The sequence below is a fragment of the Cornus florida genome, unplaced genomic scaffold (assembly GCF_030987335.1).
Source record: "Cornus florida cultivar Cherokee Brave unplaced genomic scaffold, ASM3098733v1 CherokeeBrave_3.0.0_Hap2_Chr01, whole genome shotgun sequence".
NCBI lineage: Eukaryota > Viridiplantae > Streptophyta > Magnoliopsida > Cornales > Cornaceae > Cornus > Cornus florida.
Window position 1 is genome coordinate 110258241 of NW_026775571.1, and position 114546 is coordinate 110372786.

Below are 114546 nucleotides of genomic sequence, written 5' to 3' on the forward strand. Positions count from 1 at the left end.
TTGCACCATGACATTCTAACTAGAACTAGTGTTATTAGGTTTACAATACAGCAGGTCTGAGATCTTGTTGACAAGATTCAAAAGTATTGGGCAATTAGTTTGCTGCAGTACTTTCAGAAAACATGGAACTAAGGGACATGCAAGACTGGAACCAGCTAGACTAGAACACTCAGACTAAACAATGGAAACATAAAAGCATGTGTTTTAAACATTCCTATTTACTTAATCATTTTAATATGATATACACAAATTTTCCAACAAATGTTGTAGGATTAACGAAATGAAACTCAAAAAATAAAAAAATAAAAAAAATAAAAATACAGGACATTAATCACCAGAAGGATAAAAGAAATACCTCATTTCCCGCAATTCTAGTGAGACCGAACAGCCGGCGGACCGAGAACTTGCTCTTTGCCTGAACCAGAATAATATAGTGACAGTTTTTGTTAATTTTCATCATTAAGATAACAAACTTATATACCTTATCGGCATTGCGGTTGAACAATTTGGCAGGAGATCTCTCCTTAGCCTCTCCAGAAACTTCAGTGGCCTTAAAAATTCCAAGCGCCTTCGTAATCTATTTCCATATTAAAAATAATCACAATAGTTATCAAGAACTATCTAGATAATTTAGATTATCATTATCATAATCAATATATACGTAAATTCAAGCTAGATTACGAACCTTGTTTCCGATGCTCCGAACCTTGTTTCCGATGCTCCGAGTCATATCGGCATTGTTAACCTAATTCCAGATTAAAGATAATCACAGATTATTATAATTCTTGTCAAGATTGAAATCATTATCAAGATTATCATTATCATAATCAATATATACGTAAATTCAAGCTAGATAACGAACCTTGTTTCCGATGCTCCGAGTCATATCTACAGAAACGGCGTCTTCTCCTGGTTCGCTCTTCTCTCTCTCTTCTCTAAATTTCGCTTTCGCTCTACGCTCTCTGAAATCCGCCGATTAGAATTTATTTAAAATTTGGGGAAAATTTGGGGAGAAGCGGGAAAAGAAGTTACTACGTTGGCTGGGCCCTAGGGGCGTCAGGGCTAGTGAGATCTTGAATTTCTCATATAAAAAATTAAATGTCACTTAAAATTTTTTTCTCATTTTTTGAAGTTCACCTTAAATCTTAATAATGCCCAAGTGTTTAATAAAACAACATAGATGTATGACTTACCAATATTATATGTATAATATATATATATGTATAACGACATTGTGGCTTTTGTAAAATAATTGGAATTATCTCCTAATTTACCCAAAATCTTTTATAGGTGCTTTTGATATATGAAATGAAAGTCTAATTAAAGCCAAGATTAATTGCAAAAAAATAAAAGGATAACAATTTAGATATATCTCTCATGTCTTAATGGCACATAGAATAAGATATATATATATATATTTTTGGAAGGGGAAATTCCAAGTACCAAAATAATAATAATAATAAAAGACATTGTACTGCTTCTGGCCTTTGCAGAATAAATTTGAATTATCACCTAATAATCAAATTAGGGATTGGACTGCTCAAAAAAATAAAAAATTGAAAGAGTCCGTAATTTACCCAAAATCTTTTATAGTGCTTTTGATATATGAAATGAAAGTTAAATTTAAAGCCAAAATTAATTACAAAAAAAAAATAAAATGAATTTTTTTAGATAATACTCTCATATCTTAGTGGCACACATGATAAGATATATACAATATTTTTTTCGAAAGTTCAAATAAAGACACACATCCACAATATTGTCTTAACAAAATTCGTTTAGCCTCTCCTATGGTGTGAGGAGAGCTCGCATTGGAGTAATTACAGAATATAAGTACTAAATTAAAAAGTGAAGGGGATATAATATAACATGGAGACATATTGCACATACAAAAGAACATGAGCCCTTGAGAAAAATCCCAACAACAAATGAAACCAAAAATCAAATGGATACAAAACTTATATGCATATAATAATTGAGACATCACATCATTTCTACATGCTGCTCCCCTCTCTAATTGGCAAACATTGATAATATGCGTGTAAGCCTCAAATTTAAATGGATTTGAGTAGCAAAAAAAGAATTAAACAATTTAGATCAGTAACAACATGATTGCTGATCACATCTCTAGTTTTCACCTTCCCTGTGGATTAACTAGCCGCGAAAATTCATCAACTCCAACCACAACATCTGATCCATCAGTTCCCATTAATGCACCTTCTTTCTCTTCCGTTATTTTCAAGTCCAAATTGCTATCTTCATCTAAAGTAGAGCACTGTGCTGGCCACATTCAGCTTCTCTCTCTTCAACATTCCCCGCAACCAGACTACTGGAAAACGAATTTTCGCTGGCATTGGCATGCATCCAAGCTTCATGAACTTGCAATACTCCAAATGCCACAGAACTTCTCCCATCGTAGGCCGGTTCTTCCCCTCATCAGCAAGACACTTCTCTGCAATCTCTCCAAATATCATTAAAGATTCTGGACAATATTTCCCGTCAATGATGGTTTGGAGTGATCTCTGCCGTTGCCACCGAATTGCCCATTCTGCAAGATTGATCTGATCTTTTGGCAAACTAGGATTTAAAACAGCTCGAGCACACACAGCTTCAAACAAAACTACTCCAAAAGAGTAAACATTGGATTTCTCAGTCAATTACTGTCGCCTGAAATATTCTGGATCAAGATATCCGAAGCTGCCTTCACTGCAGTACTAACATGGGTATGCTCCAAGGCAGGACCAGTTTTGACAACCCAAAATCAGCCATTTTCGCCACGAAATTCTCATCTAACAATATGTTTGTTGTCTTAACGTCTCTGTGGATAATTCCTCGCTCTGCTCCTGTGTTTTAACCTGATCACAATTAAAGTCGAAATCCAACCCACACCACAATCACAATTAACCTGCACACGAAGAATCTAGATAATTAAAGAACCCACACCACAATCACAATTTTTTTTTAATAAATATGATGTTTAATTTGAAAGGCAAAGGCAGAAGGAAATCTGACCCAAAAAGCCACTAAAACATTAGCAACATCCAAAAAGGGAAGAGAAAAATAATGAAATGTGTTTGGTAAACATTGGTGCTTCTTTTTTAAAACAACAAGATGAAGGAAATCTTTCGCTATATCTTTTAATTTTTCAAGTAATATACTCATCAGGGCTGACAAGTTAATTAGTATTGGAAATACCTTCTCCGTTCTTATTTTACTTCATCGATATTTTTCCCTCTGCAAAGCATATAATTCCCCTAAGCTTGTCAATTAATCAAAAACAATGAAGAGCCAACCCCTTGCACTCAAATACTAAAGAAGGCATTGAAATAACATCACATTCTACAATAAAATGCCCCTCTAAATTCTATCGCATCCGTGTCATGTGGATATCACATAAGGAGAAGTTACAAAAATATATGGTGGCCAGCTGCAAACATGCACCATAATAGGCATGCAGATTGCAGACTACTATCCTTCTGCAAAAGATTTATATATATAAAAAATTCAAATAATTCCACCCTTATTTTTATGCACCAATAAATCACTGCAAATATTACATATCTGCATCACCTCTAGATGTCCACATAAATAAGGCCAAACATTAGCTCTCTTGATTGGGATATTTCATGCCTATCTGAAATTTTAATAAAATATATAAATGATGATGTTGAGCTTAAAACAAAAGAAAAGAGAGAGATATCGATCACCTTCCAAAACCATCCAATTCATAGTTTTTGCAGCAAGTGATTCCCAAAATTTTATAGTGAATTTTGAGAACTAAAAATTAAGCATATCCACACAACACCTCTCCTCAAACCTTAGCATCTATATATCGTGCATCTTTAGCAAGGAACTATCACTTCATTCATAGTTCTATTTCTACGCCAGATTGGCCAGAGGATCATCACCCACTTCTAATCCTTTTCTGAGGAAGGACTCGAGACAGACCTAACATTTACTATTTCAAAAAGTGGTTGCTCCGAGGATTGAACTTGAGCCAGAGACTGATGCTAAGCATTTTATCCCTGCACCAAGCAGTGACACTCATTCGTATGCAATATTGATATCAATTAAACTGAATTTGCTAGTTTATCTGCATTCAAGTGGAGAATTGTTCACACTCAGATATAAACATAATATAATTTCTTTCTAACAGTAATTTAATTTCTATCATTCTTGTTAGAACAGTCTATCCATATTTATAAACGCGAGGACTGAGATCAAGCATATGCAAAACCCTGAGGCCTCCTGGCCAAGGTACTGAATCACATTTTCTTGATCTACTTACACAAAATTATATTGATGTCTTACCCAAATTTATTAACAAAACGAGAGGAAACAAGATACCCTTGCATGATAAACTCATTAAAACAGAATTTGCCATTTCATATTTACTATGAAGTCCAAGAGGAGGACTGTGGATCAAAGAATCTAAATCATATTATATATCAATCAGATTTAGGGCTCATATTTACTGAGAATGTAAATAAAACAGAGGCACTGGCTTCATTGGCTTTGGAGGACGGAATTTGATAATAATTAATTAACCTGGGGTTCTGTTGTCTTTTAATTTTATTAAAAGTTTCCGGGATAAATTATTCTGACCTCCCTTGAGGTTTTGCCCTATATTCACACATATACACGTGTATAAAGGATGACAAAGCCACACAAATCTGTTCTTGTAACTCTTGAATGAAACACCAAAATCAATAACAAAACTGTACACAAACAAACTCACAAACATCTAAGATACATAGTATAATACAGACACATATAAAGCTTCAGAAATCTGTTCTTGTGAGTCTTGAATCAAACAACAAAATCAGCATCCAAACAGTATACAAACAAACCCATAAACATTTAATATACATATTGTGTGTGTGAATATATAGTCACACACAAATACACATTTATAATGGATCACAAAGGCTGGGTGTGGCCGATCCAACAACACACAAAAAAAAAAAAAACCTGAAAATCCCTCTTATATTTTTTCCTAGTTGGCAGTCACACACACGCATCTTCTGAGACTTGAACCCATAACCTCCCTTTGGGAGATAAGAGGCTAATACCGCTAGGCCGCTGGGGTACATTGATACCCCCCTCTTTTTCCAAGTACATGAGTTCTTGAGAGAGAGGAAACCCATTTCTTCACCACCGAAATTCTTTTTTCTTGCAAGTATCTGAGTTGTACAGAGAGAGGGGAAACCAATTTCCTCACCACTATCCTCTGCTACAGAGAGCAGAGGGTAATTTTGGTATTAATTCAATGTAACGAATTTGACGGTTAATTAATGGCAGGGGTTTTCAGAGTTAGGTCAACCAAACCGGGCAATTTGTTTTCATGTATTTTTGTTGAAATATAAGTTGACCACCGTATTTTAAAAACTTTAATCTGGAGGTAATTTGAGGGAGGTCAAAATAATTTACCCCAGTTTAAAAGAGTCATCACCAGATTTTTGGTAGGTGAAAATGTTTCTACTTACAAGCACTCTTGGGACACGCTGAAGCCACAAAAAGAGGGTGCAAATATTTCTACTTACTAGCCACACTTTGGACACACTGAAGCACAAAAAGACGATACATTATTTTCAGTAAGCATAACGATGGGTACACAAGGTGTGCAGGAATCCCGACCAAGAAACCCTCAGAGAAAGTCGAATCACCAATAAATCTACAAAAGGATACAAAGTGCAAATGCCCCCAAAGACAAAATGAGAAGTATCCAACTTGGTGTTCTTAATCCCCGTATAGGCATCTCTAAACACGTCCCAAAACATCTCCTATTCCGCACCCGCCACACACTCCATGATACAACCAAAACTATGCAGGAATAGTAACCTAGACTCCCTCACAGAGAAAGATAAATCACCAAAAAATCGACAAAAGAATACAGATTATGGGACCGCAGCCAAACAAACCCCCCCCCCCCCCCCCCCCCACAAAAAAAAAAAAAAAGAGAGACCAAAAATGAGAAGTATCTAACATGGTTTTCTTAAACCTATGTATAGGCATCTCAATATCCCAAAAGATCTCATATTTCGCTCCCACCACACTCCATGAGACACTACTTGCCAAGCTTCACATGATCTTTCACTAACTCACCACTAGCCCAGCATAATCCACAAATAGCCAATATATACTTTGAGCATATGCATAGAGCAAACACAAATGTGACTAAATATAATATATTTAAAACAAGAATGGCCTACCAACAACACAGCCGGGTTATCATAAGCTGAACATAAAAGGGTGACCGATGACGACTTCCTTACAAGCCCATATCAGGCTGGCAACGGTGGTTTATAAAGTAGCATTTCTTCTTCGGCTCAATTTAGATTCCTATAGGGGAAATTTAACTAAAGACCTGTCCCATGGCCCAACTCACCATGATGAAGATGGTGTTATAAACTCAATTCCTAGCATATTATCTGATATGAGCCTTAAATAACCAAATAAAGTAGAAGTAAAAGAAATAATAATAAGAAGACCCACATCCACAATATTGTCCTTAACAAGTGAAGGGGATATAATATAACATGGAGACCTATTGGAAATTTCTCTTCTTTAAAGCACTGGCTGCAGACATCAAAGCACATTATGCACGTACAAGAAGAAAAGAACACGAGCCCTTGAGAAAAATCTCAACAACAAATGAAACCAAAAATCAAATGGATACAAAACTTATATGCATGTAATATTTGAGACATCACATCATTTCTACATGCTGCTCCCCTCTATAATTGGCAAACATTGATAACATGCGTGTAAGCCTCAAATTTAAATGGATTTGAGTAGCAAAAAAAGAATTAAACAATTTAGACTAGTAACAACATGATTGTTGATCACATCTCTAGTTTTCACCTTCCTTGTGCATTAACTAGCTGTGAAAATTCATCAACTCCAACCACGACATCTGATCCATCAGTTCCCATTAATGCACCTTCTTTCTCTTCCTTTATTTTCAAGTCCAAATTGCTATCTTCATCTAAAGTAGAGCACTGTGCTGGCCACATTCAGCTTCTCTCTCTTCAACATTCCCCACAACCTGACTACTGGAAAACGAATTTTCGCTGGCATTGGCATGCATCCAAGCTTCATGAACTCGCAATACATACTCCAAATGCCACAGAACTTCTCCCATCGTAGGCCGGTTCTTCCCCTCATTAACAAGACACTTCTCTGCAATCTCTCCAAATATCATTAAAGATTCTGGACAATATTTCCCTTCAAGATGTGGGTCAATGATGGTTTGGAGTGATCTCTGCCGTTGCCACTTAATTGCCCATTCTGCAAGATTGATCAGATCTTTTGGCAAACTAGGATTTATAACAGCTCGAGCACACACAGCTTCAAACAAATCTACTCCAAAAGAGTAAACATTGGATTTCTCAGTCAATTGCTGTCGTCTGAAATATTCTGGATCAAGATATCCGAAGCTGCCTTTCACTGCAGTACTAACATGGGTATGCTCCAAGGCAGGACCAGTTTTGACAACCCAAAATCAGCCATTTTCACCACAAAATTCTCATCTAACAATATGTTTGTTGTCTTAACGTCTCTGTGGATAATTCCTCACTCTGCTCCTGTGTGTTAACCTGATCACAATTAAAATCAAAGTCCAACCCACACCACAATCACAATTTTTTTAATAATAAATAAGATGTTTAATTTGAAAGGCAAAGGCAGAAGGAAATCTGACCCAAAAAGCCACTAAAACATACTAGCAACATCCAAAAAGTGAAGAGAAAAATAATGAAATGTGCACAGTAAACATTGTTGCTTCTTTTTTAAAACAAGAAGATGAAGGAAATCTTTCGCTATATCTTTTAATTTTTCAAGTAATATACTCATCAGCGCTGACAAGTTACTTAGTATTGGAAATTGCTTCTCCGTTCTTGTTTTACTTCATCGACATTTTTCCCTCTGCAAAGCATATAATTCCCCTAAGCTTGTCAATTCATCAAAAACAATGAAGAGCCAACCCCTACACTCAAATACTAAAGAAGGCATTGAAATAACATCACATTCTACAATAAAATGCCCCTCTAAATTCTATTGCATCGGTGTAATGTTGATATCACATAAGGAGAAGTTACAAAAATATATGGTGCTGCAGACATGCACTGTAATGTTTTTAACTTTATATATATATATATATATATGTTAAAGTTAAATAAAATGTTATTTACCTGTGGAGCCCACATGATTTATAAGCCAATATAATGACTTATTTCTTCTTCTCTGCGTATCAGCTTCTCTCTCATTCCAGAAGCTCTCTGAGCTTTTTTTTTCTTTTTATGGTTTCAAGCTTCAAGGCTTAATTTCTCTCTCATCTCTTATCGGATTAAGGTGCCATTTGAGGCAAAACGGAGCCCACGACGAGCTCTACGTGCTAGTACCAGAAATTCCAGCTTTTGGTCCTCTTTGGGAGCTCGAATTTAAGAACCCATTTTTAGGGTTTTTGCTCATTTTGAGGTAGGGACACCTTAATCTACTACCTTCTTGTTCCATTGTGAGTTATAATCATTTGTTGTGCCAAGCATGCTTAATTAGAAGTTAATTGTATCAATGATTATTTTAAATGTTGTCTAGAGAAATTTATGTATTTAAATGTGAGTTGTTTTATGTGTAAAGTATGCTTAAATGTATTTTGTTATATCTTAATGTGTTAATAATTACTTGGAAGATGTTGAACATGTTGAATGTTTAATTTTATGGTATAGAATTTTAAATGCTATGACATTGAATGTATGGAACATATATACATGCACATACCATTGGGTTTGCATGAAATGGGAGAAATTGTTCTTGAAATAAATATGGGGAATTTCAGGGAAGTGTTTTTGATGAAATGGTTTTATACGAAACCCGGTCGCTGCGGGGTTACCAACGGGCCGGAGGTTAATATAGCCTAGAGGGGACTAGGGAGTCGCCCTAGCGTGGTTGAGTTAGCTGGGCCCCATAATGACGTCGCGAGGTTACCAAGGGTCAGGGACACTAGCTAATCCTCCTCTCGTGTCGCAGCGGGGCTACCAAAGGGCGGGCTGTATTAACAGTTTGGAAATGATGTTTTGGATTATGAAAATGGGGAGCGACACTAGCATGCATTGCATCTCATACCATTGCATTGGATATACTTGACATTGAATCGTTATGCTGTATTATTCCCCGACATTGTATGATCCCCATTTCCCATTGGCCTATGCTTTGTTTGGATTCACAAGGACACAAGATGTGTGTCTTAAGTGTCACCTGTTGAGCTTTATGCTCACCCTACTATTTATATTATTTTTTTCAGGTCTTGGAAATGAACTAGTGGACGACAATCCACCTCAAGCTTGAAAATTGTTAGAAGGTTGTTTGCTATTTTGTATTTTGACCGTTCTATGTATATTCGTAGTTGTGGAAATGTAACTAAGTTAGTATTCATGGCCTTATAACTTAAGAATGAACTTATCTTTTGTTTGATGTAAATGAAACTAGTGGAATTATGGTATATGTTTCCATGCAATTGTATCATGTAACGTTGTAAGACAGGGACTTTAAATATTAATCTTGTATTTTGGGACTGTAATTATGATAATTTAGATTACTTGGTGTGTGGATGTTCCACCATGAAAGGAACTATGTTAAGGTATAATGAACGGATGAATTGGATGCTAGATGATTTTATGTGTTTTGTGTATTGGGACAAGTTGTTGAAGGCCCATTTTTAGGGGAGGTTATGTCGAATTTTTTTTAAATTTTAGCATCAGTTAGGGTTGTTACATGCACTATAAAGTCGCATGCAGATTGCATACTACTATCATTCTGTAAAAGATTTATATACAAAAAAAAATCAAATAATTTCACCCTTATTTTTATGCACCGATAAATCACTGCAAATATTACCCTTATTTTTATGCACCGATAAATCACTGCAAATATTACATATCTGCAACACCTCTAGAAGTCCACATAAATAAGGCCAAACATTAGCTCTCTTGATTGGGATATTTCATGCCTATCTGAAATTTTAATAAAATATATAAATGATGATGTTGAGCTTAAAACAAAACAAAAGAGAGAGAGATATCGATCACCTTCCAAAACCATCCAATTCATAAAGTTTTTGCAGCAAGTGATTCCCAAAATTTTATAGTAAATTTTGTGAACTAAAAATTAAGCATATCCACACAACACCTCTCCTCAAACCTCAGCATCTATATATTGTGCATCTTTAGCAAGGAACTATCACTTCATTCGTAGTTCTATTTCTACGCCAGATTGGCCAAAGGATCATCACCCACTTCTAATCCTTTTATGAGGAAGGACTCGAGACAGACCTAACATTTACTATTTCAAAAAGTGGTTGCTCCGAGGATTGAACTTGAGCCAGAGACTCTGATGCTAAGCATTTTATCCCTGCACCAAGCAGTGACCCTCGTTTGTATGCAATATTGATATCAGTTAAACTGAATTTGCTAGTTTCTCTGCATTCAAATGGAGAATTGTCCACACTCAGATATAAACGAAATATAATTTCTATCTAAAGGTAATTTAATTTCTATCATTCTTGTTAGAACAGTCTATCCATATTTATAAACGCGAGGACTGAGCTCAAGCATATGCAAAATCCTGAGGCCTCCTGGCCAAGGTACTGAATCACATTTTCTTGATCTACTTACACAAAATTATATTGACGTCTTACCCAAATTTATTAACAAAACGAGAGGAAACAAGATACCCTTGCATGATAAACTCACTAAAACAGAATTAGCCATTTCATATTTAATATGAAGTCCAAGAGGAGGACTGTGGATCAAAGAATCTCAATCATATTATATATCTATCAGATTTAGGGCTCATATTTACTGAGAATGTAAATAAAACAGAGGCACTGGCTTCATTGGCTTTGGAAGAGGGAATTTGATAATAATTAATTAACCTGGGATTCTTTTGTCTTTTAAATTTATTAAAAGTTTCAAGGATAAATTATTCTGACCCCCTTTAGGTTTTGCCCTATATTCACACACATACACGTGTATAAAGGATCACAAAGCCACACAAATCTGTTCTTGTAACTCTTGAATGAAACACCAAAATCAGTAACAAAACTGTACAAAACAAACTCACAAACATCTAAGATACATAGTATAATACAGACACATATAAAGCTTCAGAAATCTGTTCTTGTGAGTCTTGAATCAAACAACAAAATCAGCATCCAAACTGTATACAAACAAACCCATAAACATTTAATATACATAGTGTGTGTGTGAATGTCACACACAAATACACATTTATAAAGGATCACAAAGGGTGGGTGTGGCCGATCCAACAACACACAAAAAAAACCTGAAAATCCCTCTTCATTTTAAAAGAGGGTTGGCTTTTATAGTGTTGTGGGTACATTGATTCACAAACCTTTCTTTTGGGGCATGTAGATCTGGAATCTTTTATAGTGTTGTGGGTACATTGATTCACAAACCTTTCTTTGGGGGCATGTAGATCTGGAATCTTCAACACCCCCCCTCCCCCCCCCCCCCCCCCCTTCTTCTATTTTTCCAAGTACATGAGTTCTTGAGAGAGAGGAAACCCATTTCTTCACCACCGAAATTCTTTTTTCTTGCAAGTATCTGAGTTGTACACGGAGGGAGAGGGTAAACCAATTTCCTCACCACTATCCTCTGCTACAGATAGCAGCCGGTAATTTTGGTATTAATTGAATTTAACGGATTTGACAGTTAATTAATGGCAGGGGTGTTCAGAGTTAGGTCAACCAAACCTCAATGAGGTTGATCACCATATTTTAAAAACTTTAATCCGGTAGTAATTAGGCTAAACCTCAAGGGAGGTCAAAGTAATTTACCCCAGTTTAAAAGAATCATCGCCAGATTTTTGGTAGGTGAAAATGTTTCTATTTACAAGCACACATTGGACACGCTAAAGCCACAAAAAGACAATACATTATTTTCAGTAAGCATAACCATAGGCACGCAAGGTGTGCAGGAATCCCGACCAAGATACTCTAAGAGAAAGTCGAATCACCAAAAAATCTGCAAAAGGATACAAAGTGCAAATGCCCCCAAAGACAAAATGAGAAGTATCCAACTTGGTGTTCTTAATCCCTGTATAGGCATCTCTAAACACATCCCAAAACATCTCCTATTCCACACCCGCCACACACTCCATGATACAACCAAAACTATGCAGGAATAGTAACCTAGACTCCTTCACAGAGAGATAAATCACCAAAAAATCGACAAAAGAATACAGAGTACGGGACCCCCCCAAAGACCAAAAACGAGAAGTATCTAACATGGTTTTCTTAAACCTATGTATAGGCATCTCAATATCCCAAAAGATCTCATATTTCGCTCCCATCACACTCCATGAGACACTACTTGCCAAGCTTCACATGATCTTTCACTAACTCACAACCAGCCCAGCATCCAATGAGCTCCCACAGGAAGCATAATCCACAAATAGCCAATAAATACATTGAGCATATGTAGAGCAAACACAAATGTGACTAAATATAATATATTTAAAACAAGAATGGCCTACCAACAACACAGTGTAGAAGTCTTTTATGCAAGAACGAAGAGATGACTCACTAAGTAAACAACAGGTTTCGCAGTGAGCAATTGAAAAGTATTCAGAATCTTGACATCAGCAGCTTTCCAGTCCCCGAGACGGACATCCTTTCCTCCTCAATCCACTTTTTGACCTGCAGAAACTAACCACCACCACCATTTGAAATTTCAGACCATTTTATTAACTTGATATTATTTTAACCAGATCTGCATAAAATGAACTTTATCCTAGGTTAATACCATCATAATCCGATATGACAGAATTGTCAAACACATCAGCATTTGTAGACTTTTTTTTTTTGATAAGTAACATTTGTATACTTCTAAGAGCATAATAAGCAGGAAATGTGAATGCATAAATATAATTCACTACCCAATGTATGTATGTTCCACCTCACAGGACACTAGGAAGGGCAAGAAGGGAGGGAGTCGGACCTACTCTTCAGCTATATTTTGCTAAAAGTGACTGCTCTTAAACTTGAAAGCTCATTCTCAAGCTTGTCCGAGCTTTCACCATTGAGTCAAGCACTAGTCCCACACGAATATAATTCATGATTTAATTAGATAATAGAAAATCATTCCCCTTCAAACATGTGAAGGGAGGCTGTGACCAGCCTTTTTATTCTATGAACAATCGCAAGAAAGAAATAAACATGATTAATTGAAAATTCCCCCACAGATTATTTATAAATTATTCATTCTTGGTTTTCCATTAAAAGAAAACAACAAGAAAAATGTGAATTAAGACCATCATAGAAAATTATAAAAGTACCCCAGAGAATCTAAGTGCCAAAGTGCAGAGTAGTGAATTGAAAAATGACACGTGGAGTGATAAAAAAATAGTAGGTGACGTCAGAGGAAAATTTATATAATATTTGGCAGTAGAAGAATCTTTAAAATTAACAACAAATAATCCAGTCAAGTGGCAGTTAGAAAAATCTTCTCTTATTTCTTGGCCTTATTAAGAGCTTAGGAGAGGTCACCCATAGACCATAAAACTTCAGACGTGAACAGATCCGGTTCTCATTTTAGCTGATCCTAGGTTTTCTTCAGTATGCATCTTGCACAATCTAATTTCAGTAATATTACAGTTAACTTTTCACTGACCAGGGAAAAACTGAGAATAGAGATCAAATGCTCCCCAGGAAATGCTTGGACGGAATTTATGTGCTAGCAGAATAAACAGAAACTTCAGTACGCACACACACACAAACCCCCACCCCCAAAAAAAAAAAACACCAAAGTCTGCAGTCATTGCCAAGGCAGCACTTGTTGCTGCCAGAACAAGGGCAGCTGTGGACAGTTGCATTGCTGCTTTCCAGAGTAGTACATTATTGTGGCAGCAGCCACTGCTGCTTCGGCAAAAGAACATGAAAAAGTTCTTTAATATTACAAAGGGATAACCTGACGAATTATGCAAATATCTGACACTACACTAAAAATGCAACAGAATAATATAGAACTGTAGAAGACATGCATGGATCCATTATCTTTTTAGTCAAACAACTAGATGGCAACCAAATTGTAGTAAATTATTCGAATCAACTACTGATGCTATATACAGATTTTCTAATTATGTCCTGAAATTGATAAGCTGTGACGTAATTAAACCACCGAGAATAGAGGCCAACAGCAAAAATCATACAGTTGAGGACAAGAGCAGTTAATAAAAAATTTAAATGTTTGGATAAAGATTAGACACACAATTACACCGTCATTTCACAGTACAATGAACATTTCAAATGCTTCAGTGCAGAAAATATATCCATTTGCACATAATGCATGACTAGATTAGATATGCCTCCATAACTAAATAACGAATTTTTTTTAATGAATTATAAAGAATTATAATCCCCTACTATATAATAAACAAATCTTCAGACAGCACTCATGCTCAATTTTTAACTGCTTGTCATTGCTCCTCTTCATGCTCTTTTTGAGATCGTCTATCTTCTTTTCCATAAATTCAATGTCCTAAAAAATACAACGTAGTCAATTTAGGACATGCTTTGTTAAAATAAATCATAACTCCAAAATAATATTGATAGATTATATGAATGTCGAAAAATGATATTAAGGATAAAGTTTGGTCTTTTTCTTTCTTTTGTTCTTTCTTTTCTTTTTTCTTTTTCAATGGATGTGGCCGCTTATAGGTTTATCCAAAATTCTTTAAAATTGTATAGAGTTTTCTATACTTGTATATGTATTTTTCGATCATTTTTCAATTATTTTAAAACCATATTCTATAATTCTTATAATAGTTAGATCATTGACACGGGTAAGTTTAATCCTATAAATACCGAACCATTGCGTTTTAGGTTAAACATATAGTAAGAGTATTTCTATGGGTGATTTGAGAGTATCTATTAAACTCACATTAGGGTTGAATTAATGTTAATTGATATTGATTTAAGGTGATGAAAATTCTAAAAAAATATCGAAGAGATGTTGCTATTTAGTAACAAACTTATATAATTTAGATTGTTGTTGAAGAATTTGCCAACAGATCTCTATTTAGCCATTATAGATTTTGCAAATGTCAATAAATGATAATAATTGACAGACCTCAATTTCAGTTTCCATATTTAAGTCTTTACAATAAATAAAATAAAATTATATACCAGAAACATCAGCGATATTAAAAGTCTTCGCACTGCATTCTTAACCTAATTAGAGATTAAAGATAATCACAAATTAATTTAAATATATTCAACAAAATACATATATATTTTTTATTTATTTAAATTAATATGCAAATATATTTTTTATTATTTATTCCATAAATGATATATGTAATAAATAAGTTATCTTTTCTCACTAATATATTTTCAAATATTTATAATTAATATATATGTGTGTGTTATTATAGTAATGCCATTGGGACACACATGGAGTTTAATTAATTAATGTATATATTGAGTAATAGTGTAAGTAATAAATGCATATATGGTAACTATGAAAAATAAATAAATGCATGTATGATAATATAGGTGTACTAAGACTCTACCAAATTTTATCAGATGGACCATGGTTCCTGTCAAATAAACCTATTGTCCTCAGCCATTGGGAACCTTGTTTCAAGAACCTGAAATAAGTTATAAAAATTGTACAGTGGCTTTGAACTTCGCTGGAGGCGAAGAAGACGAACAGGTTAGGGGATACAGCTCTCAAAGGAGGAAAACCGGCTAACATATATGTAGGCACTGTCCAAACCTGTGGCCCAAAACGAGACATTAACGACTAAGCAGTCCTTCCACCAATGGCAACTCGACAATGCAACACCCAAAAACCAGAGCCGGCTCTACCCCTTGTAGAGCTGGCTCTACAAGCCCTAGAGCCGGCTCCATCTTTTGGTGAGCCGGCTCTCCTCATTTGAGAGCCGTATCCCCTAACCTGTTCATCTTCTTGGAACGCAATACACCTTAAAAGGTATTTCCATTTGATAAGTTTGTCAATTTTGCTACAAATTCTTCACAAATAAGGCTGAGTATGATGATTATTTGAGAGAAAAAACGTGGAGGAGTTTGGATGATATTTTGAGGGTAAAGTAGTATTTTTAAAATGGACCAATGTTCTAAGCCATTCTTGGAACCTTCGGCTAGTAAATTAGTATGAAAATCGCGTAGAAAAATAAATGCGTGTGGAAATTAAAAGCGGGCCCTCTTTAAACGAATTGTGTGACTAAGCACGACAAAAACATTATATATTTCTCTACACAATTGTGGCCACTTATGGGCTCATCCAAAATTCTTTAAAATTGTGTAGAGTTTTCTATACTTGCATATGTATTTTTCGATCATTTTTGAATTATTTTAGAACCATATTCTATAATTCTCATAACGGTTAGATCATTGACACGGGTAAGTTTAATCCTATAAGTACCAAACTATTGCATTTTAGGTTAAACTTATAATAAGAGTATTTCTATGGGTGATTTGAAAGTATCTATTAAACTCACATTATGGTTGAATTAATGTTAATTGATATTGATTTAAAATGATGAAGATTCTAAAAAAATATCGAAGAGATGTTGCTATTTAGTAACAAACTTATATAATTTAGATTACCGTTGAAGAATTTGCCAACAAATCTCTATTTAGCCATTATAGATTTCGCAAATGTCAATAAATGATAATAATTGACAGACCTCAATTTCAGTTTCCATATTTAGTCTTTACAATAACTAAAATAAAATTATATACCTCTCCAGAAACATCAACGATATTAAACAGTCTTCGCACAGCAGTCGCACGGCATTCTTAACCTAATCTAGTACATATATATTTTTTATTTATTTAAATTAATATGCAAATATATTTATTATTTTTTATTCTATTAATGATATATGTAATAAATAAGTTAATTTTTCTCACTAATATATTTTCAAACATTTATAATTAATATATATGTGTGTGTGTTAGTATAGCAATGCCATTGGGATACATTGAGTAATAGTGTAAATAATAAATGCATATATGGTAACTATGAAAAATAAATAAATGCATGTATGATAATATAGGTGTACTAAGACTCTAAAAAATTTAACATAAAGTGAATTAGTAAGAAAATCGCTTAGGAAAATAAATGCGTGCGGGCGGAACTTAAAAGAGGGCCCTCTTTAGACAAATTGTGTGATTAACCACGACAAAAATATTCTATATTTTTTTACACAATTGTAGCCGCTTATGGGCTTATCCAAAATTCTTTAAAATTGTGTAGAGTTTTCTATACTTGTATATGTATTTTTTGATCATTTTTAAATTATTTTAGAACCATATTCTATAATTATCATAACCGTTAGATCATTGACACGGGTAAGTTTAATCCTATAAGTACCGAATCATTGTGTTCTAGGTTAAACTTATAATAAGAGTATTTCTATGGGTGATTTGAGAGCATTTATTAAACTCACATTAGGATTGAATTGATATTGATTTAAGCTGATGAAGATTCTAAAAAAAATCGAAGAGATGTTGGTATTTAGTAACAAACTTATATAATTTAGATTGCCGTTGAAGAATTTTCCAATAGATCTCTTTTTAGCCTATTATAAATTTTGCAAATGTTAATAAATGATAATAATTGACTGACCTTAATTTCAGTTTCCATATTTAGTCTTTACAATAAATAAAATAAAATTATATACCTCTCCAGAAACATCAACGACATTAAAAAGTCATCGCACGACATTCTTAACCTAATTAGAGATTAAAGATAATCACAAATTAATTTAAATATATTCAACAAAATACATATATGTTATTTATTTATTTAAATTAACATGCAAATATATTTATTATTATTTATTCTATTAATAATATATGTAAAAAATAAGTTAACTTTTCTCACTAATATATTTTCAAACATTTATAATTAATATATATATATGTATGTGTGGTAGTATAGTAATGCAATGAGAAATAGTGTAAGTAATAAATGCACATATGGTAACTATGAAAAATAAATAAATTGGTGTATGGTAATATAGGTGTACTAAGATTCTAAAAAATTAACATAAAGTGAATAGTATGAAAATCGCTTAGGAAAAAAAATGCATGCGGAACTTAAGAGCGGGCCCTCTTTAAACGAATTGTGTGACTAAGCACGACAAAAACATTCCATATTTCTTTACATAATGGTGGCCGCTTATGGGCTTATCCAAAATTCTTTAAAATTGTGTAGAGTTTTCTATACTTGTCTATGTATTTTCCGATCATTTTTAAATTATTTTAGTACCATATTGTATAATTCTCATAACCGTTAGATCATTGACACGGGTAAGTTTAATCATATAAGTACCGAACCATTGTGTTTTATGTTAAACTTATAATAAGAGTATTTTTATGGGTGATTTAAGAGTATCTATTAACTCACATTAGGGTTGAATTGATGTTAATTGATATTGATTTAAGCTGATGAAGATTTAAAAAAAAAAAGGTAGAGATGTTGGCATTTAGTAACAAACTTATATAATTTAGATTGCCGTTGAAGAATTTGCCAACCGATCTCTTTTTAGCCTATTATAGATTTCACAAATGTCAATAAATGATAATAATTGATAGACCTCAATTTCAGTTTTCATATTTAATCTTTATAATAAATAAAATAAAATTATATACCTCTCTAGAAATATCAGCGACATTAAAGAGTCGATAATAATTGACAGACCTTAATTTCATTTTCCATATTTAGTCTTTACAGTAAATAAAATAAAATTATATACCTCTCCAGAAACATTAGGGACATTAAAAAGTCTTCGCACGGCACTCGCACGGCATTCTTAACCTAATTAGAGATTAAAGATAATCATAAATTAATTTAAATATATTCAACAAAATACAAATATATTTTTTATTTATTTAAATTAATATGCAGATATATTTATTATTATTTATTCCATTAATGATATATGTGATAAATAAGTTAACTTTTCTCACTAATATATTTTCAAACATTTATAATTAATATATATATATATGTGTGTGGTAGTATAGTAATGCCATAGGGACAAATGTGAAGTTTGAGTAATTAATGTATATATTGAGTAATAGTGTAAGTAATAAATGCATATATGGTAATTATGAAAAATAAATAAATGCATGTACAGTTATATAAGTGTACTAAGATTCTAAATTTTTTTTAACATAAAGTGAATTAGTATGAAAATGAAAAATAAATGCGTGCGGAACTTAAGAACGTGCCCTCTTTAAACGAACGACCAAAATATTATATATTTATTTACACAATTCTGGCCACTTATGGGCTCATTCAAAATTCTTTAAAATTGTATAGAGTTTTCTATACTTGTATATGTATTTTTCGATCATTTTTGAATTATTTTAGAACCATATTCTATAATTCTCATAACCGTTAGATCATTGACACGGGTAAGTTTAATCCTATAAGTATTTAACTATTGCGTTCTAGGTTAAACTTATAGTAAGAGTATTTCTATGGGTGATTTGAGAGTATCTATTAAACTCACATTAGAGTTGAATTGATGTTAATTGATACTGATTTAAGTTGATAAAAATTCTAAAAAAAATCGAAGAGATGTTGGTATTTAGTAACAAACTTATATAATTTAGATTGTTGTTGAAGAATTTGTGAACAGATTTCTTCTTCGCCTATTATAAATTTCGCAAATGTCAATAAATGATAATAATTGAGAGAACTCAATTTCAGTTTCCATATTTAGTCTTTACAATAAATAAAATAAAACTATATACCTTTCCAAAAATATCACCGACATTAAAAAGTCGATAATAATTGACAGACCTCAATTTCAGTTTCCATATTTAGTCTTTACAATAAATAAAATAAAATTATATATCTCTCCAGAAACATCAACGACTTTAAAAATTCTTCGCACGTCATTCTTAACCTAATTAGAGATTAAAGATAATCACAAATTAATTTAAATATATTCAACAAAATACATATATATTTTTTATTTATTTAAATTAATATGCAGACATATTTATTATTATTTATTCCATTAATGATATATGTAATAAATAAGTTAACTTTTCTCACTAATATATTTTCAAACATTTATAATTAACATATATATGTGTGTGTGGTAGTATAGTAATGCCATAAGGACACACGTGAAGTTTGAGTAATTAATGTATATATTGAGTAATAGTGTAAGTAATAAATGCATATATGGTAACTACGAAAAATAAATAAATGCATGTACGGTAATATAGGTGTACTAAGATTCTAAAAAATTTAACATAAAGTGAATTAGTATGAAAATCGTTTAGGAAAATAAATGCGTGCGGAACTTAAGAACGTGCCCTCTTTAAACGAACGACCACTTATGGGCTTATCCAAAATTCTTTAAAATTGTGTAGAGTTTTCTATACTTGTATATGTATTTTCTGATCATTTTTGAATTATTTTAGAACCATATTCTATAATTCTCATAACCGTTGTATCATTGACACGGGTATTGAACCATTGCATTCTAGGTTAAACTTATAGTAAGAGTATTTCTATGGGTGATTTGAGAGTATCTATTAAACTCACATTAGGGTTGAATTGATATTAATTGATAATGATTTAAGCTGTTAAAAATTTAAAAAAAATTGAAGAAATGTTGGTATTTAGTAACAAACTTATATAATTTAGATTGTTGTTGAAGAATTTGCCAATAGATCTCTTTTTAGCCTATTATATATTTTACAAATGTCAATAAATGATAATAATTGATAGACCTTAATTTCAATTTCCATATTTAGTTTTTACAATAAATAAAATAAAATTATGAGTAATGATATTGCGAGCGCGCGCTCGCAATAGCACCAACGAGCTCTCGCTATTGAACCATTAGATTGATCGGTCTTGTGATCAGAATTTTTTTTTTTTTCTCCCTTCTCTCTTCTTTCTCCTCTCTCCTCAAGCCTTCCCTTTCTCTCTCCTCCAACTCTCAAGCTTTCCATTTCTCTCTCCTCAAACTTTCAGACTCTCTTTGTTTTCTCTTTCTCTATAGCTTTTTTTTTTTTCATCTTTATTACTTTCGGCGAAGAAGAGATAGAGTGAGAAAGCTGCCAGCGACCCGCCGATGATTCTTTCACCGGCAAACCAGATCGGCGATGACAGAGGACGGATATGGCAGCAAGTCGGCCACCGTGAAGAACGACTTTGATGGGCTATTTTACAATATAGGGGAGAGATGAGAACTGGGAAGCTGAGGTGGAGATTGTGGCGGTATTTGGAGAGGATGGTGGTAGTTGTTTATATAGAGGAGAGAGAAAGGCCAAAAATAAAGAAAAAAAAAATTGATTTGGGGGAGAGACGGAGAGGAAACAGAGGAGAAAAGGCAGGGGAAAAAGAAGAAGAAGAAACGATGGTGGCCGGCGGTGGCTGTTCATATATAGAGGAGAGAGAAAGGCCAAAAATGAAAAAACAAAAACAAAAGACTAATTTGGGAGAGAGACAGAGAGGAAACAGAGGAGAAAAGGGGGCAAAAAAAAAAAAAAAAATGCTATTTGTTCATGAAGGTTTAATTTTCAGGCGAAGGTTGAGGTGATGAATTTGGGTTAGGAGAGATGGGGTTTTTTTGGGTTTGTTTGATCTGGGTTTTGCAAAAGTGAGGGTGAGATAGATAGAGGGCAAAGACAGTGCAGAGGGGATGAGAGAGGGAGATGATCAGGTGCGAGTGGTATTGTCCTCACTTTTCTTCCGAATCCTAAATAAACAGATCGTGTGGCTCACAGTGAGAGCTCGTTGGTGCTATTGCGAGTGCGAGCTCACAATAGCTTTACTCTAAAATTATATACCTCTCCAGAAACATCAGCGACATTAAAGAGTTGATAATAATTGACAGACCTCAATTTCAGTTTCCATATTTAGTCTTTACAGTAAATAAAATAAAATTATATACCTTTCCAGAAACATCAGGGACATTAAAAAGTCTTCGTACGGCACTCGCACGGCATTCTTAACCTAATTAGAGATTAAAGATAATCACAAATTAATTTAAATATATTCAACAAAATACATATATATATATATTTTATTTAAATTAATATGCAGATATATTTATTATTATTTATTCCATTAACGATATATGTAATAAATAAGTTAACTTTTCTCACTAATATATTTTTATAATTAATATATGTGTGTGTGGTAATATAGTAATCCAATAGGGACACACGTGAAGTTTGAGTAATTAATGTATATATTGAGTAATAGTGCAATTAATAAATGCATATATGGTAACTACGAAAAATAAATAAATGCATGCACGATAATATATGTGTACTAAGATTCTAAAAAATTTAACATAAAGTGGATTAGTATGAAAATCGCTTAGGAAAATAAATGCGGAACTTAATAATGTGCCTTTTTTAAACGAACTACCAAAACATTCTATATTTCTTTACATAATTGTGGCCGCTTATGGGCTTATCCAAAATTCTTTAAAATTGTGTAGAGTTTTCTATACTTGTATATGTATTTTTTGATCATTTTTGAATTATTTTAGAACCATATTCTATAATTCTCATAACCGTTAGATCATTGATATGGGTAAGTTTAATCCTATAAGTATTGAATTATTGCGTTCTAGGTTAAACTTATAGTAAGAGTATTTCTATGGGTGATTTGAGAGTATCTATTAAACTCACATTAGGGTTGAATTGATGTTAATTGATACTGATTTAAGCTGATGAAAATTCTAAAAAAAATCGAAGAGATGTTGGTATTTAGTAACAAACTTATATAATTTAGATTGCTATTGAAGAATTTGCCAACAAATTTATTCTTAGCCTATTATAGATTTCGCAAATGTCAATAAATGATAATAATTGAGAGACCTTAATTTCAGTTCCCATATTTAGTCTTTACAATAAATAAAATAAAATTATATACCTCTCCAGAAATATCAGCGACATTAAAAAGTCTTCGCACGGCACTCGCACGACATTCTTAACCTAATTAGAGATTAAAAATAACCACAAATTAATTTAAATATATTCAACAAAATACATATATATTTTTTATTTATTTAAATTAATATGCAAATATATTTATTATTATTTATTTTATTAATGATATATGTAATAAATAAGTTAACTTTCTCACTAATATATTTTCAAATATTTATAATTAAGGCAAAGTACACTAACAGCCCCTCAGGTTTGGCATAAGGACAAGTAAATACAAATTGCTCTGTTTTAGGACACTCACACCCCCTAGTCAAAATTTTAATCCAAACAGCCCCTTAAATTTTTTAAAAAGTCAAGAATGCCCTTTAATATTTTATTAATTTAAATTATAAAATATCAAAACTTTTAAAAGACTCTTATACCCTTATACACAAATTACATCTGTATATATATATATATATATATATATATATATATATATATATGCGTGTGTGTATATGTAGTACACTCAGCGGCCAAAGCCACCACCGATCAACACCGTCGCGTCCCACTTCTATCAGTGCTCCGTCTGGTGACCCTTGCTGCCACCGCTTTCTGTGAATCCAATGCAGACGGTGACCCCTTTGTTTCTCTAACCTCTCATCAGCGGTGCACTAGTTTTTGTATTTGCCGACATCATTTGTGGTCCATTATGCCGGAGAAGATGGTGGAAGTGGCTCGCCGGAGGAAACAGAGAAGATAGAGATGCACCTCAATCCGACCCAATCAATCTAAGACTTACAACATTAAAATTACTGAATCCATTCATCAATCAGACCACCCAAACAACCCCCACCATCTCCCGCCGCCCATTGCACCACCACCGACACCTCGCCATAACCCACCATCGTGACACCTCGATGAGACCCACCCACCCAACCCCCACCACTACTGTCTCTATCTTTCTACCAGCAAATCCACAACATAAAATACAACACGAATCTATGTAATCAAAATCAATCTCTTCTCCAATCGGATTGAATCTCCATCTTCGTCTCCAACACAGTAGAACGCAGTGAAATTGTTGACCCATTTTCATCTCCAATTGAAACCCTAAACGATACGCTCTACATCTCAAATCAAAACCCCAATTTTCTCGCCGGAATTCTCTCTCGCCTTCGTCATCGCCGCCTCAATCTTCTCCTCGGACTTAACTTCATCACCGACGGCATTGGAGGGGTCGGAAGGCCGACGAGGGTTTAAATAGAGGGTTTTGGAGGGGGTTTGCGGAGATAGTGGGATTATCTTTCTTATGCTCCTCTGGCGGCAGCACGAATTTCTCACAATCAACCCCTCCAACGCCGGTCCATTTCCGACAGTTCTATCTACCTTGTTCATCACCGTGATGAATTGATGATGCCGATGATGATGTGGTGGTTGAGGGATGATGATGATGCGGCGGCGGTATATGTAGTGGGGTTGATTTGTGGTGGTTATATATATATATATATATATATATATATATATATATAACACCACACAGAGAGAGATGGAGGAGAAGCTTTAGGGTCTGAGAAGGGAAAGAGAAAAAGAGGGTAAGGATAGAGAAAATTTGGGTTTATCCGATGGGTTGTACCCGATAACCCATTTGAACTTATTCTATTTAAGTCAATTGTATTTGTTAATTTTATATCAAAGGGTAATAAAGTTAATTCATCATTGCTGGGGTGTCTTTGTCCATTTTATCAAATTTGAGGGGTGTGATTGTCCAAAAACAGAGCAACTTGCATCTACCTGTCCTTATGTCAAACCTCAGGGGGTGTCAGTGTACTTTACCCTTATAATTAATATATATGTGTGTGTGGATTTCATAAATCTGAAACAAAAAAATGCATTTTATCAATGAACAAAAAATAGGATCTATTTTGAATCACTTAAAAATTAACACATTTTTGTACATAATATCGCCTTTTACCGATTGGGTTGAAAGCGAGAGGCATATGAGGGTATAGATAGTAATTAAAAGAAATAATGATTCGGATTGAGTTGAGTGGATTTCCATACGCATAAAAGACTGTTTTTGTGGACAAAAAAGTTTGTTTTATGGTTGTTCCGTATACGTTTGATTTGGCTCGAATGAGCGTTCTGAAGAAACTTCAGTTAAGTTATGTTATAGAGCGAATTCTTGAGTTTTTCCCTCCTGCCGAGAAAGCATTCATTCTTATTCTTCCGTTTTCATTTCTCAAAAGACTTCAATCGGTACACGCAAGAAATAAGCCAATTCAGCAGCTTTTTGTTCAATTTCTCGTGGAGTCAAATTCTCATCAGTACGAGTCAAGGGAATAGCCCCCTGACCTCTGATTTCCATATAAAGGACACGACGAGCATAAATACCCTCTTTAACTTCTATTCTGACGGACTGAATATCTTTTATAAGGAATCGGAGGAAGATGCGGCGATTTTTTCCAGGAAATCCCCAACGAAAAATACATACTATTCCTTCTTTTATATCAAATCGATCATAACCACTACCTACATTCCACGAAATTGTGGACCACAAATAGGAGCTAATAAAGAGACCCGCAATCCCATAAAAAGACATCACGAGCCCTTGTGGAAAAAAAATGATTTGCTGAGACGGAAATAAAGATATCAAATTTCTACCAAGATGTGGAGGAACGGAATAACAATTTATTCCTATGGAACATCTAGGAAGATGAAGATTTAATCAGAAATATCGACAAATTCTTGCGGAGTCCAAAGAAATGAAATAAAAAAGGCCAACTGTTCTTATTTCATCTCTATCGAATTTTAATATCAGAATAGCAGATATAGTCATGATTCAATGGGTCAGGTCCACTTACTTTTTCTTTTGTTGATTTTGAATCTTTACAATGGATTTTATTCGATTTATATTCGACACTAATAAAGACTAATATTGGTATTGATTGTTCGTCAATTCCAGCCCAAATATCTCTAAAATAAATTAGATTGTTGCTAGGATTTTAACACGTGTAGATATAGAATTAAACTGAATTTATTGATCATTACATATAATTCAATTAAGATATTGTATGAAAGTATGATTTCTTCTATTCTCCTTTGAGAAATGGAGGATTTTTGATTGGGTGAGTTCAAAGAAAAAGAAAGATTTTTTGGTCTACCTTATTTTACTTTATTTTTCTTTATATCAATAACTCAAGCAAAATGCAATTATCTCCAAGAACAAAATGTCTGTTATGCTTAATTTCTTTAGTTTGATCTGTATCTGTCTTAATTCTGCCCTTTATTCGAGTAGTTTTTTCATCGCCAAATTGCCCGAGTCCTATGCTTTTTTGAATCCAATCGTGAATGTTATGCCAGTCATACCTGTGCTCTTCTTTCTCTTAGCCTTTGTTTGGCAAGCTGCTGTAAGATCCCGAAAGCAATCCACCCAACCAAAACAAAATCTTTTTAGATTGGATGGGAATGAATGAAGAAATACTAAATCGTCCCATATTGAATCTGGAATTTTGGTTCTTCCCAAAATTTTTGTTACTTTATAATATATATAAAATAAAACCATGGGTTATACCAAGCAAATTGCTTCTTTTAAACTTAACTATAACTGACAATTTGAGTAAAAATAAAAACATCAACGGAAAGCAACAAAGGAATCTTTTTATACCACCGAATAAAAAACAATCTTTTGAATTAAAGATATGAGTAATTAATGTATATATTGAGTAATAGTGTAAGTAATAAATACATATATAGTAACTATGAAAAATAAATAAATGCATGTACAGTAATATAGGTGTACTAAGATTCTAAAAAATTTAACATAAAGTGAATTAGTATGAAAATCGCTTAGGAAAATAAATGCTTGTGGAACTTAGGAACGTGCCCTCTTTAAACGAACGACCAAAACATTCTATATTTCTTTACACAATTGTGGCCGCTTATGGGCTTATCCAAAATTCTTTAAAATTGTGTAGAGTTTTCTATACTTGTATATGTATTTTCCGATCATTTTTGAATTATTTTAGAACCATATTCTATAATTCTCATAACCGTTAGATCATTGACACGGGTAAGTTTAATCTTATAAGTATTGAACCATTGCGTTCTAAGTTAAACTTATAATAAGAGTATTTCTATGGGTGATTTAAGAGTATCTATTAAACTCATATTAGGGTTGAATTGATTTTAATTGATATTGTTTTAAGCTGATGAAAATTCTAAAAAAAATATTTGGTAACAAACTTATATAATTTAGATTGCCGTTGAAGAATTTGCCAACAGATTTCTTCTTAGCCTATTATAGATTTCGCAAATGTCAATAAATGATAATAATTGACAGAACTCAGTTTCAGTTTCCATATTTAGTTTTTACAATAAATAAAATAAAATTATATACCTCTCCAGAAACATCAACGACATTAAAAAGTCGTCGCTCGGCATTCTTAACCTAATTAGAGATTAAAGATAATTACAAATTAATTTAAATATATTCAACAAAATACATATATATTTATTATTTATTATTTATTTAAATTAATATGCAAATATATTTATTATTATTTATTCCATTAATGATATATGTAATAAATAAGTTAACTTTTCTCACTAATATATTTTCAAACATTTATAATTAATATATATATGTGTACATGGTAGTATAGTAATGCCATAGGGACACACGTGGAGTATAAGTAATTAATGTATATATTAAGTAATAGTGTAAATAATAAATACATATATGGTAACTATGAAAAATAAATAAATGGATGTATGGTAATATAGGTGTACTAAGACTCAAAAAATTTAACATAAAGTGAATTAGTATGAAAATCGCTTAGGAAATAAATGCGTGCGAAACTTAAGAACGGACCCTCTTTAAACGAATTGTGTGACTAAGCAAGACAAAAACATTCTATATTTCTTTACACAATTGTGGCTGCTTACGGGCTTATCCAAAATTCTTTAAAATTGTGTAGAGTTTTCTATACTTGTATATGTATTTTTCGATCATTTTTGAATTATTTTAGAACCATATTCTATAATTCTCATAACCGTTAGATCATTGACACGGGTAAGTTTAATTCTATAAGTACCGAACCATTGCGTTCTAGGTTAAACTTATAGTAAGAGTATTTCTATGGGTGATATTAGAGTATTTATTAAACTCACATTAAGGTTAAATTGATGTTAACGAGATTGTCGTGGAAGAATTTGCCAACAGATCTCTTCTTAGCCTATTATAGATTTCGCAAATATCAATAAATGATAATAATTGACAGACCTCAATTTTAGTTTCCATATTTAATTTTTACAATAAATAAAATAAAATTATATATCTCTCCAGAAATATTAGCGACATTAAAAAGTCCTCGCACGACATTATTAACCTAATTAAAGATTAAAGATAATCACAAATTAATTTAAATATATTCAACAAAATACAAAAAATCTAATAAAAATAAATTGACACGTAATTACATCATCAAGAGAAACATTTAATCCTTATTGACAACATAATGAAACGTTAATTTAGATTATCATAATGAATTGTTATTGATAGGGAAAAATAAACCTAAACTACCTTGACCTAACGAGATAGAGGCAACTAAGTGTTTACCAGCCGCCAACTTTCGAACAACGATATTTTCATTGGAGAAGAATGATAATATTTTATTATCAAGGAAAAAATAAGATGATGTGGTTTAACAGGATAAGATAACCTTGGTATGATTTGAGAAAGTCAAAAGGGTTAAATCATATCTCGACAAATATGGCAACAGATGGATCTCTTCTGATCTCGTACAAGCGGATCGAGATCCCGCAAATGAACTGAGGAAGAGTGACTATAAAAAGGCGATTCTACCAGTGAATAAAGGTATGACTAAAAATGATTATTAAATCCCTGCCTTTCTTTTAGACCTCGACTGACTTGATCGTCAGAGAGCTCTTGGTAGGCACCACACCGGTGTCGTCAAGATTCACCGATCTTCTATTCTTTTCTTTGCAGCAAAACGGTGTCGTATCGAACCGCGTGGATTTCACTCTCAACAGGTATCAAAATTTAACTATCGATCTAATAAAGATAATGATAAAATGAACTAGAGATTATCAAGATATACATGTAATCGATAAGATAATTATTTATTAAGATTATCAGGACGTGAGTGATTATCATTATCAATATATACCGATGCGAACTTTCGATGTTAGGTTTTCGATACTCCCGAAACGAGTTATATCTACAAAATCTGTCTAGAAAAACTCTCTCCCCCTAAATAGATTATCAAGATATATATAATTTAGATATCAAGATTATTAGGACTTGATTGATTATCATTATCAACATATATCTTTAATCAGTAAATTCAACATTAAAGCTAGGTTACGATGTAAACCTTTAAAGTGAGGTTTCCTATACTCCCGAATCCTATACTCCCGAAACGAGTCATATCTACAGAAACTATCTCTCCCTAAATAGATTATCAAGGTACACATGTAATCGATACTTTTGACATTAAAACTATCTAGGTTGGAATTCTATAATTTAGATAATCATTTATCAAGATTATCAAGACGAGTGATTATCATTATATCAGTAAATTCGACATTAAAGCTATGTTACGACGTGAATCTTCAACGCTAGGTTTTCGATATTCCCAAAACGAGTCATAATTACAGAAACTGTCTCTCCCTAAATAGATTATCAAGACATACATGTAATCGGTACTTTTGACTTTAAAACTATATAGCTTATGAAATTCTATAATTTAGATAATCATTTATCAAAATTATAAGGACGTGAGTGATTATCATTATCAATATATACCATTAATCTTTAAATTCAACATTAAAGCTAAGTTACGATGCGAACCTTCGATGTTAGGTTTTCGATACTCCCGAAACGAGTCATATCAACAGATTTTGTCACTCTCTAAATAGATTATTATCAAGATACACAAGTAATCGGTACTTTTAACATTAAAGCTATCTAGGTTATCGAATTCTATAACTTAAATAATCATTTATCAAGATTATCAGGACGTGAGTGATTATCATTATCAATATACACCTTTAATAAGTACATTCGACATTAAAGCTAGTTTACGATACGAACCTTCGAGGTTAGATTTTCGATGCTTCCAAAACGAGTCATATCTATAGAAACTATCTTTCTCTAAATAGATTATCAAGATACACATGTAATCGGTACTTTTGACATTAAAGCTATGTTTTGAAAATCTATAATTTAGATAATCATTTATCAAGATTATCAGGACGCGAGTGATTATGATTATCAATTTATACCTTTAATCAGTAAATTTGACATTAAAGCTAGGTTACAATACGAACCTTCGACGTTAGGTTTCCGATACTCCCGAAACGAGTTATATCTACAGAAATTGTCTTTCTCTTACTAGACTATCAAGATACATATGTAATTGGTACTTTTGACATTAAAGCTACCTAGGTTATGGAATTCTATAATTTAGATAATCATTTATCAAGATTATTAGGACGTGAGTGATTATCATTATCAATATATACCTTTAATCAGTAAATTCGACATTAAAACTAGGTTATGATGCTAACCTTCGACTTTAAGTTTCGATGCTCCCGAAACGAGTCATATCTATAGAAACCGTGTCTCTCTAAATAGATTATCAAGATACACATGTAATCGGTACTTTTGACATTAAAACTATCTAGGTTATGGAATTCTATAATTCTATCATTTATCAAGATTATCAAGACGTGAGTGATTATCATTATCAATATATACCTTTAATTAGTAAATTCGACATTAAAGCTAAGTTACGATACGAACCTTCGACATTAGGTTTCCGATACTTACGAAACAAGTCATATCTACAGATATTGTTTCTTTATAAATAGATTATCAAAATACACATGTAATTGGTACTTTTGACATTAAAGCTATCTAGGTTATCAAATTTTATAATTTAGATAATCATTTATCAAGATTATCAGGACGTGAGTGATTATCATTATCAATATATACCATTAATCATTAAATTCGACATTAAAACTAGGTTTCGATGCAATCCTTCAATGATAGGTTTTCGATGCTGCCGAAACGAGTCATATCTGTCTTTCTCTAAATTTCTGGTTCGCTCTTTTCTCTCTCTCTAAATTTCACTTTACTCTCTCTCTCTAAATTTCTGGCTTTCTCTAAAATCCGCAACTTCAATGTTATTTAAAATTTGGGTGGTGAATATAGCGGGAAAATAAGTTAACGACTCGTGGGCTGGCCCTAGATTTAATAGGGCTAGTGAGAAAGTGTCACTGGGCTTTAGTTGTTAGTAAAATAATAAAAGAAATAAGTGTTTATTTACTTGTTAATTGCATCTGATAATATGACTTGAATTTCTCATATAAAAAATTAAATGTCACTTAAAATGGATAAATTTCAAGTAACAATAAGTTCACTTATTATTTCATGAATTGAATTTCACATTTTTTTTTTAGTTGGTACTTATACACTCATATCTCTACTAAGGCTTGAATTTCTAACTTCCTTTTGAGAAGTAGGGACTTGATACCGCTAATCACTGACTCATTGGTGAATTTCACTTGTTTCAACACTTAAAAAATTCTCAATTCGAGGAGGGATGGGTTCAAATCGCGTAAAGAAAAGTACCCACTGGGGTTGGGAAGGATCCTCTCCCGCCTTGTGTATGTATATATACAAAAAAATTATTTTAATTTTATTACACACACATCAAATATATATATATATATATATATATACAGAATTGTTCCCTTGCTTCTTGGTGTGCAGGAAATTGTATGCACACCTCAAATATTAACCGTTAGATTCCATTGGGCAGTTAAAAAAATAGTTTATTCTTTTATATTCAACGGTTAAGATTTAATTCGTGCATAAATTCCTTAAATACCAGTGAGCAAGTGAACAATCATATATATATATATATATATATAAAATTTAAAATTAATGATTGTGCTGCATGATATTTATGAAACATATTTTTTTACGTATTATCCCAATATACAAAATAAAAATAGTATGCTAAGCCGGAGCAGGTGGCCCCCATCACATATGATTTCATTGTCATCCCTAGATTGTACCTCAAAATTCTTTTTTTGATATACTAAAATAAAATAGTATACCAAGTCAAGAGGAAGTGAAAGGTGGCCCCACCACATACTCGTTCCATTGTAATTTTTAGATTAGTAATGATGCTTACACCGATTTGTTGCCGTGAATTACCTAAGCGAATGTTTCTCATTAGTTATTTATGCACAATATATGTAAGTGGAGGGCCCTACTTCTTTATTTATGATAAATGGACTAATTAAAAGAAATAAATTTGACAATTCACTATAATAAATGAGATAAATAAATGAGTGGGCCCTCCACTCACATGTATTGTGCATAAATAATCAATCAAAAACATTCGTTTAGGTAATTCATTGCAGCAAATCGGTATAAGTATCATTACAAACATTCGGTTAGACTTGTGCCTCAAAATTTTCTCATTTTTTGAAGTTCACCTCAAATCTTAATAATGCCCAAGTGTTTAATAAAACAACATAGATGTATGACTTACCAATATTATATATATATATATATAACGACATTGTGGCTTTTGTAAAATAATTGGAATTATCTCCTAATTTACCCAAAATCTTTTATAGGTGCTTTTGATATATGAAATGATTTGATATTACTCTCATATATCTCATATCTTAAAGGCACATAGAATAAGATAAAAAAAATTTCGGAAATTCCAAGTACCAAAATAATAATAATAATAATTTTTAATAAAAAGACATTGTACTGCTTCTGGCCTTTGCAGAATAAATTGGAATTATGATATACTAATCAAATTAGGGCGTGCATTAGACCGCTCAAAAAAAAAAAAAAAAAATTGAAAGAGTCCGTAATTTACCCAAAATCTTTTATAAGTGCTTTTGATATATGAAATGAAAGTTAAATTTAAAGCCAAAATTAATTACAAAAACTCTCATATCTTAATGGCACACAGAATAAGATATATACAATATTTTTTTTTAAAGTTCAAATAAAGACACACATCCACATTATTGTCCTTAACAAAATTCGCTTAACCTCTCCCATGGAGTGGAGAGCTCGCAGTGGAGTAATTACAGAATGTAAGTACTAAATTAAAAAGTTAACCTGTCCCATGGAGTGGAGAGCTCGCACGGAGTAATTACAGAATATAAGTACTAAATTAAAAAGTGAAGGGGATATAATATAACATGGAGACCTATTGGAAATTTCTCTTCTTTAAAGCACTGGCTGCAGACATCAAAGCACATTATGCATACAAGAACAAAAGAACATGAGCCCTAGAGAAAAATCCCAACAACAAATGAAACCAAAAACCAAATGGATACAAAACTTATATGCATGTAATATTTGAGACATCACATCATTTCTACATGCTGCCCCCTCTAATTGGGAAACCATTAATAATATGCATGTAAATCTCAAGTTTAAATGGACTTGAGTAGAAAAAAAGAATTAAACAATTTAGGCTAGTAACAACATGACTGCTGATCACATCACTAGTTTTCACCTTCCCTGTGGATTAACCAGCTGTGAAAATTCATCAACTCCAACCACACCATCTGATCCATCAGTTCCCATTAATGCACCTTCTTTCCCTTCCTTCATTTTCAAGTCCACATTGCTTTCTTCATCTAAAGTTGCACTGTGCTGGCCACATTCAGCTTCTCTCTCTTCAACATTCTCCACAACCTGACTACTGGAAAAAGAATTCCTGGTGGCGGCGTTGGCATGCATCCAAGCTTCATGAACTTGCAATACAGACTCCAAATGCCACAGAACTTCTCCCATCGTAGGCCGGTTCTTCCCCTCATCAGCAAGACACTTCTCTGCAATCTCCCCAAATATCATTAATGATTCTGGACAATATTTCCCGTCAAGATGTGGGTCAATGATGGTTTGGAGTGATCTCTGCTGTTGCCACCGCATTGCCCATTCTGCAAGATTGATCTGATCTTTTGGCAAACTAGGATTTATAACAGCTCGAGCACACACAACTTCAAACAAAACTACTCCAAAAGAGTAAACATCGGATTTCTCAGTCAATTGCTGTCGTCTGAAATATTCTGGATCAAGATATCCGAAGCTGCCTTTCACTGCAGTACTAACATGTGTATGCTCCAAAGCAGGACCAGTTTTTGACAACCCAAAATCAGCCATTTTCGCCACGAAATTCTCATCTAACAATATGTTTGTTGTCTTAACGTCTCTATGGATAATTCCTCGCTCTGCTCCTGTGTGAAGGTAATGCAGTCCCCGGGCAGAACCAATGCACACTTCCAGCCGTTGCTTCCAGCTTAATGGTGGAACATCACTCCCAAATAAATGACTCCTGAGGGTCCCATTTGCCATGTACTCATAGACCAAAATCATCTCATTCTGTTCATCACAGAACCCAATCATGGAGACTAGATGCCTATGCCTCAGCTTTGAAAGCATCTCAATCTCCGTTTCAAACTCTGCAAGGCCTTGCTCAGATTGTGGATTTGCGCGCTTAATAGCTGCAAGGGTGTCGTTGTCAATTTCCCCTTTGTACACCTTACCAAATCCTCCTACACCAATCACTAGACTATCATTGAAATTGTTTGTTGCTGCTTTAATCTCTGCAAACGTAAACCGCCTGCCCACTCTAGTAGAAGCCACAGACCCGTATGAAATTTGATTCCCCCCTGATCTCTTGGCATTGGCAGTGCTATTGACAACAGCCCCATGAAGGAAAAGTGGCCACCATCCAGGAGTATTGTTTTTGGAGTCTCTCTGTTTGTTTCTCCTCTTCTTGCAGAAGCGAAAGATAAGAGTCAATAAAGCTGCAATAATGACAACAGAAGCTACACCTGCTCCAATTCCCACCCAAAGGATTAAGCGTTGTGAAGTCCCGTTGCCTCCTGAATTTTCACCATATTTCTCTACATAGGCGAGATTCCCATTTCGACTCAGCTTGAAAACCTCCAGCCCATTTAAGAGAGCATCAGTTCCTGAACCACTGCCTCCTGCTTCAGGACCTAGTTGTATCCAAAGGGTGCTGATTTTTGTGGACACCACATCGAAGTAGTCCTGATGATACGCTTTGTTCATCCCACCTGCTCGTGCAAAAACATCAAAATTATCTGCCGCACTCCGATTGTTAATGAAGATTCTAAAGACTCTTTGGTTCGCCTTGTCATAAACCAGCTCACAGAAATGTAATCGGATCAGATAATCAAAATCAGGATCCACTTCAAATTTCCATGACATGTTGAATCTCTTATCCAGGACTTCAGTATTGGACATAATTCGTGCTGTTTCGTACACTAGAAGAGGAGCCACTGAGGTATCATTGCTGGAAGCGTAGGTAATATTAGAGCTGTTAATGATTTTTTCCCCGGCATCTGCTGTGAACATGTAGCTTGAATCCCCTTCCCACGTTCTCCAAAGATCTAAATCCTTGTCAGGTTCAATCTCAGGACCCCCAACATTCAATCTATACACAGTTTCAATCCCTCTTTTGTTCAAATTCAGATAAGTATTTGCACCATTTCCACCTACTTTGTTAACTTGATCGACAAAAAGCTTATCTGTAACTGGGACAATTTCTATGGCATTCACAAATCCAAATGATCCTTTACTTGGGATGAACTCAATCACTAGACTACCAGACTCAACATTGAGGAAGTACTCTTTAATGAAAGTCAATGAACTTGAGTTGCTTCCTGACCTCGCCAAATATGAATTCTTGTGCAAAATCTCTCCCGGGACATTGAACTTCGAGACTAATTTGAGTCCATTTGCCTCAACATCAAAAGAGGATTTATTCACATCATAATTCTCAAAGGAGAAAGGAAAGAAATGGAACCTAAGAAAATAATTTCCTTGGGTAGCTCCAAATGTGTAATTCAAGCTATCAGTAAACATCCGGGCACTTTTATACAGCGGTGCAGAGGCTGAATCCCCGCCAAATGTGGCAGTGGAGGCCGCAATGCCTGGAGTACTGAGTGTTAAATTGTTATTAGGGGCCAAGTCACCTACCCATCTCCTACCATCAACATTAACACTAGAATTTGAACCACAATTGACCAAAACAGACTTTGCCTGGGAAGGCTGGGCTTCTCCAATGGTAACAAATACCGAAACCATCACCAGAACAAGTAGTCCCACAACCTCCCTTCCTAGGACTTTCATCATACACCAATCCTACAAAACCCTAGGGTTCTATCTGTTATTTTCTAGCATTTGGAAAAGAAAGACCCCAAACTTGAAATGCAACCACCAAGAGATATTCAACAAAAAAGAATCAAAGAAAGCATGAAAACTCTTGAATCACATTAGCAACAATGTATCCAAGAAATCAACAAGGGTTCATATATAAAAAATCAATAACAGAAATTTGCTAGTGTCTCAAACAGCATTCAAACAACTTGTAGCATAAACATTAAGTTACCTTCAACAAACTCATCAAAGAATTTGATACCTCCTGAAACATTTGTTGACAGCCAAAACCCACCAACTTCTTTTCTTCAATAACCCATTTCTTTAAGAACAAAACCCATAAAGTTCAGATCTGAGCCAAGAAGAATGAAGTGGTAATGGATGTATTACTGATACAGAATTTTTTTAAAAAAACTTCACCAATGAGGCTCTGGAAATGGGTGTTTTATGAACACAAAACAGAAATCAGAATGTGGGTGGGAGTGAAGTTTTCTCTTTTTAGCAAGTGGGTTTTAAAATTGAAACAGACTGGAAACAATCATGTCATCTTTTTATTTGTTTGTTTCTTGAGAAAAGTCGAGAATATGAGGACATCTGTATCATGTACCTTATTACATAATAGTTGGTGTAACTGCTGTAACAGCTAGTATTTCTTTAGAATTTTTTTTTATAAAAAAATCAGACTTTAAAATGGCCACTGTTAAATTTGTTACATGCCATCATTATCGGCTCTTCTCTACAGTTTTTACTTATGTAAATAGGAAAAAGTAGTGAACATAGATAGTGATGAGAACATGGATATGAGAGTATGTGTTGGTGCCAGAGATGAATCACAATTATTTAAGAGAGGGTCACATGCATTTGTCTGGAAGATGATCAGCAGAACATTATTTATATGCCACTAAAAAGATTACTCTTGATTTTTGTTTATTAAAAAAATAATACTGCCTTCTCCCTTTTCCGTATCAATTGTACAGTACGTTTGTTTGTAGTTTGTATTCTTTAATGTAGTACCTTGGTTCATATTAATATTTCTAACCTTGTAATAAATGAAATGAAATATTGGTTCAACAAAGTGCCACCTGATCCACCCCCCTCATTCATTTTAATATGTTTTTTTTCCTCCTCTTTTCTAAACTCGAAATCTTGATTTAGTATCCTAAATTTAAAAATTTAAAATTATTAGGACAAAAGTAAGTCAATCATTAATTAAAATAACTGACACTGGACTATCACTAGGTTTATTATGGTTGCAAAATATAAACATTTTTTTAAATAAGTTAAATTTTTTTTTGACAAATGAGTTGTCCTTGTTAAAACTCGAATTTTAAAAGAAATTATCAATAGACACAATTTTTGGTCATTTTCTGACATTGATTGTTTGAAATGTGAGACATTGTGTGATGTAGAACTGGTTCTGAGAATCAAGAGGACCCGTTTTTCCACTGTGGAGTAAATGCTATTGAAGCATAAATCAACTTCTTGAATAAATGTCAAAAATTGATTGGATGACCATATTTTATTTTTATTTTTAAAATTTTCCATCTGAAAAGAATTTGATCAAAATGTGGGACAGTGCAAGTTAGTTTCCTTGACACAAATTATGGGAGTGACCCCACCCATGCTGTTGGCCTTTGACGATTGTGAAAGTGTATTATCAAACATCACTTGACAATGCTTGATTGGAATTTTGGAAGGAGTAAAATTAAAGAAACCATGGGAGCCATTTGCGATTCTCAGAAAATTTAAAAATAAAGTTACGCTGCTGCATTTGGTACGGAAAAATGAAATGAATAGGATAGAATGAAGCGATAATGAAAATGAAGATTCAAAATAAATTTTTTTATTTAAATGTCGAAACTTAACATAGATATAATAGTACATCAATTATCGTTCAAGTTCAAGGTAGAACTTAACAACAAAGCTCTAATAGCAGGACATCGAAAATTTAAAAAATGGCAAAAAAAAATAAAAAATAAAAAATAAAAAATTACACTTCAAAGTACCTTCACGGGAATGGTGTCGAGTTTTCGAACTAATTATTATTATTTTCAAATCTAACACGCAGATTCAGTAATTGGTAATTTATGTATAATGCTGCAGTACATGTACAACCATCACTATGACCTAAAAAATAAAAAAAAATTACAAATTATAATCAACTTATGATGTGATCCTGTAAGATGATAAACTGTAAGTTACTCAGACAACAAGAGGATGTTGAGTTTTTTTTGTCACCATTTGTATACTTTATATCTTCAGTTTGTCTACATGTTCCTGTAATTGAAGGCAGACCATCTGAGCAGTGCTTTGAATCCAGTCAAAATAAGGAGACACGGTTAGGTGGCCAATCTCAATATTTAAATTAAGTTAGATAACAAAAAGAGACATGATCCGTTCAACAACATAATAATACATAATTTGAAATTGATTGGGCAATAACTTTGTTTATATTATTATTGAGATCATAGTTCATCAATCAGATCATACCATCAAATATAGCTGGGTAGCATATTCCAATCAAGGTAGGGTGACTCATATAGTAATATGATAAGACTAATGTAACTCCATTATTAACTTGGACAGTGTCCCTATTGTCATAGCAAATTTGGCTATTGATGTAGTAGTATTGCAGAAGTGTGGGAAAATGCTGCCATAACCACCATTCAGGGCAGCATTCTGATTTGACAATAGAAGCTACCTTTGGACAAGGTGGAACCACCTTTAGTTAATTTTAGAAAAATACTGACCAACTATTTGTCTAGCTGAACTGCAACACCACATACACATCTATAGCAACAGTTGTCTAACTCATACTGAGATGTCCAGTGCTCGGGAGAGGGAGGGGATCGTCACATCAGCAGTGTGGGATCCTCTGGTCGGATGATCCTCACCCTCCATAGTTCACTGGACGACACAGTACATTGGAGATGATTTTAGTTCCTTTGTGGAGGTGCATCCTGATGTCGCCTTTGTAGGCAAATGCCAATATTCGGTTTAAAGGAAGTATAACAGATGACCTAGGAAGTGATTGGAAGTGATGAACTGTGAAATTCAATACACAAGGACCAAACTTACCAGAAATCCTTAGTACACATAAGGTGGTAGTTCACTCAACACATAATCACATATCCAATTTGCATTAATGAGCAACTACTACTCACTGTCAAATGGCAGGCAAATAAAAACTATATTTAGATTATCACCTTGAACCAATTGGATTATAGTAAACTCCAAAACACAGGATTAATTAGGGCATGTCCCCCATCTCAGTCTAACCAATGTACTGCAGGTATGACAGGCAACTAAATGGTCCAGTCCTTCTACAATACATTCCACCCAGATTGAGCTCTAGTTTTAAACAATTCTAGTTTTTCCCAGAGTATGTATACTTCTAGCTGCAGCTCTAACACAAATGAAAGGGCACAATACTTCTGAAGATTTAAAGAATCTATAATTATCCAATGCAAATACAACTTTCTTTCATTTATTGCACTAGAAGCAAACTTATATCTAAAATTCTTAATACTTTACATAAGAGAACTAAAGGAAAAAGTGTGAGAAATAATTGTGAAAACAACTAGCAAAATGTGTTTGCTCACTGGATACACCTGGCATCTCCGGCTTAAGACAAAAATAATAATGAAATTGTACATTATATACTGCAAAAAGCAGCTCTTACGAGCCACTTGCCAAGGGTGTCACACATGTCTGGACTTCCCCCCTCAATTTTCTACTGTTGGGACCAATGAACAAAATCTCAAAATGAATCGCTTTTCTGGCTTAACTGCTGAAGAAATTTCTTGCTCTTTTTAGTCGTTCTAACAAAAACAGTTGGTCAATTGACAACAATATCATCCCCAAAGGCAATAACTTTAGCACTGGGCATGAAATGAAATGAACCTTGTATTAGTCCTACATAAAATAAGAAGTAGAAGTATGAGATATAGCTATGTGTTTATGTGAATGAAGTAAAGCAGTGTACATTCAAACACACTAATGTATCTTTGCGCTATAAGCTTATAATTTCCCTAACTCTGAATGTATTTTAGACTGCAGCTTGTAATAGTAGGGTTGATACCAATAGAACCATTGCTGTCCCATGATGGACATCAACTCCTAAGCTAGGTTGGAATACAATTGATAGGTCAAATACTGTTTGCAGAGCTCATGTATGTTTGCAGCTTTTTGATCCCCATCCTCCGCCCAGAGAATAATAATAAATATATAATTAAATTAGTTAACTAAAATGCTCAATAAATTATGCAAGATGTGAACATAAGACCTAGGGTTTGACCAATTTAGAGGGGGTTCTCCTTTTTATATCTTGATAGATGGTATATGAATCCACAATCTAAAAAATCCATTCAGTCAAAGATGTAAGCTGGTGGGAGTAATGCAAGGAAAAAAACAAAAAACCTAATGCATCCTCCGAAAACTCATCAAATGATTCAAATCAGAAACATTACCTGGTCAAATAGATAATCAAACTGTCTTATGAGATTCTCCACTTAGTTCTCTTCTAACCAGCTCCAGGATCTCAATAATCTACAGCAAAAAAGAGGAAAGATTAGATACATAGATAGACTTATAAATAAATAAAGTCTTGGAAGGATCCCTTAAATTGCAATAGGTCCTACATTCAGATTGATGCATAATCAGGGTTTTCATTTATATAACATAGTGTTTGGAAGGAACAAACTTCTTCCAACTATCAAATTTGATAGTAAATTGTGGAGAGGCACGAGGAGAATAATCAAGAGAATTACTGCTTTTAAAAAAGAAATACATAACATTGAGGAAACAGTACGAGAACATTATAAAACAAAAAGAGATCAAAGACGGCACTCAAAGGGAAAAACTTTATAAGCACCATAGAGAGAGAGAGAGAGAGAGAGAGAGAGAATAAAGGGCTCCTAGACCAGAAACTCCCCAAGTGCCAAGTTATATGAAACGAGGAAACCCATCGTACAGTGATTTCATTATATCATGATAAACTGCCTACTCTATTTGAAGATTTCTTCCCTCTCTCTTTCTCTAGTGGAAAAGAAATTGAAGGAAAAAAACTCCAAGAGAAATCTAAAAAAAAAAAAAGAATTCCAGCTATAAAAATCTGACACAAAGTGACTGCTCTCTGACTTGAACCCACCACCTCACACTTGTCACGACTTCCCAGGAAAATAGAAGAATCAAAACCCTGATCCTACCCTCCTTTTTTGATGTCATGCCAACACTCTACCACCATGCAACGTCTTTTACAAACATCTGTTTTCCTTTATTATATTTCTTTATACTGTTTTGGCAACGAAATAGAGGATGAAGTTCTCCTAAAGATTGCTATTAGTAGAATTCGCTAATGTAAACAAAGGCCAAATTCATGAATTGAAAATGATATGGCAGGTGCAAGCATATGCAGAAACATATTGTGCTTTCAGCCTCACACAGCTGATCCCAAGCCTGGAAGGAGGGTTATTTTCTTTCAAAATGCTGGTCCCAAGTGTGTGTATAGCAAGTGTGAACTCATGTATACGCACCGAGAAATCACAACCTTTAGTGCCGTGCCTCAGCACTAGATATAAGAGCAGGAAAGAGAGGGATTGGCTGGAGAATGGTAATTACTGATTTTGGCACTCAGGTTACAATTCCATGCCCATGTGCTCCCATCTATACCAAGAGACCACAGTCCACATCAAAGTGTTTGATGTTGCCAACTATTGTGTACTGTTTAGTAATGCAGTATGTACTGAATAAGTGCAGGATCATGAAAAGGACTTTCAGGATATAGAAGAACTGGAACACTGAAAATTGCCAAACAAAAGATAAAACAAAAAGATGACGGGACAACATTTAGATGGATCCAAACAACCAAATACCATAGGCCATAAATTGCTATAATTGGAGAAATTATCAACCAATCTATGAAAATCTAGCCATAATCATTACCATTCGCATATTTCATGAAATTTATGATGACAGATTGAAAAGTGTGAGAATGGGTAAGCCTATATGAACACTAAAATAATGCAGAATCAGAATGACTTCATGGAACAGTAAACTGGCATCTAGCATATTGCCAAACAAAAGATGCAACAAAAAAGATTGGGACCTAGATGAGTCTGGTTAGCTAAATACCATATGCTGCAAATTGTTATAATTGGAGAAATAATCAATTAACCCAGGAAACTCCAGCTGTAACTTTTCCATTTCTGTACGTCAAGGAGTATGTGAACAACAACAACAAATATATATATATATATATATATATATATATATATATATATATATATATATTCAATTGTCAACCTAAGAGACCCATTAGGTGAAACCCAAAAACAGTTGTCCTATTTTTTCCATGTTGTGAGTCAATAGCTTGTTGAAAGAACAGAAGCGAACATACAATCAAACCGTCCAGAATTTTATGTAAGATCAGAGGAAACATATAAGCACACGGACCAATATAAAAAAACATTACCCATATGCAACATATGAACTCTAGAATCAAGAGAAGAGGTTATTTAACAAGTAATAAGAGGGACCAATCTGACTTACTCCAGGATAGTGTTGCAAAATTGGCAAGTAATGATCGAGAGCTATGTAAACTTTTTCAAGAAGGATTAAAAGTGAATCCACTTCATCCCCCAATAGATCAACCTGAATTCCAGAGAAAAAAATCAGTAAGAAAATGATAAACAGAGTTTCTAAAATGTTTAAACTACAAAAGATTCAGATAAAAACGACAAAGCTAAGTTGTGAACCCATGCATTAATTGTTCTTGGATGCACAAGCCATTTTTTTTTTCTCTAATTATTGTGAGAGATGATAAGAATCAAAACACTGACCCGCCCTGCCATTCAGTTTCCATGAAAACACTAATACTACTTGCCATAACGACACATTGAATAATTTCTTATCTATTCTAATTCTTTTTCCTTTTTTAACTAATATATAAAAAAGGCTAGCCCAGTGCACGAGGCCCCCACCATTGCGGAGTGTGGGGAGGGTTTGATGCACGCAACCTTACCTCCATATACAAACTATAAATTTGTCGTGGTTCAGCAAGCTTCAGTGAATTATATTGGACTGTTCTAATTAAACTAATCTTTGGGATTTGTGCCATTTGTTCTGCTCTTAAACTTTAGAATACCAAGTCACATGCTATCCCACATACTGGATGATTTGACAAACAAATTACTATGTAATAGGTAGCTCAATTATAGTGGCACAGCCTAATAATCGGGTGCTTTTAGTGGACACTTATTACGAAAATTTTTATTAGACGGCTAAAAGGCTGACTAAGGTTTTGCAATACAAAATGATGAGCAATTAAAACACATGCTGTTCAAATATAGGAAAAATAAAGACTTTGAGATCAATAAGTGGCAATACTAGATAGCGTAAAATGAATGCATTTGTAAGAAAAGCTAAAGATGCATCAATTGGATGAACCTAAAGTTTCTCTTTCCAATCTTGAAGAGGATGGGACCATAAAGGGAATGTTGTCGTTATATGTGTGACCACTCATAATTACCATTTAAGAACAATCATTATAGATGCACTTTTTGAATAGTTTGATAATGGAGATATACTTTATGAGGCCCTTCTCAAGTACACGGTTCAGTTAACTAACAAAACCAATAAATTGTACTTTTGAATATAACAAATATGCATCTCCAGTATAACTTATCATTTCCAGCAGATACATGCCACTCAGCATATTTAGAGGCTAACATAACTTTTCATAGCACGATAAGTTCCATCTCATTACCTCAGCTTCAGCCATTTGAAGGTTAGAACATCTCCTTTCAAGCCTCTGTTTGCACAGCAATCCTGTTCTTCTAAGCATATTAGCTTTCTGGTTAAGAGAACTCAATTGAGAGCTTGAATATTCTAACCTACAAATAACAGTGTAATGTGTATTAGTTTCAGACCAATAAACTCTAAATACAAGAAAATAAAGAAAGAACACCAAGCCACAGTAATGATATCAGAAGCTGGGAGGATAACTAAATCCCAGGCATCATCAACTTGTGGATCAGGATATAACAAATTGAGGAAAAAAGAGAAGGTAATTAATCACCCACTTTTCTCCTTTTCTTTGTTTTATTGCTAATCCTAGTCCTAATATTTTAGCACACAGGCTAGGCTCCAACCCTGCCCTTAAGCCTCTCTAAGGTGTCAAAGACTTGACGACTTGAATCTTGAAACTTCCACTGCTCCCCCATCAGAGAGGCAGGTAAATACTAATCAAGTCTTGCATACCTAGAAACAATAGATGACAGGAAATAGCAAAATTGTATGGCAACGACACATTTATTACCTTGCAACACAAAATATATAAAACAAAACTAGACATGCTTAGCTGAGAAAAGCAGGTGCAAAAACATAAGCTAACGGCATAAGGACCAAGAAAAAATTGACGCCCTTAGCTCACCAATGAAAATTTGAAAGTTAGCTAATCAACAGAGTCCCCCTAAATGTGTGGATGTTAGAAGGTACTAAGTCATGAAATTCAATCAGAAGTTCAAGCCACAGTGAAATTAAATATATGAATTACACATAAGAATCGTCAATGCAATTCTTCCGGAAATTGAAAAAGAAGAAGCAGTGAGTACCTCGAATTATTCTTTTTGATACCCTCTCCTACTTTACTTTCAATATCATCAAGAGCTTTTGATAACCCATAGACAAGAACAATAACTGCTTCCATTTTCTTCATCTGTTCCTTCTCTTTGGCTTGAACTAATAATAAATCATTTTTCTTCTCTTGGATAACAACCAAAAGCATATTTCTTTCTTCTTCAACTTCCCTTAACTCCTTCAAAGTTAGTTCAAGCTTTTCATTCAACTTTTCTCTTTCCACTTTATCTACTTCAATTTGCTTCAACGCCTCTTTCAATTTATGCTTTAGTAAATCTGATTCCATGTTTCTCTCAGAAATTAATATTTGCTGCTGACTTACATGGTCTCTTAAATTATGAAGCTCTTGAGAAGCGAGCTCAAACTTTCCCCTTTCTTTCATCAGTGCAGCTGATACTTCTTGTGCTACCTTTTCTTTTTCTTCCAAGGATGCCGCCAGTAAGAGGACTTCATGCTTTAATCTTTCCTTCTCTTCAACCTCCAAGCTTAATTTCTTTTCTCTTTCTAGTGCTTTCATTTCAAGAGAAACTCGATTTTCATTTTCATATAAGTACTTTGTGTTCAAATTGTTGAATTGTGATTCAGCATCCTTGATGGTTTCTCTGAATATAACCCCACACAATCCTTCCATGATTAAGTAGTCCATATCTGAATCTTCAATTTCACACTTGCCTGTAGCTTCAGCACCTTGAGCAGCTTCTCTGAAAATAATTTTGTATATCTCTTGCATAACAGTAGACTCCACCTCTGACTCTTCATTGTCACATTTGGTCTGAGCAGTTATCGCCCTGAGAACACATTTATATATCTCTTCACTAACAAATGCTTCTATGTGAGCATCTTCCAAAGTAGATTTAAGATTTCCTGCAAATTTTACCAAGTCCATTTCAGTAGAAGAATGCTGCAACAGCTTCTCAGCAGCATCAGAAACCTGTGATGAAATACACTCGAGTTTCTTTTCCTTCACTGTAAGCGAGTCTCTGAGTTGGCGATTTACCAAAAGAAGGTTCTCAAGTCTATCCTTCATGCTGACAAAACTCTTGGCATTGTTGCTACATGCTGGTAGTTTTCCATTTTCTACAAGGATGTTGTCCAATTTCATAACAACCTCTGATATATTTTTCCTCAATAAGTCAAACTCCTTGTTCCTGAATTGCAAAGCAGAATCCCTCTCCTTTAGGTATTCCCGCCTAAAAGTAAAATATTCTTCAGTAATCTGTTGCACAGTAGACTCATGGTTCCTCTTCATCTTCGTTATCACGGTGTTGAAATAACTCACCAATTCATCAGTTTTCATATGTTTTAACTGGGCAGCATCCCAATTCTCAGGCATACCAGTTTTAGACTCATCAGATTTACCATTTTCCTCCCGGAGTGAAGTAGAAGACAAAATATGATTGTTCAAAGCTTTGCGGTGGAAATGATCCATATCATAAGACCCATGAGAGGTTAGCAGCCCAGTTTCAGGACCAGAAAGCGACTTTGAAATCACATCTAATCCCTTGCATAAGCTCGAAATCTCATTGATCTTTCTGTTCCAATTTAAACTTTGGCTGCCACCAAAGCAAGCATTTTGCTCCCACAGTTTCTCTTCAAAGTCTTCCTGAAGATTCTTAATACAACTCCGAATCACCATAGCTTCAAGTTCTCCTTGAAACTCCCAATCCTGCTGCCACTCACAAAGTGATGCCTTAGCCAAGTGAAGCATATTGTCTACCTTCACCCAGATGTTGTCCAATGTAGCCTTCAGAGCATCCAGTGTTGCATCAACCCCAACCCAGCTTTCACACACCTTCTCTTGAAGAATTCCACCCAACCCCAACAGACCGGAGCCAGAACCAATCCGACTGATTGAATTACACCCTCTTATACCATAAATCTCTCCCATGACCTTCTCAATCTGTTCTCTGGCTACACCTTTTAGGCTGCCCAAAGATTTTCTCAACTCATCATGCTCCACCATAGCTTCCGAAAATCTATAAGAAAACCCTTGTTCTTCTCTTCTTGGTCCATGGTGTACCACTACTGGGGACCCTAAAAACTCAATTTCATCCACACCCAACTTGTCAAAATGTAATCTTTCCTTCAATCTAGACACTTGTAATTCTTTTTCAGCAATTTTCTCCACCGCCTCTTGTTCTACAGCATTCACTATCCCCTTGACGACAGAATCACTGACCATTCTCGAAACTGTCAACCGGTTGTTGATATCTTCCAAATACGAATCCAAATCCTCGAGAAGGTCATGACCCAAGTTCTCATTTTCCTTAAAAGCACTGCTATGGTTTTGTGAACCATCACCACTTGCAGTCACAAAACCATCCGAAACTCTCACACTCATCAGATCCTCTAGATTCTCCATATGTGCGTGTGTGAAATTTTTTGCAGATAAACTGAAAATTAAGCTGAGTTTAACATATCTACTGAAAGTAACACTTCAAAATTAAGATGAAACAGTTTAAAGTGATAACTTACAAACTTACAGTGAATATGTGGGAACTCTTCGAGCAAATACTCCGAAAATTAACGGTCAAAAGGTTTTGAAAACCCCGAGATGACCGTTAAAGTTTTGGGTTTTCTCTCCCCAATCTTATTAATAAGAGCTTTTAGGGCACAATGCTCGTTGCTCTCTCTCTCTCCTCTGTGTCTCCAGCTTGTTAGAGAAGAGAAGCAAGTCCAAGTTTAAGGCGAGCGGGAGAAAGATAATCAAAATGAACCATACCAGAGGCTTAATTTACAAAAGTTACCATCATTGACTTTGATTGTTGTCTTCTACAGTTCAACTAACTTTCTGAAGTTGGAATAATTTCGTAACCTAATTTTAAGTTGTACTCCGTCTATATAATCTTTTTATTTTAACATAACACTGGACCTCCAAAGTGTTTGGGGTGAAATTATTATATGGTCTGTGCAAAAAATAAATAAAAATAAAAATAATAATTATATGATCCGATTAATTATAATTCAATTGTCTTATTAGCATTTTAATGGGATTAAAAAAAAATCAAGTGGATAACCCAATGGCAAAGTTTTTAAACCTCATTCAATTTCTCAAGGCCACTCTTTAGAAATTTTATTGGTCATTGTTAGTGTATGTGAGACATATTTAGTGATGAATTATTGGGTACTCTCTAAAAGATTCAGCATCATCAAAATAAAATAAAAAACAGAGTTCTATCAGTCATACAATGCATGATCACATTTCAAAATTTAATAATGGGTTTGTTCAATAACAAAATGAACTTGAATTACAATAAACTCGGTAAAATATAAAATTAAAAGAGGTTCAATTTAAAGAGAGCCGAACAAAGTACTTTTTAGATTTATACATTTAAGAAAGATTCTTATTGAGTACCCTTTTGTATCCGAGGAGAGAATAATTTTCTAATAAAGAATATGGACACTCTAGAACTTATTGGTGAAACATCAAGTTTGGACTTCATTGAGACTTTAATTTGGTTACCTCCTTGTCATGGATTGAAGTGATGAGTTAGTTTGTAACTATAGTTTGGTATTAAATAGGGCAGAGTCAGAAATTAAATTTAGGGGATACAATGTTAAAAAAGAAAAAAGAAAAAATTAATAATCATGACAACAAATATATATTCTATAAATTAAGAGACAAAGAAAAAAAATTACTTCAAAATAATTTGTCAATCAATAAAATAATTTAAGAAAGATAAATAGTTAATAAAAAATTTAAAAAGGAAAGAAAATGAGAGAATTTTGAAAGGAAAAAAAAAATAGAGTTTGATTCAAAAAGGAAAATTTGACTTTTTTTTAAAGGAAATTAAACTAATTTAAAGAGTAAAAAAGAGAAGAAATATAAAATTTAAGAGATAATTCAAAAAAAAATAAAAATTTTAGGGGGATATTATATGAATTTTTTTATATATACATGTAAAAATATACGTAATATAAATTTAATATATTTATTATAGTAAACGGGCCAGGCTAAGAGGGGCACATGCCTGGCTCCTTGAGTGTATTAAATGTTTTTTTTTAAAATAAGGCGTTTGGTATTAAATGTCAAGATCACTATATTATTAGTTAAACCACAATTAAAGAATATTTATCAAAGCAACGTCCTCGGGTAGTCAAGACAAATTAATTGCTTTTTAAAACTTTAATTAGCAATATAATGAGAACCGTGATTATGAATGTTACTTTTCTTTTGTTGTTTAATCAAATTCGATTGATAATGAATAATTCTTTATCTTTTCTTTTTGGGTAGGTTTCAATTATTGATCTTTATTAAAGACGTAGTATCAATTGACAGATTAGAGCTAGTGTTTTGACAGGTTAGACCTTTATTATATATCAAATGACAGATTAAAGCTAACAAAACTTAAACCAACTTGTACTTGCAATATGTAAAAAAACCTTCATCTTCCCAAAAGGACGTTGTTTTGATGTATAGCATGAATTTTAACACTAATGATGTGGAGTCCTAACTGGGCCAACATGAGCCCACATTAGATTCCCGTGCACCAAAACCTTGTCATTTGGTCCCAGGAGTACCTTTGGCATATTCTTTGGATCTTCCTCATTTTTTTGCCCTAAAAAAAAGAAATTCATTTTAATATTATGTGACATTTAAAAAATTCATTTTTGAAAGATATATTATTCAAGGAAATAAAAGATTACAATATATAAGAGAGTTAGAATCACAAAATCTTTTTCTATTTTCAAAATCGTGTATAAAACTCTTACTAAAAGGACAATACTTAGTGTGGATCTACAATATCCTCACCTCTTACGTAGTCCAACAAAAATGAAACACCTCATTTTTTATTAAATAGGTCAAAAAAATAAGAAAGGAATAATAAACCTGATCCTACTCGAGTGAGATCGGCTAAAAAAGGGGTTTTTTTTTAATTTTTTTTAAGGGTTCAACCAATCCAAGTTGCAAAATGCAAACTATAGAGAAAAATGCTTAACTTCAATCTGGATAAAAAAAAGATAAGCTTTTCAATTCATGTTGAATAACAAACGTGGTGTGTGTGTTCAACCACACATCATGTAGACATCAAATATGATGAAAATCTAAAACCACGTACGAGTATGAGTATGATAAATATGAGAGTGTTGATAATCGCGCCACGCTAGTTGTCCAAGTGGAGCCATCTTTGAAAATAGGCATATTTGGCCAATACTTATTTGGCATGCCTCTGCCCTTGAAGGGACTAAGCATTAAGCGCTCGTCCGGCAATCATCAGTGTCGAGCACTCGTCCTGCAATCATCAGTGCCGAGCGCTGGTCCGAAGCATCGAGTGCTCATTCGAAGCATCGAGCGTTCATTCGGCAATCATCAGCACCGAAGGCTCATCCGGCAATCATCAGTGCCGAACACTCGTCCAAAGCACCAAGTGCTCGTCCGACAATCATTAGCACCGAGCGCTCGTCCGGCAATCATCAGTGCCGAGCGCTCGTCCGAAGCACCGAGAGCTCGTTCGGCAATCATCAGCACCGAGCGCTAGTCCTGCAATCATTAGTGCTGAGCGCTCATCCGAAGCACCGAGCGCTCGTCCAGCAATCATCAGCACCGAGCGTTCATCCGGCAATCATCAGCACCGAGCGTTCATCCGGCAATCATTAGCATCGAGCGCTCGTTCGGCAATCATCAGTGCCGAGCGCTAGTCCGAAGTCGCTTCCTGCTGGAGCGACCTTGAGCTTTCTGCTTTGTGAGCTCCCCTCTTTTTTGGATAGAGGGACCTCGAAATATAGACTCGGGATGTAGCCTCGCGAGGTCGAGAAGGCAGAACCTCGGAGTAGGCTCATTCCTATGTTGAGTTCAAGAATCTGAGGACATGTGGACAGGTGTCTGAGATCCAAGGTACCGCCTAAGTCCAAGACCGATGCAAAGGGGAAAGGACATTCGGTACCCGAGCTCGAGCTATGAATGATAAAAAATGCATTAATTACGAAAGATATTTGACAAGATCTGTATTAATTAAGGAGCGTCGTTACCTCTTTGGACTAGGGCACAAAATGCCGTGGTCCATCCGTCAATGTCCCATCTGTCAGGAGGGGAGACCCTTAAATCATTAGGTAAGAGCAGGCTCACCCAAAGGACTGAGAGACATTGACCGAGGGAATGAGCACTATAAATAGGCGCATTAATCAGCCTCTTTTAAAGACATAATAACCACCTGACATTGCCGAGCTCGAGTTCATTGGGTACCGAGGTCGGCCTTCCCTTTCTTAATCTTTACTATGCAAAGAGTCCCTTGTATCGCTTGGATCTCCACTTGGATACTGATCTCAGATTTCTTGGCTTACATGGAACGATCTCCTCATCCTACTCACGAACCACCATCAACAGAGAGTTATAGAGGTTGTCGGATATCATTTTCAGGTTTCAACCAAGATGATAAAGAACAACTTTACAAAAACTAAGACCTTAAACCTCATATCTGACATATAGCTCATATCATGTGATACAAAACAGAACCACAATTACTTTAGCCAAATAATGCAATCAGCAGTCTAAAAAAACATAGCATCGCTTCTTCTAAACTCAATAAAAACAGGAAATAATCAATATCTTATTACACCTAAACGCCCAAACTAATCCGAGGTCGAAATCTCTTCTCACTTTCAAGACTAGATACTTGAGAGGAAGAAGATGATGGAGAGAGAGAGGGAATATGGCGGAGAGCGAGGGCTGTTTTTGGTGCCGGAAAGAGAACCAGATGTTGAACCCTAAAAAAAAAACTGAACCTTCTTTACCCGATCTCATTCGGGTAGGATCCAGTTTATTTTTCCTTTCTTTATTATTTTTGATCTGTTTAACAAAAGATGAGGTGTTTTATTTTTATTGGACCAGATAAGAGGTGATGATCTAAGTATTGTCACTGAGCTAACAAAACTTATCAAGTTACCCCCAAACTCATAACCAACCGGTTAAATGAGTTTTGAAATGTCAAATTTGACCTTGTTATTTAATATTAAATTAAAACTATAATTATTATTTTAAAATTACAAAAATACCCCAAAGTGCTTACAAAAATATTAATGAAAGCTATTAAATCAATTTTGCTTTCAAAGTGCTTGGAAAAAGACATGGATATTTTTATAATTTTTAAAATAAAAATTATATCCTTTAATTTAATATTAAATAATAAGGTCAAATTTGATATTTCCCAAATTATTTAATGGGTTGGTCACAGGTTTGGGGTAACTTGATAAGTTTTGTTAATTCAGGAGTTTTTTTTTTTTTTTTTTTTTTTTTTTTTTTTTTTTTTTTGTGTGGAGGTTTTATGCACGATTTTAGAAAGTGGGGGGGGGGGGGGGGGGGGTTATGATTTTAAACTATACATACATACATACATATATTTATTTATTTGCATAGCGCATCAATTGGTGTGACCTGTAGAATGGAGAACACAATTGTCTTTCTTGGTGTTGCTTTGATATATAATTGTATACTGAGATGAATGGATGGGGAGATCTACATGGATGAAAATAAATGATAGCTACCATCTTGACAAAAATCGATTACGAATATTCAATGCCTTTATAGTGAAAAGCAATAATTTCCAATGACCAATGTTTATAAAGCTTTTTTTCATGCTTTTGCTATTGGTGGACCTTTAATGGCCAATTGGCTATAGCTGCCAATATAATAAGGTGTCATTCCATTGATGATGGGAAAAATACACTCACTTTGTGTCTTAGATGAAATTAATTAATTAATCAAATAAATAAATAAATTGTAGTTATAGATTGCTAGGCAGATATTGAACATGAGATATAACTTCTCTTTTAACTTGATCTCTTATTAATTTTCCAGTTGTTGTCAATGGAAATGACTTCTTCCATATAACAAAAGTTTTGGGTATTTTAAACCTGCAAAAAAAAAAAAAAAAAACTGTATGAATACCTATAGCATAAGGAAGGAGAAGATGAAATAAAAAGGCTGAAAAGTAAGCATTGATATAGTATAAAGATTAATAGAAATACCCAGTTAAGTTCTTCTTTTTACAGAAGTGCTGGAGGATCTCACTGGATAAGCAAAATTCAATGTTCTTTGCTGAGATATGAGATCCCAAATCAATCCATTTCCAATCGTCTCTTATTTGAATACAAGCAACAACCATCTCCGTATATCGAGTGTCTGGAAGTCCAACAACAACTACACCAGATACTCCTGGATGTTGTGATATTATGGCTTCCACCTGAGTCACAAAATAAGAACACATTTCAATAAAGGTTTATTTTTATTTTTAATTATTATTATTAAAAAAAATACACTTCAACAAAGTTCAGAGACCATAAACTAATTCATAGACCTGTTTAGGATAAAAGAGTTTAATTTTTCTAATCATAACATTATCTTATAAGTAATTATCATTTCTTACTTGAACTAATGCTAAGTTAGATTACCAGCTCTATGACCAGTTTTATAAACAGATTGGATTGAGGTTGGAGGTCTATTATGTTGCTCATTCTTACCTCCTCAGGGTAAACATTCTCGCCTCCGCTTTTGATTCGACCTTTTGTACGCCCAATGAGCCATAAGTAACCGTAGTCATCAATCTGCCCCATGTCACCTGTGTCGAGCCAATCTGCATCACCTGAATCAGATGCTCCTGATGGGATTTGACCCCAATATCCGAGCATTACGTGGGGGCCTCTAGTTAAGATTCTCCCAACATGAGATGAATCCTGGAGCCTAATCCTTAGTTCAACATGCGGTGCAGGCTTGCCAACACAAATGCCGTCTGGTTGATGAACTGAATTGGAACTTGTTTCACCAGTTACTTGAAAGGGCTGGCCAGGGTTCACAGTTGTTGAGTCATAGAGGGTCATGAAAGTTAGCGAAGAACATGTCTCTGTCATCCCTTCAGAAATTCAAAGGAAAAAGAAAAAAGAGTGAGATCAGAAGCTAATGCATTGTCACATTGTGTATTTGAAGACACTTTACATAATATCTATGAAGTTAAACTTTCAATAATCAAATAAGCAAAGGCCCGGTGCTGGGGTCTTAGAGCTTGAACTCATAATGTTCCTCACCAACCATCCAAGGTTGAAGCATTGTTGACGTTGCCACAAAAAAAATAAAAATAAAAATAAAAAAAATAAAATAAAATTCTAGAGAGGGAAGGGGGATCCAACTTCTTGAATGAAAGAAATTGAATAAAATAATTGGAATCACCCTAAAGAGAATCTTCGGCCTGGTGCTGCAAAAATCTGATTTCAATCTATTAATCTTTTGGCCATATTAGGTAATTCTATCTTGAAATTGTTACCAAACACATGTTAAAGGAATCTTTGAAACAAAATGGACTAAAGAATTTGATGGGACAAAAGAGACCCACCATATGCTGAAAGAAGTTTGGCTCTTGGAAAAGTTCTTGTGGCATATTTGATAAGCTCAACAGAGAGACCCCCACCTCCATTTAAAATCTTTTTCACTGATTTTATTCCTTTCCAAGCTTCCTTTGTCCTGTAAAAAGCTTTCCAAAGATGAATGTGATTATAAAATTTGCATCCTGGGTGAAAATTCTAAGAATTCCAAGTAAAGGGAATTTCTAAAGGAAATGCAATAGGTCAAGTTGCTATATTGATAATTCTGTTTTATTTTATATTTTTTAACATGCTATATTGATAATTCTAACAGGTGTATATACATACACAAATATAAATAACCAGGTAGGGCAGAATGGAGAAAAAGTGTTTGCATACCTATCTGCATGATGTTCAGGCATTGCATTGTGGCTTTGTTCAGTAAGCAGCACAATTAATGTAGCATCTCAATTACAAGTATCTCTCATAAAATGAAAACCAACAGTAGAACGCTATTTTGGTAGGGTAGATGTGCAACCTTAAAGCAATTAATACATGTAGTAGTAATATAAGAACATCCCGTGTTCTATTGGCTCATTTTTAATGCCAATTTGTATAGGAAATTTTTTTGCGACAATAGGATTTTCCAAAAGTTCCAGTGCAAAATTCTCCTCGAATGTTAGTTGTCAATGTCAAAGGATTCAGTTTACCTGATTAATGAGATTAAATCAGCCATTATTGAAGGGACGGTGATTAGAGAAGTTACATGGTGTTGCTCTATGGTTTCAATGGCTGATTTAGCTTCAAACTTGGGTATCAAGACATGGCAACCTCCTGCCATTAGCATTGCCATGGCAGATGATATCCCACCAATGTGACACAAGGGAGCAGTATGTAAATAAACCTGCAAGAGACAATTAAAGGACTAGAAGTCATTCTTCCACAAGCTAAATGAAACACAAAAGTTTATTATTTAGTACTAGTATTGCTTGAATTTCCATTTTCATAAGATTTTGCTCAGGGGAAAAGGAAAAGGAAAAGGAAAAGGAAAAGGAAATCATGAGGAAAGGCATACATCATCCTCACTGTAACCAACAACTGCGATTTTTGCCAGGGATTGTACAATCAAGGCTGAATGGCTTATGGTAACTCCCTTAGGTTTTCCGGTGGTTCCTATAGCCCAAAAAGTAAACAAATAATCAAACCAAAAATTCTGTTCTGAGAAAGAGATTTTTTAGCATATTAAATGTGTTTTCAGAAGCAACTTGATGGTTAAATGACTAATTGTAGTTTTATAGTACATTCATTTACAAAAAAATGAAATTTAAAGAAAATGAAAAGGAAGCTTAAAAGAAAGAGTTCTACCTGAAGTGAAGCATATCATGGCGGTGCCCTCAGGTGCCCTTGAGTAATTGAATGACAGATAGCTTAAAGAAGGCTTCTTAAGTGTTTCAGTAGTTAATACTGGCAAAAGAAATGAGGGTAAAAGAAGATTAAGATGTGAATCATAATAGGAAAAAGCTTTTATCTCTACCAGCAATCGTAGATGTCAACGGAATTACATACCGTTCCCCATACTCCCAGAATCAATAGGAGAATCCATCAAGACATGCCACCTCAGAGAAGGCACGGAATCAGTCTGGAATTCTGAATGCCAGTAATTACAACCCGTGTCAGTTACTAACATAATTGGCTGCACAACCTCCATTGCTAATCTTGCTTCTTTCAAGCTCTGCATGCTCAGATAAATTACTACTGGATATAGCATCATATAGCATACACTATATAGTAGTTAATTATATTGGTCACTTTAACATATAGTGAAACACCAAAGCTCAAAAGTTGTTGCTAAAGGTAGTCAGATGATGTTGAAAATTCTCTAATGCTTTATCTGATTGCATATATGGTGGAAGTTTTGTATTCTTACGATAACCATTGCATCCTGCTGTATTAAACTCCTACCTTTTCTATCCTTCTTCCCAGGAATCAAATCAAGAATATATATATATTTTTTTATTCATTTTTCATAATCACCCAGTAACTAAGAAGGGACAGGAATTACTTTGAAACTCTAAAGATGAACAACAATGAATTCTTAGGCTTCAATAGAATTTTTTCCTTTTTAATCTTCTCCTGGACATTATTTTTATTGAGTTAATGAAAAACTTAAATGTGCACAAGCCACTGAGCTTCAGCCTTTGTCATCATCAATGAACAGGAATACTACCCTCAAATAGTTGCCAAGTCCTAGGAGTTAGTAACCAGTTTATATCCCAAATGCTATAATGAATGAACTGGCTAACAATTAGTACATGGCAAGAAACAAGAGAGCGTTACTTACCCACCGGTAATTGAGGGGAGCTGCTATACCTCCAACAAATGCAACAGCCAGTAACCACTCCAAATACAAATCACTTGAAAAAAAGAGAAAAAAATCCAACAAAGAAGCAATTACAAAAATAAATATATGGTACAAAATTATATAAAACCTAGAAAGTGTCTACCTAGGGGACTAATTGACATTATCTTAAAAGTTCAATCACCAGTTAAAAGGTTAAGATCATCAAAACAAGCTAGCTTCTATTGTTTGAAATTTGAATCACACTCATGGAAGCAGGGAAGCTAAAAAAAATTAACCCACAAAATAGTCACACCTAAGTGCCTTTGTATTTACACATGCATCACCTAAATAACAATTATCTTTAAAAAGAAATGTTTAATTTATTTTTCAAAAACTTTTTATAATGTTTTTTCATTCTTAGTTTCATTTTCGCAATGTAACCAATCATTTGCAATTTTCCATGAAGATGTGCAATTCCCCATGTGTTTGAGCTGTGCATGTAAGTGGGGTCTGGAGATGGTCACAAGTATGCTAAACGGTCACTATGAACTCTGTGGGAATCCCATTTCTAGACTTAGAATAACAGGCACACATACAAATATGAATATATATATATATATATATATATTGCATTTATATTTCTGATATATAGAGTCTCAATTAGAGCTAAGAAAATCGAAGGAGAGGCACGAATAAGCATGAACCTGTTGAGTGCAGAGATGGCTACAACATCTCCATTTCTGAGGCCCAATTCGAACAGTCCACGAGCCAGGCGTAACACTCCCTCAACGAATTGTTGGCCGGTCTTTCGCCGGTTCTGGGTGATTGTGACCGGAGAATTACGTCGGATAGTGGCTAATCGACTCAAGCACTGGCAAATGTGGGCCTGCGAGTAACTACCCATTTCTGTGGAGGGCAAATTGTGAAAAGTTGATTCTCGTCTTTGAAACCCACTACAGGGAAAGAGATCTCTGGCTCCAATGGGAATAGAAAACGGTTTTCTTTATGCTATCTTATCTTGTAATGAGATAAGAAGAGTTTGACTCCCCTGCCCTTTCGCGCGTTATTTAAATAAGTTTCTTTAGAAAACCTGATTTATCCTTCATTTGTTTGAGAAGATTCAAATAACCATAAACTGTTCCATGGAATTGTAACTTTAAAAAATGCTTTTGTTGACTTACCTAACAAGTTATAAATCAAAATTGCACTCTTTTGAATTGAAGTTTAGTGAAGAAGAGAACAACATATAAGTAAATTGATTATTATAAGGTGCATCATGGTTGACAATATAAATAAATAACTAGAAAAAAGATTTGAGAAAACAACATGATGATATTCAATTTTTTATTAAGTATTCTCTTCTTTGCGAAACATGGATATACATTTAATACTCAAATGCATGGGTCATCTATGACTTTGTGCAAGTTGACTTAATGCTATTTGAGATGGAGGGCAAAATTTCTAAATGAGCCTTTTGATATTTATTATATTATTATAAAAAATTGCTCATTTTTATTTAGGAAAAATGACCTTATTTTTAATTTTATCATACCACTTTATCCAAAATAAAAAATAAAAAAACGGAAAAGAAACATTTTTTTTTCCTTCCTTTAAGGGACTGAACTTTCCAACTTTTACGTACCGCTAAATCACAAAGAACTTGATAAATAGGAATTGCTTGCATTAGTGAACCAAAATTCTCAATAATTTTTGCTCAATCAAAGACGGAAAATTATTTTCAGGCCCAAGGCCAAGTCTTCAGCCGGAGACTTGTGCCTAAGCACATGGATCCATTGGGTTGGATGCATGTGTTGCTCTTTGGGTCCAAGCATGTGCTTCGGCCCAAGTATTTGGTTGAAAACATGGACTTGAATATTTTAACTCATCAAAGTGTAGCCGGCCATGACTTTATGTCCATCTCCTACTCTGGCCCTTACCTCTGTAGTCTGTACTAGCAATTTCTGTCTATTTTCGATCTCTAGACACATAATTGTGGACTATCATCAACCATAAGTGGTGTTTAAATGATGCGACCAATAAGGTTGGTGGAATTGGTAAATAAAAAGGTAAAATGGGAGATGAGAAAATTAATTAATTATTAATTGGATATTGGTAACATTGATTATGCTCACCAGTCACCATATATAACTACTGATTTTCTAAAATTATATTATTACCTCACCCCCACCAACAACTTAAAACCTTCAATTACAGACTCTCATGCACTCCTCGTGAACACAGACCATCCTTTCTGGCTCGTGACTTTGCATAAACTCACATTATTCATAATTCATCCATGACTACGAATCTTAAACTACATTTATTTGTGTTAATTAGCATGTCACTATTCAAAAACAGTACTGTCCTACTTTAAATTAGTAAAGGACATATCTTGATCCCTAGAATTTTGTGTACGATTGTATCACGAAACACATATAATCCAACTAAGTACTCCGTATTATACAAGTATCATGTTAGTAGCATTTAATTGAGAATTCAATATTATAAAATAAAAAAAAAAGCGGAGAGAGAATTCAACGCATTTATTTGTGTTCATTAGCATGTCACTGTTAAAAAAACTGTAGTGTCATGTTTTAAATCAGCAAAGGACAAGGGAAGGAGCGGTGGATTAGACATTTACACCCCCTCTCTCTCTAGCCCCTGTTTTCTACGACAGAAGAACTCGCTTTTTGCTGCATTTTTGACTAGACTACAAAACGTAACAACAGACTGTCTGTGTGTGTGTGTGTGTGTGTGTGTGTATATATATGTGTGTGTGTGTAACTGTGTATAACCACTAAAGTATAGAGAGAGAAACCAAGGGGTTGCCTGTGATTTAGAGAGAGTGTGACTGTGTAAGAAAGTAGAAGACTCACCGTAGATGGGGTATTGTTGGCGATGCGGCGTCGTAATGGCGGTCTACTTGGCGTTGATTGCGGTTTCTATCGTCACACATTCAGACGGCAGGGAACTCCGGCCGTCGAATCACGGACTGGCGTACCAGGAATCGCCGGCGGCGGGAAAGAATTCGCCGGAAATGCTGTCGTTCTTCAGAGGGACGACGTTCCCTCCGCCTCAGAAGGTGCCGTTACCAGAGGCAAAGAACATGAGCGATGAGTCGTGGTGGAGGGGCTCCTCCGCTGTCGGCGGCGGCCGGAGAGGGGAGGTTCGCGATCACGTGAGGGAGGCACTGTTGGTGGCCAGCTTGGTGTGCGGAATCGCTGGTGTCGCTTTGCTAGTTGTCGCGGCTTTTCTCTTTCTCTTTCCGTTCCAAAAGCAAAGATCCTCATCATCACCGTCAACAGCTGATAAGTAGTGTGATTGCTCAGTGTGCTACTGTCTCTTTCAGTGTTATGTTTTTTTTTATGAAATCATGTGCATATATATATATTTTAGGCTTCTTTGTTTTTGTTTTTGTTTTTGTTTTTAATTGTTTTTCCTAAATACTTCTTTGTTTTTGTTTTTAATGGTTTTTCCTAAATACTTCTTTGTTTTTGTTTTTAATTGTTTTTTTTAATTATAAATTGTTTCCATTCTCAATCCTTACTTGAGGGCTTTAGTGCAATGCAACTATTAACAATTGACCTAGCAATGGTTTTTATTTTTTTGTTTCTTTAAATGAATTGATTTTGATATCATTTGTGATGTGTAGGACGATTTGTCATTCAATCTACAATTTTAAATTATTAAAAGATGTTAGGTACCGGCTCTTATAAAAGTTCAAGATGATCTTATCCTATTGAGGGTGAAACAAGATGGCTGATGTATCTCTCAACATGCTTGATTATTAATAAGAGGTTATGATCGCTATTAGATGTAATTTACTTCTATGAAGCTGATAATGGAACTAAATTGGCATTTGTTGGGAAGGTGAAGAAAGGGTGTTGAGGGTGAAATTATTACAAAGAAAGTGTCTCATATGGTGGGCCATCTGAGAAGAATCAAAAAACTTTTTTTTTTTTTTGACATATTTGAGTATCCTTTAGTCTTTGGACAATCATTAGTGTTAGAGAGTTCTAACTTCTATAACACAATACATATTTCTTTTTTAACAGTAATTCTTACTGGTTTCAAATCTTCATTCACTTCTTTTGTGCAAAAAGGTGCATCTACATTTTATCCCTTTTTTATTTTTCAAAAATGATTGCATAATGAGATACCAATAAACACCGATGTCACAATCTTCCTCATTTAACAAAATGCTAGTCATAATATTGTCTTGCCCAATAAGAATTATATGTATTTCAATGAAAGATACATACATATTCAGTGTAACATGAGAGGAATGAATTATATATTTTTTCATCAACCTGAATTTAACTTACAAGTCCATACCTAATTTTATCACGAACAATTTTGACTGACCTAATCCATTGATTTTTTTATTATTGGCGCTTTGATGTCATTCACCTAATGGTGAGACTTCCTTTTTTCAGTAAAGTGTACTAACAGTGAGACTTTGTTTACAACTACCATTCCAATAGTGTTCACATTTTCAAATATAATTATAATATGTGATCACTTTTGAAAGATAATTATGTCAATTTATTTACCAACAAAGGCAATCTGAGAAGAAAAGTATAATATTGAAGCGTGAATGTCATTTGCCAAAAATTAATGCTGCCGCATTATTAAGAAATATAACACAGATTGAATATTAATAAAAAAATATGAGAGCCTAAATTATTTATCAACAACTTAACGAATAAGAATCCTCTCCAGAGGTATTATATAAAATTCAATAATTGAGATTGCATCATCACTAATGAATTCCATTTATTAATTCAATCTTAATTATTAAATTTTGTACAGGATCTCTCCAGCGCAGGAGAGAATCCTTGTCACAACTTCGCGTGCTAGTAACACAAAAGTATTGAGTTTAAAAATGACAAGTTCATTTTGCCCTCTTCCTCCAAACACGTGTCACAATGAGCTGGTCTAATGCACAGTGACAATTTAATCTATTGTTATAATGATACTAGAGTGTTTTCATATGACTAAAAAAATTTATTACATTGGTTGCGTTTAGTAACGAGAAACGTTTCATATTTTTTTGTTATCAACCTCTAAAAAGGAAAAACGAAAACAAATCGCGTTCAATAAAATGTTTTTGTTTTTCTATAACATAAAACATTTTCAATTTTTGTGAAGAAAAGAGAAAACATCAAAATGCTGTTTCTTATGTTTTCAGCACTTTAGCATAGAAATGTTTTCATTAATGTTAGTGCACAGTCACTATTCATTTTAAATAAAATTCATATTGTTTGTATTATATACTTAGTTACATATTAAATGTTAATAAAAATATATATTTTTAATATAAATAAATTAAATATTGTATATTATTTTTTATTTGATAAAAATATATTTTAATATATAATATATTAAATAATAATATAAATGATTTTTTGTGACAAAATAATTTTTGATATAGAATATAATGTTATTAAATTATTAAGCAGTAAATATTTTATATTATTATATATCATATCTATATCTATATTATATGTAAATATTAAATATAATAAATTATCATATGCTAAATATATTATATATTACATAATAAATGTATACATCAAGTATATACATGTATTTATATACATAATTGGTAGGAATGTTTTTACTTGGTATGTCTAATTTTATACTTATTGGGTATTTTTAAGATTTAGAATTTTAAATTAGATTTTCTATATTTATGGCTTTCGATATTAATGGAAGTAAGTGTCGTGCTTGAGTGGTTGGGTTGCTCCCTGTGTCCGAGAGTTCGTGTTCAAGTCATCTACCCTCTCCTCTAATCACTAATTCCTAAAATTCTTGCCATTGAAAAAAAATAAAATAGAAATGAAAAAAACAAAAAAAAATTAAAGAATATTATGTTCATTTTGTAACAATTATATTGTATTACTAAATACAATTATTGTTTTATGTTTTCAAATTTATGGCAACAACAAGTATTAATAAATATCATTTCTGTTTTATATTTTCACTCAAGAAAACAAAATTATGTTTGTGCTTTCTTAAGACTACAAAAATAGAAAACGAAAACGTTACTAAACGCATTGAAAAATTGTTATTGAAATGGAGTTGCGCGAAGAAAGAGAAAGTGAGGCTGAAAAATGGCAAAATTCTAATATGCAATATTTTATAGTTGATATCACCGCTAGAGTAAAAAACAAGGGTTGATATATTTTTGGTTTGGACTAATATCACCGTTACAGTGCCATATCACCAAATTAGTGATATGATTTTTGGCCCAAATTTCATATCTGTTATGCCACTATTCAATATCACATCAACCCACTCCAAACATGATATTGGCTTAAAAATCAAAATCAAAAACACTAAAACAAATATCATAACGACTTTCAAACAGGTCTTTAATTATCACATAGATATTATTTACTTTGTACAATCTCCTTTCCATATATACGTTTTTCTTATTGAACGGAATGATATCAAAACTAGTAGTGACATTGGTCCACATGAAGATGTGGGTACTCCTACATATTTTGTCTAAAATCTGGTGCTTACCAAATGATATTGGAGATTTGTAACGCATTTTTGGAAGTGTCGCAAGTTACACATGGATGATTTAAAATATACTACAATTTAGGTAAGAAGTGTAACTTGTTTTTTTTAATCATATGGTTTGAAATTGGAAGATTAGTTTTAGGCTGTTGGAGAGGGGGAGAGAGCACAGACCACTACCGAGGAGGCACGGCAAAATAAACCTGACCTTTCCAACATCCGAATGGATCACTTTCTCTCACCTTCTCCGATCAAACTATTCCCTACAAATTAAACCTATATTTCTCTCTCCCATCTCTCTCTACAAACACAATAAATATATCTTTCATCTTTTCTAGGGCTTTTTGATCCGATCATGGCTTTTTCAGCTGTGTCTCAGGTAAGCTTCTTATTTCTATCTCCACTTGTTCTTTATTTTCCATGGATTTCGTTTCTCTGATCTTGAAAATTGATTCAATTTGAAATTTGATTATTTTTTGAGATTTACTTAATTAATTATGGGATTAGTCTAATATAATCTCAAATGCTTGTTGAAGTTGTCTGTAACTGTCCCTGTTCATAGCGATTTGGCGCTTCGGAGACCTGTGTTTAAGGTACGTCATAACATTTTCACTCCTGTGCTGCTTCGTCAATTGAATAGATTATTCTTGTTGATTAGGTTCAGAACATTGAATTGTGTTTAGGTTACGTAAATTTCTTTTGATTTGGCTTCTGTTGGTTTAGCATCTTGAAAGTACGTATAAGTTGCTGTTCCAAATGATAGTCTTGGTTTTCTTGAAGTTTGGTCTTCGGGTTATTTCTTTTTATTTGACTGATTAACTTCGATTACTGATATTTGGAATGGTGTGTGGAAACTGGGACCTCAAAATTCAAATGGGTTTGAAATGGAATAATCTGGATGGCATTGAAAATGTGGATTTGTCATTTGTGTTGGATGTCTTGCACATTGTTTGTCACAGTGGATAGGGTTTGATATTTTCATTGTTTTCTATATGAAAAGTCCCAATTTAGTTTTAAAGACTTGAGTTCTAAATTTATATAAATTTACAGGATAATGTCTGAGTACTTGAAATTAGGTTTTGGGGCTTTTCTATTTCTTTGAACAATCAAAGGTGCACTGGTCTTATGAATAAGTGGTGTGCAACAGCTTCTTTGCCACACACACAGTCTTTGAGTCCTGGTAGCAGTTTAAACAGGAGAATTGGGACTTGAGAAGTGTAATGGTTTCATTTAATGACTTGAATGTATAATGCGATACAGTTCCTGATTGAGGATCGTTCATATCAGATTAACATTCTAGAAAGAATCTTTATCTTTTTTTCTTTTCTTTTTTTTGTGTGATCTGATTGAACAGTTCAATTGATACCAACAGATACCTCTATTTTGTTCACCACTAAAATTCCTAGCCACCTATCCACTATGTGAGTGAGTCTGCCTTACGGATCCCTTCTGTTCAATGGGAGGGGTCATACCCTCTCCGCCCGCTTAGTGTAGTTTTGAATTTTGACTATATTACCCTCCCACTAGAGTTGATGAAATATTTCAAGTCTGAGTATTTATGATAATTTTTATTTAGTCACGGTACATTTGGCTTAATTCCCTCAGTTGCTTGTCCTTTATGTCATTTGCACCAGTATTGTAATATTTTAGTCATTTTTGTGTATATGAATCATTTCAGGTTTACTCGATATAAGAAACACTTTAAACTGTATGTGGTGTTTACTGTAATTTAGTTCTCAAGGTTTTTGTACTTTATTTTGTTGCAGACACACAGTATAAGATTTCATGATAGATCATGGATCTCTGTCTTACCTTTGGACTTGAAATTAAAGAATGCAAATTCAAGAAATCAGTTCATAGTGTGCATGTCAGTGCAACAAGCCAGCAAATCTAAGGTTGCAGTTTCACCTCTAGCGCTTGAAGATGCCAAAGAGCCTCCACTAAACTTACACAAGCCCAAGGAACCTTATACCGCAACCATTGTTTCTGTTGAGAGGATTGTAGGTCCAAATGCTCCAGGAGAGACTTGTCACATTGTAATTGATCATGGTGGCAATGTTCCCTACTGGGAAGGGCAGAGTTATGGTGTTATTCCTCCTGTAAGTCATACTTTCTCTTTGTTGTGCTTCACTGTCATTACTCTTTTGGATGGAGTTTTGTGCCATCACCTCGTAACTTCTTACGCTAATGTGAAAGGAATACCTCTTTACTTATCCAAAAGAGGTAAGCTCTTTTTGGATGTATCGTGATATTAGTATCATCATAGGGGGAAAACCACATTGAAAAACAATGATTTGCTTTCTCAATGAGATGCTAGATAACTGTTTGCTTTACCAAATTACTACAAGGGTATCTTGTCGGCTGTCAGTGTCAAAGATGATAATGACATGTAGGACGATTGAAGCTTAATTTTAAAGTAGCCTTAATGTTGAACTCTCATTTGTATGGTGGGTCTCAGTATCATGCCTCTGAGCAACATGAATTTTAACTTTGTTTTTTCACGCTTGTTATAATTCTAAAGTATTAGACTTCTGTATGATTATGGTGGTTAAGATGGTTGAAGATTAATTGTAGTAGCCTAATGTTGAAGTCCCATCTTATGGTGGTTGCCAACATCATGCGTCTAACAAGCATTTTGACTTTGTTCTTGCATGCTTTTATGATAATGCTACTATATTCCAGTCATTTAAATTTAATTTTTGTTTCTTTTTATTACAGGGTGAAAATCCGAAGAAACCAGGAGCTCCCCAAAATGTTCGTCTTTATTCAATTGCATCCTCCAGGTATGGAGACTCCTTTGATGGCAAGACAGCCAGTCTCTGTGTTCGTCGTGCTGTCTATTATGATCCTGAGACAGGAAAAGAGGACCCTTCGAAGAATGGTATATGCAGCAATTACTTATGCAACTCGAAGCCTGGAGATAAAGTTAAGATCACAGGTAACCCTACTTATTTCCTAGATGTATTAAATCAAGTCCTGCTGTTCACTGTTCACCACATGAGTAGAAGTGAATGATATCTGTTTCTCAAATTTATTCATAGCACTGTCTTGCATGCAATCAATAAAATTAGAAACTTATTTGCAGCTCGGTCAATTATATGTTTCGCAAATTGCATTGATGACATGTTGGTAATTTCGCGTTTAAAATAAAATTTTGTCAGTTAATTCGAATATTCTGATTGAGTTCATTTAGTTATGAAAGAGAGTAATTAAATAGTGATGCTTCGGGTATGAAGATACGAAATTTTGATGGCTAGTTGGTACTTGGTAGTATCCATTAGTAGTCCAGATACTTCTAGTGTGCCTGTGAATGGCATCAGTCAGGATGCACAACCAAGATTTTCTTTCTCAAACTTTCTACTTTTGAATGAGCTGCATGCTATTGAACCAGGTACATGAGAGGACCGGGGGTGAAAGGCAGAAAAAGATTTTGACTAATATATGAATGGTCCTCTCCAAATGGTTATAATTTTTAATATGTTATTATTGCTTTTCTCTGTGCACCCCCTTTTTATCTGGTCAGAGTGACTGGTTAATCCATAAAAATTATAAAAACTTTCTACCAAGTGCTGCCAGGTCCTCCAAAATTAAAATAAGTCCATATATTTGCCCCTCATAATCTCATATAAAGGTTTATTTTTCTATACAAAAGATGACATAGGTCCAGTGCACTGTTACTTTTAGTTAAAACAATACTGATTAGAATCTGTAGTAGCATGTTCTTTTCCAATCTCTCTGATATTTCTCTTGCCTAGAGATGGGCTAAGCATTATACTTAATTGGACTGATCAACTTTGTAAACCAAACTGCTTGCAAATATTTGACATTCGGTGACTGAATTGCATATCGGATATTCATTCCTATTGTCATGTCATCATTAGCTTTTAGTCTCAAATTTGACTGGGTTCTGGTCATCGTATAAGATGATCTTTATATTATAGCGAATTCCACTGAGTTGATTCTTTTTTTGTTGGTTAATCATTGGTGGATGGGTAATCTGTGGTCAAAATATAAGACCTGCTTCCTTAGCTGTTAATTGAGCTAAAATATTTTTGGCAGGTCCTTCTGGCAAGATAATGCTTTTGCCTGAAGATGACCCAAATGCCACCCACATTATGATTGGTACTGGTACTGGCATTGCTCCTTTCAGAGGCTACCTACGTCGTATGTTCATGGAGTCTGTACCTTCATTCAAGTTTGGTGGCCTAGCTTGGCTGTTCCTCGGGGTGGCCAACACTGACAGTCTCCTTTATGATGACGAATTCTCCAAGTATCTTCATGATTATCCCGATAACTTCCGGTATGATCGGGCCCTTAGCCGAGAACATAAGAACAAGATTGGGGGCAAGATGTACGTTCAAGATAAAATTGAAGAATACAGTGATGAGATCTTCAAACTCTTAGATAATGGAGCCCACATCTATTTCTGTGGGCTTAAGGGGATGATGCCCGGCATCCAAGACACGTTGAAGAGGGTTGCAGAGCAGCGAGGGGAGAGCTGGGAAGAGAAGCTCTCACAACTCAAAAAGAACAAACAGTGGCATGTTGAAGTCTACTGATTTTGCATTACTTCAGAGCTTGTTCTTGTCTGACGACAAGAAAATGGTGCCTTTATTCCTGTTAGTTACTGTGAAGTTTGTTTTTACAAGCACTTGTTATTCATCTATTTTATTAATTGATGAAGAGGGCAAATTATTCTCATGTTCAATACAATTCAGGAATCCCAGTGGTAATAATAAGATTATTCCTCTTCCTTTTGTTATATTTTATGGCTTTTCTAATTTTGACAAGGACAATGCGGTAAGTATGTTCCCCACTATCTCTGATTTGACAATTAAAGAGGATGTGTCTATTTGTTATTAGTCTATATCACGAATCCACGATGCAGTAAATCTTTACCGGTGAAGACCTAAGTACGCGTGAAGGTCAATGGGTGTATAATCAGGATTAAACAAGGAAAGAAAAAAGAGAGCCATGTGATGATGGATACTGTCCCTGCGACTACCTCCTAAAATTTGAGCTATCTAAGATATGTTTTTGTTTTTTATGATTGTACAAAGAGTTCATGAGATGATGGGTGAGCAGTCAATTTGAGTTCCTTACTTCAGGACGAGAAGTGACCATGAAGTTTGTAGCGGGAAGCGGGATCGAAAATAGTCACTTCACATGTGCAAGTAAGACTTTCGTACATCTAATTCTCTCCTACAGGGACTTTAAAAATGACCATAGAACTTGTTTTTCCCACACAAGTAAAAAGGAAAAAGAAAATTGCACATCAATGGTACTTTCTGATTAGAAATCCACTAGGGGCAAATCAAGTTAATAAACACATATGGTGTGTTGGGGGGTAAGTGGGATCGAAAATAGTCACTTCACATGTGTAAGTAAGATTTTCGTACATCTAATTCTCTCTTATAGGGATTTTAAAAATGACCATAGAACTGGTTTTTCCCACACAAGTAAAAAGAAAAAAGAAAATTGCACGGTAGTTTCTGATTAGAAATCCATTGGGAGCAAATCAAGTTAATAAACACGTATGGTGTGTTGGGGGTGGGGGGGTTGGGAAATAGTGAAATACTATGTAGATGCTGTAGTATCAAAAAAAGAAAAAAAGAAAAAAAAAGTGAATGAAAACAAATCTTTATGTACAAAAAGCTGAATAAAGACAAATAGCTCCCAAATGCCCAAAAGCCTGATTCAGTAAATAATCCTCATTCTTCTTAGACCTCTTCTTGTGCTGCTACATTCTGGTCTCTAGCTTCATTATCTGTGGGCTGAGATGCATCAACTCGTCTCTGATCAGCTTCCTTGGCTGCATCATATGAAGCATGTAATCCCAAAAGCAGATAGTAAACTAGCAAAAACGCTGTCCACAGCAAAAATCTCAGAAAAGACGGGCCATCAATTGAACCCATGATGAACACATTGATTGCTATGCTAGCTGATGGCAACCAAGGCACCAATGGCACACCCCACAATTTTGGTTTTCTTGCTTGCTTTACCATCAATTGTAGTCCTAGTGTGGCCAAAAACCAAACTGCCACCGTGATTATGTATCCGAACCACCCATTCTCACTCACTGCCCAGTAAACAGATGTGCAGATTGAGGACAATATGATCAAGAGCAGGAATGCAATGAGCTTGTTTCTGTCAGAATCTTCCGTCTCACCGGTGACATAATACCGTCTCACAATCAGCGCAATGGCCACGAGTGAGAAGATGAACAGGGTTGAAATGGAGAGAAGGTTTGCCAAGATGTCAAGGCTTGTGAAGAATGCAACTATGGAGTTGGCAATGGTCATGATGACTGTGGCATTTACCGGTGTCCCAGTCTTCCCATGAATGATCGATAGAATTGGTGGAGCCAAGTGTGTTCGCGCAATGTGAGTGAAGTATCTAGATTGGCCGATGATGTTGGCTAGCAAAACCGTGGTCATGCCCTTCAACGCGCCAAACGCGACAATATACTTGGCCCAATTCATTCCTGCTGCTTGGAATGCAAGTGTGAATGGTGCATCACCGTCAATATCAGCGTATGGCTGCATGAGGCACAATGTTGCTGATATAAGGCAATAAGTTACTATAACAACCGACATGGAGCCAATGAGTCCAATAGGAATGTCTTTACCGGGGTTTTTGATCTCCTCTCCTAAGGTAGCCACTCCATCAAACCCCACATATGCAAAGAAGAGCATAGCCGAAGCTTTCAAAACACCCCGGATGCCAAATGGGGCAAAGGGTGTAAAATTTGCAGGGTCAGCCTTGGTCAGACCGGTGACAATGATGAACACCATGACCACAACATGGACTATGGTAGCGAATGAATTGAAACGCGCAGAGCCCTTCATGCTTAGAGTCGCCAGTATGGAAATGGCTATTGAGATAGCAACTGCAATTGGATCTAAATGGCTGTACTGCTCAGAAAGACTTGAGACATTTATACGAAAATCATCAGGTTTGTGGTTGCACAATGTTGCGAAGTAGGAAGTCCATGAACGTGCCACACTAGCCCCCGCCACAATGTACTCAAATAGGATGTTCCCAGCAGCAATAAAAGCAACAAAGTCACCAAGCTCCACTCTTAAGTATGCAAATGACCCTCCGGCCACAGGGAGTTCAACTGAAAATTCAGTGTAACACAACACTGAGAGCAACGCGGACATGCCTGATATCAGGAACGAAATCAGGACAGCAGGACCAGCGAGATTCTTAGCAGCCTGTCCGGTGAGGACAAACACTCCAGCCCCCATCACAGCCCCAATGCCGAACCAGATGAGGTCCCACCAAGTCAAGGTCTTCTTCATCTCATGCTCGCTACGAGCACGCATTTCTTGCAGCTCTAGGTGGTCTTGGGATCTTGTCAAGAGCCGGTCTTTGAACCTGGTTTTTGTTTCGCGCAATGCCTTGGCATAATTCCCCCAGCTCTGGAATGACTCCTCTGGCAAGAAATCATCTTTGCTACATCCACACCCCCTCTTCTTAATGCCATTACTGTCACTATCATTTACCATTGTTGTCCTGGCAAAAGTGGAAAATAACATGAAATTCAAGGATGTTGTTTATGGCATTAGTTGTTGCAGAGGTACTAGCAAAGCAGTACTAAAAATTAAAATAAAGCTCATGAAAATGTATCATATCAAGTTAATTAAAATAAAACTAGTTCCACTGTTTGTTTGTTTTTTTTTTTTTTTTTAAACAAACATATACACTCATATCTCCATTAAGGCTCTAACACCCAACCTCTCTTTGGGGAGGAGGGCTCGTACAAGCTGGGGTATTACTCATTTGGTAAGGGTATTACTCATTTGGTAGTTCCACTGTTGTTCGAGTTTGAGCTTGGCGCGCTTTTGTTGCACTTTTTAGCTTTGTAGCAAAGCTTGATCCTACTTGTTCAGACCAGCTCATAGTTCATTTTATAGCTCTAATTCATCTTCTACAAAGAGTGAATCCTAGTATTTGAACAGAAAATCAATTTTATTAGCAGATAAACAGATTAAAGGATGCATAGATCATTGGACCACAATTTGGCCTTAGTGACCTTAACCAGCAAGGTCATTATGAGTTTATAACAATGGACAGTAAGTTAAGATTGCTTAGGTGCCATAATTTTCACTATGATATATCAATCTCAGTTGTTAGATCGTAGAATATGAGGCCATCGTTATATATCAGATAACTAAAATTTCAGTTTCATGAAATACTTTTACCATAGGTATTTATGGGATCATTTTTTTTTATTTTTTTTCCTTTTTGAAGCTGATTATTTCAAGGACTAGCATATAAAAATGGTGACACACATTTTACATAACATTCCCCAAAATTTGAAATGAAAAATATCATAGAAAGTGTAATGATATATATATATATATATATATATACACTGTTCTATACTTAATGAACCAGCCAGGATGTATATAATATAGAGCTCAAGGTGTGACAAAATTATATCCTTTTTACCTTCCCAAAAAAAAAAAATTATATCCTTTTTACAGTTCAGGGGAGTAAAAAATTGTGCATGCACTTCTCACTATTTATTATTATTTATTTTTTTATTCACATTTTTGGCAATTTCATCAATCAGAACCCGTCACTAAAAGCTATAACCTACTCAGTGCTGTAAGCTTCGTAAAAAATAAAAAATAAAAAAAATTCAATCACAACCAGTCTTAAAAGTGATCAAAGAGAGAAACAAATCATTCCCATTCACAAAGTCTGATTATCGGGTACCCTTAATTTTTATAGACTAATAAAAAAAAAGTGTCTCAAATCTCAAATTATGTAAACCAAAGTAGATCTCTATATATGCACCTAACAAAAACTTTGGAGCAGAGAAAGCAAAGAAAAAAAAAATTTATAGAACTAAAAGGAGGTAAGAGAGAGATAATGCCTCAAAAAATATTACAGAAAGAGAGAAAAAAAAAGGATACCTTTATGGAAAAAAAAGGAGCATGTGAGGGACAGATGAAAAGCAACTTTCTGGATCCTGTGATATGATAAAGAAAGAAAAGAATGAATTCACAATTAATAATTGGGACCGAGTTTTCTATTACCATGTCGTATGGATTTACTATACTACCTCACTGCCACTTCTTCTTCTCTTTTTTCGGTAAGTACCTCAATGCCACCTGTTTGCATGGATGAACACATAAAGTGGTGATTAAATCCTAATAAATTTTGGAAAAAAAATAATTGTCTTAATTAATCCCTAAAATATATATGGTAATTTTATTAAGTTAATACCTAAAAAATCAATTGTTTTTTTTGGGCATTGGAAAGGAAGGGCCACCATTCAGATCTCATCATTTATAAATAATTTTTTTGTTAAAAAAACCCTAATATTAGGTTGCATATGGTTATAGTACCTCTAAAAGACATGAGATTGTTTTCAGAGTTTTAGATTACTTGGATTCCTTGAGCTTATCTTATTGGTCGTGTAGCACTGAAATAGTCAAACGAAAAAACTAATAGATTTCTTTAATTTCCCAAATACCCTCGTAATTAATTGTATCACCCAATACCCATCTTAGGCCATTCTATACATAAGTTTACAATTTTAATTAATTGTATTACTTTAATTATTTAGGAGGGGCCTGAAGCATTGAATTTGAAACCATTTAGTCTAATACATTTGCTCATTTTGTTTTAAAACAAACAATGTTTCACATTTTCTTTTTCTTTTTGGATTAATTTCACTGATACCCCTCATGTTTAATCAAATATCACATTAAAATAATTTTTGAAAATTACTAGCAAATGTTTGTTCTGTCTTTCACTCGCACTCCCAACTGTCACCTGCCAAGCTTTAACATCATGTAAAATAACTTAAATACCCTTTGACTTTGTCAAAAAAAATTTTAACCTACAAAATTATATTAAAAGACTAAACTATCCCTATATGTTTTGCAAATTTACAATTATATTATATATATTATTAAAAAGAAAAAGTAAAAGTACAAGGGGTGTTAAGAATTTCAAATAATCATTAAAAATAAATAAATAATAAAATAAGTTATCAATTAAAAGTTGCCAATTATATTCAGAATTCTTCTAAGGCTAAAATAACTAAAACAAGTTATCAATAAAAATAAAATATGTAATTGTTTAATTGAAAATTAATCTTTACCTTAGTGTAAACTAAACCATTATATTATCAAACAATTTTTTTTAAAAAATAAAATATATACCAAATAATAAAATAAGTTACCAATTAAAATAAATCCTTACGAATTAAATATAACCTTATATTTAGATTACCAATTATACTCAGAATTCTTCTAAGGCTAAAACAACTAAAACAAGTTACCAATTAAATTAAAATAGGTAATTAAAGTTACCAATTATACTCGAAATTCTTCAGGCTAAAACAACTAAAACAAGTTACCAATTAAAATATAACAGATAATTATTTAATAAAATAATTTATCAAATAATAAAACAAGTTAACAATTAAAATAAAATAGGTAATTGTTTAATTAAAAATTAATCTTTACCATAGTGTAACTAAATCATTATATTAATAAATAAAAATTTATAAATAAAATAATATACCAAATAATAAAATAAGTTACCAATTAAAATAAATCCTATTATACTCAGAATTCTTCAGGCTAAAACAAATTACCCATTAAATATAACATTATATGTAGAAATCCGTTTCAAAAATTAAATATAGATTAAAAATTTTAAAAACTTTTAAATAATATAATATGCCAAATATTAAAATAGTTACCAATTAAAATAAATACTACTATTATACTCGGAATTCTTCAAGACTAAAACAAGTTACCAATTAAATATAACATTATATGTAGAAATGTGTTTCAAAAAATTAATATAGATTAAAACTTAATAATTTTAATTATATGTAGAAATGATAATTCATGTATTATAGATTAGAAAATAAAATAAGTTTGGTAAAAAATTTTCTACTTATTTTAATTTTAATTTTAATTTTAGTATGAAGAAATATAATTAAAAAATAATACATGTTTGGAAAAGTTATGTTTCTATATATGTATGAAATAAATAATACTCCGTATTATAAACCCTATTTTTAGAATTCCTATTGAATAAGGAAATACAATTGAAAAGAAGAAATTGGTTTTTTATTATATGTTTTACTTTTACGTCAACTCCCTTTTTTTCTTTGGGTTTTATTTTTTCAAAAGCATCATGAAAATATTTTATTTTTTATCGTATGTTTTATGTTTGGTTGGTGACAACAATGGTGGATCTTGTAAATTTAATTTGCATTATAATTTATTTTTTTATAATTTATTTTTTATTCTATGTTTTACCTCTACTACATCTGCTAGTTTTCTCTTTGTAATGGGTGTAAATTTAGTTTGCAGATTTATTTTTTTATTTTATATTTTATATTTTACCTCTACTACATCGGCTCGTTTTCTCTTTATCTCTTTGTAATTGGTGTTCAGATTTTTCTCTCTGAAGGCAGCAATTGTGCTTTATCTTGTAAGTTCATTAGGATTATTGCTTTTTTCTTTAGTTTTTATTTTTATTTTCTCAGACACACTACGAAATTATTTTATTTTTTATTCTCTATTTTATGTTTGATTGGTGACAACAATGGTTGATCTTGTAAATTTAGTTTGCATTGTAATTCATTTTTTATTTTTTCAAAATATCATGAAATTATTTTATATTTTTAGGTAACATGAATTTTTTAATTTTTGATTTCTCTTATTTTCAATTCATTTTCTCTGTTTTGCTTCTAGAGTTGCTATTATTTTGCTTCTAAGGTTTGCAACTGAAGAAGAATCAAGAGAAAGAAGAATCATGAGAGAGAAGGATAAAAAATTGTAAGTGCAAAGTTTGGATTTTTAATTAGGTTTATTCATACAAAGTTGTGATTTATTTATTTTTTTTTAAAAAAATCAGTGTTATGAATTTTTTTCAATTCATTTTCTCTGTTTTGAATTTTTTTAATAATTGATTAGCAACTTTTTCTCTACTATGAGATTTTTTTTTCAATAATTGATTAGAAAATTGACAACAAATTAAAAAATTTCAGTAAATTGAAAGTTTATTAAAAAAAAATAAATTAATTTCTCTATATCTTTTCAATCTAGTTTCTGTAATTGATTAGCAACTTGATAAATTTGGTTTCCGGTCTACAAGTAATAAAAACTATTTTATTTATGCTTGATTATTGTTTAGTTTAGTTTTGGATCATAACTAATTTTTTACATATGGAAGCTATATTATTTATGTTTGATTATTGTTTTGTTTAGTTTTGGATCACAACTAATTTTTTACACATAGAAGCTACATTATTTCTATTGATTATTGTTTATTTTAGTTTTGGATCACAATTATTTTATTATTAATTATTTATAAAATTTTTTAATAAAAGAAATAATAAAACTGAACTCTTATAACTATATTTATTTATAATGACTTTATAAATATTAAATATCAACTATTTAAAACAAGCTGCTAATTAGTTATTTAGAAAAGAATTTTTTTTATTATAAATTAACTTTTAAATTTTGACCATTCTTTTACCAGTGTGTGTATATATATATCTATCTATCTATATATAGATATATAAGAATATGAATATGAATATGAATGTGGCGATTGGATACCCTTATTAATATACCCAAAGAGAGGCAGACAAAGTTTGAACAGAAATTCTTTTACAGAAGTGAAAAAAAGATATATATTTTAACAGAAATTCTTTTACAGAAGTGAAAAAAAGATATATATATATATATAAAAGATAAATTAGGCTCTTTTTTTTTTTTTTTTTTTTCTTTAAGCATGGTTCTCCTTTTTATGATGATCTGGACCAATAACAACATGACATGTGTCAAAAAAAAAAAAAAAATTAAACCTGAATCTTTTGGATCTTTTTACAGGTCATTCAAAAAGGAAAAGGGTTCTCTCTTAGGCGCCTGAGACCTGGTGGCGGGCTTTCCCTCTCTTTAACGCACAATTCCTTCCTCTTCTCACCAAATCCTCATTGATGCCCACCATCTCCCCAATTCTCAAACCCATTAATCCTCTCTTCCTCCACTGCTTGTCACCTCCTCCACTGTTTGCCACCTTCTCCATTTTCAAACCCTAATATTTTACATCTAAGCTTTAGAAGCCGCCACATTCGTTGCCTACCATATCTATTGCAATCTTTGTGACTCACTCTCACCATTAACTTGACTTTTGGTTATTAATTAGGCATTTTTTCATTAATGGAGGGTTAAGATGCACTACAATCAATGATTAAGATTTATCATGCAGAACACTGTGTAGAATACTTACGCATTTAGATAATTTATAACTACAGAACTCTCTACTTTTATGGAATATTCTCTCCTCTAAATATTACTCCCTACTACAACTTCTCATAAATGTGGAAAACGTTATAACCCGCTTTCCCACCCATGGCAAGGAGTCATATAGAGTCTTCCTCCGCTTGCAACCTCCACTCTATGGGAAAGTGGTGGTTCAATTCGATGTTGTTTAAGGAGGAGTTAGAACACAGGTTAGGCTGAGTAAATCGACGGATAGTCTTGGTCCTCTTAAAAATGCTAGTGTAAGTAAAAGTGAAAGTGAAAGTGAAGATGGTATTATGATATACATCTTTCATCACCAATAGTCAGACAATTGCATTTAATCCCACTGGCTTGTAACGCCGAATCGATCTCTCCTAAAATTTTGTTACAAAATCTCCTCAATTAACTTAGGGGTTACTTTTAGTAAAATACTCCCACCTTTAAAGTATTGAGTGAATTTATTGCAATTCAGCTAATTGTAAATATTTTGTATTTTCTTTTTTTCTTGAATAATAATAATTAAATTTATATTTTCTGTTACATGCACCGCCATATTTTTTAATAAATAAAAGTATCAAAAAATAAATAAAATAAAATTTATAGTTATGAATGTAATTACATATAAGTTCAAATCTTATATATTTACTAATATTATATATACCATTATTATATTTTTATTTTATACAATGGTTTGTGTGTGTGTGTGTGAGAGAGAGAGAGACATTTAATCAATAAAAATAAAAATTAATTACAAAAAGTAATTGAATGACATAAAATAATAAGTTTTTTTTCTTTTCCTGTTTGGTTGAATAGAGAAAAAAAAAAAAAAAAAAAAAAAGAAGGGAAAACTACACATATGTAAAGTTAGGAACCCTAAATAACAAATCGATCAGTTTTTAAAGTTAATTTTCTATTTTTGTTGGATTAAGCAAAACAATTACAAATACATCAATATTTATTGCTCTGGTCCAAAATATCATTACACTCTTATTTCAAAATACCAAAATATCTTCTTTAAAATTATATAATTTTAGTATAATAAAATAGATAATTAAAAATTAGTTTGACAGCGAATAATAATTCTTTATCACTTATATTTGTTGTCAATCTGCCACCAACCTACAGGGCACCACCCACCACCCACCTCGCAGGTTTTCTAGGTCCCCCCCTCTCTCTCTGTTCACACACTTGTATAAATATAAATATGTAATCATTTTTGTTCACAAGTTTCAGATCTATGACTTTGTAGGGCACTACCCACCTCGCAGGTTTTCTAGGTCCCCCTCTCTCTCTTCACACACATATATAAATATAAATATGTAATTATGTTTGTTCACAAGTTTTAGATCTATAACTCTGTAGGCTTCATAAGTATGTTATAGCTTATGAAATTAGGGTTCTTGTAGAGGATTATTAATTTGGCATCTCAAAATTTGTTGTGATTTTTGATAATTAATTGAAGAAGAAAACAAACAACAATTAGAGACCTCTAGACAACAAAAAAAAAGAAAAAAGGCAAATGAATATTCCAATACTTCATATTACCCTCCCAAGAAAAAAAAAAAATTACTTCATTACCGTACTGTCCAACAGGATATGAGAACCTTGATAAATCTCATTATAGTTTTTACATTTTCTAATATATTAACAATAATAATAGCTTCATTTAGGTAACAATTGAAAAATCTCATTATAGTTTTTACATTTTCTAATATATTAACAATAATAATAGCTTCATTTAGGTAACAATTGAAAAATCTTTTATGCGATATACCATCACTGCCATAGTAAAGCTTGTGGAGCTTTCCTTTTCAATTCTTACCTTTCTGATCAAATGACATCAAATTCCAAAGGGCAATCCAATGCCATGGACGACGAAGAGAAGAGATGGAGAATTTTTATTTGCTAATTAAATTAATTCTTAATTATTTATTTTAATATTTGGAATTAAATAATTTTAAGAGGGATTTTTTAGTATTTTGTAACAAGAGTATGAGGCCATTTTAGGACTTAGCAATAATTTTTGATGTATTTGTAATTATTTTATTTAATTCAATCAATGTGAAAAACTAACTTTTAAAATTGATCAATTTGTTATTTAGAGCTCTCAATCCTACCTATATGTAGTTTTCTCAAAAAAAAAAAAAAAAAAAAAAAAAAAAAAAGAAGAAAAATATGAAGGCAAAATCAAATAATAAACTGAAAATAAAATTATAACTGAAGGCTCAAGTAAGAAAACAAGTGGGCATAACTTTATTCCAGACAGTACCCCGGTTTTGTTTCGCATTGGTTAAATTGGGGCAAGCCCGCCCCATGCACAACAAATATAGTGGGCCTTGAAATTATATTTTAATGGGAATATAGGTAAACTTTCCCGAAAAAAAACACACACACACACAACTAATTTATCTTTACAGATAAAGGAGCCAATTTCAATGATGTTCCGAGGTATTGAGCTCTTGAATAGAACCAACTCACCAAGGCACGCCTAGCTCAAGCTAATTACTTCAATTTAGAACTTCTTTAAGCAATATAATAAATAATAAACAAATTAAACCCATTAGAAAGCCTCTAGTTTCATTTCTTCTTTAATCATATTAACAAACAGTTTCTGTTGACTAGAACATGGCTTCTTCTTCATATAGCAGAAATACTTACACATACAAAGGGGGCACACAAAAAAAAAAAAAAAAAAAAAAAAAAAACACATATTCGGTGAAACAAATGCAGCTAGCTACTAGGATGACCTGCAGAAGCAATTTTACCATCTGTAGCATTAGTGAAGCCAGATTTTGTCTCCGATTTCTCAACTCCCTCTTCAACCTTCTTCCACTCATTTTCATATTCCTTGGCTGTGTCATACGACGCGTGCAATCCGATGAATATATAATAAAACAAGAGAAAGGCGGTCCATGCGCCAAACCTGATGAAAGAATCCCTGTCTATAGACCCAAGAAGGAATATGTTAATGGCAATGGACGCAGATGGCAACCATGGGACCAATGGGACACCCCACATTTTCGGTGCACGAGCCTGTGGCACAAAAACTCTCAGTCCCACCGTTGCCAACCCCCAAATTGGTATTGTTACGCAATATCCAATCCAACCATGCTTGCTCAAACCCCAATAAGCTGCAGTGGCAATTGAAGACCCAACTATGAGTAGGAGACACACAATGAGTTTGTTACGGTTAGCTTCTGTGGTCACTCCGGTAACGTAGTACCTACGGACAAGAAGGGCGACGGCAACAACCATGAAGATGAATAGTGTGGAGATTGATAGGAGGTTGGAGAGAATGTCAAGCTTTGTGAAGAAGGCAATGACTGCGGTGGCGGCAAGCATGACAACGGTGGCATTGACAGGTGTTCCGGTCTTGGCATCAACATTGGCGAACCATGGGGGCAACATGTGGGTACGGGCGATGTGGGTCAGATACCGAGCCTGACCCACAGCACCAACCAGCAACACCGATGTCATGCCTTTCAGTGCGCCGGCAGCAACAACATACTTAGCCCATTTCCACCCTACAGCTTCGAATGCAACTGAGAATGGAGCGTTCTCATCAATTTGGTTGAATGGTTGCATGAGGCATAGAGTAACAGCTAGCAAACAGTACAGAGTTGTGGTGATCGCCATTGATCCTACTAGTCCGATGGGGATGTCTCGAGCAGGGTTCTTCGTCTCCTCAGCCATTGTGGAAACCGCATCAAACCCAACATAGGCGAAGAATAACACGGCTGAAGCTTTGAAGACGCCACGTGCACCGTAGGGCGTGAAGTCAGCGTAGTTCTTGGTGTCTGCCTTGCTTAGTCCGGCCACTATGATGAAGACAATGACGATAATGTGGACAATGGAGGCAATGTAATTGAGACGGGAGGAGCCCTTTGTGCTGAGCACCGCGATGACACAGATGATGGCGATGACACCAACAGCTATGGGATCAAGGAGGTTGTAGCCCTCAGTAAGTCCGTGGGCTAGAATACGGAAATCATCTGAACCGTGGTTGCAAAGGGTGGAAAAGTAGGATGTCCAAGAACGGGCTACAGCTGCACCACCAATCACATATTCGAGCAGGATGTTCCCGGCTGCAATGAAAGCCACGAATTCACCAAGCTCCACCCTTAAGTAGGCAAATGAGCCGCCTGAAAAAGATTGAAACTAAAATTCAGTATCCTTCAATTAGGTATGTGATTTTGATAAGCAAGACGTATCTTCGATTCAAGAAAGATGTGAAGTTACGCAAGAAAGAAGTGGAACTATAGAAGTTACTCGGATCCTCTCATGTACACAACACACTGTCCACAGAAGAGGTGGAGATCATCTCACATGGGGTGTATCCATGCAGTCCGTAGAGATCACACCCCATACGAGATGATCTTCAACCTTCTCCTGTGCACAGTACTGTGCTATGCAATCCTCTCTCACAATAGACCATATGATCTGTTCATGGTTAGGCCTAGCTACCAAGGGTTGGTTGCCTGTTAGGCTGTTACTTATAATAATAGCCCATGAAGAATAATATACCGGTAGAACATGGGGCTAATGAAACATAGAAATGAGATAAGGGACTTCGTACACCTTGTGACGCATTCATTGCTCAACACCCACTCATTTACTGTTTATTTGGTAACAGAGTCGTTCTCAACACCTCCACCAACCGTTCGTAGAAAACTAATCAAATTTTTGACTTTTCAGACACGTGGTGTTCTATGCCAGTTGTGGAAAATACAAGGCCACTACCGTCCACCAACAAAATTGTGACGCTGGTTAAATTAGAATTTAGGGAAGTCCTCTTAGGGCTAGCTTGTTTGGATGTTCAAAAGATGAAACATTTAAAGGTACAAAGTATGCATCAAGGTATCTTTGACACTACTTTTAACATTTACTCTATTATGCTCCTTCAGAAATCTATGCAAGTCTGTCATAAAAGTTAAATTATAATTAATATAATTTATCAAAAAATTATAATAATGTGTTGGAATAAAATCTTCTATTAGATTCTTTTCTTTTTTAGGAAAGAAAAGAATTCAATATTTACAAAAAGTACACAACGGTTTGTTAAAATATATATATATTTTTTTGGTAAAATATATATTGTCATACATTACCACGTCATCAATGTATAAAATTGTTATATATTTTATTCCATCACAATCATATCAATGTGTAAAATTATTGTATTTTACACAACTACATCAACATGTGTATTTTAAACAACCTTTTTACACAATCACATCAACATATTTATTTTCTCCTATCTACATAACACTAATATTTATTTTCTCCTAGCTATATAACACTAATATTTATTGGGAATATATTTTTACACAAAAGATATAAAACAACTACAAAAGCTAAAACAACTACAAAAGCTAAAAATAAATGATCTAATTTTTTTGTATTAAACTATTATTACACATCATATCTACAAAAAAAAAAAAATATATATATATATATATACACATAATAGTTCAATTTTCAGAAAAAAAGTTTTAATAAGAAAGTGTCAACTAAATAAATTTCATTCTTATTCTTACACAAAAATAACCAAAACACCCATTATTTTTGGCAGTTGTCACTCACATTATATATCACAAAACTTACCTCTATTATTTTAATTAAATATATATGAAAATAATAAGAATTTGAAATAATATAGAAAAAGAGTAAAAGAGCGTTCATACCAGCAACGGGAATCTCCACGGCGAACTCAGTGTAACAGAAGACAGAAAGCATGGCGGAGACACCGGAGACGACAAAAGAAAGCACGACCGCTGGGCCGACTGTGTCCCTGGCCTCAAGACCGGTAAGGACGAAGATACCGGCGCCGATCACAGCACCCATGCCGAACCAAATGAGGTCCCACCAAGTCAGGGTCTTCTTCATCTCATTCTGACTCCGAGCCTTCATGTCCAACTCGGCTTGATCAAGTGACCGGGTCACTATCCGGTCCAGCAGCCGGTTCGGTGTCTGCATCAGAGACCTCCCATAGTTGCCAAAGCTCTTGAAGGATTCCTCAGGGAGAAAATCGTCCTTCGTGCATGAGCAACCCCTCTTCCTAATTCCCACATCCTCACTTCCAGCACCCATTGATCTATTTTCAAGGTGAGTGAAATTCAATCAGAGACTTTGAATGCCCAGGAAACATAAAATCAAAACTTTGGAATTCTAAAACATAATATCAAGATTTTTTGGTTCAGTTGTACTTTTTGTTTTTGTCAAGTTTTTGTTCAAATTTCCTTCACCTTGCTTTTCTGATCAAACAAAAGAAGGTTTAAATTTGTTTGATTGACGAGAAAATGTTGACAACGGACAGAGAAAAAAAAAAAAAAACTAAATCTGTGAATCAACCTATGAGTTTCTACTTTCTTGCTTTTTCCTCCTCTTTCACAAGAACGAAACAAAGTGAATAAAGTTTTCTTACGATATAAAAGATTTTAAGATTAACATAAATTCAAACTTATACAGAATGTACAACACCTCTATAACTGAAAATTAAATTCGAATCAAATGCTCAAAAAGATTCAACTTCAAATAAATACCTAAAACTTGAATCAAAAGAGCATTAAGATAGAATGAAATTCGAATCTAGCTCTGCTCTCTGAGAACAGAGAGAGCCGGCGAACTCTTCTATAAAACAATAGAAACCTTGATTCTCTGTTCGGCAACAGATACCAAACTACAACAGCGTAAAAAGACTGTTATATAAATCCAAGACATTGTGAGAAGCAACAAACAAAACAATACGGCAATAATAATATTTAATTAATTAATTACAGATTCGATATTACGCAACCTCATACTAACAGATAGCAACAAGCGATTAAAAAAATTGTTTTCTGTTTCAGATAATATACAAAGAAATTTTCAGATCCATACAATGAATTTCCAATATTTTGACTTTTGAGCATAATAAGTCAAATTCGTTAGGCAAAATAATACGTAGCATCTTCTACAGACAGAGACATGTAGACATATGTAGTATTGATAGAGATAGAGAGAGAGAAGAAAAAAAAAAAGAAAAAAAAAAAAAGAGTTCTGTATGACTGTATGTGTTTTAGAGAGAGAAAGAGCACCTGGCGCAGATACGAAAACTCGAGATTTCAGACCAGCTTGATCACTAGCTGGCCGGCGGAGCAACCGACGACTCGCGACGGAAGATTTTAGAGAGAGAAATTATAGGGTGCTCTCTTCTTTGGTTGGCGCGGGAAATGTCTCGCCTATACAACGGCTTATATAGTCATGGTGTTTGCACACTCTAACGCCATTGTTTGGAACCAGATTCGTTTTGGATTTAGAATTGAAATTGCAATTAAAATAGAATTTTATTTGTACTTCAATATAAACTGCAATATTGAAAAATGAATTTGAAATATATATATATATAACACGATAGAAATAATAAAGAATAATATTTTCACTTGTTTTAGTTAATATAGCTGAGCAATTGTAAAATTTTTTTTTAAAAAAACTAATATAATGTAAATATAATATACTTTTACAGCCAATCAGCCATTCAAAAATATTATATATATATATATATATATATGCTTTGAAATAATTGTGCAATAAATTTAGTTACTGAGTGAGTAAAATAGAAAAGAAGAGAATGCAAAGGGAGTTGTTTGTTTGTATTTGACCGGTGATTAGCGGTAGATTCACTAGTGAGACTTGGACTTAGAAGCAAGTGGGTTGACACGTGGCGGTCAATACGGAAGTGGACAACTGTTGACAGTTGTATCAAGCTGTGTTTTACTAAATTTGCTTGCATGGTATTGAGTCAGAATCAGTAATTACCGGCGCATCTAGACATACTATACGCGGGATCACTTGAATATACTGTAGAATCTTTTTGAATCTAGTTTTAATGGTCTTAATTGGAATTTTAACACGTAATAAAGTTATGTATTTATTGGGATTGTTCAAATTCAATTTAAAGCATTACAAAAATTAATTATGATTTAGCAAGTTTAGTAAGTAGTGGGAAACCTCCTTTATACCAACTATCACGTCCACAAATAGATCCAAAAAAGTTGGGAGTATTTTACATTCAATGTATTTGGACTTGGGACAATATAATATTTTGAAGATTTTAAATATCTTTCTATATTTTTAAGGTTCAATAAATAAAACTCATATGAAAAATAATGTAATAAATTGAAATAAAATCCTCTCTAATGGACAATTAGAGTGTTGAGTGCAAAAAAGATTGACAATAAATAATATTCAATTAGAGTATTGAGTGCAAAAAGCTTGGAAATCACCCTAGCATGTGTGAGGTCAATTATTCATAAATAATGGATGAATAGATATTGAGTAATTTAGGCATGCCATGTTGTTGGCCTACTCACTCAATTAAAAAACAAGCTTTAGTGAAATAGATCCCACTCAAATAAAAAAAATTCACAATTAATTGAGAAGTTATTATATGGTCCGGCCAATTATTATTGGACACATAAATAATTGTGTCGACACTGTATAAGGTTTTTTTTTTTTTTTTTTTTTTTTTTTTTTTCACTTTTAGCTTATGTGTCGAATGATGATTGGCCGAGACCATCTATTTTTTTTATTTATTTTTTTTCCAACTAATTGGATGAGTATATCTATAATGTTAATATATCCGACTCACCCAATATTGCTGCATTAGACTTGGAGGATATTTATTCAAATAGAATACCTAATATCATTCATGTGAATTAATGAAATTATGTGTCTAGATTAATGAAATTATGTGTCTATTAGTTGTTATTCTAATGATGGTTTAGCTAACACATAAAATTTTGGATTAATTTCACTCACACTCCCTCAGATTTGGCCAAATATCATTGTCAAACATTTTTCAAAAATAATTATCACTTAACTCCATTCTCACTTTTTCGTTATATTTTCCGTTAAAAAAATATAAAAGACAATTTTACCCTTAATTTTTTAATCTCATATATTCCTAAATATTAAATTACATAAATGACCAATATACCCTTATCATTAAACTTACCCACACACCCACCATTAGAAATGACAACCACCATTTTCCATCTCGCCGGATCTTTTGGATTGCAGAGACCCAATTTGAGGAGGTTAGGATATCTGGCTTTCACCCAAGGGACCCGGATTAGATTCCCGACAACGGAATTTTTTTTTGCCTTTACCCCCTGCCATTATTATGTTTAGTCTGGAACTCCTAAGATCTGATTCTTAAGGGATGACAACTTATTGCTGGGTGGGAATTGAATGCTGATCATGGTGAGAGAGAGACATTGACTTGAGGTTGCGTCTATTTTCAGATCTATTTTATTATGTGTGTGTGTATCTATATATATATATATATATATATATATGTCTCTGTGTGTAATGTGGGTATGTTATTATATCCTTGAGCGAACACCCTTTATAGAGAGCATGTTCGAATTTGTATTTTCCGTTTTATGGCTTTAAGCTTTGGAGCCTAATCTTTCAGTTAGGTCCATGTATATGTCTGTGTGTATATATATGTCTCTGTGTATGTGTGTGTATATATATATATAATTTGTAAATTTACAATTTTTTAGGGGTAATTTAGTCTTTTAATCTAATTCTTTAAGCTAAAGGGTTGGTTTGACAAATTCAAAGGGTGATTAAGTCATTTTATATTGTGTCAAAATTATTCAACTAACACGGAACAAAAGTTTGTAACATGAGTGATAGTTATTTTTAAAAGATGTTATAGAGTGATATTTGGCTAAACCTGAGAAGGTGTCAATAAAATTAATCCAAAAATCTTTAATTATTTTGGTTCAATTATACAAAAAAATCAATCATGTTTTGAAGTGGATCCAAAAGTTGCAGTTTATTTACATTCAATGTACATGAACTTAGGACAAAATGAATTTATGTTGAATTCAGTCATTTTTATTTTTTATTTTTTTGGTGTTCAACAAAATTATATTTTTATAAAAAATAAAAATAAAGATGCAATCAAATGAAACAAAGATAAGTATAAAAATGAATGGATGAAATGAAATTGTGTGTGTGAAGACTTTTCATAGGATGTCAACATCAGATCCAAAACTCCATTATTTGTTGTCATATTTTTTGAGCGCCGATTCCGGCGGTCTTAGCAATCGTGTGAATCAACCTGCTATTGTAATACTACTATTAGTAGTCAAATTTTATAAAACCCCATGTAAAGCATTGACTTGCAAAGAGTGTTACTTTGAAATGAGCTGTATGATGATTCAAGCAAGAGCAAATTATATTCAATGTCACGGGAGTCATGGGTCTGGCACATGTTCACACTTGCGTACAGCTGCGTTCACACGAAGCATGTTCAGTGTTATATATAGATATTTATTCTACAAATTTATTTCGCATCGAATTCGAATAAAAGAATAATTATATATAAATAAGTGAGTATATAATACTATTTAATATCTTGAGATTTTGAATAAATAGACAAGCGCATTCCCACTAGCCACGTAGGGACAAGCAGAGGCAACTGTCCCCACTAAACTTTAATTTTTTTTTTTATTTCATATGAAAAGATTTTTATATTTGTATAATTGTCCCTTCTAAAATTTGACACTTCACATATATGTGTGTGTGTGTGTGTGTGTCTCTCTCTCTCTCTCTCTCTCTCTATATATATATATATAATCAAAAGCCCATTCACGGTTTTACAAAATATTAATTTAAAAAAAAAAAAAAAAACATTTCATCAAGATATTCTTTCACAAAATATGATATTTTTTTCCACTTTCCTAAAATATTATATTCTTTCCCACTTTCCAAAAAAAAAAAAAATATTTCATGAAGATATTCTTTCACAGTTTTGACTTTACCACAAACAAATCGATTGTTTCCATCACAATTTTCTTTCCGTGAATCTTCAATATTTCACAAAAAAAAACTATTTATAGTAGACAGAGACTTAGTCAATCTTACTACCGTGCGGGTGATGTGATATTTTTTTTTATCATCTAAATTTATGATTATTATTTGATATTATAATTTTAATTAGAAAAATTATTAGTTCTTACTATCAAAATTATTTTAGGGCCGATTGTTCTTTCAAAATTTAGTTTGTGTAATTGTTTTACTAATTACTATTCTCTAAATAAGATTTAGAATTTTTTTATTTTTATTTTTTATTTGCTGCCTAAATCAATAAAATCACAAATTCACTTACTCTATCAAAATTTTCGATTGATTGAATTATCTGGTTATAACTTATAAGGTTAGTCTTACTTTTTAATTTAATTTATTTTTTATTTTTAATATGAATGAAATTTTATTATGAGTACATTGATAGTATGACATATTTGTTATTAAGAGGACAATTTTAAATGTACTAAATAGAAATATTATGAATTAATGTTTTAATTTTTACATATATTATTTTGATTCAAATTTATATATATATTATTGCTATTAAAGATTGCTCCCATAAAAAAAAAATTCCTGACTACGCTACTGGATTCGGTGCCACGCCAAGCACCCGGCCGCGTCCTAGGAGCCACCCCGGTAGGCAGGGTGTCCTGACAGCAACGAGGGCATTCCGAATTCAAGAGATATTTGTCCCACATCGGATCCAAAAACCAACAACTTAAATTTTTAGATAAATGAATAAGCGTCCACCCGTAACACTAAGTTACTAACGAAAACCAATACTCTCTCTCCCTTACATATTAATAATACTCCTTTTGGGTAGTAAAAATGTATTCTTCCATTTTAGAATAATCAAATTGAATATATATTATTAAGTTGAAAATTTAAAAAGAAATTTATGAAATTTTATATTTATTATACTTTTATTTTTCAAATAAGAATAGTACAAATAGAAAGATCGACTTTAAATGGGACAAGAGTATATAGATGGAGGGAGAGGAGGGGGATTACAGCCGAGGATCCGAACTCGAGATTTGCTCATATCTATAATAAATTTTGGGATTGTAGTAATTTTTTACACCATTATATCCATTTTCTTTAATTTTATTTCTTATTCATTTACTTTTAGCTAAATATAATGCCTTAAAAATCATTGTTTTGAAAAAAGCAGATGTAATATGTTGAATAACATAGTAATGTGTTGAAAAGTATATGTGATTTAGTGAATAGTGTAGAACTCCACTACAACAAAGAGATTATAACTGAGAATCCAGGCTCGAGATTTATCCATATCATATTTTCTCTTTTCCTTTTTATACCACTGCTAAATAAATATATTGGGCGAACTATTTCTATGTACAATTTTTTCGTTCCTTCCTTTTTTCCAATAAGACTCTAAAGCTAGTGCACATCCAAACTTCACTTCAAAAACTAGGAAATATTGTCAAGATTGAAGGCTCCACACACCAAGAAAAAAACGAACATATGAAGACAAGGGAAAAAGAAGAGCAAAAAAGTAGATCTCAAATTCTTTTAGAATATTCAAAAGTTCATTGTCTAACGAACAATAAATGTATACTTGTAGTGTAGGATCTAACCTCTAAGATTAAGATGTGACGATTTAGTGGAAATAAATTCTTTGTCAGCCTTATACAAAATCATTTCGGATCACCGGATGACCATGCATGGGTGATTTTCTAATTAAAGGTTGATTTTGTTTTATTTTTTTTTCCCCCAAAGAAAAACAATTAATTCTTAAAGAACCTAGCTCAAACCTTAAAATCAAAATTTAATGTTATAATTGGTTGGAGGGAAGGATTGAAGAGGGCTGGATGAGGGGGAAAAATGAATTTTCCGTGTTTGGTTGGAAGAAAGAGAAAAGAGGGAGGAAGTAAGGAGGGAGGAATAATGAATAATTACCACAAATATATAATTTTCATTTTTAACCTTTTCAAAAATTTGAAATGAATATCTAATTTTTATAATTTTATATAATAAGAGTATATTAGTAAAAAGAATATAAAAATTATATTTCTCTTCATTCCAATCAAAGAAACAAGAAAAAAAAAAAAAAAAAGCCACCCCATCCACCATTTTAACTATCGATTCCATCTAACCAAACAAAAGTGAAAGAAATAATCTTCCTTTTCATAGAGATACCTCATTCATCACTTACATTCTCCCTCCCATCAATTTTTTTATTCCTCCAACCAAACCGTACATAAATCTTTTTTAGTATACAATTAACATAATAAGATAAATTTTTCATAGCTCGACGAAAAAATTGTGGCACACTATGATAATCACGAAGCATGAACATCAACATCAAGAATGGTAGAATAAAGTTTGATTCTAGAATTATATAATGTTATTGTGAGTGGTAAAAAAACATAAAATAACTTGAAAAATTGAGCTAGAATATTTAATGACTTGAAAATTTTATGATGCTATTGCGAATGGGATGGAATTGTATAATATTATAGTGAAGGGAACATAAATTTATAAAGAATGTAGGTAATAGAGAGACATAAATTATTGTTAAAAGCATCATTTTCTAAAGTTTATCAATCAATGCCTAATCCTGAAAAAGTTTCATGATTATGAGTTAGCAAGAAAAATTAGTTCTTGGTTTGGTTGTGCCTTCTTGGCTTGGTGCTCAATCGACAATGTTGCCTATTTTTGAAACTTTTGGTACACAACATGGATATGTGACTATTTACACGTGTAAGAGCATTTTTAATACATTCTCCGAATTTGTTACATCAGCATTTTTCAATAGTCACTTTAACATTTTTCATAGCCACGTCAGCATTTTAAAGTCTTCAAATTTTAGCTATCGCATGTACATTTTCGCTCTCCAAAAATATTAATATTTTTTAAATTTTTATTTTTTAACTTTTTTTGCAGTTTAAACATTAACATAATATAATTTTATTTATCATTATTAACATTACTCCAAAAATAAAAATAAAAATTCTTAGTATTAATCAATATTTGGATTGAAGAAACTTTTCAGCCCCATCTAATATATATGTGTGTAATTATATATGAAGAAAAAGAGAGAGCTCTCTTAATAGAATTGCAACTTATTCCAAATGATTAATTTTAGATTGAGATAGAGAGAGGAAGATTAAGGTTGTAAGATTGCCTAGTGATCCGTTATGTGCAGTAAGCTTAATGGGTATATAGATATACAGAATGTTTTATCCGTATATCAAATCACTTGTAGAGAAATTATTTGAAGAAATTTTTACAATGAGATCAAACTATGATACAATGTACACAGAGGAGCCAAAAATTTAGTTTGGGAATACTAGCATATGATAAAATAAATTTTTAGTAAAAAAAAAATGTTTAAACTCCAAAATAAAAATAAAAATGTCCAAGAAACACCCTTACCATTTAGTATGTGCATATAAATTTTTTAATAAATTCTTAGAAAAAAGAAAAAGAAAAAAAGAGAGACCAAAATAACTCAAAAATCTGTTTTTTAGCTTTTTTTTCCAGCCAAACATGGCCTTAGAAACAGTGTTATGGGCAAAACACTGTTCTGAACCAGAATTTTTTTTAAAAAAGAAAGAAAACAGAGGTGCAGCCCGTGATTGCTAACAGGGTTGTCGTTTTCGGCGACTTATTCCCCGAGTGGCCCAATTTTAGCGACCCACAATAGAGGAATTGGGTTGTTAAAATCAGCCCAAAATCGCTTTAAAAGTCGCGTTAGAGTTGCTCTAAGTAATTATAGTCGTTCATTACGGTACAACACCGTGTTGTTGACGTGAGGATTCATATTTATGAAAATCAATCTGCTGCACGTTGGCAAACAAAAGCCTCCCACCATGTTTGGCTAATGCCTGACAATTACACAAACCCTAATATATATAATGCTACTAGTTGCAGTAAGCCTTGTGATTAGATAAGATCAATTATTGATGCCTTCATTTTGATTTTATATGTATATTATATATTAATATGAGAGTAAAATAAATTAAGAAAAACAACTAAACAGAATCATGTTGCTCTAACAAAAGCAATATTCTAACTAATAGGATATAAGATAATTAGTTCTTAATTGTTCTTCTTCCTAAACTTTATGCCCTAATTTACCAAGAGATAATAGAGTTTTGTATCTTCATGTTAAATACCATAAAGTTGAACAAGAAAAAAAGAAAAAAAAGAAAAGAAAAAACAAAGTTGTCTCTCATTTTAGTCATTAATGCTTTGTTTGGTGGAAAGGAAAAAATATAATGAAAGGGATAGAAGAAGGGATGGATGAAGTATCCCTAGAAAAGAGATTGTGTATTTATTTTTTTTTTGTTAAGTTGGATGGAAGAGAAGTGAATAAATTATGTTTGTTAGAAGAGAAGGAAAGATAAACTTTTAAAATATTTTTACCATTATATCCTGTAATATATATAATATTATAATTTATAAAATATAATACTGTATTTTAAAACTTGTGTAATTTAAAATAGTATTTAACTCAAAACTTCTATGATAGTCACTTTTCTTCCCTCAGCTCGTTTTTGAATGAATAAAAGTTTGTAAAGAATGTAGAATGACACATCTCTTCTATTATCCTTTCTTTTTATGTAGTCGGTGACGGGCTCATAAAATTTTGTGAGGGAGGGTGGACTTTTAATTTATGGAGGCAACTTTATATAGCGTGTCTATTTTTATAATTTCAGTAGAGTTATCTTCATAAATTCTCAAAAAATTGAAGTATAAAATACAAAAAAAAAAATAATTTTAGTGGGCCGAATTGTAATTTTAAAGGGGACATATTCATAAATTTTAAAACATTTGAAATATAAAATACAAAATTAAAAAATTCTTGTCCCCACCCATCCTATTGTGGTTCCGCTCTTGATCTTAATTTAACAAGGAAAGTTAAGACACGCATTTATGATCCAGACACACGTGCAAGACTAAAAAGTGTAATTTTGTAAAATATACAAAAGTTAGCTATAAGTCCATCTCAAAAAAAAAACAATAAAACTCACTATAGAAAAAGATAATATTCCATTAAGACTTTGATTCAAAGAACCTCACTATAGAAAAAGAGGCATGACATGTTATACCAGTATATTTTAAAAAAAGGTCAGTATAGATGTTTTAAAAGGAAACGAAAAGCCTCTAATATCTGACTTCGAGGGTCGGTGGTCCATAGGATGAGTCTGGATCAAAACAGATAAACTGGTTAAAATCAAGTGGGGTGGGCACAGCTAGTAGCACTCCATAAATGACATCAGCCAATCCACCTTTGTTTTAACAAGACCATACTCTCGATGTGTATCAAACATACGACATCCACCTAATAATATTACGTAGTATCAGTTTTCTTCTCGATATGTTTTACATGTATGCTTCCAATTGAAATATCATGTGTAAAAATACTAACATGAAATTGAAATGGTGCGTTCTCACTTAATGGACATACCATTGAATAGACATATCAATGATGTAATATTTTTATTATGTTTTAAAAACAGAACGTGACGGTTTTGGCCATTCTCTTCAATTTGGTCGTTGATCAAACTTATGTCTCTTTCAATTTTAAGGGGTAAGAGTAAATTCATCTACAGCTAAATGATATAATGCCTAATATATTTTTACCGGATCGGGCCAATGGTATAACCTTCCTTTTGAGGTATGGTGGTAAGAGCTAAAACACCATAGTGAGGGAGTGTGTTGAGTGCGTGTGAATTTTTACATGCAAAAAAGAAAAAAGACAATATATTGTGTATTTTTAACAAAATTATCCTCTTTGGGAAGGGAGGGGTTTGAATTCTTTAAGTTAAATACTCGTTATCCTAAGTTGAATTCGACCAGCAATTAGTAATTAAGTTTTTCTTAAATCTGATGAATGTCATAATTTTGAATTGATTCATATTTCCCCTAATAATCCCTAACATTAGTCCCGGGCCTTTTGACTTTTTGGCTCACCTAATCTCCAGTTTTAGCTCCCCACAGCCCACAAGACCCAAAAACAAGTATAGCGAGTCAACTCTTCTTATTTTCTTCATAAAAACAGCCTGTCTCATGTGTATTGGGGTTGAAATTAGTTTAGATTAGAATTGAAGAAAACTAGTTTAAAAATTGAACTGATATAGTCTCAATTCCAATTTCAAAATTTAAAACAAAGATGAGATAATTCAGCTTATCCCCATGAACTGTAACTATCACATATATATATTTACCACTCAACAAATTAAAAACCTATAATTTGTGCAGATGCATGTTCCTCTGTAATTGTGTGTGTGTGTGTGAGAGAGAGAGAGAGAGAGAGATGAGTCCAAAATGGCCGCCTCATGAGAAGACATAAACTGAACAGCGCTCATCTTCATATCTTTCAAGTTTTTAATGACAACTATAAAAAATATATATATATTAAATCTAGCATGTAATGAACAAAAAAATTTCTGTAACAATGGTGGTAAAAGAATGAATCAAATATATAATCTACAGGCATTTTTGAACAAAGAGTGGGGTAAAGAAACATATGAACATGAAAAATGAGAATTTCATCAATTACCATCTGAGGATCCAATCTACGAGCAGCTACTACGTGAACAAAGTGACAACATCTCTGCGATATCCCCGTACCATTAAAAGCCTAGGCACATTTTCAACCAGTAGATCCATGTATTCCATGTAGAAGTATGCTGGGTGGTTGAGAGGTGGTGGTGGTAAACTCACAAGCACTACTGCAGCCATTCTAGAGTGGCTGAGTATCATTGAATTCAGCTTCAGCGTCGTGTAAAGGAACTTCTCCACCTGCTGCTCATTGACAGCCACAGGTTTCCCATCGGCCATCAATGGCGTCCCTTCCGTCTGAGCATTCTCTTTCATTTCTGCCAAGTAACTACCAATTCGCCGCTGAGCACCAGTGAATGCCGCTGCTGATTCATCTTTCTGGGGTCCATCCTCCACTTGGACGTCCCATGATTTCATTGTTACAACAATCACTTCTGCTTGCATCCGAAGATCGTATAGGAACTTCTTCACGTCAGCCTTAAGCTCCTCTGCATTAGAATCCTCCTCTGCAATGCAGAAGACCTGAATCTTACAGCTCTCGAAGCTCTCTTTGGTTAGGAGGAGCTGAGAGAGGAGAAGCATGAGACCGCCATCTCTCACAATCCAGTACAAATCGATTGTACCAAACTGCCTCTGATACTCATTAGGCCATTCGTCAAGGCCCTTGACAATAACAACAGCCTTATTCGCAACAATGCAGTCATTAATTATTCCAACAAATGTAATTGGGATTTCAGTCAGGTTTTCGCGACGCCAGATTTCAGGGTACCTCATCACCACAATGTTGGGCTTGAGATTACCAAGGCCCATAGTTTGGACAATGCCTTGGAAACCAGCTGACATGCTGGGGGCGACAACTATCTCTGCTACACCTTCACAGCGCTTGTAGTCAATGTAGGCACTTAGCTGCTTACAGGCAGCCTTGGCATCTTCAGCGCACTCGTGATATTCTCCATCTAGAATAGAGACAAAGATAGACATTCCTCGGCCTTTTTTCTTCATGCAGTTGGCAAAGTCAGCGAGTTTGGGATGGCAAGGTACATTCTCTGGCAGTTTGCCCCATGGTCGGCAAAATACGAGGGGGATAGGGTACCAATTCTTTGGGTGAACTTGGTTTGCTGCATAACTAACGAGAGGTTAATAAAAAATAACATGCATAGACACACAATTCAAGTTTGCAGGGACAAACAAGCATGCTCACATGCATGTATAGGAGGGGAAAAAAAAGAAAAGAAAAAGAAAGCCATAGTTTCTCAAGGCATTGATTAGACAAGCTGCAAAGCAAAAATGCAATTAAGCATGCAATAGAAACACTATAATGATATTTCATGGTGCAAGTATTCTAACCACAAGAAGTGAAGGTTACCATAAAAATAAACAATTTTAATTACCAAATGGACAAATATGCATGAAAATTCCAAGAAGATAAAAGCTTCTTCTTCTTCTTCTTCTTTTTTCTTTTCTTTTCGTTTCATAGTATTACACTATTACTGTTTAAGATTTTCCAGCAACCATATCTTCCTAAGAAGGGAATAGTAACAGAGGACCAAGACAGGATAGGAGAAGTACCTTGGATATAAACATGGGAGTTGAATAGTTCACAGATATCCATATGACTCAAATTTTACCTCCTCATTTTCTAAGCTATTTCATTTGGGGAAGTACAGATACATCTTAATTTTCCACTCCAATGAGGCAATGACCAATGTTAATACAATTTTAGAAAGATGCCGATGCCTACTTTTGCAAAATATTACCAGAAATACAAATCCTTTCTAGACATCCTGTGTAGTTTTGCCATTCCGTTGTGACAAACATAAATTTTTAATTCTTTAATAACCAGCATATTGTAATACAAACCTGCAATTGTTTTGATTACCAAATTTGTGACTTGTCAAAAAACACCATTTCAAAATAAAACCATTTATTTGGTATTTTAATTTTGATATTAATATTTCTCCTTTGCGGCTTTCTCCTTAATGGTAAAAGCTGGCAACTGTAAAGTGTGAGATTTGTGCCTTTAAGTAGGGGTACCAATTTGATAAAAAAAATAATGCCAAAAATTAGGTCAATGTTCAGTCTACCCCTCCCAGAACTCACACGAGTGAGACCAACACTAGGTCATGGACTTCTTTTTCACCTTTCGTTAATTAAAAAAACAAATTTGTGTTATCTATATTAGCTACAGATTTAAAATTTGAAAGTTTTGAATAGCTTCAAACAAGTACCATGGAAAGTTACGACACATTGTAGTATTTGTCACGAGTAAGTATAAAGTGCTATTTTTCAAACAAGCATACCAACCTCCTAAAGATCGAAGACTGCGGAGAGCTAGTTGAAAATATGCACTCTTGAAACCATCACCCCAATCCCCAGCTTTACCCTTAATGCTCACGTAATAATATATGAGGCTTGCCAGGGCAAGAGACACCACAGTGAACGACCAGGAAATCAAGAACATGATCACTGCAAGAGAACAACGGCAGCAGGCAAATGTGATTAAAAAAGGCATTCAGCCACAGCTATCCAAACACACATACACAGTGGCATGATTAAGCATATAATTCTAGATGCATTAGTCCATCTCATCCATCGTCTATTATCCATCACTCGACAACAAATCTTAATTTTTATGGCAGGATAAAACATGATCTTTCCTGCCCACATGGGTTACCCTTTATGCATGTATGCTTACGTCGACAGACAAACCTAATCCTAATAATAGTACCTACTCAGAAGAAAGAAAAAGAAAACAAAAGAAAAAGAACTCCACTGATCCTACTTATTTTATAGACCAAGTTTTCCAAGTAAATTCCCACACTTCTAAATCTAATAGTCTACTGAGGCAGAATGCATAGATTCTCTCTGGATAATATATTAATTAGTGTTTTTAACTATATTCAATCATTAAAAAAGTGCATAAACAAAAATACAAGTGAAATAGATGACAAGGAGGCATACCGATACAAAGTGAGGCCCCGAGAAGGGAGAGGCTCCAGTGGTGAAATTTCCACCGAGGACGCCAACTGGGAGCATCTAAAAGATCCAGAAGGAAGCAAGACAAGTTCACACCCGAGTAACACAGAAGGAAAAACATAGTTATGGTTGGTGTTATAAGATCCAGATTCCCAATTATGACACAACCAATACAGATGAAGGCAGTAAAGAGGGTAGCAATGTTAGGCTCACACCCATCTGCAACCTTGAAGTAGTTAAGAACAGGTAGGATGTCATCATTGGCTATTGCTGCAAGCAGTCGTGGGGCACCTGTCAGGCTCTGGAGAGCTGCTCCTAAGGTTGAAAGGATGATTCCAACGTAAATGATTGCTGGAAAAGGCCAAGCAATCGTGGCTGTAAGAAGCCTGCACAATTATTTAAGTTATGCCCTAAACCAGTAAAAGTAAATTAATTCAACTTCACACAGCCATCAGTTTCTAATTAACCTTAAAACAGGACTAAACATGGCATAAAATCAAAACATGTTCCAATATTTTCCAAATCAAACCAACATGAATTTTCATACATCAATCAAACATATAATAATGTTTACAAATAAAACATAATTGATATGCTTTTTAATTGAGATTAGGACCGTTGCCCATGACTCTAATTCACCAGAATATGCTATGCCCAATGTAGATCTAGAGAAGCAGATATTGTTCAATTTTTAACTTACAACAACAACAATCAAGCCTTCTTTCCAACTACTTGGGGTCAGCAGCATGAATCCTATTTTTCAATTTTTAACTAACAATAATTGATTTTTAAATTCTAACAATTATAGTGAAAACACAGCAATCCTAGGTTACCAAAAGAAAGGTAATACAACCCCAGGTTACCAGATTCTGAACCCAAATACAACCCCAGGTTACCAGATTTTGAACCGTAGAATCCGACCTAAACTCGAACTAGACACTCTTGTAACTCTGTTGTTCTCAATCTTCAAACCCGCTCCTCACACAATCCACTCTTTAATGCGTCTTCAAATCTCCATGAATAGCAACATCCGGTTGTTTTTTTGTGCGATTTGGTATTGATGACGTTTTAGGTTCCAAAAGTTGATGATCAACACACTGAATAATAACTCGTCATCAGATGCAAGATGTCAGATGATGAAAAGAAAAATAAGCACTCTATGTGCCTCTATATTCTCTGTACATCTCTCTCCAGATGCATGTATATTCTCTTTATATTGTAAAAGATTATATCATAGATAGACAATACCCTATATTTATAGCCAATATAAGAGTCCTAGTGAAATAGGAGAATAAAACCTTTTAAGATTTTGCAAGTTTCCAGGAATACACACGTTTTGATCAATCAAGATCAAGTTCAAGCAGTTGAACTTATTCCAGTACTCTTCGAGCAATGTGCATGACATGTTTGATCGATCGACCTATAGACCAAAGCTTACTAGAATTGTTTTGATTGCTTAAAGCAATAAAAGTATCACTTGAACCTCTCTGTTTTTGAACAAAAAAAAAAAAAAAAATTCCCAATCATGTTCAATCAATCCATTTCAAACGATCAAGGAGTATAACTTTGATCACTCGGGTTTTTCTGATCAAACAAACTTTCATGTATCCAAATTATCTTTTTTATGAATCAAAACATGAATGAAATGAGTTCTGATATGATTAATGATATAAATAAATAAATAAAACCCTAATTGGTGGGGTAGTAGTTCAAGAGGTGAATTTACCCTTTTACTCTTTTATCTTCAAATACTGTTTTTAGAGTCTATGGATCCTAGGTAAATTCTAACTGTAATTAATTATTCCAACTTTTGAAAATAAAAATAAAAATTACAAATTTGTATGATATTTTCTAACACTAATTTTTAGTATCCTAATAGTTTTATTCATAAAGCAAATAAAATACCATCTACATCATAAATCAATCAGATTAAAAAGGTTGTATTAGTAATTAAGCACAATAGTTACCTAATACAATGCACAATGAAGGCCAAAAGGTTTTAAGAAATTCAAATTCAAGAAGACGAGAGTTTATAAATTTCATGAATACGAACCTATTCCCATAAAGCTAAGATCTATACCATGGTTCGCAGACGGAGACGTGGGCCTATAGCAAGCCTAATGCAATGGAATTGGGAACCGTGGTTGTGAATTTTTTTTAATGCAGCACATAAGGTCCAAAAGCACACCGATACATAAGTTTTTTTTACAGAAACCAACAAATATGGTTTTAATGAATTCTAATGATTTTTAAAATTTTCTAAAGATCATTTAATACAATTAATGACTTGTACATGAATTTTAAGTCGATGCTGACAGTAAAGGCAATAATTTAGACTTTTTACTAAATAAATGAGCAATTACAATCTTTAAATGAAATAAATAACACTTCATGACATAAAAAAGATTAACATATTATATTATACATTAAAAGATTTCAAACACAGTGGGTTAATCAATTAACAAGGGGAGAAAAAAAAAAAAGAAAAAAAAAAAGCCTTACTTGGAAGTTACCAAGGGATTCACTACTTATTATCATCATAGACCATTATTGTTACCAAGGAAGGTTTTGAGTTGCGGTGAGAATAGATTAACTACTAATTATTATTATCCAATTCCAACTGATAAACTATTGAAAATAATAATAAAATTGTAAACTGATAAGTTTATAGAGAAAAATATTATTAATACTGATCAAGTCAAAAGTGTGATAACCATTGTTGGCTTATAGATAATACATACAGCAAAAGTTCATTATTGATAAACCACCATATACAAAACGTGTCAGCGTCCCAATCTTTACCCAAGGTTTCACAACCCTCTACTCCCCCCCCCTCTATCTAATCAACTGGCCCCAACATCTACTCCATTATCACCATACATCTCTCGCTTTCTCTCTCTCTCTCTCTCTCTATATATATATATACAACCCTCTCCTCAGTCTTCTACCATCTCTCTCTAAGTCGGGCCTGATTCAGCTGATTCTCTCTAATTCCCCACCGAGTCGCCATGCATTCCACCTGATTCTTGAGTATCACTACTATATCAACCCTAATTGGACTCGACAAAGGCCGAGTCAACGAACCATGATCTATACAAGTACCTATAGACATCAAGACTAACCCAACAAACTCGATTAATGGAGACCACACTAGATAATGATCTTTTGTGTAACAACTCCGCTAAGTTTTTCAAGTGGCGATCAAATAGAAGCTCTGATAGTAGATACCAGTAAAATAGTTTGGGAAGAAAGTTCTCACCACAGCAAATATGTATATTTATTGCAACCATTGGCTTATTTAAAATTTTAAAGGTAAAAGTTCGGATTGTCAAGTGTACTTGTACAAGCCATCAAGTAAGCTATGAAGCAGAGAGAACCTTCTTATATGAGCCAAACTTTTTATTTGGCTTAGTTAGGTCAGATCACTTGAACGACTTTTATCTACTAAATGACTTTCTTTATAATCGCATTGTATACGAGTTTATCTCCGAAGTGCCCATTGCACAACTTGACTTGTTTTGACTATGTGTATAATATTGAATTTCCTTAGAAAAGAATAGACATGTAATAGCTGTAACATATGCTTCATTTCTAGGATTACTGTGATGGCACATAATCAAGGACACAAATCCAAATATAGAATATTTAAGTAATTTGACACAAATATACCTACAGAAATTCACGCCACAATTAGAGAAAAGTGAAATAACTAGTTATACCTGTGTTTATGACATTATGTAAGTAACATTTTGAAAAATTGTACAATAAGTATACCTGTCTGTCAAAAGTTTCTGTCTGGTTGCAAGAGCTCCAAATAGTACTGCAGAAATTAGATACAGTAAAGAAGTCGCGAGAGTAGCAGCCAGTGTTCCAACAGGAATAGAACGCTGAGTGTCTTTTAGTGATGCAGATCGATTTGAACCAGCCATAATTCCAGTTACCGCAGGGAAAAAGAGACCGACCAATGCACTGACAATAGTAAAAATGGTAGTAGTTAGAAAAGCCATGAAACAAGTTAATTTTGTTCCAAACTCTTTGCAAAAGATCAAATCTGACATATTTCAAAGACTGACAAACATCAAAAGTTTTAGCCATGCAGGATACAACATTTGTGCCAGAACTGAATCAATATTAACTGCTTCAATGGTTGGAAAAGAAGCAAGTAGCTGTTATAGATAGTCTACAATTTTTCTTAATTCAGAAACTACGAAAAGGATACTCAATTATGTGCTATGCACTTAAAGATTCCAAGTTCGTTACTATAGTCCTAGAAACTGGATGCCATATTGTTATGACAAACGCAATGAACCCAAGATAAAACCAAGAATCACGACAGAAAAGTAAACACACCACACAAAGAACACAAAGATTTATACATGGTTTGGCAATAGCCTACGTCCACGGTTGGGATCCGGCGAAAGTCTTCACTATGTGTAAAATCAAAGATTACAAGTTTTCAGCCCCTCATTCTATTTCTGTACGAATTTCAGAGTCTTTCTCTACCACCACTCCAAACCCTAAGTGCCTTTATATATCGGGCTACAAGAGACTAATTAGGGTCCACGACCCACGAGCAAAAAACCAGGTCAAAAATTTCCAGCACCAAATTCAGGCAAGAACATCACACACACATATATATGTATGCAAGTATCTATTATTTTGGCAAGTTCTTAATGCCAAATATATGTCTCAAACATCACTAGATTCATTATGTTACCTAAACCCTCCTGCTAGCAGAATTGATCTGGAGATACAATCAGACCAGTGATGTCCAAATTCCCGAATACCACAACAGTAGGAGCTTCTATAACATTTCCCACTGACAGCTTGAGCAAGGTCATTGCCCTAGAAGGCTAGAAGCATGTTATGGAGGCAAAACAATTCGGATAGTTAAATCTATTCTGTGGCATGTAATGGAAAAGAAAACTGCATTGAGCAGCAGCATTTATCCCCCAATAGTTACAAAATATTCATCCCCAAAGCTAGTGCAACCAATAAGGACAAGTATTTGATTATGCAGATAATTCTACTAAGATAAGTTAAATATAACTGACTGAATTTAGAGAGAGAAAGAGACGATAAAGAAACTAGAGGCACAATATTTTGACAAACACCAAGTACCGCCAAACCAAATGGTACAATGATTAAAAAAAGAAACAGCAATAAATCCCAAGAAATTATCAAAATCCAGTATTTAACACATTCACATTGACCGAACTCATATAGCCAACAAAATGTCTTTGGAATCTAGAATTATTGGCACAACTTACTTAAAATCCCAGTAAATTTTTCCCTTGGGATCAGGTATTCCAGCATTATTAGTCATTTGATAATCTGAACTCCAGTTATCTTTGAAGGTTTCCAGACTCAAGCCCGTGATTCCAGCTGTATCAAGCATTGCAAGAAAATTAATTCTATCCCTTCACTGGACAAATGAGATCAGATGACGAAGACATAAGAAAATAAAATCAAAACAAGTATTAACATAACTGTCCAGAAAGCTCCAAAAGTAACGGTTCATATCAGGGCAGTGCAGAATGCTAATCAGTCTGACCAACCCTTCACAAAAGCTATGTAACCTGACAATTACCATCTGCCTAAAAGTGCATTGACTAGTATACGTTCTGCCTAAACAGAATTCCAGAGGTTCACATAGGATGTAGATGGGATCTAAATTAGCATAATTTGCTCCTACATCAGTAAACCTTCAAACTATTTGATACTTATCACCCTGGATGCATGATAGAGATTTCTTTCTCGGGAAAGTTCAATTGGCAACATATGTCAAGATACAAGCTTTTTTTTTTTTAGTAAGTCAAGTCAAGCTACATGCTATGGACACTTTCAACCAAAATAAAAATTTAAACAGGAAGGAAACCTCAATAAACCATTAGAACTTTACATTATTGCAATCTGCAAACAACTATACCCCCTCCCATTAAAAAACCACGAACATAAATATTGAAAAAGGCTAAAATTTGAGAGGAGACCAACAACCTTGTCTGCAAAGGATAAGTTTATAGAACCATGACTATGTCCTTGAGAACTAAAGACAAGATCCCAGAACATCTAGTGAACAGGATATACCCTCCAGCACAAAATAGTAGTCGATAATTTCTCTTTGAACGTGATATGATATGAGGAAAAAATTGCCTTCTTTGGTTGTGTTTTTTATTTTTATTTTAAATATATATTTAAATTCAACTTTCTGTGGCAAATAGCCAAGCAAGACTTTGACATTAAAAGGAACTTCTTTCAGGTCCATAATAACTTGCCTCCCTTAAAAATAGTTTTAGAAAGTTAAGCAAGTAATGCAGTGGGGGCACAAGACAATCTTGTGATTAACCGAGAAACCAAAAACTAGACTCAGGCACAAAGAAAGGTCATCAAGAAAGAGGCTAGCTTTGATATACCAGCTTCTTATTTTACAATAATTCTAGTTTATATTACCAAAGATAAAAGATGTACATCAAAAGGCACAACCAATGTAGAAAATTTTAAATTTTTTGGCATAACCTGGTTCAAGAAAATGACATGGGTTTAGGATCCATGTACTAGTATGCATTATCTAAATGCTTCTGGAATCATGGTGAATGAGTAGTGTGGTCTACATTATCTGTGCAATTGTACTTGTGATACCACACCATTGTTATGTTTAGACAAATTGTTGCCTAAGCACAAAAGGAAAAAGGAAAGAAATAAGGGCACAGTTTCAAAGAGTGCACTCACTTGCTGGATGATCCTTCCTTGCCAAAGCTATCCCAATAAATATGCAAAACACCGAGAATAGAACAGGTATAAGAAAGGCAGGTGCTACTCGATTGATCATTTTCACACCACCAAACACAATAAAACAAAGAATGATGGTCACAACGATCCCATAAATCTGCAGATCATGTAAATTCGGGGTTGAAATGGGCTCTGCCACTTTCGTGCCATTGACCTTTGTGACAGTCTCTGCAGTGATGAATGTTACAATTAAATTATAATACCCAACTGCTAATAACAAGCAACGAAAACTCACTTATACCAACCTCATGAGATGCAAACTAAAAGTTTAAAGACATTCACTCGCACACAACAGAGAGAAACATATATATGTAGATATATGTATAAAGAGAGAGAGTAAGAAGCGCCACATGTACTAAATGGGAGGCATTAAAAGCTAAAGTCAGAAACATGGTCAGACAATGTTATAATAAAATAACCAGGACATTTTGAATAGTTAGTAACATAATTAAATTTATTGCATCACAAATCTTTGAAGAAAAAAACTATATTACATAAACAATTTTTTTTTTTTTTTTAAAAAAAAAAAAAACCTATGCCAAAGTAAATTACTCTGTGGTGGGCCTGGTCTACTAAAGCTCACATTGATTGATAGATGGAAGTTATTGCTATAGTTCTCATGCACAGAATAGTGTTACTGAGGGAATGGGTGCACAATTAAACAAACCACAACATATGTTATTTCCACAAGAATAAATTCCCATAACCATTATTAGGGAAAAAAAAGTGTCACATATAATCGATTCCACTTACAGTAAAGAATTGAATGTCAAATGCTGTGATATCTGAAAATTACCTCTGAAAATCCCTGCAACCGGCACAGCTTTTAAAAAGGTCTCCACAGCTCCCAAGACATAACTGAAAACACAAACAAATAAAAATCAAAGAAAATTATGGTTAGCCACAACTCCCAAGTCCATCCTTCTCATGGACCTCAACCATATTGCTGTATCATCACAAATAAGATCATAAATACACTCACAGAGATCCAGCAACTGCATTCCCAAGGAAAAAACATAGTCCAATGCTGACTCCAACCTCCGGTCCCAGGGCACGACCAATAAGATAATAAGGTCCCCCACCCTAGAAGTATAGTTGGTAGATCAAGAAAGCAGATTAGCATTATTCCCATAGTTAAACTATACAACACGAACAACTCAGAATGTAAAATAGAATGGCAATCAACTTAATGTAGGTAAAAGACACCATATGAATGAACTTATTATTGGCTTTGTTGACATGCTTGTTCCAGCCCCGAGTACAAGAAATCCACCAAAATACTTATCAGCAAAAACAAGAAAAGGGAGGGGAACAGTAATGATCACTCAATAAAAAATTATACAATTATAGTTATGCTTCAAATTTCCTTTTAAGTTCCAAAACCATTTCAGAACCAGTAATCATGTCAAAAAAAAGGAAAAATACACAGAATAAACTCCAATAGGCATGCAGAAATGCAGAAGTCCTGGAGGGAGCCGAAATGGGGCCCTTCACATGAAACAAAGAAAATCTGAAGTGTAATCCACCTTCCTGGTAATGTAAAAGATGATGGTCACTCTTGTCTTTGAACAGAAAAAAGAAAACATTCTAATTACGGCTTCCTCTTCGGTGCTTCAATCATTTAGCTATTTCTAGACCAATTAGGAAATATTAAAGATTGAAAGTCTAATGTGAGTAATCTACTATGATTTGCAGATATGAAAATGTGAGTGCAGATATGGCAGGACATGGCAACATGCAAAAACCAACATACAAGACACAACTGTACCTAGATATACATAAACAGACACGCATGCACACAAACGCACACACACATATATATGTACACACACCAACAAATATGTGTGTGTATGTAGGGGTGACAATACTTGATATGACATGATAGCACGACAAGGAATTAGTGGGTTTGGCTTTGGCTTAATCATGTTCGGGTCGTAATCGTGTTAAACATGTCATGTTCGTGTTTCACCAGCCAACTTGTTTAATCTAAGTAGATCCATTAAACTAAATGTTTTGGGTCAAGACAAATACGACCCAGCCCACTTACTACCCGTGTGATGTTTAAAATGTAGTATCCTAAGAATATTTGGACTGATTTGTCAATTGGTGTCGTGTCATGTCAGGTGATCGATTTATTAAACAGGTTAGGTGGATCATGTCATATTACCTATTTAATAATCGTGTTACGTCCATGTAAATCTACATAGCAAAATACCCATGTCATGACATGACATGGAAACAAGAATTGCAGCCCCTATGTGTGTATATACGGAATCAACTCTATTTTCTTTTTACTTTTAATACAAACCCTATTTCAAGACTCAGAATAAATGCCCTAAAAATGTAGGGAAAAGAAGGCAATGCCAGTAGTATCTTAGAAACCGGTGCCTATTGTACCTTCATTGCGCCATTAGTTGCAATAGCGCTCAATGATATTGTAGTCAAGAAAGTACACAAACCACAGAAGGAGATTAACATTAGTGACCCGCCTATGCCAGCCATTCCGACAATCCTGAAACATTACAAATACAGAAAATCAATTTGCTGGAAATATGGAAAATCTCGCCAAACTTATTTGCATTAATTATTCAATAATGGTCAGCAAATTTACAATTTTATAAAGAAACTAATAGACCATCATAATGAAATCAAGTCTCAAAATCTATAAATATTTCATATCAAATGGAAATAATAATGAACTATATTTACAGGTATACATTGGATTGCTATAACATAAAACAACTGAGAGGTCCACAAGAGTACATTGATAAGGCCAGAACCACTATAGCCCAGTAGAGAAGTGTTGGCATAACACAAGAAGGATGAGACTAAGGTTGGATTCTTATTTGCTTAAATAAAAAATATTATATTTAGGATTTATCTAATCTAATCTAGTAACATATCTTTATACTACCAATTTTATTCTCACATTTTCCTGTGTGTCTCCTCAAATTGCATACCAATCAACTAGCAACAAGTAAAAAAATTGCAATGATAATGATGAAATTGAATTATTTAAAAATTTAATTTGATCACTTGAGCTTTTGTTTTTTGGCCAAGTGAAATAAAGCCAACCCAAAACACAAACAGTCAGCAAATCAATAGAGTGGGCAATCCTTCTTCCATGTGTCTCTCAACTAGTAGAAAGACATTAAAACAAGATGCAAAATCCTCCAGATATAGCATGTCTAATTATCGGTTCAATTGCATCTCTAACAACAAACTTCAAATCCAGTAATGATCCCATAAAGGCTTTGCACAGCAAACGCCAACATCATTAAAGGATCAACATTGATTACTTATAACAGGTCTGATAGAAAAAAGGCATATATCCATAAACATAACCCACGCATTCATTAACAAAACATATTGCTGCCCATTCATTACCTCACTTAAGCTGACAGGCGAGCCAACAAGCTCTCAAACTTGTGTAAATCCATGAACTATTGGGACGGTGTGTCCAAAAAGGCAATTTTCCTAGATATTTGTGGGTGCATGACCTATGCCAAATGTGGGGCATCCTAATAGAGGTATCTGACTCAATACATGGATATGACAAAGCATCATATGTGGCAGTGTATCAATCCCTAAACATACCAGTGCACCTCTAGCTTGGCTCGAGACAAAGGTATTTGCAATGGTCAATAGAAGTACTAATTTGCAATGTTTCTTTTCTTTTAGTGACTAGAGGGATGTCTCAACCCCAACGATACGTGCCAATTTTAATATAGGAAAATCTTGTAAGGCTAGCCTCGAGGGAGTAGAATGGAACTCACGACCTTCAACTCGTGAGTTTAGTTCCTAACCAACTCTTTCACCCCATTGGGGTTTATAAAAGAACTAGCTATAATTTTGTATTACTCATATTTTCAAGAATCTCCTTTCCCATTTACATATTCAAATAGACACCCATGCCAAATTTTTGGATGGAAACTTTAAAGTCATTTATTCTAAAATTTAGGACCCCAAACAAATTGGACAGTTAATGTGCAAACATACTTGACAGAAAACCAGGTCTAGAGACATGCCATTGTCAAACATATAAAAATAAAAATAAAAAGTACGCTAAATATGGACATTCAGCTCATTCACACATCTTAACATCCCTAAGAAGTAAGAAAAACAGCAAAAAGAATGATATAGTCTGGTTTGTGTTCCTAAGATTAAAAAGAAATACTTGCACTAAAACCCCGAGTTTTAATACATGGTCTCAACGACCCAATTTCACATCTTCAAATTCATATTTGTGATATTTTTAGCTCTTGCCGCTGTAAAAACCACTTTTAGAATAGGTAGTTATTTTTTATTGCTTGACCGTATTGTCAAATAGGGAAGAAAGAATCTCAGAAGTAAGAAATAATACTTAGAATTCTTCCTCTGAATTGGATAATATCCATTTCATATTCACAATTTTTTAGCTCATGCCGTTTTAAAAAAACACTTTTAGGTTGTTTTTTTATTACTTGACCTTGTTAGACAGATAGGGAAGAAAATAATCTCATAATTAAAAATGAGATACTTATAAATTCTCCCCTTTGAATTCAATATGTCCATTTCAACTCAATGATATTAAAAATGAGATACTTAGAAATTCTAAAATAAGAAAATTTGAATAAGAAATGCTTGTCAATTGCACTTCCAACCAAACATGTCGAACACAACGGTATCCTGTACCCATAACCTCATAATCCCACATATTAATGTTCTTAATGACCCCGACTGAATATCATTCAACATGAAAAAAAAAAAAAAAAAAAAAAAAAAATCATGCAATATGTAAAATTATTTTGCAAGCACCAGTGTTTGGTACTATGATAAAGGCTCGGGCTGTAAGTAAGAAAATGCAGTTTTGAATCCTAAGAGCAACCGCTTTGTGCCATTAATGCCAAAAGTTAGGTTTTTATATAATCTAGCCCTCCCAGAACCTTCAATAAACATAGTCCACACTAGGTAATGGTCCTTTTTATATACAAAATATTTTGTACATGTAATGATACTGTGAATTCAGAAATATATGAAAATTCAAATAAAAAATCTATGCATATTACAGCAATACTGATCCAATGCCTCAAATCTGATAAGCCACCAATTGAGAATATACATATTCAGGCAATATTAAGGTTCATTTGCATTTAACTCCACTAGCAGCTAACATAAATATCAGGCAGTATGATATTTACCAAGTAAATCGGATATAGTAGATGATCCCCAAAATGTTCTGCAAACATGGCACAAACACTCCCATCATTGTCCCCAGTTTGACACCAGTATTCTGCATGATTAATGCACATCAGAAACATTAAGATAAATAAAGAAAGAAAAATCATCTAACTGCCACACATTGAACAGCAAATTATGATAGGAGAAAAGATTTGATACCACAAAATGCTATGGTTGGTTTCAATATTCAAATCCAAACAGCATCAAAGTTTTAGCCAAACAATGTAGGTAAAATTTTATTTTAATATTATATATTATAAATAGCACATACAAACCCTTGTCCCTATTGAGACCTAAACTCTGCACCTGCATCTCTACCATTTTGTTAAGATATCACTAGAGTAACTGTAATACTATGTCCAAATAGAAAATAAATAACACCTTTTAAGCATATGCTTACAAAACAAGTAGATTTGCATCCCTTCAATGCCCCAAATACTAAGTCATAAAAGAGGGGGGAGGGGGGGATTCCAGCAGGGCACGTAACAATTGAGCTTTATTTAAAAAGACTACAAAACCCAACTTAACCATTTTCAATGATTAAAAAGAATTAAAAGCTAAACTTAAGGTACTATAGTTCAAATAATTACTTCCACAGAATTTTGTCTTCATCCCCTAATCCTGAATTAAAATGCTCATTTTTGGGTGAAAACTAGGAAGAAGTGAAAAGTTAGAAAATATAGCAAATAGTTAGTGAATACAATGATTACTATGAAATCTAATACCAGATGAGAATGACAAATCCACCAATCATCCATTTTAATAAGAAAGCAAAGGATGTAGCCTAGTGGTACTTCCTCATCTTCCAAAGTAGAAGATCGACGGTTCAAGTCCCAAAAGGGGCAAGGGGTATGTGAGTGTGTTTCTTGCCAAGGTAAAAATAAATAAATAATAAATTGAAAGGAACACATAAATAAAATGCCAGCAAAATGGATTTTACAAACTTGGTTGATAATCCTTTAAACTTTGGGTGCTTTTTAATAAAACTAAAGTTTTAACAAAGATTTTAGTGCTAAACTTTGATAGTGCTGAAAACTTTAGGCAAATGAATTTTCAAAACTGAAAACTTGTGGGTAAATTTGTGAATTTCGAACTTTATATTAAACTGACTGAGTTCAGCACTAAGGGAAAATTCAGGTGTTTGTAATTTAAAACTTAGATTAGAACTTTATATTTAACTGACTGAATTCAGCATTTGGAAAAGTCAGGTCTTTGTAACTTACAAATTAGACATTTTAAAGGTGAATTTCACCTTTTAAGAGTGTAGCTACTTTGTTAATTATCAAACTCACTGGAAAAAACACTAAAAAAATTCATTTTTTAGCACCTAACAAGATTATCAACTAGTCCTATGGTTTTACTTACCAAGTGACAACACACACATTTAACAACTAGGTATTTCATAAGAAGATGAAACATATTATGGTAGATTGTTGTGTTCTCAAGGTTTCTACCCATTATAATGTGAAATGAAGCTACCAAGTACCAACGTATGGGTATTTTTCCCAAGCCTCAAGTTTAAATTAGTTTTTCTGAAATTAATAAAAAAAGAAAGATATATGATTTCCACCCAGACTTATCAATACACTTAAGTATATAATTAAACCCACCAAGTTTGTTTTCTGAGTAAATTTACTGAACTCACCAACTTTATAAGAGTTCTTTAGGTAACAAAAATGTAGTAGTTTGGTCATTTCATTCAAAGTATGTTTTATAAAACAACAGCAGATCAATTTTTCACGTGCCCCTTGCTCTTTGATACTGCATTTGTTTCCTTTGCATTCTCTATTCTTCTTTTCTCCTACTTTGTCCAAATTTTCAAACATTACAAAAGCAGTTCTTATCAAGAAGATAATAATAAAAGCCACAGAAGAATAAAAATAATAATACTAGTAGCTGCATATCAATCACGAGAATATCCTGAAATTGTTTCTATTCGAACTTTCAAAGTAATATTGTTCCATGAAAGGGAGGAAAGGTGCATGAAAGATATGGTAACATGCTTAAGAAATATGAAGTACCTTCGGACGCTCAAGAGTGATAGAAACATCCTCACCATCTCTGGGACTAGAAGGTGCTGGAATTTGTTCCCCTGTCATACTGGAATAGCAAGCCTCAGAATGACACTTTCATGATTCAGACAATCAGTAGTGAAATGATTTTGGCATAAGTAAATTCTACAGAAGCGTATTAAATACGTAATAAGTCCATAACAACAGCCCCCTCCCCAAATAAAGTTTTATTAAAAGATCTAAGCAAATAAAGGACTCGCTTAAGAAAGGAAATTTTAAAAAAAAATTGTGAGTGAGGGAAAAGGAATCATAAGAAATAGAAATGAATCATGTACCTCTTAAGGCCTAAAATATTAACGAGAGAATCAAAACCAAACAATTCCAGTTTAGACTCCCTCTGGGAACCATTGACTCCATGAGTAGGCAATGACCCTTCTCTTGCATCAGAAGACATTTTCGGCTGTGTGCCCACTTTAATTTTCCTGTCACAGAATATAAATCAATAGAGAAAAACAAAAGCAAACAAGAAAGCCTAGAATGAACAAAATAAATATATAGATTTTCTTAATGTCATTTATATTGTATCATTAGATGCATATTTCTATTAGGGAAAATGTTGTAGGCATAAGCACAACTATATTCTCTCTTCTATCTAAGGCTTCTGGATGCTAATGCTATGACTTCAACAGGAATCACCCACTCGGTTCAAGAAAGAGAGGATGTCTAGCCACTCCATTAAGACAGGAAGGCACATGAATGTGTAATATGAATGCATTTATCAGGAGTACAATACATGGTAATAAAGCTGCAAAATAAATGCATAAAAGTGGACAGCACACCAAATTACAAAACAATGCATATGGCACAAATTCCCGTATCCAATTATGCATCAAATAATTTAGGGTCCCTAGAAGCATGTTTATCTCCAGGAATTCTGCTTTATGTATTTATTTTAAGATAAGATATACATGTCTCCAAAAGTATATCCGAACGGGCACTTAACCATATGTAAATTATATAGTAAAAACAAGTGCCATAGTTTCTTTAAATGCCAATTGGAAAGTATTTTGTTGTTTTTTGACACTAAAGCACCACATAAATTGCATTCTTCCATAAATTTTGAATTGATAGGAAATTATTTTTTTCCATCTCGTTGGTACTTTTATTCATTTCTGAACAAATTCCACCAACTAAACTCAGAACTAAAACATAATAGTATCTCTAATCCAGAATCAGAGGGAGACATAGATTATGTCTAGTCAAATATTTTGAGCCCATTTGGCAGGTTCTCGTATATTATATTTCCTGTTTTAAGAACTTATATCTCTCATCTCTCCACTTATGTTGACAGCTTATTTATCTTTCTTTGTATTTTCTGTTTTTCTACCCTAAATTTTTTTCTGTTTTCTAATTCCTCATAGGTCAAAGCAATTAACTTTCTACAGCATTTCTGTCTTCTTTAGTTAACTCAAAACAAACAGGTGACCAAGTACAAAATCATTGATCAAGTGGCATAAAAAACCAACACCCGATTCAAGAGAAGCTACATTTCACTCTTTCATACATATTAAAACCATAAATAACAATAGTATAAATCTCCAACTAGCCAACGTCAAGAATTTATTCATACTGTACTACTTGTGTGTATATATATATATATCCCTATGTTCATACTTTTGCTCACACACATATATATGGATAGAAGAGAAAGAGATAGTGCTTGTGTAAATTAAGGAGCTTAGCCATCCAAATTAAACACATTTATTTATCAAGTAAAGAAAATCACATAAAATTAAATCTACAAAATTTGAACCAAAAAAATTTTGAAACAGAGAATGGGAAGCTTACACATTGGGGGGAAATGGTGCAGAGGAAGATTCAGGATCCAAAGAAGACATCTCGAGAACAGCACGATCGTTGTCGTGTGCAACAACTGGGCTGTACTTGCGACCTCGGCCTTTCCTTGACGGAACTGCATTGTCTTCGGAGCCCTCAATTTCCGCCTTGTCCATTCTTATTCGGATCTACACAAATTTATATATATAGATACAGAGAGATCCAATTCAATACAGTTACCGAAAATGGAAAGATCTATCTCAGAACTCCACAACCAAATTGGAACTATATATATATATATATAATATGTATACGTATAGAGAGAGAAAGAGAGACACAGAGATAAATAAAGACAATGAAGCAGAAAGACGAAGACGCTTCGACAGGAAGAGAGAGAAGAGGTCCTTAGAGAGAGAAACGCATTTGAACGCGAAAGAAAGAGACGGAAAGAGGCGTCTTTGAATGGAGTAGGAAGAGGAAAATCGAGTTTAACCGAATTCTACGTGTAATAGTCCACGCGCCATTTAGCAGCGTGAAAAAAAACTGTTTTTTCCGGTACCCTTTTTAATTTTAATTTTTCTTTTCTGAAAATTGAAAAACCGAGGGGTCCCTTGTCCGTACTCAAATTTTATATTAAAAAGAGAAAGTGATGCTACAATTGATGATCAAATCTGTTGTGTCACTTCTCTTTCTTAAATAAGAGTTTGGAGTGTATTGATAATTTTTTTTTTTGTATTACCTCAATAATTAATGTTGAATGTTAAAGATTTAGTGATATTTTGTCTATCTTCTAAAGTGGGAATTCTTGTTTTCAAGAAACAAAATAAATATATGAATGAGTATTTAAGTTTCTTGTCACTAACAATATATATATATATATATATTGAATATTGTTAATCAATTGATAATACTAACAAAATTCATCCAAACTTTAATAACTTTCCTATAAATAGTGTCAAATGGACTGAGTTAGTGAAGCACATAGTTGTACAATCTTGAACTGAAAAAAATAATGAAAAAATATAATTCATGTAATTGATACCAAATAATGAGAAAAGAGTTTATTACACTGTAACATAGAAGCCAATTTTTCAAATAATTATATATTATTATTCTTTAAATAAGACCTTTTTTATATGAGTTTTATGCTCATTGTCTGCCAAAAGCAATTTTTGTAAAATGATTTTATATTATTTTAAATTTTAATTTTTACATTACTAGTTCCTCCAAATTAAAATTTCTTGACTTCACTCGTGCGTGCGTGCGTGCGTTTACTTTACTAGTTCCTCCAAATTAAAATTTCTTGACTCCACTCGTGTGTGGAGTTTATTTATTTATTTGCTAAGGGTTATTTTGGTTAAATAAAATGACTTATAAAGGTTAACATTATACTTTAATGATTTAAATGGATCAATTTAGATATCAAAGTATAATTAAATACTCTTATCATGATTAGGGATGTTTTTGTTCAAATTTACAATTTTAGACAATTGAATCACACCCTCCTTAAGTAGTATCTACTTATTTTCATTGCAAACTTGGAATGTAAGTGTAACTTGCCCTTTATATTACAAAGAGAAAGTGATGCTACAATTGATAATAAATTTTTTTGTCACTTCAATAATTAATGTTGAATACGATTAATTAATTGACAACTGCTAACAAAATTCATTGAACTTTTATAACTTTCCTATTAAGAGTGTCATAATTCTTATTAACAGTAATGTCAAATGAAGGGAAAAATAAAAGACTAATATAAAAATCGACCGAGTTATTAAAAAATATAGTTGTATGGTCTTGAATTGAAAAAATATATATCTAAAAACAATATAATTTATGTAATTGATAGCAAAAAAAAAAAAAAAAAATTGAATTGAAAAAAAACTATAAAAAAATATAATTTATGTAATTGATACCAAATAAAAATTTTGTAATTAGTTTTTGTGTTTTTAGTTCTTTGAGAACAATTTTTTGTTCCCAAAAAATTAATCCGAAAAATCCTA

At 33.5% G+C, this 114546-nt stretch overlaps 9 protein-coding genes and 1 pseudogene across 13 annotated transcripts; 2 read left to right on the forward strand and 8 right to left on the reverse strand.

The window, feature by feature from the left end:
- Positions 1-6988: 6988 nt before the first annotated feature.
- LOC132280722 (probable receptor-like protein kinase At1g30570) lies at positions 6989-13890 on the reverse strand (annotated as a pseudogene).
- An 11312-nt stretch (positions 13891-25202) lies between these two features.
- Positions 25203-25562, reverse strand: LOC132280735 (photosystem I assembly protein Ycf4). Its single transcript, XM_059782460.1, has one exon. The coding sequence runs from the start codon at positions 25560-25562 to the stop codon at positions 25203-25205; it is 360 nt and encodes a 119-aa protein (XP_059638443.1).
- A 7681-nt stretch (positions 25563-33243) lies between these two features.
- Positions 33244-36812, reverse strand: LOC132313504 (probable receptor-like protein kinase At1g30570). The gene has a single exon (XM_059812299.1). It carries the CDS (start codon positions 36195-36197, stop codon positions 33543-33545), a length of 2655 nt encoding a protein of 884 aa, XP_059668282.1. The 5' UTR covers positions 36198-36812; the 3' UTR covers positions 33244-33542.
- Positions 36813-37988: 1176 nt separating this feature from the next.
- LOC132313522 (WPP domain-associated protein-like) lies at positions 37989-47578 on the reverse strand. 4 transcript variants are annotated; one of them, XM_059812330.1, is made up of 6 exons: positions 47342-47578; positions 44834-47251; positions 43987-44113; positions 42771-42872; positions 40691-40769; positions 38529-40136 (listed from the first exon to the last, which is right to left on the reverse strand). In XM_059812330.1, the coding sequence occupies exons 2-5, from the start codon at positions 47218-47220 to the stop codon at positions 40707-40709; spliced, it is 2679 nt and encodes an 892-aa protein (XP_059668313.1). In that variant the 5' UTR covers positions 47221-47251; positions 47342-47578; the 3' UTR covers positions 38529-40136; positions 40691-40706. The 4 variants fall into 4 exon arrangements, with proteins under 4 accessions (XP_059668327.1, XP_059668313.1, XP_059668320.1 ...); XM_059812344.1 differs by lacking the exon at positions 38529-40136 and adding an exon at positions 37989-38519 and having other exon boundaries at positions 44834-47578; XM_059812337.1 differs by having other exon boundaries at positions 38529-40102; positions 44834-47578.
- Positions 47579-52481: 4903 nt separating this feature from the next.
- Positions 52482-57479, reverse strand: LOC132313544 (2-succinylbenzoate--CoA ligase, chloroplastic/peroxisomal). The gene is made up of 10 exons (XM_059812356.1): positions 57195-57479; positions 56491-56563; positions 55716-55881; positions 55515-55613; positions 55225-55322; positions 54860-55053; positions 54182-54309; positions 53316-53704; positions 52824-53038; positions 52482-52709 (listed from the first exon to the last, which is right to left on the reverse strand). The coding sequence occupies exons 1-10, from the start codon at positions 57392-57394 to the stop codon at positions 52580-52582; spliced, it is 1692 nt and encodes a 563-aa protein (XP_059668339.1). The 5' UTR covers positions 57395-57479; the 3' UTR covers positions 52482-52579.
- A 1756-nt stretch (positions 57480-59235) lies between these two features.
- Positions 59236-60620, forward strand: LOC132313551 (uncharacterized). The gene has a single exon (XM_059812368.1). The coding sequence runs from the start codon at positions 59372-59374 to the stop codon at positions 59804-59806; it is 435 nt and encodes a 144-aa protein (XP_059668351.1). The 5' UTR covers positions 59236-59371; the 3' UTR covers positions 59807-60620.
- A 2475-nt stretch (positions 60621-63095) lies between these two features.
- LOC132313566 (ferredoxin--NADP reductase, root-type isozyme, chloroplastic) lies at positions 63096-67780 on the forward strand. Its single transcript, XM_059812394.1, has 5 exons — positions 63096-63397; positions 63555-63611; positions 64785-65117; positions 65737-65956; positions 67078-67780. Exons 1-5 carry the CDS (start codon positions 63374-63376, stop codon positions 67575-67577), a joined length of 1134 nt encoding a protein of 377 aa, XP_059668377.1. The 5' UTR covers positions 63096-63373; the 3' UTR covers positions 67578-67780.
- Positions 67781-68492: 712 nt separating this feature from the next.
- LOC132313559 (cationic amino acid transporter 1-like) lies at positions 68493-70361 on the reverse strand. Its single transcript, XM_059812381.1, has one exon. The coding sequence runs from the start codon at positions 70344-70346 to the stop codon at positions 68739-68741; it is 1608 nt and encodes a 535-aa protein (XP_059668364.1). The 5' UTR covers positions 70347-70361; the 3' UTR covers positions 68493-68738.
- An 8503-nt stretch (positions 70362-78864) lies between these two features.
- LOC132313574 (cationic amino acid transporter 1-like) lies at positions 78865-83548 on the reverse strand. 2 transcript variants are annotated; one of them, XM_059812414.1, is made up of 3 exons: positions 83390-83548; positions 81998-82407; positions 78865-80455 (listed from the first exon to the last, which is right to left on the reverse strand). In XM_059812414.1, the coding sequence occupies exons 2-3, from the start codon at positions 82401-82403 to the stop codon at positions 79044-79046; spliced, it is 1818 nt and encodes a 605-aa protein (XP_059668397.1). In that variant the 5' UTR covers positions 82404-82407; positions 83390-83548; the 3' UTR covers positions 78865-79043. The 2 variants fall into 2 exon arrangements, with proteins under 2 accessions (XP_059668397.1, XP_059668389.1); XM_059812406.1 differs by lacking the exon at positions 83390-83548 and adding an exon at positions 82856-83113.
- A 9947-nt stretch (positions 83549-93495) lies between these two features.
- Positions 93496-112979, reverse strand: LOC132313587 (cation-chloride cotransporter 1). The gene is made up of 13 exons (XM_059812425.1): positions 112556-112979; positions 111043-111189; positions 110717-110795; positions 108656-108747; positions 105873-105987; positions 104458-104558; positions 104272-104333; positions 103416-103643; positions 101957-102071; positions 100461-100655; positions 96672-97072; positions 96015-96176; positions 93496-94828 (listed from the first exon to the last, which is right to left on the reverse strand). Exons 1-13 carry the CDS (start codon positions 112717-112719, stop codon positions 93738-93740), a joined length of 2952 nt encoding a protein of 983 aa, XP_059668408.1. The 5' UTR covers positions 112720-112979; the 3' UTR covers positions 93496-93737.
- Positions 112980-114546: the final 1567 nt, after the last annotated feature.

Bases quoted from the DNA above. Each gene is read 5' to 3' on its own strand.
- LOC132280735 (XM_059782460.1), bottom strand. From the start codon at position 25,562: ATGTCTTTTTATGGGATTGCGGGTCTCTTTATTAGCTCCTATTTGTGG.
- LOC132313544 (XM_059812356.1), bottom strand. From the start codon at position 57,394: ATGGGTAGTTACTCGCAGGCCCACATTTGCCAGTGCTTGAGTCGATTA. The intron at 54,310-54,859 runs GTAAACTGAATC...AGCTTTTTACAG, and splicing joins GATTTAATCTCATTAATCAG to GACAAAGGAAGCTTGGAAAG. The intron at 53,705-54,181 runs GTGGGTCTCTTT...GAATTTCTGAAG, and splicing joins CAAACTTCTTTCAGCATATG to GGATGACAGAGACATGTTCT.
- LOC132313587 (XM_059812425.1), bottom strand. From the start codon at position 112,719: ATGGACAAGGCGGAAATTGAGGGCTCCGAAGACAATGCAGTTCCGTCA. The intron at 102,072-103,415 runs GTGAGTGCACTC...TGCTTGATACAG, and splicing joins AAGGAAGGATCATCCAGCAA to CTGGAATCACGGGCTTGAGT. The intron at 97,073-100,460 runs GTATACTTATTG...ATAATTGTGCAG, and splicing joins CAGAAACTTTTGACAGACAG to GCTTCTTACAGCCACGATTG.
- LOC132313566 (XM_059812394.1), top strand. From the start codon at position 63,374: ATGGCTTTTTCAGCTGTGTCTCAG. The intron at 63,612-64,784 runs GTACGTCATAAC...ATTTTGTTGCAG, and splicing joins TTCGGAGACCTGTGTTTAAG to ACACACAGTATAAGATTTCA. The intron at 65,118-65,736 runs GTAAGTCATACT...TTTTTATTACAG, and splicing joins GTTATGGTGTTATTCCTCCT to GGTGAAAATCCGAAGAAACC.
- LOC132313551 (XM_059812368.1), top strand. From the start codon at position 59,372: ATGGGGTATTGTTGGCGATGCGGCGTCGTAATGGCGGTCTACTTGGCG.
- LOC132313522 (XM_059812344.1), bottom strand. From the start codon at position 47,220: ATGGAGAATCTAGAGGATCTGATGAGTGTGAGAGTTTCGGATGGTTTT. The intron at 44,114-44,833 runs GTACTCACTGCT...TGTTATTTGTAG, and splicing joins ATCAAAAAGAATAATTCGAG to GTTAGAATATTCAAGCTCTC. The intron at 40,770-42,770 runs GTAAGTCAGATT...TTTTTGCTGTAG, and splicing joins TTTTGCAACACTATCCTGGA to ATTATTGAGATCCTGGAGCT.
- LOC132313574 (XM_059812414.1), bottom strand. From the start codon at position 82,403: ATGGGTGCTGGAAGTGAGGATGTGGGAATTAGGAAGAGGGGTTGCTCA. The intron at 80,456-81,997 runs GTATGAACGCTC...AATCTTTTTCAG, and splicing joins CGTGGAGATTCCCGTTGCTG to GCGGCTCATTTGCCTACTTA.
- LOC132313559 (XM_059812381.1), bottom strand. From the start codon at position 70,346: ATGCGTGCTCGTAGCGAGCATGAGATGAAGAAGACCTTGACTTGGTGG.
- LOC132313504 (XM_059812299.1), bottom strand. From the start codon at position 36,197: ATGATGAAAGTCCTAGGAAGGGAGGTTGTGGGACTACTTGTTCTGGTG.